The sequence below is a fragment of the Haliotis cracherodii genome, unplaced genomic scaffold (assembly GCF_022045235.1).
Source record: "Haliotis cracherodii isolate W230 unplaced genomic scaffold, xgHalCrac1.p SCAF_9, whole genome shotgun sequence".
Taxonomy (NCBI): domain Eukaryota; kingdom Metazoa; phylum Mollusca; class Gastropoda; order Lepetellida; family Haliotidae; genus Haliotis; species Haliotis cracherodii.
In genome coordinates, this window is record NW_027266343.1 from 56,130,178 (window position 1) to 56,257,838 (window position 127,661).

The 127,661-nt window shown below is 39.4% G+C and overlaps 9 protein-coding genes and 1 non-coding gene across 10 annotated transcripts; 3 read left to right on the forward strand and 7 right to left on the reverse strand.

The window, feature by feature from the left end:
- Positions 1-30,364: 30,364 nt before the first annotated feature.
- On the reverse strand, positions 30,365-30,440 carry Trnas-gga (transfer RNA serine (anticodon GGA)). Its single transcript has one exon. It is a non-coding gene; the product is annotated as a tRNA-Ser (tRNA).
- Positions 30,441-36,818: 6,378 nt separating this feature from the next.
- Positions 36,819-41,239, reverse strand: LOC139452424 (funoran endo-beta-hydrolase-like). Its single transcript, XM_071233896.1, has 3 exons — positions 40,997-41,239; positions 38,727-38,871; positions 36,819-38,272 (listed from the first exon to the last, which is right to left on the reverse strand). The coding sequence occupies exons 1-3, from the start codon at positions 41,237-41,239 to the stop codon at positions 36,819-36,821; spliced, it is 1,842 nt and encodes a 613-aa protein (XP_071089997.1).
- A 27,096-nt stretch (positions 41,240-68,335) lies between these two features.
- LOC139452051 (neuropeptide-like protein 31) lies at positions 68,336-68,784 on the reverse strand. The gene is made up of 2 exons (XM_071233349.1): positions 68,517-68,784; positions 68,336-68,358 (listed from the first exon to the last, which is right to left on the reverse strand). Exons 1-2 carry the CDS (start codon positions 68,782-68,784, stop codon positions 68,336-68,338), a joined length of 291 nt encoding a protein of 96 aa, XP_071089450.1.
- A 1,380-nt stretch (positions 68,785-70,164) lies between these two features.
- Positions 70,165-70,615, forward strand: LOC139451999 (ctenidin-1-like). The gene is made up of 2 exons (XM_071233279.1): positions 70,165-70,456; positions 70,590-70,615. The coding sequence occupies exons 1-2, from the start codon at positions 70,165-70,167 to the stop codon at positions 70,613-70,615; spliced, it is 318 nt and encodes a 105-aa protein (XP_071089380.1).
- Positions 70,616-75,105: 4,490 nt separating this feature from the next.
- LOC139453430 (ctenidin-1-like) lies at positions 75,106-75,587 on the reverse strand. The gene is made up of 2 exons (XM_071235123.1): positions 75,287-75,587; positions 75,106-75,128 (listed from the first exon to the last, which is right to left on the reverse strand). Exons 1-2 carry the CDS (start codon positions 75,585-75,587, stop codon positions 75,106-75,108), a joined length of 324 nt encoding a protein of 107 aa, XP_071091224.1.
- A 1,354-nt stretch (positions 75,588-76,941) lies between these two features.
- LOC139452000 (shematrin-like protein 2) lies at positions 76,942-84,168 on the forward strand. The gene is made up of 5 exons (XM_071233280.1): positions 76,942-77,254; positions 77,367-77,383; positions 82,109-82,342; positions 83,683-83,992; positions 84,143-84,168. Exons 1-5 carry the CDS (start codon positions 76,942-76,944, stop codon positions 84,166-84,168), a joined length of 900 nt encoding a protein of 299 aa, XP_071089381.1.
- LOC139453325 (ctenidin-1-like) lies at positions 81,912-82,393 on the reverse strand. Its single transcript, XM_071234992.1, has 2 exons — positions 82,093-82,393; positions 81,912-81,934 (listed from the first exon to the last, which is right to left on the reverse strand). The coding sequence occupies exons 1-2, from the start codon at positions 82,391-82,393 to the stop codon at positions 81,912-81,914; spliced, it is 324 nt and encodes a 107-aa protein (XP_071091093.1).
- A 5,114-nt stretch (positions 84,169-89,282) lies between the features above and the next one.
- LOC139452055 (neuropeptide-like protein 31) lies at positions 89,283-89,743 on the reverse strand. Its single transcript, XM_071233354.1, has 2 exons — positions 89,464-89,743; positions 89,283-89,305 (listed from the first exon to the last, which is right to left on the reverse strand). The coding sequence occupies exons 1-2, from the start codon at positions 89,741-89,743 to the stop codon at positions 89,283-89,285; spliced, it is 303 nt and encodes a 100-aa protein (XP_071089455.1).
- A 1,373-nt stretch (positions 89,744-91,116) lies between these two features.
- Positions 91,117-95,410, forward strand: LOC139452001 (acanthoscurrin-2-like). The gene is made up of 3 exons (XM_071233282.1): positions 91,117-91,432; positions 91,566-91,580; positions 95,127-95,410. Exons 1-3 carry the CDS (start codon positions 91,117-91,119, stop codon positions 95,408-95,410), a joined length of 615 nt encoding a protein of 204 aa, XP_071089383.1.
- A 5,365-nt stretch (positions 95,411-100,775) lies between these two features.
- LOC139453388 (glycine-rich protein-like) lies at positions 100,776-101,448 on the reverse strand. The gene is made up of 2 exons (XM_071235070.1): positions 101,142-101,448; positions 100,776-100,798 (listed from the first exon to the last, which is right to left on the reverse strand). Exons 1-2 carry the CDS (start codon positions 101,446-101,448, stop codon positions 100,776-100,778), a joined length of 330 nt encoding a protein of 109 aa, XP_071091171.1.
- Between the last annotated feature and the right edge of the window lie 26,213 nt (positions 101,449-127,661).

The following is a 127,661-nucleotide window of genomic DNA, read 5'->3' on the forward strand; positions in this document are numbered from 1 at the left end:
TTTTACGGCAAACATTGTTACCGTCATATGGAATCAAGATTTAACTTCTACTTCATATCCCACTGTAACACCTTTGTCAGTACATGCATTCCCCCATACTTCTCCTTCCACTATCAACAACTTCGATAAGGACCATGCACACGCGAATAGGTCGTCATGTATGTTTATAAACGTTATAATAATTCTCAAATTAACAAAAACACTGTTTCTTCTTCAGGTGGTGGTCACGGCTAGCTTCAACACCTCTGCTAATTACACCGCTTCATGTGCAGGAATTGACACCCTCTCATATACTCTGTATATTTCAGCGATAGGATACGTGTACGTTTCCGAAATACTTTTTATCCATGTATCAAGCATAATCCAAAGATAACAACTTAGCATGTTGGAGTTATCAGGAACTGTTTTTGTTTATGGACATTGGTACAACGTCATGCTTTTGACACGATCGTCCACTTACAACCCCTTGATGATGTTCATGTGTACCTCCCAGATGACTCGGCAGCTCTGAGGTGTTGAGGGTTGTTTCATGTTTCATGGCTCATATTCCTACCTGAAACACCCGCTAACACTTTCCAGTTGAACGATGACTCGGTTGTATTCACACGAATCTTGTCTGGAATTAGTATTTGGATACGTTTGTACTCACGTTGAAATGGGCGTGTCAAATCTTTCTCTGAAAAATACCTTTTGGTTAAATCATCTCCCAGATAATACATATTATATCCTTGATACTATGAGTTGAAGACGTCTCTTCCTTAACATGTGCGGTGCTGTAGTAGGATGTTGACAGTATCAGTCTACACATAAGATGGATTTTGAAAGAGAAAGTGACAAGGTGAGTTTCAAACTGCACCCCATTGATGGTTATAATACATGACTCAATTATAGACACTGTTCCAAACAACTTCCTCAAGACATTCGGGACCTAGAGCCTTCCTTTCTTAAGGAGTAGAAGTCCGCCTATCGGTCTTTTCATTTACAGAACATACCTTCGGTCAATTCTGTTCTATATTATTTTTCCTCTATGTATGAACGGACATCTGATCACAATCTGTATATGTACAGGTACCACTGTGGCAGCCGTCTACCACATCCCGTTTCGACATCTGTTTCCGCCCTTGTCTTTGGTGAGTATATGAACGCTATGACTGGATACTTTATACACTTAAGACTGGAAACATGTAGCGACGCTGCTGTATTGCACAAACAACCTTAGACATCAGTAGACAAATTATATCAACATAGTAATATATAGGTTATCACGCGAGTGTGTTTTGGGATGGCATAATATCTCGTATTGGGAACAGACATTGTGTTTCGTGAGCCCTAGTGTTGTCCACATTTCACGTGGTTTGCAGTAAATGTAAAATATCCTGGTTCGCCCTGATCATTGTTCTGGGTTTGACAGCACCATACACATGCTGTTGGTTTCACCAAACTGTTAAACGTCTAATATTTGTAATTTCCTCCCAAATCAAACTGTTCTCTTCTTTGATAGGAAAATACCTCGAACAATTTGTAAATTGATTAAAGTTTGTTTATAGTATGTGAACCACCCCATGAAATCTCGTCCAAGAGGAACAGTTCTGATGCATACACATGCTATTGTCAACCCTCGATATGTGGTTTAGTGAGGGGTTGACTATAATTATGAGCATGAGTATATCATTTTCAATTTAGAAATTGTCCAATCACAATAACATAATTTGACGACATATGCAACTGAGGACTATCATTCCGTGAATTTATGCAGATTATAAAAGCGCATCAAATAGAAGACTAAAAAAATGTCAAGTGTAATGAGGGAATTTTTTGAAGAATGTGTTTGTTTTATGTGTTAAAATAAGTCAGTCAATCAGTTGTTCTTAATATTTTTTCTTTTAATTAAGAATACATTTTTCAAAAATACTTGCAGAAATACATATGTGTTCGTTACAAAAGGGGAAACTAAGACGTTCGACAAGTAACATATGTTCGTATCCTCGCCATGGCGTTTGTGTTAGATGTTTCTCCACATGTTAACACAAATCATTTCCACTTCAGGTGTCATTACCAAGTACCAGGGCGAATTTATTCGGAACAAGCAGCGCCGAAAGATCACCTGCCCCATTGCACTCCTCTATCGCAATCCATTCTCACTTGCCGTCAGCCACATTTGCCATCCAGTTTCGGTTACCACCAGCCTCAGTTGCACCTTCACCGTCAGCGACCACATCAACCACATCAACCTGGTCTTGCCTCTCCAAACGCTGTAAGACTGAAGTTACAAACGAATCATTTATACAAATGGAATTAATTCTTTATCACTAGAAATTTCATTTCTGCTCTATCTCACTTGGGTAGCTGGCATGTTAGAGCCTGTTTCCCCGATATACTTCCATCCACCATCATATATAACTTTAATAAGTGCCACACACTCATGCAACTTGACCGTCATATTTGTTTATAAAGGTCACTAAATAATTTTAAAGATAACTAAGTACTATTTCTTCTTCAGGTTTGATGACAAGCTACCTTCTCCAAAACCTCTGCCAATTACACCACTTCATGTGCAGGAATTGACACCCTCTGATATACTCCCTTGTCCATGATCAATTAATCCGTATAATTGTAGACATCAACACTTTTATGGTGTCTTGATAACTTGGACCAGATATCGTATCGTGAAAGTAGACAAAGTATTTCGGAAATCTGATCATCTACATGATCCAAAGGTTACAACTGAACATGTTGGTCTTATCAGGATCTGTTGAGTGTAATTCTGGCACGATCGTCCACCAACAAGTCCGTGATGGTGTCCATGTGTACCTCCAGGTGACTCGGCAGCTTTGAGGTGTTGAGGGTTGTTTCATGTTTCATGGCTCAAATTCCTACCTAGAACAACCGCTAACACCTTCTAGTTGAACGATCACTCTGTTGTATACACAAGCATCTTCTCTAGTACTTGTATTTGGTGAACATCTTTAGTCAGGAAATTGTTCGAATGATTTTGAAACAGGAAGTCCTTACTAGTTGAAATGAGCGTGTCAGATATCACTGCTATGTCAGTAGAAGTATCAAATTGACTTTGGTTGAAGACTCAACTCAACCAAGTATTTCAGTTATAATTCCTCATACTATGAGTTAAAGACGGATATTCCTAATCATGTGCGGTGCTATATGATAATGGCATTGAGGGCTACCGTTTTGCTCGACTGTGAGGTTGGCCTGGGGAGCTGTCTGTCCATGGGATGTAAACACACCTGTCTACCAGAAAGATTGATATCTGCTGTATGGAAAACAATGACAGGTGAGTTTCAAACTGCACCTATTCGATGGCTACAAGTATGAGACTAGCTTACAGACAGGCTGTTTCAAACAACTTTCTTAAGAAGTAAGAGACGTTGTCCTACCCGTCTTACAGAACACACCTCAATTCTAAATAATTCATGTGTGTATGACATGACATCTGATCAGTCTGTACATATTCAGGTACCCCTGGCGCATCTGCCCACTACACCCGTCTACCACGCCTGTCTCAGCTCTTGTCTGGGTGAGTATCTGGTCGCTGGGTTTAACTGAATACGCAATGAAGACAATAGAAATATTTTCATTCATTTTCACTGAGTATGACATTTCTTCTTCCCAGTGTCATCCCAATGTTTTCGAAGGGCACAACAAAACGTCACGTCCATATCAACACATTGTGTGCATATACTTACTGATGACGTCATAATTTTTTAAGACGTAAGTCTGTTTTATGTGACGTAGTTTCAAAAATGTATCAACTGAGTTGATGTCCCCACTAGTGACTAAATAGAATAGCCTACTCGCTACACGGAAGGCAGGATTATATGTCCCGTGTCAAATGCTGAACTCCTATATCAAGTATCGGGACAAATTAATTCACTCAGGCTGGTAATCCGTCAGACCTGCCGCAATGATCTGTTAAATGTTTCGGTGTTTATAATAGAGATATGAATCTATACATGATTATATACTTGCATGATAACCATCAACTATCTTGATTTGTTTTAAACAAATGCATCTTTCTCCAACAGGCACTTCATCCGAATACCGATGGACTAGTAGTGGGACTCTCCAAGCTGTATGAACTCCCAAGGACTGGAGTGACCCAATAGCCATGCTCCTCCCACCTGTGATTGTCAAACGAAAGACTACAACACGACAATCCGTATAATCATATTCGCCACGCTGTAGTTGTAACTGTTTCAAATAGTCAGAACCCTTGATAACAAACTCTTTCATTAATTCAACTTCCTTCTCCTTGATCAGTTAATAGTGTCTTCAATGTCACCTGTTTATCTAGTGCAAGTACTCCTTACGTCAGTGCATTGGTGGATTTAAAGGGACACCAACCTTATGGTTTCGTACCACCATCACTAAATATCATGTGACCAACTCTCCTTAGGAAAATGCGTTAGCCATATTGTATTACAACTTATTTGGGCCCCAGGAGGATGGATATATACAGGCGTAGTTGAGCCATGCTACCCTGGATATATACATTTGACTAGCATTCTAAATAAACAATCTTTCATATTTTGCCATGGTATTGGAATTCCAAGCTCCAAAAAGTTCAGTGTTATCCTGTTGGGGTGCACATTTCCTCCCTGATTTTATATTAATTTTGAAACTTTATCGGGCTGCCAGAATGAATATATACAGATGTGGTTGAGCCATGCTGCTCTGGATGTATTCATTTCATGCCTTCTAAAAATATCTAGGGATCGATCAAAGAGTACAAATAGGGGAATCAAACCCAATCCAACTATAGACAAGTGAAGGCGAGAGTTTAAATCGTAATATTCAACAGGTCTGGGTCACCATTTGTTGTGGTCATTGCATAATCCAATGCTATTAATTACTATAACCACTATGCTAGATTGTCACCTCAGGTAACACGTTCAAAGTGTTTGCTGGCTTGGGTTCGATTCCTCATATGGTCACAATGTTTTCTGCTGATCTGATCTTCCTGAATACTGCAGAACGCTTCAAAGTCCACAAACCTTTGATGAACATGTTCAATGCATGTATCCTGTTACCTTCATTGTCTCTGCATTTTGAAATATGTCTTCAGCAAGATGTTACCATCGGAAGCGTGTAAGAGCGCGTCATTGTATAATCCATTTTGAAATATGTCTTCACTAACCGATACTTATCGTAAGAGACGACGAACGGGATCAGGTGGTCACGCTCTGACTTGGTTGATGCACGTCAATGTATCCAATTTGCGTAGATCGATGCCCTAGATATCAATTCATGGATTGTCTGGTCCAGACTTGATTATTTCCAGACCGCCGTCATATAACTGGAGTATTGCTGAGTGCGGTGTGAAGCAAGAAACCTTTGGTTGTGTAAATATGTAATTACTGTGTGTTCTTCCTTATCATAAAATTTGTTAATTGTTTTTGAATAAAGTTTTAGAATTGGCTATATCATGTTGTCAACTTGTCACCCGTTGTCGCCGCAGTGTGCTTGTTACGTCCCTTTGTTGTGCCTGGATCTGCTGATCATACTTCGAATTCCAGATTCCTGTTTGTTAGCACCACGACCGTATTGAGTTTTACCAGTGCTTGTAAGACCTACATCAATTTCTAGATTTCCTCCCACATCAAGTTGACACGTTGTGGTACAACTGCAATACTGTTCCAAATGGTGTGGAAATCCTAATGGGGTACCTGACTACAACGGAGTGGTTTTCAGCAAATGTTAAGCTCAGTGTGACAAATTACATTCCTCCGAAAATCAGCAAAGTAGACAACCGGCTCTGAAATGCTGAACGACAAAAATATGCGACTAATAAAATGTATGAACAAAACATCAACGATATGTAACAGTTAATGCCAATAGCAGAGACAATCGATGATAAAATTAGATGAGAAGAACTGACAATACGTAATTTCCACTATGAATTTCCTACATATTTAGAAGGAGGTCTGAATATATACAAAATCGCATGACAAATGAAATATTCAAACCCACTGGGGATTGAGAGTTAGACTTGGGCTTCATTAGGCATTGCTTGTCGTTTAAGGTAACTTCATGGATCGAGTGTTCAGGCTCGGTGATTCGGTTGATTGCGTGTCTTCTTACCCTAACGGCATGGGTAGGTCCCACTATCAATTACTGTTCGTTGAATTCATCGTCATATCCAGTTCACATGTCCCAAAATCTCTATCTATATCAAGCCAAAGGTAATCTTCCGACAGGCATATCAATGTTACAAGTTCAATATATTTAGAATAGGATAATATATACATGTATGTTTAGATTGGAGATTAGTAATATTTGGGATAACTCTCTTTGTTCAGTACAGATTCTTGTACCTTTTGGGTCCCATCGAATCCCACCAGAGGGGTACACAAAGTACGTGATCTAGACTACCAGTTATCAAACTTTCATTTTTGTGGAAGCATAGGTGGCTGAGTGGGTTAGATCGTTTACTGTACGAGCTGCAGATAAGGCGCTCACACAGGCAGTGTAGTTTCGAATCCCGAATGTGACTGAACCCCAAAAGGTACGAGAATGTGTGCACTACGAAGAAAGTGTTATCTGATTGCCTATATGCTGAAACTAATGAAACTTCTGTAAAGCAACGCACTATCAAATTATCGCTACAATATATTGTCAAATTACATTCTAACCCATTAAACACTACATACAATTGTGTTTTTCGACCCCATTATGAAGAAGTGTTTCACAGTGAGACCTAAGCTGGTCCCACACTAGGCTTTAGGGGCCCCACATTACATCTGCCAATATTGATTTCGATACCTTTCAGGATTTTGTCTTGAGTTGGTAAAGCCCTCGGGGTAAACTTAACATTAACTAAACTTAAGAAATCTGGGAGATATCAACTAATGTATCAACAAAAATATAATCAGTTAACAAGCACATATGACACTTATTCACAGATGGATTGAAGAATGGTGACGCGGTTGCCAGAATATACAATATTTTTATAGCCGAATCACAGAGCATATAGGTAAACAATCTAGGCATAAGCAATTTAATATTATTCTCAAACTCTCTCATAGTTTTTTTTCTAGTTTCCCAGTCATATTGGAATCGCTGTTGAAGCAGCGCTCAAGAAATCTGTTACACTACTTCTTACACACAGTGATTATAAACTGCGCATTAGATTTTACATAAGAGATCTAATGCAACAGATGTTGGACACCCACGTAGGTATTAGTAAATGAAACGCACTAAAACCAACCGCCAGGTTCACCTACGTGGGTTGTCAGTCCAGATTTAATGAGGTCGAATTGGCCATTGCAGATATACTCATAAATATCTATTGAAAGGTGAAGATCCCTCATTCTGTGTCCCTTGTGATGACGTAATCACAGTCAAGCATGTCCTGTATTGATTTTTCCATCACAAGGGATAATTATTTCCAGGCTTCATCTGTAAAGGATCCTTTTAATGTTTTAATGTTTGTTCTCGTTTAATACTTGCATATTAAAAAGAAATTGAATTTATTGATAAATTATGATAATATGTATTGTAAAGAGTAAGTCATTTTGATTTGGTAGAATTAATTTAGAACAGCGACTGTTACTGTACCTTTAAAGGGGTTTGAAGTATCGTAAAATAATTGTCCTCCTGAGAGGGTATGTAAGTCCCATATCATTCACAGTATTTTTCATCTTTATAAGGTTTTCAAACGAAGAGTACTTGTTGGTTTTAAATGTTTAGGCTAACCTTACTAAAAATCACCTATGGCCAGATGGATGGTGTAAATCATGCTTGGGTACCATGTAGAAAGCAGATGTACCGTACGTCTCCATGGTCCCTCGTATGTTGACCTAGCTTTGGTTACTGGTGATCTGTAGCCCACTTTAACAGTGTATCGTTATGAATAGTCACATTTGCATGGTTGCCTAGTAACATTTATAATTTTTGGTCAAATCCAACTTTAAAGTGTATCCATTCTTTTGCCTGGCACTTAATGTTTTGGCACCCACAATTCTTTCCCGGGGAACGTTTCCAATTTCTCACAGAAACGCATTAATTAATGAAGCAGCCAGAAACAATCTTTGCATCTATGCACTCGGATTGCTAATATTCTGAACCAAATAAAAGCGACACAGAGTTTCCATAATCACAAGAAATCTCTTCTCAAAGCAAATTCGATCATCAACGCTTTCATTACAATATATATAAGTTGTCAATGCAAGATAATAACCAGCCAAGGTTTTGTATCGAAACAGAGTTTCATTTGGCGTAAAGGGCAACATAGCGGTGGAAAGTATATGAATGGACCACTGAAAATCAGTGATGAAACCAGGTATTCGAGAAATGGGTGAGCATTTCCTGCTCTACCGGTAGCATCATACAATTCGCAAAGTAAATGTTTTTTGCCTGTCGCAACACAGCAGTACTCATGCAATGCGACAGCCTGCAAACAAACCAGACAATCAAGTGACAATAAAGCACCATTCGTATCTGTGTTGTAAATAATAAAAATGATATGTCAATTTTAAATTAAGTCTGCTGTGGACAAGTGCAGAGATTTTGCTGCTTATAAGTAAAGAAAAACGTGTAGAAATATATGCGTTACAATACAGTGGAGCAGTTTTAAAGTAATGGCCCAAACATGTCTTTTGTAGTTCACTCAGCACAGAAAAAATGCTACTGAGCTTATAAGATGAAACACAGGGACATCAGTCCACCAGGAGAAACATCGACCAAGTTCAAGTAGATATCAGTTATTAATACAAGATCTACTAGAGAATAACCATCCCAGATTTGCTACCAAAACACAGTCCATTTGGCGTAAAGGGCAAAGTAGCTGTGAAAATCACCCATCGAACCTAGCTAAATAAAAAAAGTATGCATTTGCATGTGAAGAAGCTGGATACTAATGAGGAACCATTCCATTGATATTATTAACGTGTCTAGTACATGCATATTTGTGCGTATGTAATTTTGTTTTTAAAATAATGGTATAAATTCCGCTATTACATACATCTGAGCTTCATATTTGATAAACATTGGAACTTTCTTTAAAACACAAACTTAAGTCTCAAAGTCTGTTGATGACATGATAGTCAAAGCTCTCATTTGCAACCTCGGCCAATGTGGGTGTAGATCTGCAAAACAAAGTGGAATTCTCGGATAAAACAATCCTTAACTGAGGTAGATTCGTTGTAATAAGCAACATTGAATCTTCCCAAAGATACACCCAAGACAGCATTGGTAACGCGAAAACATCAGCAGAGTGTAGATAGTTTTATTCGATGACTATCGTTACACATATTGCATAATTGTATGTTTTTTTTAACTTGTTATAAAATGTAAAATGTATATTGATGCGAATGTAAATAGAAATCCGTGCAGTTTGACGAGTTGTGGTAAAATTACCATAGAAAAGCAAGACCTTTGTCTGGTTGGTTGAACCTCTGCAGCGTGGTGTTTTCCTAGTAATACTATTATCAGTTAAGGTTGTTATGTCTTGTTGATAAACATGCGTTGATATTAAACATAATAATTATCAACACTGACGCTGCACCTTAAACGTTATCTGACTACAAATCAGATTTAACTATGTACAAAGGACGTGGTAGCGTGCATGATGTGATGCTACATACGCATGAGTCCATGAGTTAGACACCAACTAACCAACTTTACTCGTTGTATTCATGTGGGAAAGCAATCATGGCATGATAAGCCAACGCTCTTATCACAAGGCTACCCACCGAACCCAGCTAAATATGCATCTGAATGCGTACAAGCTAGATACTGAAGAGGAACCATTATTGACTATGATTAAATGCGTGACTATTACATGCATACATGTGCCTGGTTTTGGTTTTAAAACAATGGTATAAATCCCTCCATTACATACATTTGGGCTTTATATTTGATGTACCATTAAATATTCTTTTAAACCACAAACTAGAGTTTAAAATTCTGCAGATGATAAGATAGTTAAGTTAAAACAACTGGTAGATATGTCTTGAAAGTCAACATACAACATCTCAGCATGTTGTGAATTGACTGGATTTGGAATGCCCATAATATTGTGTTTTCTCGTCAAAGTCGCTAACATTAACTACATTTCTGGATGCCACTTAGATGAAGTCTCTGACACATTCGGGTTAGTGTTATTGCCTGGTTTTTCAGAAACCTGGTGTGGATAGGCACATGAATATGTATATGCCACGTGGTGAGATACGATCAGCAAACTGACTGGTGTTAAGGTAAGATAGTATGTAGCGTGGGGCACTGAATATTGATCTATGACATAGAATGTACATACAGTAACACTCATCATATCACTTGGTGGTATTGTGTACATAAAACGTTGATGGGATTCAACTGTGGAGATGCAGCATAAATTTTGCCCTTCGGCCCATCCATTGAGAGTGATATTGACAACATCCTGTACGAAAGCTACGTCCATATGCTGTACGTCTAAATATACACTGGCTCCCTGACTCTGTCAATCCTTCATTTGAAATTCAGTGAATGGAATTTGTGGACTAAATGAGTAGGTGTTATACTGTTTTGAGATATCTTTATTGAACATCACAATTGATGGAGATCTGGAACACAGAACAGGAACCATAACTTAATGCAACACATTATTGTATATCGTAATTGTACATAATCCTCTATCTCTACCCAAGTCATTGGTAGCTCATTCAAAAGGTATGAATAGGACTAAATAAGGCAGTCAAATCTTGACTGAGTTTTAAATGAACTGAAATGTCTTCAAGGGTGTTGATGTCCCATATTAGGAATGGTCCAATCCTCCATATCTATTAAAGGGAAGGATGACAGGAATGACACGTTGGAAGGCCTCAGTGTCAAGTTCCCCATTAGGTACCGTGTTGTTCGTTATCAATCTTTTGACAGTCTTGACACCGACCTCTGCTCGACAATTTCTGTGTGGGAAGGCAACATATGACAGGCGGTGATGCACACCCCATGTTCGAAGGAACTCTCTGGTAGCTGAGGCTGTGAATTCAGGGCCACCATCTGAGGATAGCTCTACCGGAGTGTCAAAGGTGACAAATGTTCGGCGTAGATAATCAATCAGGCCAGATGCACCACTGGAGGTTCTATAGGCCAGTTGGAGTATCTGTTGACAATCACTAAGTAGTAGTTTGAAATGGAAAAAGTCAGCACACACACTTTGAAATGGGTAGACTGGGTAGACAGGTGGCGTGGGTGGGCCACAAGGTTGGGAGGGGGCCATACAGTTGCAGTCAGGACATTCTGTCCTGTAATAATGGGGGAATCACAATTGATCCTTGTATATGACAACCCCATCGACTGTATGAAGATGCTCACGAGATTGATGGTATTCACCAAGTGATGCTGGTAATTCATGGCGGAATTCTGGCATCCCTGATTCAATCATCTCCACCAGCTTCACCATATCCTTGTCACTGCTTGTTGCTACCTGAACCTTGTCCAAGGTAATGGACTGGGGGAGCTGATCAACGACACGGCAGAGTGTATAACTGGGTCCTCCATGCTGTCATCAGCCTTTTCTGCATATTCTTGAAGCTAGGACCAAGTGATTGACATTTGAGAAAGTTTGGAGGTCAAGCAAGTCGTCTTCATGGCAGATGGCTGCGACATAATCTATTAACACCATTTTCTCAAGGTGGTCAGTTGGATGGCGGGACACAGCATCAGCAGCATGGTGTTTTGCACCTGGTACATGAACCATCTGGAATTTGTAGTGCAATGTTTTTTGCTTTTATTTTCGGAGTCGAGCGTTCGAGATATGTTTGAGGGATCGGTCGTCAAACAGCTTGAGGAGTGGTTTGCGGTCGACCGCAACAGTAGGATCGTTACAGCTTAGAACAAAGTACCTGGCTTTATCCAGTGCATCAGCAACTGCCAATGCCTCTCCTTCCATAGGGGCGTAGCCTGATTCAGCTGCATGGGTGCCAACCAGAGGGCACTGCCCTGGGGCATTTGCAATGTTTTTAGAATAGCCAAAATCCAATTCCACCTTTTTGACCAGTCAGTAGCAAGGCATGTAATCTTGCGTTTGTTAAATATTCGTACACCCTCCTCAATCTCACGGCACTTGTGAAGAGCAACCTCAACGTGGTGAGTGCTGGGTAACGAAGTTGTGGCATTGGACAAAGGAACACTATTGCCGGCACCGGCACCCTCAACCACCAGACTACCTTTCTCTGCCGACACAGGGACGCAACCTTTTATGACCAGCAATGGGATGCTGTGGACACATTCTACCCCGGGTCCACACGGGGGAAGATCTATTAGCGTTACCCAGCACTCACCACAAGGAGGTTGCTCTTCATGAGTGCCGAATATTGAATAGTCACATTGAATTCCCCCATGTAGACCCAGGCTGGAATGTGTCATCAGCACCCCATTGCAGGTCGTATGAGGCGACTAAATTGGGCCACCCGTTTGCCGTGATTTGCGCACCTGTGTCGGTGGAGAAAGGTGGTCTGCTGGTTGAGGGCACTGGTTCCAGGAATAGTGTCCCTTTGTCCAAGACAGGTGGTAGAATGGGCCCGGTTCAATCAATCGGCCGGTCACGTGAGGCCCTGAGCACATATTGTGATTTTACTTTCGGACTTGGCCAAATTATATATGTATCAAATCTTTAATATGCTTAGATTGGTTACCAATATACTTTAAAGCTGTTAAAATGGCATGTGGTTCCGCTATATTGTAAATATATATATGAACTATGTTTTGGTAATAGTGAAGATATAATAATGGATCCACTGACTGGTGCTGGCAACCGCGTCACCTTTCAATCTGTCTGTAAATATAGATTTGCAAGTGTCATATGTGCTTCTTGACTGATTATATTCTTGTTGATAAATTTGTTAACATTTCTCAGATTTCTTAAGTTTAGTTTACCTCTGGCTTTACCAACTGACGACAGTTTATAGGCTACACAATATACAATGGAGCCATAGTCTAATTTATAGCCAATCCAGGACCTATGCAAGTGGAGCAGGGTTGTCTGATCACCTCCCCACTTTATCTTTGCAACGACTTTCAACAAATCTAGAACCTTCAGGCATTTAGTTTAAGATAATTAATATGTGGCCGAAAAGTAAAATAGTGACCGAAAATGAGTCCTAGGAACTTGGTCATTTTCAAGACACTATTTTTGGATCTGTGAAACTACACTGCAAGAGTGAGCACCTAATCGCCAGCACACATTCTACGATCTAACCCACTCAGCCACCTATGCTTGTGTACCCATATGACAGGATTCGGCGGGACGGTACCCCAAAAGGTACAAGAATCTGTACTTAACAAAGAGTTTTATCCCAAATATAACATTCGTGTCTCGATAGTATGCATATTTGTGCCATGACATGAAATATTAAAATCGTCCACAAAAAGGGATCCATCAATTTAATCATTTTAAACCTTTGACAGACTATCAATCTTTACACTTGACGGTGTGACAGACAAAAATGCTACGTTGTTGGACACAGTGATCCTGATTATAATGCTTAGACAGTGCGGACCCCACACAAATCTGAAATTGTCCCCAATTGTCACCTATGAACAAAGGTCTAAATCTAATGGGTCAGTATTTCTAACTTTAAGAGATTTTTGACTATATTATGACTCATATCACCTTGACCAGAAGTTGGATAATGCCTTTAAAATCTACAATTAATGGAATCTTAAGATTTCTTGTCGGTTGATGATAGTAAATAATATTTCGCACTTGTGGACAGAATCTTAATGTAATGGGTCAATATTTCTAATTTTAAAAGATTTTTGACAATATTATGACTCATATCACCTTGACCAGAAGTGGGATAATGCCTTTAAAATCTACAATTAATGGAATCTTAAGATTTCTTGTCGGTTGATGATAGTAAATAATATTTCACACTTGTGGACTGAGTCCCCATGGAACCTAGCTTGGTGATCTACCTTCAGTTGATGACGATCTATAGCCTGGTTTTATGTTGTGTTGTAAAATGTTAATATATATTTTTACATGCTCTCTGACCAGTTTTATGTAAATCTGTGATATTCTAGTATCTATACTGCCCTTCGTCGGCAGAATTGTATACAGTTTAAAATATATTGTTAATGTCAAATATTGTTTCGTCACGATGTGGCTGAAATATTGCTGATGTGACGTTAAACTTTAACTCACTCACTCACCCGAAGAGTATTATAAAAATTTAAAAGATACCCCGTCATTTGAAAACTTTTCCTCCTATCTAAACATACATGTATTTATTATCCTATTCTAAAATATTGAACTTTTAACATTTATATGCCTGTCGGAAGATGACCTTCAGCTTGGTATAGAGATGTGACATGTGAACTGGATATGTTGCCAACTACAGACGATGAATTCAACGAACAGTAATTGATAGTGTGAGGTATCCATGCCATCGGGGTATTAAGACATGCAATCCACAGTCACCGAGCCCGAACACTCGATCCATTAAGTTGCCTAAAACGACAAGCAAAGCTTAAAGGGGCCCAAGTCTAACTCTCAACCCCCAATGTGTTTGAATATTAGATGTCATATCTTTTCATCTAAGTTTAAAATTTTAATTTGTAATCTGAATCTTAACATGAATAAATGATTTGAACTGCATGTTTATGTACTTTTTGTAAAAAAAAATGTATGTTTTTGTTATACGCTTGGTAAGAAGTATCGTTCTTGTCTGAAGCAACACTGGTGTTTATGCCAATGTGCTTTCCTTCAAAGCGACACCAGTCTATTTGGCTTGTGTCGGAATGGCACGAGTTGGGAAGGAATGAGTCAGATAGCATTTATCATCGAGTGTCCCTGTCATAAGCCTTAACTGCCACACATCGTTGATGTTTGGTTCAGTCATCTATTTTATTATTCGTATTTCTTTGTCGTTCAGCATTTCAGAGCCGGTTGTCTACTTTGCTGATTTTTGGGAAGAATGTAATTTGCCACATTGAGCTTAACATTTGCCTTTTAAGTCAGGTACCCCATTCGGACTTTCAGGCCATTTGGAACAGTATTGCAGTTGTACCACAACGTGTCAACAACATGTGGGAGGAAATCAAGAAAGTGTACGTCCTACAAGCACTGGTAAAACTAGTCAGCACGGGCGTGGTGCTTACAAATAGGAATCTGGAATTCGAACCATGATCAGCAGATCCAGGCACAACAAAGCGACGTGACAGGACATTGCAGCAACACCAGGTGACAACACGATATAGCCAATTCTAAAACTTTATTCAAAAATATGTTACAAATGTTATGATAGAGAAGAACACATAGTAAGCACATATTTGCACATCCAAATGTTTCACACCGCACTCAGCAAAACTCCAGCTATATGACAGCGGTCTTGAAATAATCAAGTATTGGCCAGACAATCCATGAATTGATCCAAGAGCATCGATCTACGCAATTGGCAGAAGCACGTCAATGTATCCCAAGTCAGAGATCGTGACCACCCAATTCCGTTAGTCGTCTCTTACAAGCATGGGTTGCTGAAGTGAGTGAGTGAGTGAGTTGGGTTTAACGCCGCTTTTAGCAGTATTCCAGTTATATCGCGGCGTGTCAGCTTAATGTGTGAGGAAAGCACGAAGTGATGCAGGTCTCAGACGTTTATCACTTCGGTGAAACCTACGAGCACGGGTATGGTGCTGACAAACCTAGAAACATAATCGGGGCGAACCGGGATTCGAACCCACAATCATAGGTTTCTGGCGTGCCCAAGGGACGCAACTCTGCACAGCGAAGCGGGTTGCTGAAGACATTTCCAAATGCAGAGACTCATGCAGAGACAACGAAGGTAACAGAATATATGAATAGAACATGTTCATCACAGGTTTGTTGATTTTGAAGTTTTCGGCAGTATTCAGGAAGATAAGATCTGCAGAAAACATTGTGACCGTGCGAGGGATCGAACCCAAGCCAGCAAACACCTTGAACGTGTTACCTGAGGTGACAGTCTAGCACAGTGGTTATAGTAATTAATAGCATTGGAATATGCAATGACGACGACAAATGGTGACCCAGACCTGTTGAACCTTCTGATTGAAACCCTCACCTTGATTTGGGTTTGATATCCCTTGATGTACTGATCTTTGACCGATCCCCTAGATATGTTTTGAAGGCATCAAATGAATACATCCAGAGCAGCATGGCTCAACCACTTCTGTATATATTCATTCTGGCAGGCCGAAAAAAAGATTTCGTCATTTATATGAAACAATGACGGAAATGTGCACCCCAACAGGTCTGAACACTGAACTTTTTGTAGCTTTGAATTCCAATTCTTAGGCAAAATATGAAAGATTATTTATTTAGAATGCTAGTCAAATGTATATATCCAGGGTAGCATGGCTCAACTACGCCTGTATATATCCATAAGCTTGGTGTCCCTTTAAATCCACCCATGCACTGACGTTAGGAGTACTTGTACTAAAAAAACAGGTGACATGGAAGTCAATATTAACTGATCAAGGAGAAGGAAGTTGAATTCATGAAAGACTTTGTTACCAAGGGTTTTGACAATATGATACAGTTACAACTACAGTGTGGTGAACATGATCATACTGATTGTCGTGTTGTCTTTTGAGTGACAATCACAGGTGGGAGGAGCATGGCTATTGGGCCACTCCAGTCCTTGGGAGTTCATACAGCTGGGAGAGTCCAAACTAGTCCATCGGTATTCAGATGAAGTGCCTGTTGGAGAAAGATGCATTTGTTTTATACGAAACAAGTTGGTTGATGGAATCGTCAGATTCCATGTATTTATTCATATCTCTATTATCCACAACGAAACATTGTATTTATTCATATCTCTATTATCCACAACGAAACATTAAACAGATCATTGCAGCAGGACTGTCCTGAGTGAATTAATTTGTCCCGATACTTGACATCGTTCAGTATCTTTCATGGGACATATGCTCCTGCCTTCTGTGAAGCGAGTAGGCTATTCTATTTATTACGACAGTCACTACAGGTAAAAACGTGTTTCTTCATCACTATAGCCTGGAGGTAAATTTAAGGTACCGACGTTTACTACAATATCTGAAAAACTATTGGACCTAATCCAGTCAAAGTTGGTATGAGATTATTAAACAGAACTGGATATAACATTTAAAGACGATCGGTGTATGAATAAAAAATCTGTCTACTTAGCTATCCCTATATTTCATCAACAACCAGACCTGTTCGTCACGGGTGGAACGAGCATTCATTGTAACAATTCATTAATAACTCAACTCTAAAGGTTGCACGGGAATCACGCACGCACGCACGAATACGGTGTTAGCGCTGGGCGTATGAAGCAGTTATTTAATGATATTTATTCCAATTATTTTTGCATTCTTTTTCAGGTCAGTGTAATTGACTTGAATGTATCATTCCTTGCCACATATTATATTTCATGAATCATGTTATAAGGTGTAATATAACATACGTAATTATTCATTTAGACAAAACATTGCTTTATGGTTTCGAAGAAAATATTTTAATATTTTCGTGGAGTGAGTATGGTTTTACGCCGCTTTTAGCAATATTCCAGCAATATCACGTCGGGGGACACCAGAAATGGGCTTCACACATTGTACCCATGTCGGGGATCGAACCCGGGTCTTCAGCGTGACGAGCGAACGATTTAACCACTAGGCTACCCGACCGCCCCTATTTTCGTAGATGATTCGAGACTTTCGGGGCTGTTTCGGGTGAAAGAGAATCAAATTCTGAGCCAAGAATTGCACAAAGTGGACAAGATCCGATTACGACATGTACTACAAATCAGAAAACTGAAATTCGTAGACGTATGTGTAATGTACGAATTCATATCCGTGGTAATTCGGGCTATTACATGTCGTAGTAAAACAGGGGTATATGTATAGCACTACTCTTGGTTCCACGAAATGTCCTCGTCAGATTCGTAGTCTGTGCTGTCACCTAAATGAACAACAGGCTGGACAATATGTGGTCGGATACAGTCTTGTTTCCGATACTTTTCCTCAACTTTGATAACATGTTGGACACAGTTTGCCCAACGTACATCTATAATTTCTCCCATCCCTTTCAAGACAATCTGCTTGACGTCGGCAATCTTGAAGGTCTTATTTTGCCGTGCGACCATATTTTTCAAATCACAACAGATTAGTTCGATGGGATTCAAGTCACAATGGTAAGGAGGAAGTCTAAGCACTTCGTGGCCGTGTTCTGTCAACATGTTGTCAATCAAATAAGAGGGCGGGGGTTTGTTCTGAAGAACTAGTTTGTAGTAGTCAGTTCTTTAGGCTTTCGTGGGCCGAGCAATGCGGTTGTTGTCCAACCACTGACATATCTCACCTTTGGTGGAATTTGAGGTTGGACAACGGTTAATAGGATTTCGACAACTGTGACAGGGAGCATTGTCCATAACCACCAAGGATATATCAGGCAGTGCTAAGGGGAGCTGCTTCTCAACATACACAGTGAAAACCTGACTATTCATCTCGGTATGGTAGGCTCAGCCATCTGTAGATCTGGATCTGAACACTAGATCACACCCAGGGAGGAGACCTCTGTGGGAGCCTGCATGGAAGACAATCAGGCTCTCCCCTTTACCAGGGGTGGATCTTGCGCTGTGGCTCTCTGGCATCTGGGGCATCTGGGCGAGACCATTGGTAAGCCGCTGTGTGGCAGGCGTTAACCCAGGTTTCGTCCAAATAGACAGGCTCATAGCCTTCTCGTTTCTTTGTAATAGTGCACAAATAATTGATACACAAACGAATGATATCTGGTTGTTCACACATTGCTAGTTTCTACCCTTTTGTCTTTTGGTACTGATATCCAAATTTGGAAAGGAGTTTACAAATGGTCCATTTGGAAATATCTAAGTCATGCTCTGTAAGGAGAATTTGTTTTAGTTTTCGTGTTGAAATAAATTCATTTTCTCGTGTTAACCGCCCAATTACGTCCCTGACAACTTTCTTATCAAAACTTTTATTTCCTATTCTGTTTTGAGGTGCCCCCTAAGGGGTGTGCAGGGGAGCATGTGTTATTATGAGAGTTCAAAAGCTTGACTACGGTTTGTTTTGGAAGCTGTAATGCATGAATTGTTCTTTTCATGTACTTTGAAATGTCAAAGAAGGACGTTCACTTGCAGCCTTAAAGTATTCAAAATATTTTAACAACGAAACATTTCCTATCAGCGGAAAGATGCTTGCGCGGAGACATAATGAAAACGAATGCTAACACCGTATTCGTGGGTGCGTGATTCCCGTGCAACCTTTCCAGTTGAGTAGGTACAAAAGTTTTTCAGATATTGTAGTAAACGTCGGTACCTTAAATTAACTTTTAGACTATAGTGGAGACATCAACTCAGTCCTTTTTTGAAACTACGTCACATAAAACAGACTGACGTCATCAGTAAGTATATACACACAATGTGCTGATATGTACGTGACGTTGCTGTTGTACTCTTTGAAAACAATGGAATAATGGGATGACGCGGGGAATAAGAAATGTCATGCTCAGTCAAAATTAATGAAGATTTTGCAATAATGTCCTTGCCCTTATGGATGATATTCTATATTACTATCTTGATATTATTCGCCTTCTGATATATGACAGAGTTGTAGTGTACTATAGAGACGTGTCTAGACGTCTATTGTCTTCATTGTGAATTCAGTTAAACCCAGCGACCAGATACTCACCCAGACAAGAGCTGAGACAGGCGTGGTAGACGGGTGTAGTGGGCAGATGCGCCAGGGGTACCTGAATATGTACAGACTGATGAGATGTCATACACACATGAATAATTATTTAGAATTGAGGTGTGTTCTGTAAGACGGGTAGGACAACGTCTCTTACTTCTTAAGAAAGTTGTTTGAAACAGCCTGTCTGTAAGCTAGTCTCATACTTTTAGCCATCGAATGGGTGCAGTTTGAAACTCACCTTGGCATTTTTTCTGTCCAGCAGACATCAATCTTTCTGGTAGACAGATGTGTTTACATCCCATGGACAGATAGCTCCACAGGCCAACCTCACAGTTGAGCAAAACGGTAGCCCTCAATGCCATTATCATATAGCACCGCACATGATTAGGAATATCCGTCTTTAGTTCATAGTATGAAGAATTGTAACTGAAATACTTTGTTGAGTTGAGTCTTCAACCAAAGTCAATTTGATATTTCTACTGGCATAGCTCATATCTGACAGGCTCATTTCGACGAGTAAGAACTTCCTGTTTCAAAATCATTCGAACAATTTCCTGACTAAAGATGTTCACAAAATACAAGTACTAGAGAAGATGCTTGTGAATACAACAGAGTGATCGTTCAACTAGAAGGTGTTAGCGGATGTTTCAGGTAGGAATATGAGCCATGAAACATGAAACAACCCTCAACACCTCAAAAAGCTGCCGAGTCATCTGGGAGGTACACATCGACATCATCCTGGACTTGTTGGTGGACGATCGAGCCAGAATTACACACAACAGATTCTGATAAGACCAACATGTTAAGTTGTAACCTTTGGATCATGTAGATGTTCAGATTTCGGAAATACTTGTCTACTTTCACGATACATTATCTGGTCCAAGTTAACAAGACGCTATAAAAGTGTTGATATATACACTTATACGGATAAATTTATCAAGGACATGGCGAGTATATCAGAGGGTATCAATTCCTGCACATAAGGCGGTGTGATTGGCAGAGGTTTTGGAGAAGGTAGCTTGTCATCAAACCTGAAGAAGAAACAGTACTTAGTTATCTTCATTATTAGTTACGATCAATTTACACGAGTGTGGCCCTTATTAATGTTTTGTATGATAGTGGATGGGAGTATATCGGGGATGCAGGCTCTAACATGCCAGCTGCCCAAATGAGAAATAGAGCAGGAATTTCTATTCATAAAGAATTAATTCCTTTGGTATAAAATGATTCGTTTATCATAAACTTCAGTCTTACTTACAGCGTCTGGAGAGGCAAGACCAGGCTGATGTGGTTGATGTGGTCGCTGACGGTGAAGGTGCAACTGAGGCAGATGGCAACTGAGACAGGATGGCAATAGAGGATAGTCCCGAGGATGGTGATCTTTCCGCGCTGCTTGTTACGAATAAATTCGTCCTGGTACTTGGTAATGACACCTGAAGTGGAAATGATTTGTGTTAACATGTGGAGAAAAGTTCAACACAAACGCCATGGCAAGGATACGAACATGTGTTACTTGTCGAACGTCTTAGTTTCCCCTTTTGTAACACACACATCTATTTCTGCAAGTATTTTTGAAAAATGTATTCTTAATTGAAAGAACAAATATTTAGAACAACTGATTGACCACTGACTTATTTCAACACATAAACACATTCTTCAAATAATTCCGTAATCGTACTGTCTATTTGATACACTTTTATTCTCTGCATATGTTCACTGAATGACATTCCTGTTGCACATATCGTCAATTTATGTTATTGTGATTGAAGAATTTCTGAATCGAAAATAATATACTCATACTCATCATTATAGTCACCCCATCACCAAAACACAATTATCGAATGTCTATGCATCAGAACTGTTCCACTTGGACGAGATGTCATGGGGCTGCTTCACAGACAATCAACAAACTTTAATCCATTTACAAATTGTTCGAGGTATGTTCCTAGTGAGCACAGAACAGTTTGATTTTGGAGAAAAGCTGGAATTTACAAATATTAGACGTTTAACACTTTGGTGAAACCAACAGCATGTGTATGGTGGTGTGAAACCCAGAAACATGATCAGGGCGAACCAGGATATTTTACATTTACTGCAAACCACGTGAAATGTGGACAACACTAGGGCTCACGAAACACAATGTCTGTTCAAAATAGGAGACTATGTCATCCAAAAACACACACGCGTGATATATTATATATATGTATAAGTATGTTGATTTGTCTACTGATATCCAAGGGTGTTTGTGCAATATAGCGGCGTCGTTACATGTTTCCAGTCCTAAGTGTATAAAGTATCCACTCATAGCGTTCATATACTCACCAAAGACAAGAGCGGAAACAGAGGTGGAAAACGGATGTGGTAGACGGCTGCGACAGCGGTACCTGTACATATACAGATTGTGATCAGATGTCTGTTCAAACACAGAGGAACAATAATATAGAACTGAATTGACCGAAGGTGTGTTCTGTAAATGAAAAGACAGATAGAGGGACTTCTACTCCTTAAGGAAGGCTGTAGGTCCTGAATGTCTTGAGGAAGTTGTTTGGAACAGTGTCTGTAATTGAGTCATGTATTATAACCATCAATGGGGTGCAGTTTGAAACTCACCTTGTCACTTTCTCCCTTTCAAAATCCATTTTATGTGTAGACTGATACTGCCAACATCCTACTACAGCACCGCACATGTCAAGGAAGAGACGTCTTCAACTCATAGTATGAAGGATATAATATGTATTATCTGGGAGATGATTTAACCAAAAGGTATTTTACATAGTAAGATTTGACACGCCCATTTCAACGTGAGTACAAACGTATCCAAATACTAATTCCAGACAAGATGCGTGTGAATACAACCGAGTCGTCGTTCAACTGGAAGGTGTTAGCGGATGTTTCAGGTAGGAATATGAGCCATGAAACATGAAACAACCCTCAACACCTCAGAGCTGCCGAGTCATCTGGGAGGTACACATGAACATCATCAAGGGGTTGTAAGTGGACGATCGTGTCAAAAGCAGGACGCTGTACCAATGTCCATAAACAAAAACAGTTCCTGATAACTCCAACATGCTAAGTTGTTATCTTTGGATTATGCTTGATACATGGATAAAAAGTATTTCGGAAACGTACACGTATCCTATCGCTGAAATATATGGAGTATATGAGAGGGTGTCAATTCCTGCACATGAAGCGGTGTAACTAGCAGAGGTGTTGAAGCTAGCCGTGACCACCACCTGGAGAAGAAACAGTGTTTTTGTTAATTTAAGAATTATTTAGTAACGTTTATAAACATACATGACGATCTATTTGCGTGTGCATGGTCCTTATCGAAGTTGTTGATAGTGGAAGGAGAAGTATGGGGGAATGCATGTACTGACAAAGCTGTTACAGTGGGATATGAAGTAGAAGTTAAAACTTGATTCCATATGACGGTAACAATGTTTGCCGGAAAGAATTAATTTCTATGACATAAATTATTGGTTTATGGCTTCTGTTTACGTACTGCATCTGGAGAGGTAACACCAGGTTCACGTGGTCGCTTTCGTTGAACAGACCAGTTTCATGTTGGAGGAAAGCGAGCAGTAATGCAGGTTTCAAACTTTACTACTTTCGTGTGATGCCGATAAACCTAGAAAGATTATCAGGACGTATCAGGAATCTAACACACGATTATAGGCGTCTGAGATGTGTAAGTGAGGCAGAATTACCGTTACATGTAGACTGGCGTTCTGCATCAGTCACTCCCTCATGATCATATTCACAGCGATGTGTCAGAAAATATTTGACTGCCATTGTAACAGTGGTCAGTGGGATGGTAGAATGATCAACGCGGGCACAATCGCACTTTGTGACTGGCCCTGAATGTATTCGACAGCAAGCATAATTTAGGTACTGGGTTACCTCGTCTGCTCTGGGTCAGTCACCCCGAGAGTGTGTAGAAGAAGCAGTAGTTGTAGCAGTATTAGTAATATAGGGTGAACTCCGTGAAATGTATGTTTGTCTGTTTAACGCCACACTCAGCAATGTTCCAGCTATGGCGGCGGTCTGTATATAATTGGGTGTGGACCAGACAATCCAGTGACTCATCATGCGCATCAATCTCTACCATTGGTTGATGAATGTCATCGTATTCCAAGTTAACGATCCTCACCACTTGATCATGTTAGTCGTATCTTCACTGGGGGAAGTGAGAGTGAGTGAGTTTGGCAGTGTGCTTGTATAGCATTATTCGACTGATATGAGGGCAGAGGACTAGAATTGGCTTAACACATGGAATAACATAAGTTCTGTGTGACAACCCATCTGTAGCCAACTTAAATTTTGCTGTCTGCTGTATAGGCATGTAACCTCCACCCAATAAATATACCACATGACGTGCTACTTTAATGTACTACTCTGTAATATCATACACTGAATGGAATTAAAATAAAAAAAAACAAACCCAAACTTACTCGTCATTCCTCCTCCTAGCGTCATTTGCACCATTCCTGCCGCTTGCACACACGGCCTCTTCTCTGCAATGAAAGAAAACAATACTTACACCTTTACTCTAGCTTAGCCAAGGGTTCAACAGTCCCACTAACCAGAAATATTACGGTGAGGAAAGCTCAGTGATGGCGAATAAATACAGAAGCGTTGTTTCTTATCATTTAGACCATTTAATCTTGAAGTTAGCGTTTTAGCATACATTGGGATAAGTCAGAGTTTAATGTCATGTCCGTTCAAAGATATCCTCGCCACAACCCATCTTAGAGAACAAAACGAAGAAAAACACACGCAAACTACAGTAGTATCAACATGATTCGTGTCAAGACTACAGTGACAGTCTACAGCAATATAGGAATGTACGCTGTCATTGTGACTGAGGTTGTTCTTAACAGACCTTTCTCGTCTAATGAGGATATTATTTGAAACTATTGACAAAAGTATACTACACAAGTTGTTCCTGTTAAGCATACATTAGCTCATGTCAGCTCTCGTTTTGTGGAACTATTTTATTCCGCGGTAAATCTGGTTGTTGTATGGCTGTCCGTATTAACATAAAGTCACACGTACTCAGTATGATTGCGTATAGATGAAAGTCTACGTCCTTTGAGGTGAAAATAGTGTCATAAAAATTTTAAGAATTGACTTCAATTGTGTGAGTTCATTGGAGGAAGAACCTTCATAGAGTGAGGGCCAAACATTGTATGAATGTCGTCGCAAGCTCCAACGTTCATACAGTTTGGCCATGACTATGAAGGTTCTATGAAATCTGGCTTTGCGTTTTATTTTTTAAAGAGTATATTTTACAGTACAATATTAGAAAAGGCCATACATCGCCAACAACTGAAGGAAGATCACCATGATTGGATCTCGTGTGGCTGGAATACTGCTGAGTGAGGCGTTAACAACAAAAAGATAAATATAGAAAATCATCACCATGTGATCGATATTGTGAACAACGGTCCACGGATGCAGATACGATGCAGGAAATCAGTTAATACCTGTTCACATGCGCCTCATACATGTGTGTACCTACGTGAGTATACTTGTCATGTCAACGCGTTCACTCATGTGTGTACACCAGGACCAAATTTGCATGTCAGGAGCAGGTGCAAATGTAAATTTGCACTGTGTATATGTTGCAATGTGAACGTTTATGTCAACGTAAGAGGATGATCTAATTAATATCTGTTATTTTGCCAACAGCAAACAAATTGTCAACAGTTGCCAACTTTTATATCGTATATACAGAGTTGAGCGGAGAGTGTTCTTTTTGTTTGAAGGAGTCAAAACTCTGTGTACAAATTAAATCACATGTTGCTTCACGCGAAGATTTTCGGGGAAGTAACTCTTCTCATTTAGCTTTGACTGGAAAACAACCTGTTTCGTGTTGAAAGTCGTATACAGACTGATGAATATGTGTGCCTTACACAATTTACAATTTAATTTTGTTTAAACCCCGAAGTTGATTTTCATGTGAACGCATAGTTAATTTACATATACACACGTATGTATAGTTACAAATGTGGAAAATTACTTACGTTAGTAAATGTTGTGCATGTGAACGGGGTATTAGTCACCTAGCCTGAACACCCGATCCACTGAGTCACCTCTCACGACCAGCATGAGTTCCTGTGGGCCATTCTATCCCGGAATCTCAAAGATATGTTTTTGTGGAACATTGTTATACACAGGAATGTTGAATACGAGGTATAACTAAAATGCTAATGGAAGGAAGAAAAGTGATGGTGGGGCTGAACCCTAAAATATCAAGGACGATTAATTCAGGCATATGTGGCTACATGGCAAGAGAGTTATTTAAAATAGATGAATCTTACACTGTCAATGAGAATTAACTTCATAGTATACTCACAGTTGGACCACTCTGTGTCGCCAAAGTGCCTAAAGTCACTGTCGCCGAAGTGGAAGGTGCCGCCGTCGTGGAGGGTGTCGCCGACGTGGAGGGTGTCGCCGACGCTGTCAACCGGAAACCTTAAGAAGGAATGTAAGTTGATATTATCTTCATGTGAACACAGACAGTTTACGTGTTCGTTATGCATATTGTACAGCGTGCATGGACACTCCAGGTGGCCCAAACAAATGTTTTCCAGTAAGCATGCCTGTTACCGACCCTAAAACATACCTTGTTTCAGGGAGATTTACATTCAACAATATATAACTACAATAACTAGCTATATTTGTTGTTTTGTTGTTAAACGCCGCACTCAGCAATATTCCAGCTATATGTCAGCGGTCTGTAAATAATCAAGTCTGGGCCAGACAATCCAGTGATTTTACATCATGATCATCGATCTAAAACAATTGGGATACAATAACATGCATCAACCAAGTCAGCGAGCTTGACCACCCGATCCCTTTAGTCGCCTCTCACGACAAGCATGGGTTCCTGAAGACCTATTTCACCCCGGATCTTCACGGGTCTAATAAAGTATAACCCTGACAATAAAACAACGCTTGGTAATCAATGTGAGTTATGAACTGAATTTAAAACCCTTCATTTTCCCTTAGCTTATTTCCTAATTGAGTGAGTGAGTAAATGTTGCTTTAAGCCGCATCAGCAATATTTCAGCTATTCGGGGTTATTTCCTAAGTACTTGTACACTGGAATACGAATTCACGTGCACATCTCTCGTTTTCATAAATACGAAGCTCCGAGAACTGATTACAATGCATCTAGTAGTTAATATCAATAGTCGAAGAGAATATCTCGCGGTTCAGAGACTCGATTACGTCATTGTGCAGACAGAAGACGTATGACCAACACTGTATTTACGGCCTGTGTCAACATCAAGGTGTCACGCCACCACAAGACTATTATGCTGTTCACATTGGTGTTAGACCTGAATTCATTCTTCTTTCTGACTTAATTTACCTTCAGTATTCTGTTTTCCTCCTTAATCATGCGATTCTCCTCCTTTATCTTGCGGCTCTCCTCCTTAACCTCGCGGTTCTCCTCCCGGAATCGCCGGTTCTCTTCCCTCAACCGGAGCAGCTCAGCCTCGACAAGCTGCCACACAACAAATTAAGATTTCAACCAATTGAAAAAATATAAATATTTCACTTATATATTCAAATTGTAAGTACATATACAATATTACTGAATCAAAACATCTAATAGGCGGTAGGGTAGCCTGGGTGTTAAAGTGATCGCATTATACGCTGATCGATGTTCGATTCCTCACGTTGATTTATTTGGGGAAATATTACATAATACACTTCTCGCCGACTCAATTTTGAACGAAACACAATCATCATATACATATTACACACACGAGTAAGACGGGGTAGACATATATAGAACCATTTGTCATGTGTAGAACTGGTAGAACTAGTTGAATGGGTTGAATCAGAAAATATATACAAAAACAACTGTTTGCTCACATTCATTGGGGCCGGCGCCGGCGCCGGCCCTCGTTGACGTGCCACTGTGGCTGCGGGTATAGATGACATCGAGGTGGCAAAAGGGGTTGACGACGAGGGCGTCTGGTTAGCAACAGTCGCCTGTGGTGCCTGAGTCGGCTGCACAAGCTGGGGTCCCTGGGGTGGCTGCAGCATCAAACCGAGCGATCTAAAGAAAGACGACATAGCTGGTAGTAATGACAATGATACTAATTTGTGAAAAGCGTAGAAACGAAGCGATAAACGACAATCGTGACAGTTCTGTGGAAGTTACCGTGTTTTATAGTGAGCTATTAGGGAGCAGCCATTTGATTTTCAAAGGGGTGTGGGGGTGTAGGGGTGGATTTTGACTTTTGAGACCATCATATTATTTAATGTGTAGAAACCCAAATAGTTTTTCCAAAACAAACCTAAACACAGACATCTCTATACGTCAATACCAAAAAGGACACCTTATATATTTTCAGTAATATGGGGGCTTGATTATTATATTATATGAAAACTCCCCACCCCCTACCTCCCTACCCCCCTGAAAATTAAATGACTGCTCCCTGAACCCCGGCCCGGCCAAAGAGCGTGTGACTGGGGACTAGCAGCAGTAACTTCTCGTGATGTTCAAACATGTGATCAAATCACGAGGACATTGAACAATGGGTCCTCAGTGAGATGTCGCCAAGCTCCCACCCTATCGGACAGAGTTATGCAGCACTGTCCCCGCTGGACGTGCCCGCTCCATGGAAATCAACATGGTGTCTAAAACCATTGCACACACACTATGTTACCAATAATCGTATTTGCACTTGATCATTCTCGATCATTTTTGTAGATGGTCAAATTCTTCAACATCCACAATTCATAAGCTGTTGCTGCATAATTGAGTCAGTATTGTCCGACCAGCTATGCTTTTTTATCAACTTTGTACCTGCCATGCTTGTCAACTTTAATGGAGTGTGTTTCGGACGTCAATAGATAAACCATTTCGGAAATAAATAACCCTTTACTTTAGATTGATATTCAACTTGTTAATTTGCTTTGAGTTATGTTTTGTTTAAGTAATTTTCAACGGGGTGCACAATTAAAACAATTGAAAATATCGTATTTTAATTATAAAGATTTAGTAAGATATGTTAAGGTACATATTTCATGAACAGTGACATAAACTGTTAAATATCAAATGTTATAGACGCACAGTGTTTACATGTAGGTTTATCTTTTAACACTGCACAGAGAACAGCGACCAGAAACGTGTGTAAACGAATCGTTATTTAATCCAACGTGTCGAGCGGAATCCAATAGAAGGCGTTTGCATGCTTCCTTTGTGAAGGCGTGCGTCCCGTGGGCACGCCAGAAACCTATGATTGTGGGTTCGAATCCCGGTTCGCACCAATCAGGTTCCTAGGTTTGTCAGCATCATACTATATGCCGGTGGGAGACACCTAAGTGTTAAACGTCTGAGACTTCTATCACTTCAAGATTCCCCCAACACTGAGATGGCACGCCTTGATTTAACTGCAATACTGTTTGAGTTAAATCCAACTCACTAACTTTCACTACAACAATATGAACACCTGCTTCAACTGCTACTACTACGAGTACTACTGCTTCTGTTACTGCTACTACTGCTACTGCTGCTACTACTGCTGCTACTACTACTACTACTACTACTACTACAACTTCCGGGGTAGAATAGGTCATCAGCAACCCATGCTTGCCGTAATAGGCGACTAACGGGATCGGGTGGTCAGGCTCGCTGACTTGGTTGATACATGTCATCGATCCCAGTTACATGGATCGATGCGCATGATATTAATCACTGGTCCAGACTCGATTATTTACAGATCGATTATTTACAGACCGCCGTCATAGAGCTGGAATATTGCTGAGTGCGGTGTTAAACAACAAACCAACCAACCAACTACAGCAACTACAACTACTACTACCACTACAACGACGCCGACGTCTACTACTACTAATACTACTACTAATACTACTACTTCTGATAATAATGCTACTACAACTGCGCTGAGATGGCACGCCTTGATTTAACTGTAATACTGTTCAAAGCGGAGTTAAATTCATCTCACTGACTTACACTGCAACAATATGAACACTTGCTTCAACTGCTTCAACTTCAACTGCTGCTACTACGAGTGCTACTGCTTCTGTCACTACTCGATCCCAATTGCGCGGATTGATTCTCATGTTGTCAATGCCTCGATTGTCTGGCCCAGACTCGATCACTTAAAGACCGCCGTCAGAGAGCTGGAATATTGCTGAGTGCGGCGTCAACAAACAAAGAAACTACTACTACTACTACTACTACTACTACTACTACTACTATGACTACTACTAATACTACTTACATGAGTTTGGTTTGAGACGTCGTTTACCTCAATTTATATCACAATTTTTATAGGACAGGCAATTTCGTGTCCGAGTTGGTCCCACCTTGTCTGACTATTATAATCAGGATCAGGGTGTCCCGCAAAACAGTATTTTGTCTGTCACGTTATTCAGTATAGAAATAGGTGTGGTGAGGTGAAATGGGGTTCAACATCGCGTCCAAGATTATTGCACTTATATAGCGACGTGCATGCACGTGTGTTTGGCTGCTTGTACTAGTCCGGACTGATGCCGATTTATTGTGCTAGCCCACTGAGATACCATGCCGAAGTTTAACATGAATACACGACACAGACACAGTATACTGACTCCGAGCCGACCAGTCCTAGTTTTAGCCCCTTAATGCCGAGCACCAGACAGGGCAACAACAAGTTCCATCCTTTAACGTCTTTTGGTATGACGCCGCCGGGAATCGATCCCCGAACCTTCCGCTCTCCAGGCGGACGCTCTACCACTAAGCCACGGAGGCGGTCTAGTTTAAAACTAAACAGTCTTTCAAAGGTTTTAAGTGAATCAGTAGATGGATTGATTTTCGTGGATGATTTTAATTATAATTCTTGTGGAAAAAATATGCATACAATAGAGAGGCAGTTACAAATCTTTCTCAATAAAATTCATAAATGGTCCCTTGAAAACGGGTTCAAATTTTTCAAATAAAAAACTAACTGTCTTCATTTCTGCAGAAAATATAAGCCGCATAAGGACCCTGAAGGGATAACTATTTCAAAATTTCATTCTTTAAGGATCTTTTTAATCTAAGTTCTCATTTAATCATCGGTTTCTTAAAGGAAATTTGAGTTATTTAATAAATTGGAATTGATATGTTTGGTATATAATCAGGTTTTTTTTATAATTGGTTGAATAAATTAAATAACTGAGATTGTTAATGGCGGTATCCTGGAAGGGAGTTGAAGTAGTGTAAAATTAATGTCCCCCTGAGAGGGTATGTAAGATCACGTCCTTCAATGTATATATATTTCTACAACGTTTTTTAATCATAGCATATGTGTTGTTTGAAGGTTTGTCTAAATGTGTCAGCTATCGCCAACAACTGAAGGGATGATGTAAATCCTGCTGAGGTCCATGCAGGTAGTAAAAGTCCCCATGGTCCCTTGTGTGGTGATCTACCTTTAGTTGTTGGCGATCTATAGCCCGTTTTGTTATTGTGTTGTAGAATGTTAATTTATTTATACATACTCTCAAACTAGTTTTACGAAAATCGGTTATTTACTAGTTATTATACTGTCCCTCGACGACAGAATTTTAAACAGTTTAAATATATAGTATTGTCAAAGTTTGTCTCGTCACGATATGGCTGAAACATTGCCGATGTGGCGTTAAACTTTAACTCACTCACTCACTTACCTAGTTCAATATCTAGTGTGGGCTTCTGGATTAGTTTACTTATAACGTACAGAGTGGTTGGATTAGTCCATGTTTGTGTCATTGCGTCTTGTCTTGTTTTAACCCAAGCCTTGTTTTCATTGCCTTGTTCAAACTGTGCACTTTTCATCCATCTTTAGAAGTCAGTCAACATTTTTGACTGGGATAAATCTTTCCAAAAGTTATTCCATTGTTAAGGCTAGTAATCTATAATATTGCTAGCTTATATCTATCTATGTATTTGCACTTATTTTTTTCTAGGTAATGTGGAATGTTATTTCAGTATCATTAACATGCTTATCTCTGGTATGGTGATTGTGTCACCATATTGCTAAAATAGTAATTAAACAAGGCTAGGTAAGTATTATAAATGATTGTCAATGAATTTGACTGGGTTTATAATAACACAAACTGATTGAGCGCATTCGTATTACTGTAGTTTGGTAGTCTTGTCACAGGTACGTACCGACGATCGTCGTGGGTCCCAGGTTATCACAACTCCAGCACTAGTATTGCGTCACATGAGGAACACAGCTTGTATTAAAGAAGCCCGAATGACATAGTATAGAACGCTTATTTTATATTAACTCAATTGTGTTCAGTACGTGATATTTTCATTAGAAAACTTATGCTCAATAACGTGTGTTTACATTCAGTTCTTCTGCCCATGCGCACTACAAGAAGCAAGCTGAATTTTAGGTACTTGTGTTTACATTCGGTATTTCCGCACATGCGCAATAGCAATGTTGTCGTTCGCCATGCCGTATGCTTGTTCAGCCGAAAACAATCCCACCTCCTCCTTCAACACCACCTGTTGTCCATGTTCGCAGTCTCAGTGCTTACAGTGTCATGTTGTGCTTTAAAGGTTTAATACCGTTAAAGTCCGGGGGAATATGTCTTATACCCCATCATTGTTGTGTGTACAACTCAGTCCGCCTCCGTGGTCTAGTGGTAGAGCGTCCGCCCGGAGTGCGGAAAGTCCGCGGTTCGATCCCTGGCCGCGTCATACCAAAAGACGTTCAAAGATGGTCCTTGTTGTAACCCTGTCTGGCGCTCGGCATTAAGGGGCTTAAAGAAGGACTGGTCGGCTCGGAGTCAGGGGCTTAAAGAAGAACTGGTCGGCTCGGAGTCGGTATACTGTGTCTGTGTGGGGTATTCATGTTAAACTTCGGCATGGTATCTCAGTGAGCTAGCACTATAAATCGGCATCAGTCCGGACTAGTACAAGCAGCCACACAAACATGTACACATATATGCATGTCGCTATATAAGTGCAATAATCTTGTATGCGACGTTTAACCCCATTTCACCTCACCTTGTACAACTCATTGTCTTTACCAATCATTTTGTACACTGTAACTGTCAGTGGGGACAGGAATTCTCATGATGATTCATAGAAGGTAGTTAAAACATACCCATAAGGTTTTATATTTTCCTCAACCATTCTTTGTTGTACATGTTTAAATACCCAGTGTTAAATGGCAGTTAAATACCCATAGGCAGTTAAATATCAATAATGCTTCTGGGGATATTTCCCCCATCATTCATTATTTACATATTTATGTGTTAATGGCATGCTGCCAAATACTATTTCTGATGCTCAGAAGTGTAAGTCATATACACGAATGCACCCCATGCTGGGTCAGTAATGACCGATGCTCAGTCAAGCACTATACGCGGGTAGTTGCTCCCAATGCTTGGGCATGTAATTTGTGCTGGTTAAGGTTGATGCTCAACCACAGGTTTTATTGTTACAGTTATTGTGGTAGTTAGTATTAACAAGAGAACCCCCTAACGCCAAGGAAACTTGTCTTGTATGCATATGCTATGGTATTATGTTATTCTAATAAATAGTTCGTCAGTTATCATGTGTTTGTTAAATTTATTATAAATGCTTCTCATCCTTCATCTAAATTTCTGTGTGCGAATGTGTAGTGAATGAATGCGTTGATTTTTTATAATTGTGTAAATACAGCATTTGTATGCAATGACAGTGTGTAGTTAGTATGGATTCAGTTACATTTCCTACAATGCTCCAATTGTATTCTATATTGTATATCTATTCATAGTTGATTGTGTATATATAGGAGTGTACTGATAGCTGCATTGCAACCACGCAAGGCGGCTGCCTTGTGACGACTAACACCCCAGTGTCACCCACAGGGTACGTGTAATTTACATGTTTGTCGTGTCACAATATATATTGTAAAATTAATAGTGTATGGACCATGTTTATATTGTTTCTTATAAGTGATGTCGGGATCAAGTTATCGCCCTTGATGAATTGTTTGTTTACTTTAGGGTTAAGATAATGATTTTATATATAATTGATTATTAAGTTCATGTTCATGTATGTATATATGAAATGAACGGTCGCTTTCTATTGTATGAATATGTATGTATATGAAACCTATGTACTTATAATGTAATGTTAATGTGTCTGTGGAACACGTGGTTGACGCCGAAGCCGCTGATCCATCTCATCCCACCTGTGATCGATTGGTGAGAGATCAGGGGAGAGAGCAGGCCAAGGGTTGACATTCACGTTGTTTTGTTGAAGAGAATCCTGAACAAGTCAAGCAATATGAGGCCGGGCGTTGTCATGTTGAAAGGTAATGGCTGGGCCATGACGACGCAAAAACGGCAGAACAACAGGGCCGATGATCTCGTCACGGTAGCGCTGTTCATTGAGATTTCCCTCTACCACTATCAAACGGATCCTCTGCTGTAATCCCGACCCATGCCATAACGCTGCCGCCCCCGAACCGATCTTCTTCCATGACACAATGTTTGACGTAACGTTCACCTCGACGTCGGTACACCCGAATCCATCCATCGCTGTGGCTGAGGTGAAAACGAGACTCTTCAGTGAATAGAACTTGTCCCCGCTGCATGGCCGTCCAGCGTAGACGCTGTCGGCACCACTGTAGGCGTGCTTGACGGTGGGACGTCTGGCAGGTCTTCTGGGACAATCCCTGCACATCTGAGGCGACGACGTACGGTTTGTGAAGATATTCGTCCAAGGCCAGGGATGCTTCTGCAGTCACTGTTGCTGGCTGGAATCGATTTTGTAGGTGTGTTGTTCGAACCCAGTTCGATTATCGGTTACGTGTGGCCGGCCACTCCGAGGATGGTCTCTGACTGCATTCGTCTGTTGTCAACGTTACCATAAACACCCCATGGTGTTTCTGTGGACGTTAAATTGTACTTGCAACATCACGTTGACTTAATCCTGCTTCAAGCATACCAATGACTCTCAGACGCTCATTTTCGGACAGGCGTGGCATTTCGTAATATTGAATAATTGCGTAATTTTGTTGTTTTTCTGAGTGGTTGTTGTCAGCACGATGCTAAACAATGCATATGTAATCCCGTTAACGCACATGTTTTTATACCCATCCTTGGGTAGTGAAATGTATGGGTCTTGCATAAAAGTCAACTTTTGCATGGAATGCATGCTTTTCTGTAGCAGTTGCATTTTGTGATTCCATACTACAATACTGAAAACCAAACTTTACTTGTTTTAAAAATACACTAAAATATTGGTGTCACAGGAACTTTTGTTGTTGAGTATATTAATACTGCTCCTCACTGTTTTGCAAAACTAACATATTTCTTTAACGTTTTTCTTTACTTAGAAGCAGTAGAATATCCGTACTTGTATACAGCATATATACATGCTTATCCTTTTTGCCATCACTGATTTTCAATGATCCAGTCATATAATTGTCACCACTATTTTGCCTTTTACGCACAATATAGTCCATTTCGGCGGATAATCGACACTGGTTCGTCACTGGCGATGATTAATTCATGAATATGGAAATTGTTTTGCAACAAACCACAAACCCGCATCAGTCCTATTCGTTTAATCATGTGCCATCAGTGCCTCAGACAAGTTGCACGAACATGAACCTGTACCTTTTCTAGGGATGAGCCTGATGGTACAACTTGATAGCCAATGGAACTGGAGCATGGCTGAACATCAATTTGTCAGGCTGCAGACAAGCCGGCTATTTTGAGGGATATGATTTGACCTGTCAAATTTAAGATTTCACGGATTAGATGCCAGCGTGTGAATGAATGTGACAGTTGTGGCCCAGAAACAGTAGTTCGTGTATGACTTGCATAATTGTGCAGGTTCTGAAATGAATTTCATCATGTCTGATAAGTTGTTTGGATCAAGTATATGTTCAGTAACTTCAGTGATGTCAGGACATTTTATTCGTGGCCTTTTGAAGGGAGGAGTGTTTTCTCATGCACTTTCAAATCCCCTCCTGTCAAATCCTTACGGTGGTATTGCCGTAGATGGCAATGAATATCGATCACAAAAAGGTTTGTGAACAACAAATTGTCATGAAAGAAGTTTTCAAACTCGTTTTATAATGTTATATTTTACATTTATTGTCGGTTGTTTCAATGAAGAAATTACCTGTCCCTAACAGTTTCAAAGACTTTTTCGTCTTTTTGGAAAATATCTTCCTTCGTTAAGTCTTGTAATCCCATCGTTGAGGCGGTCAGGGTTACGACCTAGAACATCATATCGTGGTCAAATACATCCTATAACAAACTGCCGTATAAGCTCTATTAGACGCAAGTCCGTCTTGTATGAGACCCAGCGTGTAATAATGGTTATATCGATACGTTGCACAGTTTCTATGGGTAATCAATTGATGTGTATGCTATCGAACTATTTATACGCTCGTTTCTTGTGTGAAGAGGCTTAATATATTTAAAAGGTGTTTCCGTAGCAAAAAAAGCCTCTTTTTAACCAGTCAGAATCAAGAATTCTTCAATGTCATGGCAGAATGAAAAAATAGAAATCCTTCAAAAATAAGAGCATTTGTATTTAGATCTTTATATCGTCGGTTTTACAGCATAGCAGTATTCATTAGATACATATTAACAAAGTACGTACTGTGGATGTCTCATTCCATTGTAAAACCTGTTTAAACACATGGTCAACAAGACCGTTTTTAATCAAACTTTCGCTGCATTAATACAACATTTGCGTTAATCAAATCAACCCTACTTAGGTCTCATATTAGTGTAGACGTCTACGACTGATAAACTAGTTAGTATACTGCTTGTATAAAAAAACCTTCTCACTCACTCACTCTTGCATACATTGCCATTTGTACCGAGTTGGTGTCCAGATCACACACATAATTGAGTCATCGGAGTACGATAATTTGCAGTCATCTTAATCACAAAGTCTGGCCACACAATTGCTTCTGACAAGCATGAGGCAGTCATGACCTCTTCAGAACTGTGATCCTAATGGACCACAGGAAGAAAAATAACATCAGTAGCTAAACTATCAGAAACCATGAGAAGAACCAATTACGTTTCATTGCAAGGGAGCCGACTCGTGGACACATATATCTAAATCGGTACCATATATTCATTTGATAGAAACAACATTGTATATGAGAAGAACAAAAGTCATATGTCAGGAATATTCTTTATTATTGAAGGTTTCCAACAATCAGTGCCACAGAGCTAACGTGGCCTCCATTCCCTCCCAAGGACATATCGATTGTATTGGAAGAGTGAACTCTGTTTGCAGGCACCGAGAACTCCCACAATTCCCACTTGGTTGGAGCGTTGTACTTGTCTGAATCGTACAGGTTGTAGGATGATGACAGGGTATAGCCATTAAATGTGACAGTTGGTTTCCCGTTTTGGCTCTTGTCCCTGCTAACACCGATCCTAAGACGTACAGAATGGAAGCCAGATCCATGTACCTGAACCGTTGTTTGCGCATGTCCGTTATTGATCGGGATGACCATATTCTTCCCATAGTAGGTATTCTCATTGTTAGTCCTGACGCCTCCAAAATTGTAGTTGGTGCTGAACTTGTAGTAACAGACTGCCTCTCCCGGGAGACCGACATGCCCATTGTTCTTGTTGGTGTCAAAGTGGACATTCCAGTGCATTACTGGGTTGCCATTCTGGTACTGCAGACAAGTAGATACACCTGTTGTTGGGTTGATCCAGCCATTGTGGAAGTCCAGCTTTACGTTTTGCCATTTCGTCCCATAGTTGTAAAGGAGGACCATAACATCTTTGTTGTTTGGGTTTGCGAGTGCCAGAGGTGAAACTACTCTCTCACTTCCGGTGAACGCACTTGAAAATCTTAGAAACTTCTGATCGTAGTACAAGTTTTTCCAGAAACGGAAGTAGTTTGCAAGTGCTGTCTCATGGCCATCCCTCGTGAACAGGGACCAGTTCAGACTATTGTGACCTGGATATTGCTCATTGGCCAGAAGGAAAACAACAGCTCTTTCCATAAACTCTCTGAGGTTCAGATAAGTAAACATTTGTCCAAATCCTAGGTATAGAGTCCCAAAATCTACAATTCCTGAATGGGCTTCCTGACTGATTCCATTAACTCCGCCTCTACCAAACTCGCTGATAATGAGAGGAACGTTCCTTCCTTTCTTTACATGAGAGTAGTTTTCTATCATGTCAATTAAGGCAACCAATCGCGCTTCGTTGATACCAGTAAAGTGATGACTACCACCGTTTACATTGATATCGTTGTAAGCATGGAAAGAGAAGAAGTCCATGTGATCGAGAGACATGTCCATAAACTGTGTTGTTCTCTTCCACAAACGGAAGTTATTGGCATCTGTTCTAACTGTGTAGCCTGTGTATGTTGGACCTCCAACCTTGATGCCAAATCTTGACTTAAGCTTTTGAGCCACATCTCTATGGAAGTTTAAGACAGTCGTGGAGTCAAGGGCCTGCCATGAAGCGTCGGGTTCGTTTATGACTTCAAAGTAAGCTGGGAGGTGTCCTCCGGAGTAATCCTTGGCACTCTGAACCATCAGAGATACGAACTCTGCCGCAGCATCTACGTTATTAGGGAACTTGCCTTGATGATGTGACTTGTCGATCCAATTAGGCCAACTGAGACCTAATAAGAAATATATTATTATAACTCAACGCCTTTCACAGAAGATGACATATATGACTTTTTAAAAATAAAATACCAGTTCTGCTCTTACTGTACATAGGGCATGTTTTGGACAAAGGAAAGAGCAAAACTTCTCTGCACACAATTGTGAATGTAACTACTCGGAACCAATCCAATAAATTAAAGCAAGACAATCTACGCTTAGTGGGACACCATCACAACCATTTGAACAAACATCATCGGTTACAATATCCGGAAATCACGGGAGCTAATCAACCCTCAAGTTGTACAGGTATTAAACTGATTACGTTCCTCCAGCCGATCGAGTTAAACATTTGACACTTAGTAGTACTGTAAAGTAGTGTCGAGCCTGTTAAATTCTTAAATTAGTTTTCATCAAACTGTCATGGTGAAGAAACACACTGCAATATTGATTTATGGTAACATGACATACCTTTTATTACCCATACAATATTCTTGACGCCATTTCCAAAACCATGGACTTGCTCCATGTACTTGTTAAAGGTGTTCCTCTGGAGGCCACCGTCTTGTAGGTAGTGTGGGTCTGGGTAACCATGGTGACTGGGATTTTGGTGCCACTGTTTAGTACATGCAGATGGAACTGTATTTGATTATGGTTTTATTGAAACATGACTTTGAGTCAACAGTGTTATGAATAATGCTCTCACATGATTCGAATTACATTCGTATATGTATCCTTAGAAAAATATACCGTTGTTCGAGCACAAGTAATTATCGATGATTGTTAAATAACCAGTCAAAAAGACTAAAAGAGGCAATAATTAATGAATGGCGTGGATGTGCCATTTTGATCAGTTGAAACAATGGAAAATTCAATTAGAGGTCAGTGCATATTTCAAAGCGATTACGAGTTGGGTTACTATCAATTGAAATATGAAGCGGTATCTTCAACATTATTTCATCTGAAACCATTTAACACTTCTGCAAAGTATGTAGTTGAATTTCACCTCTTTATAAAAAACCTTGCAATTTAGAAAAAAACAAAACATGCGAACTAGTCTCCTTTCTATTTTAAACTTACAGACGTAGGCATGTTACATATCCAGAGCACTGCTAATTAACTCAGATTTGAATATTATATAAATTGTGCTACACGTATACTCGGACCCCATGGTATTCATCGTATCGCGGCATTTGTGATTTCCGGTAGTTCACGCGGGACACATCTTCCATAGCGGCTGTCTATTAATGTAAATCAGAAACCAGGAAGTGCTCACTTCGTAAACAATATCAATTTCCTCGGAATGTTCTGTCTGCTGTAAGTAAGGAGTTACTAATGTGTTGATACTTACTCCTGGCATCTTTTTTTAAATATTGCCTTACCCCCATCTGTCAATGGCCAACGATATAACCCGCAGTTCCCCAAGTAAACTTTCTCTATCGACCTGAACTAGATCATCTGCATTTTCATGGCGACTAATAAGGTAACGGAAGTTACGTAGTCCGCACATTTGTTCCCGCTCTGCGCCCAAAATCAATTGGGAGATCATAAGGGCCATAATGACAAAATTAGAAATATGTTCTTCGCTAGAATCCAAAAGATAAATACATACTTTTGGCATACTAGGAGTGCTTTTTATATATTTATTGTTGACTATTAACATTTTCCCATTTTGTGACAAATTATTGTCAGCCATTGTAAAAAACAAAACAATCTTCGAATATCATTTCTAATATTTTGTTGTTGATTTTAAAAATATTTTTCTGTTACTTTTCGGTAAATATGCATTGAATACCTATTACTGATAACACATTTGGAATTTTACTTGTGCTGTCTTTGTGATGTCTGGCATGATCATACTAAGTGGTTGGTAGAAGTATGTCCTCTTTTTGTCCAATTCGGACCTCCATACACAACTTTTATCTGTACCGCGATACGATGAAGTTCTCTCCCTTGTCAAACTGAGCGCGAGGCCTGGATTTTACTCAGAGCTACTAATGTAAATAATGAACTTTTATTTAGTAAAATATGCATTGTTAGATAAAATAAATGACATCTGATATAGAGAACACGAATAATCATAAAGGTTATTGAGTGCATTTTGTTCCGTTTAGCGTACATGACAAGTACCGCGATACCCCGAGGTTGCAGGCTACATCGAAATCGTTAGTACGTGATCACTCCTATTGATCACAAACAATGCATCAGGTTATCCGTAATGTTGCTACATGTCAACTGGAACATTAACGCAGTGATGTTCGAGCCAGTGAGGTTACACGGTATAACAGAGTAATCACAAGTTAAATCACTATAGTTCTCACTTAACAGCAACAAATGTCTGCTAAAAGTAGAGTCGATTATCCGAATCCAACTGATCATGTGTTTATGAATGACTATGTATCGAACAGTAATGATAACATGATTTGCACCCTTCCCAAACACATGGAAAACAAGTAAATTTTTCATCTGAAAAGAAACACGGGAACACGCGGTACAAGTCAAAATCGTGAATTGCCCCGGACATATTTTTTGAAACTGATGCACCAAATGTGTGAATGCCCTCCACATGTCTTCCATAAAACTTTCTGAAAGATTTTATTAGGACTCAATAAAGACATTAGATACATTTACCCTACTATTCACTCAGATCCTCCTTTTAGATTCAATGTGAAAAAAAGTTATATGATCAATCAATCTCGACATACATTTTTCTATAGAGCAATAACGCAAGGGTTACATACATTTGCGAATAGATGGCCATTCAAGTCTCTGTTCATCCAGCGCCCCGGTTCGGCACCAATACCTTTGCATTTAGAAATGAGGTTAGAGTTAGGGAGACCATTGAATTTGTTCCATCTGTCCACCTCATAATGGACTCGTCCACCCTGGGAGAGCCACTCATTGTAGATAGTGACTGTGGTGTCGGAGAGCACCTCCCCACACAGGAAGACTGTGATGAACACTACCACTGGCACCTGCTGCATGACTATACATGTTTAGGTTAGGCAAGCTTGTTATATACTGCTGACAGACGTGTGAAATGTGCACATGTCTCCGCAGCTTAATTACATATGACTAAACTAAGAATTAACGGCCTGAAGGACTGGTATGGTACATGTTGCTTGGCCAGAATTTAGCCAAGTAGGTCATATGACAATGAACTAATAACTATAAATAGTGGCAAGCAGACAACTTACTTTCATTATCTCTCCTTGAACTTGAATATTTTGCCCGTATTCTCGGTTGGGTTTTTTCCACCTATATACAGACAATGAGATAAAATATGCAACTACCGACATATCATTAGCTCATGTAGCCATTAATTAAAAAAAGGCTTGTGACATCCGACAATATTGATCAGTGTTAGGTTTGCAAATACTGATATATAAAAAAATCATAATGAAGACAAACCCTATTTATAAGCAATCAAATAACAAAAGAAAAATTGATCACTATCAGTTTGCTCGAGGTTAGGTGACCATGATCCGTTGAAAGATGTATAAATAAACTGTCTGTGTGTGTGTGATTTTAAATATATTTTATTCTACTGCAAAGAGAGTGTTGAAGACGAGAGATATTAGGGAAATCCACTTCTTGAAACGAGGACATTAAGAGCAACCTCCTCGTGGTGAGTGCTGGGTAACACTAATCGCTCTTCCCCCGTGTGGAACCGGGGTAGAATATTTCCACAGCCTCCCATTGCTGGTCGTATGAGGCGACTAAAATGGGCAACCTGTTTGCCGTGGGTTGCGTCCCTGTGTCAGCGGAGGACGGGAGTCTGGTAGTTGAGGGCACTGGTTCCTGGAACTGTGTTCCTTTGCCCAACACACTACTTCGACCCTTACTTCGCCTAGACGGGTGGTAAGATGGGCCCGGTCTTATCAATCGGCTGGTCATGCCAGGCCCTGTGCGTAATATTGTATCTGCACACCTGTGTTGTATTATAATGTATATTTTGGTCTTGGCCATGCATACTTTGTATGATTTAACAATTTTGGATGGAATATATTGCCTAGAGTCTTACGCCAGAAGGCGGTGGCTCATGGGCCAATCTGGTGATGTTGACCTCTGCATTCTGTATGTCTCCAGTTGCTTGACATGGACTGAACCTGCCTGGCACTACATCTGGTAGATAAATATAGCTATTCATTTCATATTTGCTGGAGTATAACACCCCTGTAGCCCTGGTGTTTTGCATTTTGGATATCCAATGCATTAAGACACTGTCCTTGTTGACACTCGATGGTGGGTGGGTAGAAGGGGTGCAGAACCACTTTATCTCATTATGTCAACGAAACACTCTGGTTCTAAAAGAAAACATTTAGATGCTAGCTCATCTGATGAGGAAATTGATCGCCAATTGGATTCCTAGGCTCGATTAATAGTGATCGAGGCATCTAATCATGAACCCATGAAATTAAACCCATTTGCCATTTCGAAGGCTATCAATGGCTGTTGTGGTGAGGTTAAAAATGTCACCCGCCTCCGTAATGGCTCCATACTTGTGGAGTGCGTACAGAGATAGCAATCTCTCAACTTGTTATCACTCAGCCAATTAGCAAATGTAGAGGTTGCTGTCTCAGCACATCGAACACTGAACTCATGTCGAGGCATCGTTCGAGACAGAGCGCGATGTCTGTCTGACATGAGTGAAGATGCAATTGTTGTAGAACAGTCCAAACAAGGAGTTACAGCCGTCAAACGATTCACGAGAAACAGGATAACAACATCATTAAAACTAACACTTATCTCTTCACATTTTCACTTTCGAGAATTCCTGATTCAATTAAAGCTGGATATTTTAATATTGGAGTGGAGGTTTATGTCCCAAACCCACTCAGATGTTACAAATGTCAAAATTTTGGACACGGTGCCCAGACCTGCACCCGCAACCCAGTCTGTGTCCACTGCAGTGGCTCCCATGAGGGTACTCAGTGCACAGACACCATTAAATGTGCAAACTGTGATGGTGTCCACTTGGCCTCATCCAAACTTTGTCCAAAATTTATTCTCCAATCAAAAATACTGAAAGTAAAACACACAAATAATTTCGCTTTTCGTGATGCCAAAATCTTAGTTCAAGCTCAATCACCAAGTATTCCCACAAAATCCTACTCGGCAGCTGTAACTTCCAATCCTATTGTTAAGGTTGCTACAACATCTATCGGATGTCAGACAAACATCTCTTGGGTGGGTGATCAGCAGAAAACTGTAGATGTAACATCTCAATCATCTTCTGATGATACTATAACAGCAACATCAGCCTAACAGACAGAGGTGCTACAATCATCACATCCTGTTCATGAAATATTGGAACCAGAATCATTGCAAAGAGACTTACATCTAACAAAAACTGAAAAAAAGAAACTAAAGAAAACGGCGAGGGCACTCCAACACTTGGAGGTGCCTTCCTGTCTGTCCACATCTGTTAAGGTTCACAACCAATTTGAACCTTTGGCGATGGAGGTCACTCCATCGCAGACAGGCCATGGGAGTAGACCTCCCTCCAAGACAAGATCACCCACAGAACCACCATGACGAGTTCTCATCCTATCATACAGTGGAATTGCAGAAGACTAAGGAACAATTTTGATGATTTGCAGCTATTGACTCAAGATTTTATGCCATTGGCATTTTGCCTACAGGAAACGTACTTCAAAAATACTGATCAGCTCAACATTAGACAATACGATTCTTATCATTGTTTTTCACCTCCAGGGGCTAAGGCTACTGGAGGTTCTACAGTCTTGGTGAGGCAGGGTGTCATTCTTAGCCCTGTTCGACTGAATACCCCTCTACAAGCTATCGCTGTTCGTATCACCATGCACATTGTTTTCACCCTGTGTTCTCTTTACATTCCTCAATCTGCATCTCTTCAGCTAACCGATCTTCAGGCTCTCTATGACCAGCTTCCTAAGCCCTGTATCATAATGGGCGATATGAACGGACATAATCCACTTTGGGGTAGTGATCACACAAGCAGTAAAGGCAAACTCCTAGAAGATTTTATTTCTAACAATACTTTATGCCTTTTTAATGATAATTCTAAAACATATTTACACCTGGTACAGGAAAATATTTTTCTCTTGATTTGTCTGTCACAGATTCCAACCTGCTAAATGAATTTGAGTGGTCAGTCCACGATGATCTCTGTGGAAGTGACCACTTTCCAACCATATTAAACCCTATTACCCCATCTGATGTCCCTCCATCATCTCGATGGAACTTTACAAAAGCCAACTGGCCTCTATATGACATTCTCTGTACAGGCAAACTAACACCCGGTCGCTTTACTGACATTCCTGATCCATTAAAATGCTTTTCTGATGAACTCAACAAAATAGCTGAAGAATGTGTTCCAAAGTCCTCTGGAATTCCACACATACGTAAACCATGGTTTACCGATGACTGCAAGCGATCTAGGAAGGTGAGGAAAAAAGCAGAGCATTATTTCCGCCGCCATCCTATGGTCCATAATCTAAATTAATTTAAAATTTTAAACGCTAAAGCAAGACGGACATTTAAACAAAGTAAACGTCAATCTTGGCGAAACTATGTGTCAAAAATAAATTCTCGACTGCCCATGTCCAAAGTATGGAACATGATCCAAAGGATCAAAGGTAAGGGCACAAAATCTAGTATTCACCATCTTTAAAATGGGGACCAAATACTTACTCATAAATCAGATATTGCTAACAAGCTTGGTGCAACTTTGGCTAAACACTCTTCCTCCTCTAACTATGTACCTCAATTCCAAAAGTATCAAAAACAGTAAGAAAAGAAACCTATTAATTTTACTTCCGATAATGGGGAAGATTATAATGAACGCATGTCAAACAATCGTCTCGTTTGGTACCTGGAATCCAATAATCTTATTACTAATATACAATGTGGTTTCCGGAAAAACAGAAGTACCATCGACAATTCGTTCGCCTAGAATCATTTGTTAAAAATGCAATAATAAATAAACAACATGCAGTGTCTATCTTTTTCGATCTAAAAAGAGCTTATGACACTACATGGAAACACGGGATTTTAAAAGATTTACATGATTTTGGTTTGAGAGGCCGTTTGCCTAATTTTATATCACAATTTTTAACAGATAGAAAATTTCAAGTCCGAGTGGGTTCAACCCTGTCTGACCATTATAATCAGGATCAGGGTGTCCCACAAGGCAGTATTTTGTCTGTCACCATGTTTAGTATTAAAATTAATAGTTTGTCAAAGGTTTTAAGTGATTCAGTGGATGGATCACTGTTCGTGGATGATTTTAATGCATCTTGTCGTGGTAAAAATATGCATACCATAGAGAGGCAGTTACAAATCTGTCTCAATAAAATTCATAAGTGGTCTCTCGAAAACGGGTTCAAATTTTCTATGTCTAAAACTAACTGTATACACTTCTGCAGAAAATGTAAGCCGCATAAAGACCCTGAATTATTTTTGAATGGCACCCCTATCAAAGTTGTAAAAGAGGCAAAATTCCTGGGACTCATCTTTGATAGCCATTTAACTTTCTTACCACACATTAAATCTCTTAAAGCTAAATGCCTGAAAGCACTCGATTTGTTGAAAGTTGTTTCTAATTCCAAGTTGGGAGGGGATCAGAGTACCCTCCTACACTTATACAGGTCACTGATCCGTTCCAAACTTGATTATGGCTCCATCGTCTAAGGTGGAGCCTGTAAAAGTAATTTAAAAAAACCATGATACTATCCATCACCAAGGACTGAGGCTTTGCCTTGGAGCCTTTCGCACTTCTCCTATTCCAAGTCTGTCTGTTGAGGCGGATGAGCCTTCTCTTAAACAACGCCGTCTGAAACTATCTTTACAATACATCACTAAATTATATTCCAATCAGTCAAATCCAGCCTTTAATTGCGTATTTAATCCTCTGTACGAAGATATTTACAATAAGAAAACATCTCTTGTTCCACCCCTAGGAATAAGAATTAAATCAGTCGTTTCTGCTGCGAACATTACCTTTCAGCATATAGCTCCCACCAAACTTTTTTCATCGCCTCCTTGGCAGATGGTTAGACCAACTGTAGACCTCACATTAACTAAACTTAAAAATCTGATACAAATCCACTTATTTATAAACAAGAATACAATCAATTATGAAACAATTATGACACTTATAAATCTATATTTACAGATGGATCCAAGGATGGTGGCGCAGTTGCTAGTGCCACTGTAATTGGATCCAGGACAGTATCTTCACGATTACCCGATAATAGTTCCATATTCACAGCAGAAGCTCACGCAATTTTAACAGCACTAAAATATATCAAGAAGAAATCCAAATATAAAGACTTCATTATTTTTTCAGATTCACTTTCGTGCCTTCAGGCTATTAAAAATATGTCATGTAAACATCCATTTTTAATTGAAATTCTTGAGTTATTTAATGATCTTGCGACTGGCCAATATGACATCGTTTTTTGTTGGTTACCAAGCCATGTTGGGATTGTTGGTAACACACTGGCTGATGCTGCCGCAAAAGCAGCACTCAACAAATCTGTGACACCACTTCTTTTACCATACAGTGATTATAAACCTGTCATTAGATCTTACATCAAAGATCTAATGCAGAAGAAGTGGGACACCCAAGTGGGTATTAATAAATTACATGCAATAAAAGCAAATATCAGTTATACCTACTTGGGTTGTCAGTCCAGATTTGAAGAGGTCATTTTAAGACAATGTCGTATTGGCCATTCACCTTACACTCATGAATATATTTTAAAAGGTGAGGATCCTCCATTCTGCATCCCTTGTGATGAAAGAATCACGGTCAAGCATGTCCTGCTTGACTGCATTGATTTTTCCATCACAAGGGATAACTATTTCAAGGTTAAATCTATGAAGGATCTTTTTAATACTATTAGTTCTCATTTAATTATTGTTTTTTAAAGGAAATTGTACTATTGCATAAACTTTGAATGATATATTCTGTACATAATCAGTGTTTTTTTATAATTGGTTGAATAAAATTAATAACTGAGATCGTTAGTGGCTATATCCTCGAAGGGGGTTGAAGTAGTGTAAAATTATTGTCCCCCTAAGAGGGTATGTAAGACCACGTCTTTCAAAGTATATTTATTTATACCACAGTTTTAATCGTAGCATATGTGTTATTTTAATGTTTGCTAAATTTGTTAATAATCGCCAACAGCTGAAGGGATGATGTAAATCCGGCTGGGGTCCATGCAGGTAGCAAAGTGGCTGGCGATCTATAGCTCATTTTTATCTTGTATTGTTTCGTATGATGTTATATTTTTATTGCTAACTACTAGTTTTAGACATTATCTGTGATAAATCTAGTTTTTTTACTGTCCTTCGTCGACAGGTTTTTATTTCGTATAATTCTGTGTATTATTAATGTACTTCTCGTCACGATATGGCTGAAATACTGCCGATGTGACGTTAAATCTTAACTCACTCACTCATTAAGCATTAAAAGAAGGTAGAGTACTGTTTTCAATGTAGTGAGTGAGTGTGGTGTTACGCCGCTTTTAGCAATATTCCAACAATTTTAGGGTGAAGCACATTTCTGGTGTCCCCAACTGTGATATTGCTGGGTTTTTTAAATGTTTTTTTCTAACTGGAACTTCCAACCTTCCTATAAACACCTACCAGAAGTAACATTTGATGAGTGGAGGTAGGTTCTGGTATGCAGTCAAGATAATATTATGTTCCAACATCCCCTGCCATTTCCGACGCCATTCTAGTGACCTTTCGCATTCAATGTAGGCCTAGCACTCACAGACATGGCGACATGTCTGGTGTATCTGAATGTGCTGGATGACAGTCATCTTAGTGCGACGAGAACGCCAGCCTCAATTGTAGTTGTCGGAAATGACAAGGAACCATGAAGTAAACGGCTTTAACAATTGGACAAATCAGGCGAAGATGTGTTGTATATGACCCCTGCTTTTGTCTTGATGTGATCACAACACACAAGGCAAGATGAACAGTGGGGATTTTACATGTGGACCGTTTGTTTGGATAGGATACGCAAAGGCAAGAGCTACTGTCATAATTTTCTTATCTATTTTAATAAATAATGATGTACACGAGGACATATTTCTGTGACAAGACGACGTGTCCAGTTATTTGTTGAGCTACAGAAGGACACAACAGGTTTTCTAAAATTTTGAAATTTCTTAATTATTTTATGAAGGAATTCACATACAACCTCAAACGTTGTGTTCATCTGTTTCATATTTAGAGCTATGCAAAAGATTCAGAGTGACAAAACACTCTCCACAAGAGGGATGACTTCAACTTTCCAATAATCAACCTACCCATTATGTCGAACAATATTCCTGCAGCTCCACCCCTTTGGTGCTTATATTTCACAACATTTCGGGTATATTTGAGGATGTTCTTTCCACCAAGATTCCAAAGAGCGTGATACAACTCAAAAGTTTTTGGATCACGGTCACAACATTCTAAAGCCACACCACAACCTCAAAACATTTTGTGGTGGATATGTTGAGGATAGTTCTTAATATAACCCACCAGTGACAAAAATTATGTCCGATGCATGTCCCTATATAGTTTGACCATATGTTTCCATGTTCTTGTTCAGGTGAACAAATTACTTACCTTTGCATGTGTTTGGGCGGGTCCAACCGGTGGGATAGGATACGCATTTTCGAGAACACCTTGCATCAACGCTATTCTGTGAAGCCCATTTCTGGTGTCCCCCGCCGTGATATTGCTGGAATATTGCTAAAAGCGCGTAAAACCATACTCACTCACTCACTCATGGCTATTCGTTAACACAAGCTCATGATACAGTCGGAATCGTAAAATCGACCATACTTGTGGCAGATATTTCTTCTGAATATGGAAAGGGTTTGTTGTCGCTTTTATTTACATAAACAGTTTGATACGGCGTGTGCTTCGTGAATACAACAAATAAGAGACAACGTTCAATTAGGTCAGCGTTCTTGTAAACTCGGAATATACATGGGACTGTAGTTTCCTGGCGAGTCATCGTGTCTGTCTGCGACTACCATCGACTCAACATTACAAGATAATTTCATATTTTTTAATTAACTGATAATAAGTAAGTTAGGGGCGTCATGTCGATAAGGCTTCGTCATAGGTACGACTTATGCCAGTTCGCGGACATTTGGTGTAATTACATAATTACAAAACCTATATAACAACATAACAATTAATCTCATGATTCACTACTATGTTGGTTTACTGGTATTGTTTCCAAAACAGTTATCATTCTTTTACATTACTCAAAGCTGCATATTTTGTCAGTACAGCGTTTAGCAAGCATCGATGGTTACTGACCGTTACATGTCGACTTCACTGTCTCCCTTTGGTTGACTGCGGAATACATTGCATGTTATGCGATGTGAAAACGCCAATACTGAAATAAATTCAAATGTATAATGTTTTATTGCAAAATATATTCTATGTTGATGACCCTCAAATCAGCAATATTTAAGTGGGAACACGGGCCGGGTGACCCAGTCGTCCTTGTCGCTGCTATGATTGTGGGTTAGAATCCCGGTTCACCCCGATTATGTTTCTAGATGTGTCAGCACAAAACTCATGCTCGTTGAGTTACAATGTGGTAAAGGTCTGAGACCTGCTTCCCGTTGGGCTTTCCTCCCACATTAAGCTGACACGCTGATATAACTGGAAATCTGTTCAAAGTGTCAAACCCATTATTGTGAATAACATTCACCGTACGCAATGTACGCAAAAAATATTTTCAATGCAAAGTCCACACGCGATAGCCATATCCATGGCCTCCATTCAACCAATTCAAATAGTTTGGCGTTGTTCTAAGCCTCCTGGAGGAAGAATAGCTAACTTAAACAATTTGTCATTTTTATATGAAGACAATTAGCTTCCTCTAAGGCGTTGATTGTATCACTAACGTGTTTAGGCATACAAAGACACAAATAGAAACCATGTTGACGCCTATGTGACCTATCTACCATGACACGAGTTGGTTATAAACAGATTGGTGAATAGCCGTTGGCTTGTTGAGATGACGGGCACAGAAAATCCTTGACACCAGTCAGTGCAACTGGGTCACCATTGATGTGGAAACAATATGTACATAGACTGAGGTACAACAACAGGAAGACAAATGCCCCTGATGACGGTTGTTTTTTCTCTTTGTTGCGTGATGTGTGATTGTGTCATGAATTTCTTGCAAAACGTAAAAAGAAAGAACATGTGGTATTTTGTTTCAAGCTGATTAACTAATTATCCTTCTAAGTTAATAGAATTGTCGATGGTGCGTTTGAGGAGTTAAGGACACAGTTTCCCGTTAAAACATTCTTAAGAACACTCTGCGACGTTAAACAAAATAAAGTTACGAACATGCAGACTTGCATCTATTTCATGCGACCTATTTTTGTCTCTTCATCTTTGGTCTCTTCATCTTTGGTCTCATCACAAGATATTTTGGTCACCTTATTCAAAACTCTTGAGTGAACCACTGCGGTCTCCGATATAGTAACACTAGTTTACTCTCAGCGATTGCAAATTACATTTCCAAGTTTACGTTAACATGAAGCTATTTCTATTCAGGCGGAAGACCAGGGGCGCTGTCCAAGATCACACGGAAGATAATTAGCAAACAGTTTTAGGATCAATTAAATTAGGGTTGCCTAATGGTCTCAGCAAGGTCTAATTTCGATCGACCTTATTTGTTCAAATTTAGACCAACGTTTCTTTGTTTGTCCTCACTGCGTCGGCCATCACTGGACGAGGTAGTGAATTCTAAACTATACATAGATCTTATTAGGTAAAGATGAGGTTAACAGCAAGGTCCAACGCTACTGGATGGAACCACTACGATTGAGGAGTGAATACAAAGTGCATCTTCCATTAAGGGTATACCAAAGTAGAAGTAGCACACTTCGTATTGATTATATAATTAATTGTATGGAAAGAACTCATCGAGGTTACGTATCACTTGAACTAATGTGAAATAATTCACATCGAGTCCATACCAAGGATAATGGATGCGATGAATATATTTTGGAGGTCACACCCAACAGATTGGCAAGTTATACAACCTTTGGGTCTCCCTTGTCATCTATTTCCAATGGCTAACAACCACACAGATCTGTCCTAATGACACATGGCATTAGTCCTGCATTGATCATCATGTATGGTTTGCGATTTCCGGATACAAGTTCATGTTGAAGAAAAGTAGTTACATATTACAGACACGATTAGTATAATGTACTCGCCCACCTACTCTATAAATATTATAGTGTGGATGGATGTCTTCCGGTTGGCCTCAAACTGTTACCATTGAACAAATTACAACATAGTTCGACCGCTGTCTTCTTGTATTATTCAGCTAACATTATCCAAATGTATCCTTTTCAAATATCAATCAGAAAATATCTGAGACATGAATGGATTATTTCATTTGATGGGATTGGTCTACAAGTCACGTGACGTATTTTAAAGCAAATAGGCAATATTTCAGCCATATCCAGATTTGATCTTATGACATAACATAAAACATAGGTAGTGAAAGAATGAAAACTGTGCATTTTAAGCATGTTTCGGTTACGTCATATGATTGCGCCATGATGAAGACAACAACATGTCTGACCTTCATGAGCTTTGGCGTATAGGTTAAATTCAATGGCATCGATATCTGTCCATGATTGCATTGTAAAGCGTTCATATTCCAATGCTGTAGATCCTGAAATTAATCAGAGCCCCCGTCTGGCCTAAAATGTACCATGCGTTTAATGCGAGTAGCCCTGCCTTTGGATCCCGAAAGCCTAATCAACAAACGATTACACTTAGAATTTTAATTCCATGATATTGTATGCGGTGATAGCAGTTCGACGGAATAACATCATTTGCTATCTTAACTTCAACTACATGTTATCAAACGTACATTAAAACACAAGCCAGACATTCCTGATGACGCAAAGTCCTAACTGTAGTCGCCCAATGAGCTAGACTGTACCGATGTCTGGACACCAGGCAGCTTGCCAAGGGATAATTTTTACACAGTGAAATTGTCCAGAGATAATGAAAGTTCTATTATTGCTGGAAGTCTTACAATGGCTATGTCTGTAGCGCGGCACGAGTGTCACCGCATCTGTCGTCACGCTAATCGATCTAAAAAAACAGTACAGCACCTCTTTCTTATAGATAGAGGTTTCCCTCATCTGACAATTACACTTCGGTCTAAAAATAATTAAATTCTCGTTAGAGATTACAAGTATAGAATTACCATAGTCTTTAAAAAATTGTATCATTACTGAGTCTATTCGGGTTCTGCAATGAACTCCGTGGTGGCAAGTGTCCTGTGCACATCGAACAGGTCACAAATCAGGCGAATTTGGTCACGGAGAGTAGTTAGATGACTCCTAAGTATTTCTACTGCCCCACACTGAAGCACATGCAGCACGTGTCAAGTCTCCCGTGGCAAGCGACTTTGTTCCAAATATGTTCTTTTTACCCAGCAGTGAATGGGTACCCGGAAGGATGAGATGTTATGCGATTGTTCACCTTCTAGCGCCTCTTCTTTTGCTGTATACTCTCTGGGGAATTGAGAAAGAAACTTGAATGCACACTGATCCATTGACCGGAGAAATGATAGTGTTAGCGATTTTGGCTTGCATCAACGGTCTCAGAGTGCATTCGTGTCATACAATATATGAGTTAAACCGAGAGAGTGAATGCTATCCTATGTACTAAGATTTCAAATACAAGGAAGGTAATATGTTTGAGTTTCCGCTCATACGTTGCCAAATGATGTTTATTTTATCACAAGCAGTGGTGAACGGCAACTCGTCAAACATTCTTAATCGATACTTTCAGGATGTCGTTCGTCAACAACAGCATTTTACCTCATGTATAAATGATTACTTTCCTTCAAACAAAGACTATTGGGTTTCAGTGAATCCGAATCAACTTTCAGTCCGCCTCATCAGGTATCCGGTTACTAATTGCCCGTACAAACATTGAAAGCCACTCAAGTCCTGGCTTTATATCATTTGCTGTACAGGTCCGTACAAAAACACTCGGCTTAACATTATATACAAATGTCGTATCAGTAGTGCTGTTTCAGAAATATAGTTATCGACTATATATATATATTGAATTAGAATTGTCTCTCGTATGCGATAAACCGAGTGCAGATATTTCTGGGACGCATACGTAGTGCTGTTACTATGTGGTGTGTGTGTGTAAATGTGTATGTATGTGCGTGTTTACATGTGTGTGTATATGTGTATGTATGTGCGTGTGTACATGTGTGTTTATGTGTATGTATGTGCGTCTTTACATGTGTGTTTATATGTGTATGTATGTGCGTGTGTAAATGTATATATGTGTATGTATGTGCGTGTGTACATGTGTGTATATGTGTATGTCTGTGCGTGTTTACATGTGTGTGTATATGTGTATGTATGTGCGTGTGTACATGTGTGTTTATGTGTATGCATGTGCGTGTTTACATTTGTGTGTATATGTGTATGTATGTGCGTGTGTACATGTGTGTTTATGTGTATGTATGTGCGTGTTTACATGTGTGTTTATATGTGTATGTATGTGCGTGTGTACATGTATATATGTGTATGTGTATGTATGTGCGTGTGTACATGTGTGTATATGTGTATGTCTGTGCGTGTGTTTATGTGTATGTATGTGCGTGTTTACATGTGTGTGTTTATATGTGTATGTATGTGCGTGTGTACATGTATATATGTGTATGTGTATGTATGTGCGTGTGTACATGTGTGTATATGTGTATGGCTGTGCGTGTGTACATGTGTATGTATGTGCGTGTGTACATGTATGTGTATATGTGTATGTATGTGCCTGTGTACATGTATATATGTGTATGTGTATGTATGTGCGTGTGTACATGTGTGTATATGTGTATGTCTGTGCGTGTGTACATGTATATATGTGTATGTGTATGTATGTGCGTGTGTACATGTGTGTATATGTGTATGTCTGTGCGTGTGTACATGTGTATGTATGTGCGTGTGTACATGTGTGTGTATATGTGTATGTATGTGCCTGTGTACATGTATATATGTGTATGTGTATGTATGTGCGTGTGTACATGTGTGTATATGTGTATGTCTGTGCGTGTTTACATGTGTGTGTATATGTGTATGTATGTGCGTGTGTACATGTGTGTTTATGTGTATGTATGTGCGTGTTTACATGTGTGTGTATATGTGTATGTATGTGCGTGTGTACATGTGTGTTTATGTGTATGTATGTGCGTGTTTACATGTGTGTTTATATGTGTATGTATGTGCGTGTGTACATGTATATATGTGTATGTGTATGTATGTGCGTGTGTACATGTGTGTATATGTGTATGTCTGTGAGTGTGTTTATGTGTACGTATGTGCGTGTTTACATGTGTGTGTTTATATGTGTATGTATGTGCATGTGTACATGTATACATGTGTATGTGTGTATATGTGTATGTCTGTGCGTGTGTACATGTGTATGTATGTGCGTGTGTACATGTGTGTATATGTGTATGTCTGTGCGTGTGTACATGTGTATGTATGTGCGTGTGTACATGTGTGTGTATATGTGTATGTATGTGCCTGTGTACATGTATGCGTGTGTATTTGTATGTATGTGCGTGTGTACATGTGTGTATATGTGTATGTCTGTGCGTGTGTTTATGTGTATGTATGTGCGTGTGTACATGTGTGTGTATATGTGTATGTATGTGCCTGTGTACATGTATGCGTGTGTATTTGTATGTATGTGCGTGTGTACATGTATGTGTTTATGTGTATGTATGTGCGTGTGTACATTTATGCGTGTGTATTTGTATGTATGTGCGTGTGTATATGTGTATGCATGTGCGTGTGTACATGTGTTTTTGTGTTTGTATATGTGTATGTATGTATGTGCGTGTGTACATGTGTGTGTATATGTGTATGTATGTGCGTGTGTACATGCATGTGTGTGTATGTGTATGAATGTGCGTGTGTATGTGTGTATGTATGTGCGTGTGTATGTGTGTATGTATGTGCGTGTGTATATGTGTATGCATGTGCGTGTGTACATGTGTGTTTGTGTACATGTGTGTTTGTGTGTGTGCGTGTGTACATGTGTGTGAGCGTGAACATGTGAGTGTGTATGAATGTGCATGTGTACATGTGTGTTTGTGTATTTTTGTGTGCGTGTGTACATGTGTGTGTATGTGTATGTATTTGCGTGTACATGTGCGCGCTTGTGCGTGTTTGTTGGATCATTGTGAAAAGACACATAATCTAGTAAAGGCCTCTCGCATTCAGGATATAAAATATAATACACCGATGTGTGCACACTTTATATTGAATACTGGATGTGAAGCTAATAATGTTGAATGATTAGTATAAATGTGAAATGCATTAGGCCGCTGAAGAGTATTAGCACAAGAACTCTAATACTTTTGAATACAGATATAAACCAGAATGAGAGTACGAAACAAAATTATAGCATCGAACTGAAGCTCTTTTAAATAGAATCCGATTTCTTGAAGATAAATGGGTATTTGTGTGTAACATTGTTCACATCTGGTGTACCTTAATGCCTTCAGGTGACTTCATGAAGCGTTGTTTGACGCATAGCTTTGTGGGACAATTCCGCCAACCATTAACCAAATTGCCTTTTTAAGAAAGGTGAGCAAATGAGAAAAGAGTGTCTTATTATTCTTGAATAAGCTTGGTCGAATTAGACGACGCTTCTCTTCGATTATTTTCAGTTAACAGCGACGTTAATTATTGAATTGATTTTAAAAACCTCTCAAAAAAACTCACGGTAAGTCTTAAATTCGGCATCTTCGAAAAATGTCCTCGTACTTTAACTATACCAGATCAGGGCACAACTATACTTTATGACACTACTTACGGGAGTAGAAAATATGGGTATTTGCTTAAACAACACACAAATGATCACCATAGGTTGGACATATATGGACAATGTCTCTTGTAAATAACATCCCGGGGGAATAACAATCATGCTCCCCCTGTCCACCTCCGACATTGGTACTCACACTGAAATAGATGATCACAGTTTTTTCACAGCTTCTTTAGCGTTGGAGAGTGTACTTTTGACCTTCATGTGCTGGCCAGCACCGTGCGAGCGAAACCAAGGACAACGCTTTAGGGGATGTAATTAATAATGCAGCTGGTATGATTTTGTTCTTCAGTCACGTGGATATCTTCAGGATATTGATGGTAAAGTCGCAACAAATTATTTCACATAAAGACGGACGATGCTCCGCTGTCTGGTACAAATTTCTAGTTAATAGCTGGAAGCTGTAAAGTAAAGCTGCAAACCCCTTTCCATAATCTTAAGAAATCTGTGCGAAAACTGTGTTAAACTGAGACACTGTCTAAGGGATAGTCAGTAGTTGCTAGTCTGGTATCATAACATAATATTTAGGATATAATCATTGGGTTTTGTATGAATTGAATCGAAGGTGCTACATGTATGTCTTACAATTGCCAGGGGCCTAAATTAGTTCCGTCCCTAGAACCCAAGTTACAAACCCACATACAGGAGTGCTTCCGGCAATACTGCTTACTGTACCTATTTAATGTATTATTGGGAATGCAATGAGACTCTTCGGGCATCATGTGTCTAATGTGAAGCGTAGATACTGTCCCTACACTGCAAGAATTTGATTACCTCTGGGAAATGGCAGTATATACACAATATATGGCATTTAATCTTTCCTAGTGTCATCTGCTCGCCCACATTCGTGCAGTGTAGGAATGTCGTGGAGTACCCACGTCCTGTGCTGTTACAGCCGCCCACGTTGTTTTGTGAGAAGTATTTGCAGTAGTAATTGCGTGCTAATTTGAGTGCTGAGTTTGCAGTGAAAGAGGATAAAGTAGTGTGTAATGATTGATAGGATTCATTTTGACTCAGCAGGTAACACAGGGTCTATTTATCTGAGCACTGCCATCAGGAATGAAACCGACCCATCCCAAACCCCCACAAACACCCCAACCACCAACAGAAACACCCCACAACCACACCTACACACACACGCACGCACGCAGGCACACACACGCACGCACGCAGGCACACACACGCACGCACGCACGCACACACACACACACACACACACGCACGCACGCACACACGCACACACGCACACACAAGAGCACACACACACACACACACACACACACACACAAGAGCACACACACACACAAGAGCACACACACACACACACACACACACACGCGAAAGCACGCACGCACGTACACACACCGCAATGGCTACTTAACGAGAATAATTAAAGACACCGTTTGTAAGGAAAGTGCGTACGACGAGTGTAGTAATAATATATTTATCACTGAAGTTGATATAGTATATTATCTAAATTCAACTTTGGAAATTTCCGTGAATGTCATAAGGATGGCGTAAGAATACACCAGTCTTAGATAAAAGCGATAAAATCATTTCCATAATCATAAGAAATATCTGCTTACAGCAGAATCCATTGTACGATTCTGACTAAATCATATGTTCATGAATCACTATGAAAAAGCAATAATACCAGGTGTTCGCAAAAGGTGAGTGTATCCTGTCCCACCGAGGCACCCGTCATAAACACATGCAAAGGCAATTCAATTGTTCTCCTGAAAAGAAAACGAGAACATAGGACAGCTATAATAGACTGGTCTGGCCATAAAGAGGGAAAGAGGCTCGACAAATATGTTCATAATACCTGAACAAAAAATATAACCAACTTAGAAACATTCAACAGAACAATCTCGCAAGTGGGGCGAGTTCGAGACGATCGTTGGGTATTTCATTTCATACGAGTTAGCAACGGGTTTATATGTTGTGAAATTTGTTGGAATTACCATTAGGCAACACCGATGATGGAGCACCAAAGAGTCACGACGTGTTTAATTCTTTAAGAAAGAAAATGGCCATGGGGACGAATATGGGAGTATGCAGTTACTTATTCCCGGGTTTCGATCAAGTGTCGATCGCTATTTGATAAGATGCAACAACTCTTCATCAATTGGACACGATTCAATTTGCGAAATGTCGCAATGTGTTTTCTTTGGGAAGGTTAGCGTTATTTACTTAAGTTAAGTGCTGAAATAATCACGCTCAGGGAATCCGGCCTTTTAGTGGAGCCCCATGAGGAAATGTTACGTATGCGCCCATACCGACAACCAAATCACACACAGGCTGTCTGATGCAGGGTTATAATTCTTGTTGAGTGTTAGCCGTGCTCTCTGATCTTCATGCCACATGGCCATGGGGAATCTTACATCCTAATACCCACAAACCCTCCTTCTTGTCAGGAAACGCACATCGATGTGTTTTACAACCGATCGTCCTTTCAGTTTCAGGACAATTTGTCAAAAATAAAAGCAAATTCATTTGACGTTACACCAGGACAATACACCTGTGCACAACAAACAAACAACAAATGGTATACAATCAACAATTACATCACAAAATTAACTAGATTTACAATTCAATACAAATTACTGCACAACAATTACAATGGCTGTACGCAATAGAGTTGTAGTACACTATTCAATGGCAATATCAAATGTAAGATATGATTGCAATGATAATGACATTCACCTATCCCTTCGATATCGACTCATAATCATTTCTTTGTTGATTGGTACCTCCAGGCTCCCATTAGACGAAGTGGCTTTGCTGTTTGTGTGTTGGGCTTTGGCACTGTCACGGAGCTGTCTTCCAATGATCAGGGGTGTCATAAAATGAGAATAAAGTAATAAAGGAACTGTGGTAAAAGTTTCACAGGCATTTTGATAACGGCTAATTGTACTAGTTGATGACAATAAAGGATAAGATAAACACAATCAGCGCTAACAAGGATCACTGATTCATTAAATTAGCGCAGCGATACCAGCGGCTTAACTAAGCAACTGTATTACAATAATAAAATGATTAGACATAACAACACTTTGACAAAATACCGACCAGATGCATAGACAGCCAATTAAGTTGGCTGCGACCAGTAACAAATTACGTACGTATAGAATGTTTAAAGATGGGTATGGATGTGAAAGTTATGTAAGTATGTATATGCCTCGTTCTTACCGCTCTGCCTTCTCCAAATTTAGACCAGGTACTGCTCCTCTGAAGTTGGAAACAGGCAGATATACGAATATGAATGTGAATGAAAGGGTGTTTTCAGTGTAAGGAAAGTATCGAAGATGAATGTCATGTATTGCTTGATTGCCCTGTGTACGATGATTTGCGAGAAAGTTCATACGAAAAGGTGAGTTTTATCAATCCCAACTTTCTAGAGTTATGCAATATTGATAAACTTATTGTACTTTTTAAATATTATGTATATTTTACAGCCAAAAGCTGCTTTTTAATTCTCCAACGAAAAAAAAAAAATTTATATGGCTAGTTACGGGTAGTATATTTTCATAAGCCTTTTACACCAATATATTTATGCTGTACATACTGTGATATATTTTAAGTCTCTCGTAACCCTTGACGGGTGGCTCGCTTTTATGTCCTTTTATATGTATTTATGTAATTATTTTTGTGAGGTGAGACTCAAATAAACAATCTGTCTGTCTGCCTGTCTGCGTCAATTAACTACAGTTTCTAATGAGTGAATAACCTCGGCTGGGTTAAATACTCACAGAGGGCGTATCCCTAAAATAAGTCACTTAGACTACAAATTAGACAATAACGTCTGATATCGACTAGTCTTAGTTGACAAAAGTTTCAGTCACTTTGACTGAACAAGGAAATACTAAAATTTCCAAATAACATGCAATCACAGGAATCTTGGTTATCCAGGGCCACGGATTACTAGCAAGACTGAGTATTACAAACCCTAGTAACTAAGTTTAGTTCAGTACAACCAGACTATGTCATATTCTAGATCAATCCTAGTCCCAAAAAACACTAACTGACGAAACCTGAGATACCATACATCCACTCAATACATGATTTGAGTGCCATTGCATTAAAATGAAATGAAATAGTCGGGCCACTAAATATCTAACACGAAATGTACTGACATAGCGACCGCCGGACTTTGCCGAGCGGTGCCGGAAATAAGCCGAGGAACCGCGAAGTCACTACACCGTGACATGAGCCAATTAACACCCCGGTGACAGTGGTCAAGCTTCCAAGATTGCCAAGGCTGGATACCAGGGTGAAAAGTGATCTTCACTGGAAAGATGGTCTTGATGTAACGTAAAAGGAAATGTGAGATGAAATGTGAGATCACAGGCACGCTCCTGCTGCACTTATTTTGTCAAACTAGCTTCCAGCACTTTCCACACAGTGCTTGACATGTCCAGTGTCACTTGAACATCACAGAATATTCCACATGTTTCATTTATGCTTGGGGGCGGTCGGGTAGGCTAGTTGTTAAAGCGTTCGCTCGTCACGTCGAAGACCCGGGATCGATTCCCGACACGGGTACAATGTGTGAAGCCAATTTTGTGGTGTCCACCGCTGTGATATAGCTGGAATATTGCTGTGTAAAGCCATACTCACTGACATAATATGTAGTCAGGATCTAATGTAACCCTTCATCAAGTCAGATCTGAATTCCAGCTGTTCCGCCTATCGTCCACAAGGTTCACAGGACGTTCAGCCTTTTAAAGAGTATTTCAGTCAAATAACGGCACACGAATGAAATGAGGGAGGATACATCGAATTGCCACAGACAGACAAAGGGTCTTGACATGTCATGTTAGAAATATATTCTCAAATAACCTACATAACACTTTTTTTAACTGTGACCATGCCATGACAACTACGCATTAGTAATAAATAACATCCATATGACCATATGTATTTTTATTAAATATGTTTATGCAAATGATTTAATTGGTTTGCTCAATGTACTTGTTGATTGATATAAATACTATAAACAAATAATAAGACATATAGACGCAAGGGTATTTGAAACAGTTTAATTCACGTCTCACAAAGTTCGCACGTGCAAAATCATTCAGCGTATTAATTGATTCCATTGAAGGCCGAATATCAATGCACAGAGAAACAGGATTTCGTTCATGATAAATTCATATAAAGCATAATCTATCAAACTCCTCCCCCTATCATGTTAAGATCTTTTCACTTGGACTTGATATCTAATAAAATCTCGTTTTGAATTCTATAATTTGATGCAAGTGACAAGCACAAGACAAAATAGAACATGTTTGTTAATTTGGTAATTATCTAACATTACTTCACGGGATATATCTCGCAAACTTGTGCATATTTCACCACCATCAATGTACTGGTTTGGTGTTTCCTATCCTTCATAATATTCCTGCTTCAGTCGCTTCAGTCTGTTTTCACATCTTGGAACACCCTCTTCCTGGTGTGCGGGGCGGTAACCCCGCAATGGTCCCTCCGTCAACAGCTTCATTTCGTCTTCTGACTTCAATGAACTGGTAGATGTTCCGGTGACGATGGGGCAACGAAAGTATTCACAGTTGCGTGTACGTGGTCCTTGGATTGCATGGTGGTTTCCCAGTGGCAACGGGCATCATGTGTCAAAGTCAGCCCAGTTGATGACTATGTTGTCATGGATGTTGTCTTCACTGTTGACCTCTGGGGCCTGGTCAGTGACCTTCAGTGTTCGTAACGAGGGCTTGGGGGAAGAGGGGATATGGCTGCTGCTCGCTGGGTACATTGCTGAACCTCCAAGGTCTTGTACTTTCGGGCTTGTCAGTGATTGTGAAAACCACAGCCCTTGGCTTCAGCTTGTGTATATTTTCTCCCTGGAGTTCACTCTCGTGCCAGTGGTCGATAATATATATTTAATTATTAGATATCACGACTGGCAACATTTAGTTATGTGTACATGATGATTTCTTTTCTGAAAAGAGTTTTGACTGTAAAGTAGTTGTAAAGCACATTGGATTGATTCACTCAAGTAAAATTAAGCTGACCTTAACTGGAGAGGTTCCTTAACTAATGATGAGTGACTCTGCATCATTGAAATATAAAACAAACATTAAAGGAACCAACTACCAGATTCACCAACTGTGTATTGAGCGCTTGGATACCGAAGCTGTTCTGGAGATGAATGTATATAGTTTTGGATATTCCATTTTGTTATGACTGATTGTCCCTACTCCTTAATGACAATTGGCAGGTCTGATTATCAGCACATCTGAGAAATGGGAGTAAGCCCATAGTGCATATAGACTCATCAAAATTAACCTTTATGATCCAAGAATTAATGCAAATGTGTGATCTTGTACAATCACAAACGGCAGGATTCTTTGTGAAACAGCAATTTTGAGTATGTCAAACCGAAAGTATAAAATTCCAAGTCAGGTATTAGAGACACACATTTTGGGATAAGGATAATATTGTTGTTGCTTAATGTTTGTCAAATAAAATATCCCCGTTCACTTATATTTGGAATTGCTACACGTGTGTAGGTTTGTAGTAATGGGTCTCCTTGTGATGTCAGTGGGCCATTATTAACACGATCAAGCTTACCCAGTGTAACTCTGCTTCCATCAATAGACAATAGCACTGAAGAGCAGAAGCGGAAACTTTACACACAATTATCTGTCAGATGTGGGTTTCTCGCTAAAAGGTATACAAAAGATCTGAGAGATCATGGTACTTTCCTGGAACAAATATCTCGGAAAATCTGGGAATACAATATATTGAAATTGAAATTTACTCATAAAAAAGCCAGATAAACCGATGTCTGTCCTAGAGTAGTAGTCAAACGATTTGATAGATTGACAAGATAAAATGTTAGTTTCCGTATAGTCAGCGAATGGATGAATTATTTTTAAAGATGTCACTCGTAAGATACTTAAGATGCACATCGCAAATGTTACACGTGTAGAATGTCATGCAATGCCACTGGAGATACCTATACCATATACAGCAATAGCATGGCGCTAATATCTGGTATTTGTGGAACTGCTTTTATCAACGAATGCTCATAACAAGCCTGCGCCGAGAATGCAGCGAGAACAAAACACCCGAAGGATGCTTAAATGATAGTATATCTGTATAGAACGCAATATAATGTGAGTTGTGAAAAATAATACAAGAGGTACTCTATCATATTCCATAGTTTCTTTGCCTCTATAATGTTTTAACAGAAGTAACTCTTTCATCTGGAGTCACGAAACTACGAAGCCTAAATTGCGTGTATGTAGACATTGTACGTGAAATTACACATTGGAATCGCCGTCCTGGATAATTCACCTCATAATTCAATACCAATTTTACGGTTTAATAACTAACACGTGAATCGTCAAGAAGTCTGCAAGTATAAAATCTTATGGTGATTGTCTTTCCATCACTGGTGGAAACAAGTCGCCGCTGGGCGTTATGATCACTCGAGTGAACGCTGTAGGCAGCCCGACATATGTTGGAGCGCAGGAGACATGTCATTACATCTTCAGCATGGCGCATAGAGGTCCATTTGGGAGTGCTTATACGACCCTGGAAATCAGAGTCGGGAATCATTTTTAATAATGCCAACACAAATAGTGCAAGTTAAGTGTGGTGTTGATAAATCTAAGTCATATGTGAGTATGTTTGGGGTTAAAGCCGCTTGAAACAGTATTTCAGTTGTACCCAACACAAGCTAAAACCGACAAACGCAGGCGTCGGCGTCAAACCGCTCTTGTGGAAAATATCAGAAGATTCAGTGCCGTGTGTGTGTGTGTCGGGGTTAAGGGACTGCACTCTCATAGTTGTGCCCTGTTGGATTCATCACACATCATTTTTGCTTTCAGAGAACAGTATAACAACACTGAGCATCTGGAATATTTTATGTTTGCGAAACCTGGAATTAAAAATTCACTGCTCATGGGAGCAGTTTATCAAGTCAATACTAAACATGAAATATTGCCATGCTAACTTAAGTATATATTGATGACATATTTTGACTATATGTTTTTATTAGAATCATTTGCTAAAAATGCATCGTTGGATGCTCCTATAAATTTCCATACAACAGTCCTGATTTTCAAATGGACCATTACGTATTGTGTGTGTATTTTGAATGTAGTAGTTTTTATTTGTATTTGATTATTTAACATACTTTAACCTTTGAACTTCTCTTACTCGGATGGCAGGTAATAAAATGATTATGATATCTGAAACCACTGGAATAATATTATATAGCAGCAGATTTAAATGATCTGGAGTAAGAAAATATATATAGCTAATTTGGTACAATGCAAATCTGAGATCGCTCTCTTTACCATTTGAAGCCCGACGCTCCACACATCTAAATTGGAAACACTGTAGATATATCTCCGTTATACGCTGAAAATGCATTAATCTACGCTCGTGCTATTCAGGTGACGAATGTTGAAAATTGAATTACCTGTTTATATACTGTGCGACACGTTAACAGTGATAGTTCGACATGTATTTTTGAATGCGAAGTATGTTCCTTTATGTTCCAATGTGACAAAAAATGCGACGAAAATCCGACTATATCATGAACAGGTGTTTACAAATCACTATCAAATAGTAATAATGGCAAGTGTTCGTGAAAAGAGTGAGACAAATACATTTTTATGGTAAATGTGACTGTAAATATATACCATTTGAAGTACGCAAAAAAGACGTAAAACGTGCCTTATTCATATTTCCAACGGGAATCCTGGTAATATAAATTGTCTACATATCAAGATATAACAGAATGCAATGTTTGTACGTTCTGGAATGTAATCCGGATATAACGCAATAATCTCAGTCAATCCCCACTCGTTTTGAAGCATGACAATTGCTGCCAATGGAGACATGTATCAACCGTGTGAAGAATTCATAATTGTGCAGGGCACAAAAACGTTGTTTAATATTTAATGCAGTTTGTAATTGGGAAGATTAACATGTACACATCAGTTGTTCAGTTGCAAGAGTTTTCGAATTCGCTTTTGCATTTTTTGTTATTAAAGAATTTAAAGTTGTGTTTTTCATAACAACGTGTCAAACCCCTCCAGCATTCAATCGTTTTTGTCCAATGATGATAATTGTAATAATCAAACACTGCTGTTTTGAACATGAAAATGATTGAAATATATTTTTTCTCCAATTTTGCAAGCCAAGTTAATAATTTACACATGAGTGAGTGAGTTGAGTTTAACGCCGCTTTTAACAGTATTCCAGTCATATCACGGCGTGTCAGCTAAATGTGGAAGAAAAGCCCGAAGTGTTGCAGGTCTCACGAGCACGGGTTTGGTGCTGACAAACCTGGAAACATTATTGGGGCGAACCGGGATTCGAAGCCACAATCATAGGTTTCTGGCGTGCCTAAGGGACGCAACTCTGCACAGCGGATCGCGGCGCATTAGAGGACTGGGCCACCCGTGCCCCCAATTTACACAAGAGGACACATTGGTCTTGACCGATTTAGTGCATCTGGTATTATCTAAAAAGTAATTGTAGTGGAGAACGGTTACATAGAAAACGACAAACATCCCCGTGAATCGATATTACAAGACACCATTCATTGGAATAGCTGATATCAGCCGTAACGATATCTGATAGGTCTATTGAAACTCTCATGTACGGCTTATCTTGTCCAGTAGTCGTCCCCGACACCACGTACATCTCGCAGTGCAACGTTGCAACCATAGCGAATTACAGATTTACCTCCATTTACCGTGGGGATGACTGATGGTGACGCATCTAGTAGTGGTAGTAGTAGTGGTAATAGACCCATTTACAGCCTTAGACGTTCCAGGCCAACAAACCTGATCTTGTCCCTTTTGATAAATCCAATGAAATCATTTACATCATTGAATTTTTTGTCACCTTTGACACAAATGTGATTGACAAGATTGAGGAAATACATGGCAAATATAAAGTTGTTTCTTTCGCTATGCTTCAATTCATAGGAAACAAATGTAAGTATTTATGTACGTGGTTGTTTCATCATGTTTGTAAGACTTAGCACAGTATCCCCATAATGATTTGAATGGTATTATTCAGTCTCTTTTGAGTGAACGTTCATGTAGGACTCACTTCATCTTCCCGAGTCAAGAGAGTTAATTGACTTTAAAAGTCCAGTTTCAACCCTTGCCGAACTAGGTTGGAATAACTGGGGTCGATCGTAGCGCCACCAGTGGTTTTTACCAGTTACATCCCCTTTCTCCATCTCCTATGGACCAATCAGATTCAACCTTTCGTATCACTTGCGTTTGCTTCACACAAATTGGTGGCGCCCAGTCAGGACGATCTGATCAATAATCAGGATCTATATTGTGATGAAACGGGTCTTACATCGCGAAATGCATCAAATCACGTGAGCACCTTGATTAAAAACATGAAAAGATTTGAAAAATATCTGCTGACAACGAGTTGGCGGTGCATATGCTTTGCAAATCCTGCAATCGACCTAAATCTGCAGTTTACGAACCGGATTTCGATTTCGTTGCGCGATTTTGATTGGACTATGCATAGACACGTTAGTCCAGCCAAAATGTAACCCCATAATACCAGCCTAATTCGGCAAGGGTGGGAACTGGACTTACAGTCAGTTAACTCTCTTGCCTCGGGAAGATGGACTCACTTTGTCGTCGTCTTGGAAGAGATGTGAAGTTTGTATGCAGTGTCACAACAAAAATACCAGCTGTTTTAACAATGCAATACCTTTTGCAATATTGCGGAAATCTTTTTAAACGTCCCAGGCACGCTCCCATATTTTCTTATTTTTACTATTACTAGACATAGAGCTAAACATGGGTCCATGACTAAATGACATCCTATTCATACGCCAAAATCTCCAACATCGAGTCATATTTATCCCCCATCTGGACACTAAGATTATCTCCATTAAATGTTTAGTAGAATACAGTAATGTGTTTTCAGCTCAGCTCACGCCCTCAGCGATATGTTAGACAACCTTCAGGAGTTCATATTACGATAATGCGATCACTTACAAATACTGCAATGTCAGCACAAATTGTTTCACCGTGTAAAACTTCGCAGTGTGCCCCAATTACGTTTCTTTGTTTGTCAAAAGGCCTACACTACTTGAAGATTTCCTCCCACGTCAAGCTAACATGCCGTGCCAACAAGTATCATCAGAAAAAACGAACTGCCTTTTTTGTCAAAATAGCAAGTATTATCAATAATTCTTACAGCAGAGTATGTAACATGTGATATAAAAGCACGATTTTCGGTGCATTTTGAAAACATGTCATTTGTACATTAGGAAGATACAAGTTAAGACAGTAGCACGAGCGGCCAAACATCCAGGACTTGCCTTTTGAACTTCAATACAAATGGATATTTGATGAAACTGTATTGCATATTTGTACAGTCATCATCAGTAAAATCAAACGTTAAGCTACAGTTAACAGCAACACACACACACACACACACACACACACATACACCCACCCACACACACACACACACACACACACACACACATACATACATACTTACATATCTACATATATATATATATATATATATATATATATATATATATATATATATATATATACTCCGTGCCACCAATCCCCTTTAAGCTGATGCAGAAATCTAAGCTATGTGTCGCAGTTTATGTTTCATACTGCGCAGTTAAAAAACATTGCGTGGTGAGTAACCGTTATAGGTCATCTCTGCTAGTGTCTATTGTGCTCTATAATGGTTGAAAGTTAACAAAATATCTGATTTATATCTCAAGAAATATGTGCACGTGTTTGTATCATACCTTATGTAAGTTCAGGAATATGTACATCCTTCCTTGTGGACTATTCACAACAAATGATGTTTTCCACACAACTCAAGTTATTAACATGTCCTGCCTTCAAAGATTTTTGACTTATAATGACCCTATTCCTCGATGTGAAGACATACAGATGGAGCTTTCAAAAGCAATATATATTCACCCAGTCCACTTGGAACTCATGAGTTCAACCAACGTTGATGTACGCCATATTCATAATTTGTAGTTTATGTTGTACATATATGAAGTAAACAGATGAGGGAAATAAGGATCAATGTTACACATATTTTATTGAACTACTCTTGGTTCTACATTAATGGATAGCGATAACGCTAGAGTTGTATCTTCGGCTTGTGTAAGCAGACTCTCAGTAGTAACCGTACCCCATACCTGAAAGAGAACACATAATACACATGTAATTAAATAGGATAAAATCAAGATGTGTTCCTTTCATTTAACGTGGGTTCAATTAAATGTTCATCTATGTTAATGGATTGACGGCTTAACTTAAGTGTAACGCCAAACATGATATTAATCAGATAACCTACCAATTCCTTTGCCAAGTCCAATTCCTCCGTACAGTCCTCCCATTCCACCATACAGTCCTCCAAATCCTCCGTACAGTCCTCCCATTCCTGCGTACAGACCTCCCATGCCTCCGTATAGACCTCCCATGCCTCCGTACAGGCTTCCTATACCATAGCCGCCATAGCCAAGGCCACCAAGGCCTCCGTACATGCCCATTCCGTAGCCAATGGGTTTGGCGTAGGTAGCAACAGCCAGACAGGCAACAAGGACGACGATGATCTTCATCATTTTAAATAGCTGTCATAAAGAAATATTTTGAATTAGCGATACATTTAAACAACCAGGTTAATGTATTTGCAAGACGGTATTTCATCCATACAACCGATTACAAAGGTATTATCAATTCAAATTATTATATATGTATTTTGTTTCTACGTTATTATTTTGTTGTTGTTGTTTAACGCCGCATTCAGCAATATTCCAGCTGTATGACGGCTGTCTGTAATAATGGAGTCTGGACCCGACAATCCGGTGATTGACATCATGAGCATCGATCCACTCAATTGGGTAACAATGACTTGCATCAAACAAGTCATCAAGGCTGACCACCCGATCCCGTTAGTCGCCTCAAGCATACTCGCCTTTTACGGCAAGTGTATTCTGCTCCGGATCGTCACGGCGGATAATGCACATATACACTATTTGAATGACTGAGAGGGTAAACATTCACGTGATTCATATATTTATAATACATGTTAATTAATCAGTAATGATATATTGGAAGTTACGCTTGAATGTTTCTTCACATGATCTCCGAATATGGAACATTTGGCGAATATCGAAGCCAAATGTTGTACGCGTGATGGTTCAGGATGTAATAACTGAAATCCTTGTTTCAAAAATATTATGTGAACTTTGGCGAACTTTTTGTTGACGAAAAGAGAGTTGACCGTTGTAAAAAAGTTTGCCGACCTAAACTTAAATCATGGTTGATGTCACCATATGGATAAGCAAGTGATATTACTACAACATTTACACAGTGTCAAATACAGATACTCACATTTAGGTACACAGATCGACTATTGGCAAATGCAGGAAAGTTCAGTGATGAGGTCACTCACCACACTCACGTATATATATATACCTGGTGTATTATGTATTACCTGTGATTGATTAGCCTTGGAATGGCTACTTCCGGGTGGGATCAATGACAAACGTCAATTAACTCTTCCTGAACAAGTAAAGGCGACATAAAATTACCAATTAACATGTGTTTTATCCTTGGGGCTTAAATGTGAGTAGTATTGGGTAACTGTACAAGGAAGAGTGGACATTGAGCCAGCGGGGTTAGACATTCCCGCAATCCCCGGCCTATATAAGAACACAGAAAAAGGCCGTAATCACCAGTTTCGCACAGCTCCATAGTGACAAAGGTTAGTTGACTTGAATTCACATGATTTGTTTAAATTAATGAAGTCGAATTTGTAAATGTATTAAAATGTCAATAAACGAAGGCAAATACTGTTAATTACATTTCTACCTCATGAAATTTCAAATCTGTTCAAAGGTTATTTGTTTTACAATAATCGTATTTCAAATAGAATCACTTGATGGTATTAATGTAACGAAATTAAGAAAGTATATATTCTTTCATGGCAGCTACTGAAAATGATGAAGATTATCGTCGTCCTTGTTGCCTTTCTGGCTGTTGCTGCCTACGCTAAACCCACTGGCTACGGTATTGGCATGTACGGAGGCCTTGGAGGCCTTGGTGGCCTTGGCTATGGTGGCTATGGAATGGGAGGCCTGTATGGAGGCATGGGAGGCTTTGGCTATGGTGGCCTGGGAGGTCTGTACGGAGGTATGGGTCTTTACGGAGGCTTGGGAGGCCTGTACGGCGGCATGTATGGAGGAAAATACGGTGGCATGTACGGAGGAATTGGACTTGGCAAAGGCATTGGTACGTTTTCACTGTAATTTAATTATGTTACCATGACATTAAGAGACATGTATGGTTGCATGAACATTTAATAGACTTGTGTCATTTTTGCATATTGATTTGCTAATTTCAGTAACATGTAATCTGTCTGTAGGTTTGGAGATGGGAGGTGAGGTGTAGGGAGTGGGGGTGGGGGTGGGGGTGGGGGTGGGGGTGGGGGTAGGGTGGGAAGGTGGGGAGGCCTGTATGGAGGAATAGGCCTTTATCGAGACTTGGGAGGCATGCATTGAGGCATGTGTGTGTGTTGATCTGATGATAGGTAAATTGTGAGGAATGATCCCACTGTATGGTGGAAGGGGATATGTGAAGGTAAGGGTCTTTCCTGCATATTGATTTGCTAAATTTGAGTAACATGTACAAAGAACATGTATGGCATGCTGGGGTAGTACAGTAACCATGTCACTGACTCTGGCCAGATACAAGTAATATTTCTCTCTTTCTAATTTCGCCACAGTTCTATTTAAATATATGCATGTTAGTGAACAATTCAGCCATATAGTGACAATCCAATCTTTCAAGGCACTGTTATGACACATTATTGATTAAATCACAGCCATCGATGTACGTCTGTCCTACGACAAGCACGAGGTACTTATAACTGGGAACTAATTTTGACCGGGAATCACCATCGAATCGAAGGAAAAAGAAAGAAGGACCATGAGTTTTGTATTGTTCTTTTTAAACTTGATACCATACTTCACATTACGGGAGCAATCTACAATACAGGGCTGAACCTTCCTTGCTATCAACGTAGTTCTCCCAAGGCGAGTACATGATTTGTTTTGATTAATAGTTGCAATTAACACTATTGTTGGTTAGACAATTACATACGCATCCCTTTATTTATATAGAATGTATATTTCACTTCAGGTATGGGATACTATTGAGGTTGGTGAGACGGCGCCTCAGATCTGCAACAACTTCAGCGCTGATCAAACAAACCTCTCAATGCTTCACGGAAGACAAATACTTTCTTCTCGGATCAATAAAGGACATTTCTACAATGCTTATTATTTTGTTGTTAGTTTCCGTGTTCCAATCATATAATTGTGACCCTTAATTTGCCTTTTACGCCTAATATAATCTTTTTTCTGTGGATAATCGAGAATAATTATCATCTGGCGTTGACGTATTATATGTCACCCAAATCACTCACTGTAAGTTGGAGGCCAAATTGCATATTGTTTGTCTTGATACTGTCCAGAAGTAAAGAAATACTTACTTCCTTACCAAGTATCATATCGACACAAATTCTGATCAACGTTTACCATAAACATGTCACCCTTTGCTGTAACGCCTCACACCAACTGAAGACCCTGGTTTCCATATATGGAATCAGGCCATGGTCACGCGTTGCTATCATCATACTCTCATTTGGCTCGTTTGGAGCATGCTATGGCAATCCCCTTCTTAGCTATATTTTAGGCATGACATGAATTCAGATTTAAAAGACTTTGTATTGTGAATATACTGCTGTTCCCAAATATACCCGAAACCAAAGCTAAACAGGATATATTTACAATTCGAAACCCAGTTGCTTTTGCCTTTATTAGATGCCTGTAACATCATATTATAACACTTTTGTGGATAACGGGTGTCAGGCATAGAAATAATTAGCGTCAGTCCGTAACTAATACATATTGTGTAAGCATAGATAGATACATGTAATGGATATCGGCCGCACTCTCCACTAACGATTTGGTTAGGGGTAGATATCTTGACATCAAGAAAGCGCTTACACGCCAACATATGTACAGTTTCCATTTCATCATTTTGATACAACGCCTATACCTCTGATCCATAAAGCAATACTGGGGTTATTTCAATGTTAAATATTCTCGACAACAGTTCATGGCCAAATTTATCTACTTTACATTATGACTTCAAATGCAAAATACAGCTTTTTTCTTTTGCAAAACTGCATTTTCGAAGCGTCAGGGCCACGGAAGAAATTTCTAGAAAACATAACGCCTAAGAATTTGTAAAAAGATACACACTTGAGTTTAGTCTCTTTGTAAAACCATTTCCTGACAAATGCCCCCACCCCTGCCTTCTTGAACACCAAGAACGTTGTATCCAAATTAACATCTTATCAAAGATCAATGTAATATTTCTCCAAAACATTCATTGGTTTCTGCAATCCCTCGATACTATCTGCTATAATGATAATATCATTTGCGAATAGCAAAATGAAACAAATGCGTCAGATCAAGGTACAACTGGATACCTTTCCTCAATTTGGAATAATAATTAATAAAAATGGAAAATAAAAAGGGACTTCAAACGAAACACTGACGCACTCCACGGGAATACACACACACACACACACACACACACACACACACACACACACACACACACACACACACACACACACACACACACACACACACACACACACACACACACACTCTCTCTCTCTCTCTCTCTCTCACGCACGCACGCGCGCACACACACACACACACACCACACACATACACACACACTCACACATACTCACTCACACACACTCACACACACATTTGCATTGAACAGTGTTTTTGGTGTCGTATCCCATACAGGTAGACATATATCAGTCTTTGGATCTAGGCCACGGCCGTCGTCCTAGGCTATAACAGACAACCCCTGGGTATCCCCTCTGTCGCTCTCACTTGGGCGAAGAGGCATTCGTCCCTCGGCCCCATGGTATCGGCGTTTCGGTGATCCCCGGCGTGTAGTAGTGAATTCTGAATTCATCATTTTCAAGGACATAGATGTCGCCATTTATCACTAGTTTTTCATAGGAGAGATAAGTTGCCTTATCGCTTTTACATGCATCCAGCACGTGAGGGATAAGCCCCGCCCTTATCTTTCTAACTCTCTCTTCTATGCCATTAACTATTCCTCTTCTTTATCAACAAGAGTTTCCAATTTGGATATTCTTTCTTCAAATTCAACGTTTTCCGACCTCAGCTTAAAAAAATAATGATTGTATCAAACTTTCTATTAAGTTTACCAATTCCCGATCTGATAAGTTTTATCCGTTCAGTGGCATCATCCTGGTAGTGGATTAGAATCGCTGTTCCTCGAGTTAACATCGTGCTGAAGTAGACTATCTAGTTGCCTTACTCCACTCTCTCTTATTTGCCATAAAATGTTCCTCTTCTTTATCAACAAGAGTTTTCAATTTGGATATTCTTTCTTCAAGCTCAACGTGTTCCGACTTGAACTTAAAAAAATAATGATTGTATCAAACTTTCTTTTAAGTTTACCAATGTCAGATCTCATAAGTTTTAAACGCTCAGTGTCATCTTCCTGGTTGTGATTAGAATCGTTTTTCCTCTTGTTAACGTCGTGCTGAAGTAGACTATACAGTTGCCTTACTTCGGGCACCCCAACTGACACTTCCCCGACCCCGCGGGCCTTGGTTTAACTTCAATTCAGAACATACTTGTAGGAGTCATGGTATGACGAGCTCAAATATTGTTTTCTTATTATTTGATAAACAAATGGATGTTGTTACAATTTATCATAGTTTGTTATAGGAGAAATAAGCTGCCATATATATTCGTTTTCACGTGCATCCATCACGTGAGGCATAAGCCCCGCCCTTATCTTTCGAACTATCTCTTCTATGCCATTGATTGTTCCTCTTCTTTTTCAACAAGATATTCTTTCTTCAAGCTCAACGTTTTCCGACCTCAACTTAAAAAATAATGACTGTTTAAAATTTTCTTTTACGGTTACCATTGCCCGATCTGATGTTGTGACAATTTATCTTATTAAAGGAAATGGGTACAGCGTATTGCATTATGTTGGGCAAGGTACAAGTGTACATGTTCTCCATCTTATGTGTATACGTAAACTACGTGGCGTCCTATTCGTGCAAAAAATACAAATGGATATTAGATGGAACTGTATACTTGGACAGTCATCGCTTTAAAAATGAAATGTTAATCTACAGTTAATAGCTCAACAGCATATAAAATATAATGATGATTATTTACGTGTCATATGAATAATGTTTATGTTGTATCTTTCGCCTTACCAACGATCCCTTTTTTTATCGATGAAGAAATTTGTCATAGTTTATGATTCATGCTGCGCAATTAAATTGTAGAATAAAATGACCACACATCAACCCTTACAAGTCAACTCTCGCGAATGTTTTTTGAGCTATGTATTATAGTTAAAAGAATACAGGATATCTAATATATATCTCCTTAAATATGTTTTCGTGAGTTTTTATCAGACCACATGTAAGTTCAGGAATACGTATATCCTTCCTTGCAGATTATTCACAAAAGATGTTTTCCACACAACTCAAGTTATTAACATATCCTGCCTTCAAGGATTTCTGTGTTATAATGGCCCTATACCTCGATGTGAAGACATACAGATGGACATTTAAAAAGTAATATTAATTCACCCAGTCCACTTGGAACTCATGAGCTCAACCAACGTTGATGTACGCCATATTCATAATTTGTAGTTTATGTTGTACATATATGAAGTAAACAGATGAGGGAAATGTGGATCAATGTTACACATATTTTATTGAACTACTCTTGGTTCTACATAAATGCATTGCGATAAAGCTAGAGTTGTATCTTTGGCTTGTGTAAGAAGACTCAGTAGTAACCGTACCCCATACCTGAAAGAGAACACATAATACACATGTAATTAAATAGGATAAAATCAAGATGTGTTCCTTTCATTTAACGTGGGTTCAATTAAATGTTAATCTATGTTGATGGATTGACGGCTTAACTTGAGTGTAACGCCAAACATGATATTAATCAGATAACCTACCAATTCCTTTGCCAAGTCCAATTCCTCCGTACATTCCACCGTACAGTCCTCCCATTCCACCATACAGTCCTCCAAATCCTCCGTACAGTCCTCCCATTCCTCCGTACAGACCTCCCATGCCTCCGTACAGACCTCCCATGCCTCCGTACAGACCTCCCATGCCTCCGTACAGGCCTCCTATACCATAGCCGCCATAGCCATGGCCACCAAGGCCTCCGTACATGCCCATTCCGTAGCCAATGGGTTTGGCGTAGGTAGCAACAGCCAGACAGGCAACAAGGACGACGATGATCTTCATCATTTTAAATAGCTGTCATAAAGAAATATTTTGAATTAGCGATACATTTAAACAACCAGGTTAATGTATTTGCAAGACGGTATTTCATCCATACAACCGATTACAAAGGTATTATCAATTCAAATTATTATATATGTATTTTGTTTCTACGTTATTATTTTGTTGTTGTTGTTTAACGGCGCATTCAGCAATATTCCAGCTGTATGACGGCTGTCTGTAATAATGGAGTCTGGACCCGACAATCCAGTGATTGACATCATGAGCATCGATCCACTCAATTGGGTAACGATGACATGCATCAAACAAGTCATCAAGGCTGACCACCCGATCCCGTTAGTCGCCTCAAGCATACTCGCCTTTTACGGCAAGTGTATTCTGCTCCGGATCGTCACGGCGGATAATGCACATATACACTATTTGAATGACTGAGAGGGTAAACATTCACGTGATTCATATATTTATAATACATGTTCATTAATCAGTAATGATATATTGGAAGTTACACTTGAATGTGTTCACATTATCTCCGAATATGGAACATTTGGCGAATATCGAAGCCAAATGTTGTACGCGTGATGGTTCAGGATGTAATAACTGAAATCCATGTTTCAAAAATATTTTTGTTGACGAAAAGAGAGTTGACCGTTGTAAAAAAATTTGCCGACCTAAACTTAAATCATGGTTGATGTCACCATATGGATAAGCAAGTGATATTACTACAACATTTACACAGTGTCAAATACAGATACTCACATTTAGGTACACAGATCGACGATTTGCAAACGCAGGAAAGTTCAGTGATGTGGTCACTCACCACACTCACGTATATATACACCTGGTGTTATGTATTACCTGTGATTGATTAGCCTTGGAATGGCTACTTCCGGGTGGGATCAATGACAAACGTCAATTAACTCTTCCGGAACAAGTAAAGGCGACATAAAATTACCAATTAACATGTGTTTTATCCTTGGGGCTTAAATGTGAGTAGTATTGGGTAACTGTACAAGGAAGAGTGGACATTGAGCCAGCGGGGTTAGACATTCCCGCAATCCCCGGTTAATATAAGAACACAGAAAAAGGCCGTAATCACCAGTTTCGCACAGCTCCATAGTGACAAAGGTTAGTTGACTTGAATTCACATGATTTGTTTAAATTAATGAAGTCGAATTTGTAAATGTATCAAAATGTCAATAAACGAAGGCAAATACTGTTAATTACATTTCTACCTCATGAAATTTCAAATCTGTTCAAAGGTTATTTGTTTTACAATAATCATATTTCAAATAGAATCACTTGATGGTATTAATGTAACGAAATTAAGAAAGTATATATTCTTTCATGGCAGCTACTGAAAATGATGAAGATTATCGTCGTCCTTGTTGCCTTTCTGGCTGTTGCTGCCTACGCTAAACCCACTGGCTACGGTATTGGCATGTACGGAGGCCTTGGAGGCCTTGGTGGCCTTGGCTATGGTGGCTATGGAATGGGAGGCCTGTATGGAGGCATGGGAGGCTTTGGCTATGGTGGCCTGGGAGGTCTGTACGGAGGTATGGGTCTTTACGGAGGCTTGGGAGGCCTGTACGGAGGAATGGGAGGCCTGTACGGCGGCATGTATGTAGGAAAATACGGTGGCATGTACGGAGGAATTGGACTTGGCAAAGGAATTGGTACGTTTTCACTGTAATTTAATTATGTTACCATGACATTAAGAGACATGTATGGTTGCATGAACATTTAATAGACTTGTGTCATTTTTGCATATTGATTTGCTAATTTCAGTAACATGTAATCTGTCTGTAGGTTTGGAGATGGGAGGTGAGGTGTAGGGAGTGGGGGTGGGGGTGGGGGTGGGGGTGGGGGTGGGGGTAGGGGTAGGGTGGGAAGGTGGGGAGGCCTGTATGGAGGAATAGGCCTTTATCGAGACTTGGGAGGCATGCATTGAGGCATGTGTGTGTGTTGATCTGATGATAGGTAAATTGTGAGGAATGATCCCACTGTATGGTGGAAGGGGATATGTGAAGGTAAGGGTCTTTCCTGCATATTGATTTGCTAAATTTGAGTAACATGTACAAAGAACATGTATGGCATGCTGGGGTAGTACAGTAACCATGTCACTGACTCTGGCCAGATACAAGTAATATTTCTCTCTTTCTAATTTCGCCACAGTTCTATTTAAATATATGCATGTTAGTGAACAATTCAGCCATATAGTGACAATCCAATCTTTCAAGGCACTGTTATGACACATTATTGATTAAATCACATCCATCGATGTACGTCTGTCCTACGACAAGCACGAGGTACTTATAACTGGGAACTAATTTTGACCGGGAATCACCATCGAATCGAAGGAAAAAGAAAGAAGGACCATGAGTTTTGTATTGTTCTTTTTAAACTTGATACCATACTTCACATTACGGGAGCAATCTACAATACAGGGCTGAACCTTCCTTGCTATCAACGTAGTTCTCCCAAGGCGAGTACATGATTTGTTTTGATTAATAGTTGCAATTAACACTATTGTTGGTTAGACAATTACATACGCATCCCTTTATTTATATAGAATGTATATTTCACTTCAGGTATGGGATACTATTGAGGTTGGTGAGACGGCGCCTCAGATCTGCAACAACTTCAGCGCTGATCAAACAAACCTCTCAATGCTTCACGGAAGACAAATACTTTCTTCTCGGATCAATAAAGGACAATTCTACAATGCTTATTATTTTGTTGTTAGTTTCCGTGTTCCAATCATATAATTGTGACCCTTAATTTGCCTTTTACGCCTAATATAATCTTTTTTATGTGGATAATCGAGAATAATTATCATCTGGCGTTGACGTATTATATGTCACCCAAATCACTCACTGTAAGTTGGAGGCCAAATTGCATATTGTTTGTCTTGATACTTTCCAGAAGTAGAGAAATACTTACTTCCTTACCAAGTATCATATCGACACAAATTCTGATCAACGTTTACCATAAACATGTCACCCTTTGCTGTAACGCCTCACACCAACTGAAGACCCTGGTTTCCATATATGGAATCACGCGTTGCTATCATCATACTCTCATTTGGCTCGTTTGGAGCATGCTATGGCAATCCCCTTCTTAGCTATATTTTAGGCATGACATGAATTCAGATTTAAAAGACTTTGTATTGTGAATATACTGCTGTTCCCAAATATACCCGAAACCAAAGCTAAACAGGATATATTTACAATTCGAAACCCAGTTGCTTTTGCCTTTATTAGATGCCTGTAACATCATATTATAACACTTTTGTGGATAACGGGTGTCAGGCATAGAAATAATTAGCGTCAGTCCGTAACTAATACATATTGTGTAAGCATAGATAGATACATGTAATGGATATCGGCCGCACTCTCCACTAACGATTTGGTTAGGGGTAGATATCTTGACATCAAGAAAGCGCTTACACGCCAACATATGTACAGTTTCCATTTCATCATTTTGATACAACGCCTATACCTCTGATCCATAAAGCAATATTGGGGTTATTTCAATGTTAAATATTCTCGACAACAGTTCATGGCCAAATTTATCTACTTTACATTATGACTTCAAATGCAAAATACAGCTTTTTTCTTTTGCAAAACTGCATTTTCGAAGCGTCAGGGCCACGGAAGAAATTTCTAGAAAACATAACGCCTAAGAATTTGTAAAAAGATACACACTTGAGTTTAGTCTCTTTGTAAAACCATTTCCTGACAAATGCCCCCACCCCTGCCTTCTTGAACACCAAGAACGTTGTATCCAAATTAACATCTTATCAAAGATCAATGTAATATTTCTCCAAAACATTCATTGGTTTCTGCAATCCCTCGATACTATCTGCTATAATGATAATATCATTTGCGAATAGCAAAATGAAACAAATGCGTCAGATCAGGGTACAACTGGATACCTTTCCTCAATTTGGAATAATAATTAATAAAAATGGAAAATAAAAAGGGACTTCAAACGAAACACTGACACACTCCACGGGAATACACACACACACACACACACACACACACACACACACACACACACACACACACACACACACACACACACACACACACACACACACACACACACACACACACACACACACACACACACTCTCTCTCTCTCTCTCTCTCACGCACGCACGCGCGCACACACACACACACACACACACACATACACACACACTCACACATACTCACTCACACACACTCACACACACATTTGCATTGAACAGTGTTTTTGGTGTCGTATCCCATACAGGTAGACATATATCAGTCTTTGGATCTAGGCCACGGCCGTCGTCCTAGGCTATAACAGACAACCCCTGGGTATCCCCTCTGTCGCTCTCACTTGGGCGAAGAGGCATTCGTCCCTCGGCCCCATGGTATCGGCGTTTCGGTGATCCCCGGCGTGTAGTAGTGAATTCTGAATTCATCATTTTCAAGGACATAGATGTCGCCATTTATCACTAGTTTTTCATAGGAGAGATAAGCTGCCTTATCGCTTTTACATGCATCCAGCACGTGAGGGATAAGCCCCGCCCTTATCTTTCTAACTCTCTCTTCTATGCCATTAACTATTCCTCTTCTTTATCAACAAGAGTTTCCAATTTGGATATTCTTTCTTCAAATTCAACGTTTTCCGACCTCAGCTTAAAAAAATAATGATTGTATCAAACTTTCTATTAAGTTTACCAATTCCCGATCTGATAAGTTTTATCCGTTCAGTGGCATCATCCTGGTAGTGGATTAGAATCGCTGTTCCTCGAGTTAACATCGTGCTGAAGTAGACTATCTAGTTGCCTTACTCCACTCTCTCTTATTTGCCATAAAATGTTCCTCTTCTTTATCAACAAGAGTTTTCAATTTGGATATTCTTTCTTCAAGCTCAACGTGTTCCGACTTGAACTTAAAAAAATAATGATTGTATCAAACTTTCTTTTAAGTTTACCAATGTCAGATCTCATAAGTTTTAAACGCTCAGTGTCATCTTCCTGGTTGTGATTAGAATCGTTTTTCCTCTTGTTAACGTCGTGCTGAAGTAGACTATACAGTTGCCTTACTTCGGGCACCCCAACTGACACTTCCCCGACCCCGCGGGCCTTGGTTTAACTTCAATTCAGAACATACTTGTAGGAGTCATGGTATGACGAGCTCAAATATTGTTTTCTTATTATTTGATAAACAAATGGATGTTGTTACAATTTATCATAGTTTGTTATAGGAGAAATAAGCTGCCATATATATTCGTTTTCACGTGCATCCATCACGTGAGGCATAAGCCCCGCCCTTATCTTTCGAACTATCTCTTCTATGCCATTGATTGTTCCTCTTCTTTTTCAACAAGATATTCTTTCTTCAAGCTCAACGTTTTCCGACCTCAACTTAAAAAATAATGACTGTTTAAAATTTTCTTTTACGGTTACCATTGCCCAATCTGATGTTGTGACAATTTATCTTATTAAAGGAAATGGGTACAGCGTATTGCATTATGTTGGGCAAGGTACAAGTGTACATGTTCTCCATCTTATGTGTATACGTAAACTACGTGGCGTCCTATTCGTGCAAAAAATACAAATGGATATTAGATGGAACTGTATACTTGGACAGTCATCGCTTTAAAAATGAAATGTTAATCTACAGTTAATAGCTCAACAGCATATAAAATATAATGATGATTATTTACGTGTCATATGAATAATGTTTATGTTGTATCTTTCTCCTTACCAACGATCCCTTTTTTTATCGATGAAGAAATTTGTCATAGTTTATGATTCATACTGCGCAATTAAATTGTAGAATAAAATGACCACGCATCAACCCTTACAAGTCAACTCTCGCGAATGTATTTTGAGCTATGTATTATAGTTAAAAGAATACAGGATATCTAATATATATCTCCTTAAATATGTTTTCGTGAGTTTTTATCAGACCACATGTAAGTTCAGGAATACGTATATCCTTCCTTGCAGATTATTCACAAAAGATGTTTTCCACACAACTCAAGTTATTAACATATCCTGCCTTCAAGGATTTCTGTGTTATAATGGCCCTATACCTCGATGTGAAGACATACAGATGGACATTTAAAAAGTAATATTAATTCACCCAGTCCACTTGGAACTCATGAGCTCAACCAACGTTGATGTACGCCATATTCATAATTTGTAGTTTATGTTGTACATATATGAAGTAAACAGATGAGGGAAATGTGGATCAATGTTACACATATTTTATTGAACTACTCTTGGTTCTACATAAATGCATTGCGATAAAGCTAGAGTTGTATCTTTGGCTTGTGTAAGAAGACTCAGTAGTAACCGTACCCCATACCTGAAAGAGAACACATAATACACATGTAATTAAATAGGATAAAATCAAGATGTGTTCCTTTCATTTAACGTGGGTTCAATTAAATGTTAATCTATGTTGATGGATTGACGGCTTAACTTGAGTGTAACGCCAAACATGATATTAATCAGATAACCTACCAATTCCTTTGCCAAGTCCAATTCCTCCGTACATTCCACCGTACAGTCCTCCCATTCCACCATACAGTCCTCCAAATCCTCCGTACAGTCCTCCCATTCCTCCGTACAGACCTCCCATGCCTCCGTACAGACCTCCCATGCCTCCGTACAGACCTCCCATGCCTCCGTACAGGCCTCCTATACCATAGCCGCCATAGCCATGGCCACCAAGGCCTCCGTACATGCCCATTCCGTAGCCAATGGGTTTGGCGTAGGTAGCAACAGCCAGACAGGCAACAAGGACGACGATGATCTTCATCATTTTAAATAGCTGTCATAAAGAAATATTTTGAATTAGCGATACATTTAAACAACCAGGTTAATGTATTTGCAAGACGGTATTTCATCCATACAACCGATTACAAAGGTATTATCAATTCAAATTATTATATATGTATTTTGTTTCTACGTTATTATTTTGTTGTTGTTGTTTAACGGCGCATTCAGCAATATTCCAGCTGTATGACGGCTGTCTGTAATAATGGAGTCTGGACCCGACAATCCAGTGATTGACATCATGAGCATCGATCCACTCAATTGGGTAACGATGACATGCATCAAACAAGTCATCAAGGCTGACCACCCGATCCCGTTAGTCGCCTCAAGCATACTCGCCTTTTACGGCAAGTGTATTCTGCTCCGGATCGTCACGGCGGATAATGCACATATACACTATTTGAATGACTGAGAGGGTAAACATTCACGTGATTCATATATTTATAATACATGTTCATTAATCAGTAATGATATATTGGAAGTTACACTTGAATGTGTTCACATTATCTCCGAATATGGAACATTTGGCGAATATCGAAGCCAAATGTTGTACGCGTGATGGTTCAGGATGTAATAACTGAAATCCATGTTTCAAAAATATTATGTGAACTTTGGCGAACTTTTTGTTGACGAAAAGAGAGTTGACCGTTGTAAAAAAATTTGCCGACCTAAACTTAAATCATGGTTGATGTCACCATATGGATAAGCAAGTGATATTACTACAACATTTACACAGTGTCAAATACAGATACTCACATTTAGGTACACAGATTGACTATTGGCAAATGCAGGAAAGTTCAGTGATGAGGTCACTCACCACACTCACGTATATATACACCTGGTGTTATGTATTACCTGTGATTGATTAGCCTTGGAATGGCTACTTCCGGGTGGGATCAATGACAAACGTCAATTAACTCTTCCGGAACAAGTAAAGGCGACATAAAATTACCAATTAACATCTGTTTTATCCTTGGGGCTTAAATGTGAGTAGTATTGGGTAACTGTACAAGGAAGAGTGGACATTGAGCCAGCGGGGTTAGACATTCCCGCAATCCCCGGTTAATATAAGAACACAGAAAAAGGCCGTAATCACCAGTTTCGCACAGCTCCATAGTGACAAAGGTTAGTTGACTTGAATTCACATGATTTGTTTAAATTAATGAAGTCGAATTTGTAAATGTATTAAAATGTCAATAAACGAAGGCAAATACTGTTAATTACATTTCTACCTCATGTAACGAAATTAAGAAAGTATATATTCTTTCATGGCAGCTACTGAAAATGATGAAGATTATCGTCGTCCTTGTTGCCTTTCTGGCTGTTGCTGCCTACGCCAAACCCACTGGCTACGGTATTGGCATGTACGGAGGCCTTGGAGGCCTTGGCTATGGCGGCTATGGAATGGCGGGCCTGTATGGGGGCATGGGAGGTCTGTACGGAGGCATGGGAGGCTTTGGCTATGGTGGCCTGGGAGGTCTGTACGGAGGTATGGGTCTTTACGGAGGCTTGGGAGGCCTGTATGGAGGAATGGGAGGCCTGTACGGCGGCATGTATGGAGGAATTGGACTTGGCAAAGGAATTGGTACGTTTTCACTTTTTTCACGTTTTCACTGTAATTTAATTATGTTAACATGGCATTAAGAGACATGTATTGTTGCATGAACATTTAATAAACTTGTGTCATTTTTGCGTATTGATTTGCTAATTTCAGTAACATATAATCTGTCTGTAGGTTTGGAGATGGGAGGTGAGGTGTAGGGGGTGGGGTGGGGGTAGGGGTAGGGTGGGTAGGTGGGGGTGGCTTGAGGTTTGTTCGCAATCTTCTACTCTCAATACATACAATGATTGCCGTTGTTGCCTGTCTGACTGTTGACTGCTACCTACGACAAACCCATTGGCTTCGGTTTGGACGTGCACAGAGGCCTTGGTGGCCTTGGCTATTTAGGCTAAGGTAAGGGAGGCCTGTATGAAGGAATAGGCCTTTATCGAGGCGTGGGAGGCATGCATTGAGGCATGTGTGTGTGTTGATCTGATGATAGGTAAATTGTGAAGAATGAACCCACTGTATGGTGGAACGGGATATGTGAAAGTAAGGGTCTTTTCTGCATATTGATTTGCTAAATTTGAGTAACATGTACAAAGAACATGTATGGCATGCTGGGGTAGTACAGTAACCATGTCACTGACTCTGGCCAGATACAAGTAATATTTCTCTCTTTCTAATTTCGCCACAGTTCTATTTAAATATATGCATGTTAGTGAACACTTCAGCCATATAGTGACAATCCAATCTTTCAAGGCACTGTTATGACACATTATTGATTAAATCACATCCATCGATGTACGTCGGTCCTACGACAAGCACGAGGTACTTATAATTGGGAACTAATTTTGACCGGGAATCCCCATCGAATCGAAGGAAAAAGAAAGAAGGACCATGAGTTTTGTATTGTTCTTTTTAAACTTGATAACATACTTCACATTACGGGAGCAATCTACAATACAGGGCTGAACCTTCCTTGCTATCAACGTAGTTCTTCCAATGCGAGTACATGATTTGTTTTGATTAATAGTTGCAATTAACACTATTGTTGGTTAGACAATTACATACGCATCCCTTTATTTATATAGAATGTATTTTTCACTTCAGGTATGGGATACTATTGAGGTTGGTGAGACGGCGCCTCAGATCTGCAAGAACTTCAGCGCTGATCAAACAAACCTCTCAATGCTTCACGGAAGACAAATACTTTCTTCTCGGATCAATAAAGGACATTTCTACAATGCTTATTATTTTGTTGTTAGTTTCCAGTGATCCAATCATATAATTGTGACCCTTAATTTGCCTTTTACGCCTATTATAATCTTTTTTATGTGGATAATCGAGAATAATTATCATCTGGCGTTGACGTATTATATGTCACCCAAATCACTCACTGTAAGTTGGAGGCCAAATTGCATATTGTTTGTCTTGATACTTTCCAGAAGTAGAGAAATACTTACTTCCTTTCCAAGTATCATATCGACACAAATTCTGATCAACGTTTACCATAAACATGTCACCCTTTGCTGTAACGCCTCACACCAACTGAAGACCCTGGTTTCCATATATGGAATCAGGCCATGGTCACGCGTTGCTCTCATCATACTCTCATTTGGCTCGTTTGGAGCATGCTATGGCAATCCCCTTCTTAGCTATATTTTAGGCATGATATGAATTCAGATTTAAAAGACTTTGTATTGTGAATATACTGCTGTTCCCAAATATACCCGAAACCAAAGCTAAACAGGATATATTTACATTCGAAACCCAGTTGCTTTTGCCTTTATTAGATGCCTGTAACATCATATTGTAACACTTTTGTGGATAACGGGTGTCAGGCATAGAAATAATTAGCGTCAGCCCGTAACTAATACATATTGTGTAAGCATAGATAGATACATGTAATGGATATCGGTCGCACTCTCCACTAACGATGTGGTTAGGGGTAGATATCTTGACATCAAGAAAGCGCTTACACGCCAACATATGTACAGTTTCCATTTCATCATTTTGATACAACGCCTATACCTCTGATCCATAAAGCAATATTGGGGTTATTTCAATGTTAAATATTCTCGACAACAGTTCATGGCCAAATTTATCTACTTTACATTATGACTTCAAATGCAAAATACAGCTTTTTCTTTTGCAAAACTGCATTTTCGAAGCGTCTGGGCCACGGAAGAAATTTATAGAAAACATAACGCCTAAGAATTTGTAAAAAAGATACACACTTGAGTTTAGTCCCTTTGTAAAACCATTTCCTGACAAATGCCCCCACCCCTGCCTTCTTGAACACCAAGAACGTTGTATCCAAATTAACATCTTATCAAAGATCAATGTAATATTTCTCCAAAACATTCATTGGTTTCTGCAATCCCTCGATACTATCTGCTATAATGATAATATCAGCTGTGAATAGCAAAATGAAACAAATGCGTCAAATCAGGGTACGACTGGATACCTTTCCTCAATTTAGAGTAATAACTAATAAAAATGGAAAATAAAAAGGGACTTCAAACGAAACACTGACGGACTCCACGGGAATACAGACATACACACACACACACACACACACACACACACACACACACACACACACACACACACACACACACACACACACACACACACACACACACACACACACACACACACACACACACACACACACGCACACACACACACACACTCTCTCTCTCTCACACACGCACACACACACACACACACATTCACACACATTTGCATTGAACAGTGTTTTTGGTGTCGTATCCCATACAGGTAGACATATATCAGTCTTTGGATCTAGGCCACGGCCGTCGTCCTAGGCTATAACAGACAACCCCTGGGTATCCCCTCTGTCGCTCTCACTTGGGCGAAAAGGCGTTCGTCCCTCGGCCCCATGGTATCGGCGTTTCGGTGATACCCGGCGTGTAGTAGTGAATTCTGAATTCATCATTTTCAAGGACATAGATGTCGCCATTTATCACTAGTTTTTCATAGGAGAGATAAGTTGCCTTATCACTTTTACATGCATCCAGCACGTGAGGGATAAGCCCCGCCCTTATCTTTCTAACTCTCTCTTCTATGCCATTAACTATTCCTCTTCTTTATCAACAAGAGTTTCCAATTTGGATATTCTTTCTTCAAATTCAACGTTTTCCGACCTCAGCTTAAAAAAATAATGATTGTATCAAACTTTCTATTAAGTTTACCAATTCCCGATCTGATAAGTTTTATCCGTTCAGTGGCATCATCCTGGTAGTGGATTAGAATCGCTGTTCCTCGAGTTAACATCGTGCTGAAGTAGACTATCTAGTTGCCTTACTCCACTCTCTCTTATTTGCCATAAAATGTTCCTCTTCTTTATCAACAAGAGTTTTCAATTTGGATATTCTTTCTTCAAGCTCAACGTGTTCCGACTTGAACTTAAAAAAATAATGATTGTATCAAACTTTCTTTTAAGTTTACCAATGTCAGATCTCATAAGTTTTAAACGCTCAGTGTCATCTTCCTGGTTGTGATTAGAATCGTTTTTCCTCTTGTTAACGTCGTGCTGAAGTAGACTATACAGTTGCCTTACTTCGGGCACCCCAACTGACACTTCCCCGACCCCGCGGGCCTTGGTTTAACTTCAATTCAGAACATACTTGTAGGAGTCATGGTATGACGAGCTCAAATATTGTTTTCTTATTATTTGATAAACAAATGGATGTTGTTACAATTTATCATAGTTTGTTATAGGAGAAATAATCTGCCATATATATTCGTTTTCACGTGCATCCATCACGTGAGGCATAAGCCCCGCCCTTATCTTTCTAACTCTCTCTTCTATGCCATTAACTATTCCTCTTCTTTATCAACAAGAGTTTCCAATTTGGATATTCTTTCTTCAAATTCAACGTTTTCCGACCTCAGCTTAAAAAAATAATGATTGTATCAAACTTTCTATTAAGTTTACCAATTCCCGATCTGATGTGTTTGATGCGTTCAGTGTTATTTTCCTGGTAGTGGATTAGAATCGCTGTTCCTCGAGTTAACAACGTGATGAAGAAGACTATCTAGCTGTCTTACTCCACTCTCTCTTCTATGCCATAAAATGTTCCTCTTCTTTATCAACAAGAGTTTTCAATTTGGATATTCTTTCTTCAAGCTCAACGTTTTTCGACCTCAACTTAAAAAAAATAATGATTGTATCAAACTTTCTTTTAAGTTTACCAATGTCAGATCTCATAAGTTTTAAACGCTCAGTGTCATCTTCCTGGTTGTGGTTAGAATCACTGTTCCTCTTGTTAACGTCGTGCTGAAGTAGACTATGCAGTTGCCTTACTTCGGACACCCCAACTGACACTTCCCCGACCCCGCGGGCCTTGGTTTAACTTCACCTCAGAACATACTTGTAGGAGTCATGGTATGACGAGCTCAAATATTGTTTTCTTATTATTTGATAAACAAATGGATTTTGTGACAATGTATCTTATTAAAGGAAATGGGTACAGCGTATTGCATTATGTTGGGCACAGTACAAGTGTACATGTTCTCCATCTTATGTGTATACGTAAACTACGTGGCGTCCTATTCGTGCAAAAAATACAAATGGATATTAGATGAAACTGTATACATGGACAGTCATCGTTTTAAAAATGAAATGTTAATCTACAGTTAATAGCTCAACAGCATAAAAGATATAATGATGATTATTTATGTGTCATATGAATAATGTTTATGTTGTATCTTTCGCCTTACCAACGATCCCTTTTTTTATCGATGAAGAAATTTGTCATAGTTTATGATTCATACTGCGCAATTAAATTGTAGAATAAAATGACCACGCATCAACCCTGACTAGTCAACTCTCGCGAATGTATTTTGAGCTATGTATTATAGTTAAAAGAATACAGGATATCTAATATATATCTCCTTAAATATGTTTTCGTGAGTTTTTATCAGACCACATGTAAGTTCAGGAATACGTATATCCTTCCTTGCAGATTATTCACAAAAGATGTTTTCCACACAACTCAAGTTATTAACATATCCTGCCTTCAAGGATTTCTGTGTTATAATGACCCTATACCTCGATGTGAAGACATACAGATGGACATTTAAAAAGTAATATTAATTCACCCAGTCCACTTGGAACTCATGAGCTCAACCAACGTTGATGTACGCCATATTCATAATTTGTAGTTTATGTTGTACATGTATGAAGTAAACAGATGAGGGAAATGTGGATCAATGTTACACATATTTTATTGAACTACTCTTGGTTCTACATAAATGCATAGCAATAAAGCTAGAGTTGTATCTTCGGCTTGTGTAGGAAGACTCAGTAGTAACCGTACCCCATACCTGAAAGAGAACACATAATACACATGTAATTAAATAGGATAAAATCAAGATGTGTTCCTTTCATTTAACGTGGGTTCAATTAAATGTTAATCTATGTTGATGGATTGACGGCTTAACTTGAGTGTAACGCCAAACATGATATTAATCAGATAACCTACCAATTCCTTTGCCAAGTCCAATTCCTCCGTACTTTCCACCGTACAGTCCTCCCATTCCACCATACAGTCCTCCAAATCCTCCGTACAGTCCTCCCATTCCTCCGTACAGACCTCCCATGCCTCCGTACAGACCTCCCATGCCTCCGTACAGGCCTCCTATACCATAGCCGCCATAGCCAAGGCCACCAAGGCCTCCGTACATGCCCATTCCGTAGCCAATGGGTTTGGCGTAGGTAGCAACAGCCAGACAGGCAACAAGGACGACGATGATCTTCATCATTTTAAATAGCTGTCATAAAGAAATATTTTGAATTAGCGATACATTTAAACAACCAGGTTAATGTATTTGCAAGACGGTATTTCATCCATACAACCGATTACAAAGGTATTATCAATTCAAATTATTATATATGTATTTTGTTTCTACGTTATTATTTTGTTGTTGTTGTTTAACGGCGCATTCAGCAATATTCCAGCTGTATGACGGCTGTCTGTAATAATGGAGTCTGGACCCGACAATCCAGTGATTGACATCATGAGCATCGATCCACTCAATTGGGTAACGATGACATGCATCAAACAAGTCATCAAGGCTGACCACCCGATCCCGTTAGTCGCCTCAAGCATACTCGCCTTTTACGGCAAGTGTATTCTGCTCCGGATCGTCACGGCGGATAATGCACATATACACTATTTGAATGACTGAGAGGGTAAACATTCACGTGATTCATATATTTATAATACATGTTCATTAATCAGTAATGATATATTGGAAGTTACGCTTGAATGTTTTCACATGATCTCCGAATATGGAACATTTGGCGAATATCGAAGCCAAATGTTGTACGCGTGATGGTTCAGGATGTAATAACTGAATCCATGTTTCAAAAATATTATGTGAACTTTGGCGAACTTTTTGTTGACGAAAAGAGAGTTGACCGTTGTAAAAATGTTTGCCGACCTAAACTTAAATCATGGTTGATGTCACCATATGGATAAGCAAGTGATATTACTACAACATTTACACAGTGTCAAATACAGATACTCACATTTAGGTACACAGATCGACGATTTGCAAACGCAGGAAAGTTCAGTGATGTGGTCACTCACCACACTCACGTATATATACACCTGGTGTTATGTATTACCTGTGATTGATTAGCCTTGGAATGGCTACTTCCGGGTGGGATCAATGACAAACGTCAATTAACTCTTCCGGAACAAGTAAAGGCGACATAAAATTACCAATTAACATGTGTTTTATCCTTGGGGCTTAAATGTGAGTAGTATTGGGTAACTGTACAAGGAAGAGTGGACATTGAGCCAGCGGGGTTAGACATTCCCGCAATCCCCGGCCAATATATGAACACAGAAAAAGGCCGTAATCACCAGTTTCGCACAGCTCCATAGTGACAAGGGTTAGTTGACTTGAATTCACATGATTTGTTTAAATTAATGAAGTCGAATTTGTAAATGTATTAAAATGTCAATAAACGAAGGCAAATACTGTTAATTACATTTCTACCTCATGAAATTTCAAATCTGTTCAAAGGTTATTTGTTTTACAATAATCGTATCTCAAATAGAATCACTTGATGGTATTAATGTAACGAAATTAAGAAAGTATATATTCTTTCATGGCAGCTACTGAAAATGATGAAGATTATCGTCGTCCTTGCTGCCTGTCTGGCTGTTGCTGCCTACGCCAAACCCACTGGCTACGGTATTGGAATGTATGGAGGCCTTGGCTATGGTGGCTATGGAATGGGAGGCCTGTATGGAGGCATGGGAGGTCTGTACGGAGGCATGGGAGGCTTTGGCTATGGTGGCCTGGGAGGTCTGTACGGAGGTATGGGTCTTTACGGAGGCTTGGGAGGCCTGTACGGAGGAATGGGAGGCCTGTACGGCGGCATGTATGGAGGAAAATACGGTGGCATGTACGGAGGAATTGGACTTGGCAAAGGAATTGGTACGTTTTCACTGTAATTTAATTATGTTACCATGACATTAAGAGACATGTATAGTTGCATGAACATTTAATAGACTTGTGTCATTTTTGCATATTGATTTGCTAATTTCAGTAACATGTAATCTGTCTGTAGGTTTGGAGATGGGAGGTGAGGTGTAGGGGAGTGGGGGTGGGGGTAGGGCTGGTAGGTGGGGGTGGCTTGAGGTTTGTTCGCAATCTTCTACTCTCAATACATACAATGATTACCGTTGTTGCCTGTCTGACTGTTGCTATCTACGACAAACCCATTGGCTTCGGTTTGGACGTGCACAGAGGCCTTGGGGGCCTTGGCTATTTAGGCTAAGGTAAGGGAGGCCTGTATGGAGGAATAGGTCTTTATCGAGGCGTGGGTGGCATGCATTGAGGCATGTGTGTGTGTTGATCTGATGATAGGTAAATTGTGAAGAATGATCCCACTGTATGGTGGAACGGGATATGTGAAAGTAAGGGTCTTTTCTGTATATTGATTTGCTAAATTTGAGTAACATGTACAAAGAACATGTATGGCATGCTGGGGTAGTACAGTAACCATGTCACTGACTCTGGCCAGATACAAGTAATATTTCTCTCTTTCTAATTTCGCCACAGTTCTATTTACATATGAGCATGTTAGTGAACACTTCAGCCATATAGTGACAATCCAATCTTTCAAGGCACTGTTATGACACATTATTGATTAAATCACATCCATCGATGTACGCCGGTCCTACGACAAACACGAGGTACTTATAATTGGGAACTAATTTTGACCGGGAATCCCCATCGAATCGAAGGAAAAAGAGAGAAGGACCATGAGTTTTGTATTGTTCTTTTTAAACTTGATAACATACTTCACATTACGGGAGCAATCTACAATACAGGGCTGAACCTTCCTTGCTATCAACGTAGTTCTTCCAATGCGAGTACATGATTTGTTTTGATTGATAGTTGCAATTAACACTTTTGTTGGTTAGACAATTACATACGCACGCATCCCTTTATTTATATAGAATGTATTTTTCACTTCAGGTATGGGATACTATTGAGGTTGGTGAGACGGCGCCTCAGATCTGCAACAGCTTCAGCGCTGATCAAACAAACCTCTCAATGCTTCACGGAAGACAAATACTTTCTTCTCGGATCAATAAAGGACATTTCTACAATGCTTATTATTTTGTTGTTAGTTTCCAGTGATCTAATCATATAATTTTGACCCTTAATTTGCCTTTTACGCCTAATATAATCTTTTTTCTGTGGATTATCGAGAATAATTATCATCTGGCGTTGACGTATTATATGTCACCCAAATCACTCACTGTAAGTTGGAGGCCAAATTGCATATTGTTTGTCTTGATACTGTTCAGAAGTAGAGAAATACTTACTTCCTTACCAAGTATCATATCGACACAAATTCTGATCAACGTTTACCATAAACATTTCACCCTTTGCTGTAACGCCTCACACCAATTGAAGACCCTGGTTTCCATATATGGAATCAGGCCATGGTCACGCGTTGCTCTCATCATACTCTCATTTGGCCCGTTTGGAGCATGCTATGGCAATCCCCTTCTTAGCTATATTTTAGACATGACATGAATTCAGATTTAAAAGACTTTGTATTGTGAATATACTGCTGTTCCCAAATATACCCGAAACCAAAGCTAAACAGGATATATTTACAATTCGAAACCCAGTTGCTTTTGCCTTTAATAGATGCCTGTAACATCATATTGTAACACTTTTGTGGATAACGGGTGTCAGACATAGAAATAATTAGCGTCAGCCCGTAACTAATACATATTGTGTAAGCATAGATAGATACATGTAATGGATATCGGCCGCACTCTCCACTAACGATGTGGTTAGGGGTAGATATCTTGACATCAAGAAAGCGCTTACACGCCAACATATGTACAGTTTCCATTTCATCATTTTGATACAACGCCTATACCTCTGATCCATAAAGCAATATTGGGGTTATTTCAATGTTAAATATTCTCGACAACAGTTCATGGCCAAATTTATCTACTTTACATTATGACTTCAAATGCAAAATACAGCTTTTTTCTTTTGCAAAACTGCATTTTCGAAGCGTCTGGGCCACGGAAGAAATTTCTAGAAAACATAACGCCTAAGAATTTGTAAAAAGATACACACTTGAGTTTAGTCCCTTTGTAAAACCATTTCCTGACAAATGCCCCCACCCCTGCCTTCTTGAACACCAAGAACGTTGTATCCAAATTAACATCTTATCAAAGATCAATGTAATATTTCTCCAAAACATTCATTGGTTTCTGCAATCCCTCGATACTATCTGCTATAATGATAATATCATTTGCGAATAGCAAAATGAAACAAATGCGTCAAATCAGGGTACAACTGGATACCTTTCCTCAATTTCGAATAATAATTAATAAAAATGGAAAATAAAAAGGGACTTCAAACGAAACACTGACGGACTCCACGGGAATACAGACACACACACACACACACACACACACACACACACACACACACACGCACGCACGCACGCACGCACGCACGCACGAACGCACGCACGCACACACACACACACACACACAAACTCACACATACTCACTCACACACACTCACACACACATTTGCATTGAACAGTGTTTTGGGTGTCGTATCCCATACAGGTAGACATATATCAGTCTTTGGATCTAGACCACGGCCGTCGTCCTAGGCTATAACAGACAACCCCTGGGTATCCCCTCTGTCGCTCTCACTTGGGCGAAAAGGCGTTCGTCCCTCGGCCCCATGGTATCGGCGTTTCGGTGATCCCCGGCATGTAGTAGTGAATTCTGAATTCATCATTTTCAAGAACATAGATGTCGCCATTTATAACTAGTTTTTCATAGGAGAGATAAGCTGCCTTATCACTTTTACATGCATCCAGCACGTGAGGGATAAGCCCCGCCCTTATCTTTCTCTCTCTTCTATGCCATTAACTATTCCTCTTCTTTATCAACAAGAGTTTCCAATTTGGATATTCTTTCTTCAAATTCAACGTTTTCCGACCTCAGCTTAAAAAAATAATGATTGTATCAAACTTTCTATTAAGTTTACCAATTCCCGATCTGATGAGTTTTATCCGTTCAGTGGCTGTGATTGATTTGCCTGGGAGTGGCTACTTCCAGGTGGGTTGAATAAACATCTATCAACTCTTCCTGAACAAGTAAAGATGACATAAAATTACCAATTAACATGTGTTTTATCCTTGGGGCTTACATGTCAGTAGAATTGGGTAAGTGTACAAGGAAGTGTGGACATTGCGCCAGTGGGGTAAGACATTCCTGCAATCCCCGGCCTATAAAAGCAAACACAAAAAGGCCTTTATCACCAGTTTCGCACAGCTCCATAGTGACAACGGTAAGTTGGCTTGTATTTTCATTATTTGTTAAAAATAATAAGGTCGTATTTGTAAATGTATTGAAATGTCAAGAAACAAAGGAACCGAAAGTGATTACGACTAATTTCTGCTGACAACCATCACAATTTGTGATACATTGCACATACTGTTTGTTACATTTCCGTCTCATGAGATTGAAATCTATCTAAACATTCCTTAATTTACAATAATCGTATTTCAAACCGAATCGCTGGAAGGCCTTTATGTAATGAGATTAAGAAGTTAAGTATTCTTTCATGGCAGCTACTAAAATGATGAAGATTATCGTCGTCCTTGTTGCCTGTCTGGCTGTTGCTGCCTACGCCAATCCCACAGGCTACGGTATTGGCATGTACGGAGGCCTTGGTGGCCTTGGCTATGGCGGCTATGGTATGGGAGGCCTTTACGGAGGTATGGGAGGTCTGTACGGAGGTATGGGAGGTCTGTACGGAGGTATGGGTCTTTACGGAGGCTTGGGAGGCCTGTATGGAGGAATGGGAGGCCTGTATGGAGGAATGGGAGGCCTGTACAGCGGCATGTATGGATGAAAATACGGCGGCATGTACGGGGGAATTGGATTTGGAAAAGGAATTGGTAAGTTTCTTGAGTACACTGTATATTGTACACCAGAATAATTGGCTATGTCATGGGCATGAACGTGTGCCTTGTTGACCAGATACCAGTGACACGCGACAGTTATATTTGATTAGTCACGACGAAAGGATCGTGTTGCAACCAGGTGAAACAAGTATTGGAGTCACATGTTTACATTCACACCCAGTTCTGGAATGTATTCAGATCTTGGTGTATGTAATTCTTTAAATATCTTTCCCCCATCTTCATATTGTTATAGGAATCACATTCAGACTAGGCTCCATGTCTGCCGTTGCTGTCGTGGCAGTTATGAATGAGTTAGTGAATGTTATTGAAAATTTGACGACATTTGACGACAATCCTGTAGTTCAAGGCTTTAGCAACATTATTAATGTAGGAAGTTCGGCTGTTATCAAACATTATTGGCTAGAGCACAATAGCCCTTACGACAAACCACAGGGTACTTGCAACTTGGAAATAGTTTTTCCTGGGATAGTTCGCATCGATTCGAAAGGAAACATACAAGTACCGCGCCATTTGTATTGTTACTTTTAATCTTTGATAAAATCCGGGCACCATACGGGATTATTCTACTATATAGGGCTGAACCGTTCTTGATATCACCGTAATTATTCCAAGTCAAGTAAACAATTTCTTTTGAATAGTAGTTGCAATTTACGACATATTGAATAAACACTCTTTTATTTATATCATATGTGTCTTTTTACTTCAGGCATTGGATACTATTGAGGTTAGTGAGATGGCGTCTCTCATCTGCAACAGTGTCAGCGCAGATCAAACAACACCTCCACAATATCATGGCCAACAAATACTCACCTCTTGGATAAACAAATCACACTTCTAACATGCTAATAATCTATTTTCTCATTAGTTTCCAGTTTTCCATTTATATAATTTACACCGCTCTTATGCCTTCTACCACCTATAGAATCTGGTTTGGCAAATAATCGAGGCTGTTTATCCTCTGGCGTTGGCTACTCACTGTTAGCTGCAGTCTAAATTGCATGTTCTTATCAACGTGTACCATAAACATTTTACCTTTGCAAGTAAACGTCGCATCGACTAAAGACATAGTTTTGAATAGGCATGCATCAGTTAATCAAAATAAGGTCAAGGTCCAGGTCAAGGGTACATGAAAAGTGTAAAGATCACAGCAGGGAAATGGGTAATAAAAATGTTTATTAGAAACGATTTCGTAAGAGGATATTAGGAAAAAAACAGACGAAAACATTGACATAAGCAGAGTGTTGAGATATGAGTCGTGTAGATAATACATTTTAGTACATTTTCTGCAACAGGATGATAGAAATCACGGGTAAACACAAACACAATAAGGTCTTTGAGTAAATAAAAGCGACAAAACCCTTTGCAAATATATATATATATATATAAAAGCAAAGTCGCCAAAAGCAGAGTCGATTGTACGATTCGGATTATATCATGATCATGTAATTTATTAGGAATCACTATCAAATAGTGATCATACCAGGTATCAATTTTTTAAGTTCTGTTAATTTACCAATTTATGGCATGTATTCTGTGAAGTATACAACTGCTTGACGGGGCACCCTAATTACGATGAAAACCCAGTACGTTGCATATGCTACCACAAACCCCTTTCCATAATATCGACTATATCATGAGCATGTATTATGAATCACCATTACACTGGGATGATACCAGGTTTTCGCGAAAAGGTGAGCGTATCAGTGGCACCCGTCACAAACACATGCAAAGGCAAGTCAATTTTTCACCTGGAAACAACATAGTGACTTATGGTACACGTCAAAATAGGGAATCGGACATCATTTTGTCACCGATGCGTCGAAATTTGAAAATGTCCTAATCATCCCCACTATAAAACGTTTCGAAAGCTTTTCTGGGGTATTGAATGGTGTAACCTTGATCAAACAACTTCTGAGCAAGAATTGTATGACACTCTTTGAAATCTTGATGGGGAAAGCATTCTCGATTGTACCTCAAAAGTTGTGAAATAAAGACACCAAGGGCTGGCGCTGTAGGAATATTGCTCTAAATGAATGGAATGTTGACTATTGTAAAGTTGACGTCATTCCTCTCACAGGACTCCTTTTTTCTAGTTCATGTAGGTAAATCTGTGGAAAGGGAATTAACTATTTTATTGTAATTGAACGATATCAGATCATCGATAAAACGAAACTTCAGTTACATTTTGCAATCAAAATGCCGTTTTCTCATTATTTGATAAACAAATGGATCGTATGTCATGACAATTGATCATATCAGGGGTAAAGTATGTAGAACGTACATCATATTGGGGACTGTGCAAGAGTACATATTCTTCATATAATATCCATACGTAAAATACATGGCTGTGGATTTTTCAAACATATTTTGTTGTCAAAAGACAAATGGATTGAACACAAGTTTACATGGAGGTCATATATATGTTTCATATAGGTACAATGTGTTAGCTTGCGACGACATTCGTACAATGTTTGACCCTCTCTGTGTGAAGATTCATATTCCATTAAACCCACACGAAGTGATGAACAGTTCTTATACATTTTAGATCACTTTTGTATTCCATGAACACCCTTCTTGTTTACACTGACAGTCATACAACGTCCGACTGGATGGCGAAATAAAATAAGTGACATGAGGATACTTATGCTCAAATCCATCTTTTGCATTTTGGTTCCATTAGTGAGTGAGTGAGTATGGTTTTACGCCGCTTTTAGCAATATTCCAGCAATATCACGGCGGGGGACACCAAAAATGGGCTTCACACATTACTCATGTCGGGAATAGAACCCGGGTCTTCGGCGTGACGAGCGAACGCTTTAACCACTAGGCTACCCGACCGTCCCTTTGGTTCCAATAAATAGATTCAAATACCATCACCATAAATGCGAAAGATTTGTTAAGAACTACCACAGTAAGTTAGTCACCGTGACATCGCGTTGTGATCCATTTACATCAAATACAGGACGTCACACTGGCCTACAAAAGAAACGCTAAAGGTATATTTTTTCATGAACCTGGGGCGATTACAAGTATTAGTCATTACTGATCAATTGACCGATCATTAAAAGGTGATTAAGATTAGGGGGTCTTTATAATCAGAGACAACTCTTCTGTATGTGTTTGTGCTTCACAGGAATGCGCAAGTAAGCTGTTTTCTAATACGAAAGTCATAAATCGTGTCAATGCGACACAACAAAATTGTTATAGCAATTAACACATATCTTTGAAAGAGATAGTTATTAATAATTACTCATATATTCTTTTGGAAAATAGAATGGAGGATACATAATGCGATATGAATATGTAATTGTTTTGTGTTTGATTGTTGAATACACAATAATTCACCTAAGTTGGTGATGTCCAAGAGGCCGATAGAGGCTCCTGTTCACTTCCCACTATAGACTGTGTGATGAGGCGGGGACAGTTTTTAGAGGGCAGTCACATTGTAGTTTCTGAATCTTAGTTTTAACTTTCTGTTTCATTATCTGCTCTGTTATTGCCTGTTGACAACTGTGATAAGTGTAAGTGTACCTGTGCGATCTTTGAACCTCTCAGAAGCTGACATTTAGCTCAGGTCAGTTAACATCCTCTTTTGGTTTGTGTACACGGTGTGTTGGTGAATGAAGAATTGAACCATTAGTGTCTGCGTGGGGGCAACGACAAGGACAATGTTAACGCAATAATGTAAGATAGATCGAAAAGTAGAAGTATCATGGAAATGATTTCAAACATCAAAATACATCCTTTTGAGATTTACAATCCAACATGGGAGCTGATTACAGGAATTTGTTCATTCATTAGGACAACAACTCCATTTCAGATTCTGCCGGATTAATATAAAAGCGCATGGCTGTTAAAAGAGGGTGGTTCCAAAGGACATGCAGGTTGTTAAGAGAAGCTATATATTGAAACTAATCAAGCTAATTTATGAAAACAAGTATAAGCAAAACTTATATAGCGAGGGTCTTCATGGAATCACATCAAGCAACACATGAAACAATGGTCAAAAATAATAATAATGATAATAAAAATAAATAAATAAAAATAATAATAATAATAATAATAATTTATGCATTTGTATAGCGCAGCTCTGTTCGCTAATACACCTTGAAACTATTGAAATCAGTCAGTATCAGTCATACAGCCCCCTAAAACGAAATATTCGAATACAATAACAACATATTTCGAAAACAAAGCAAAGGAGACTTACACATAAATATTCAGGATATCATCGATACGATTCTAAGCTTTGCAGCTAAAATGGAAGTTCAATCAGGGTATATTATAGTTGGAACTGAAGAAATCTATCACTAAATCAACATACATTTCCAAATTATTGAGAAACTGCTCATGTTATACCACTGCAGCTATTTAAAAAAGGGATCTATCCCATCTAGGAATCTACAGACTCATCTGTTTGGTTTCTAGTGTTCGGAATATGAGAACATTATGGATTTCAGTTCGGAATCGGATTAATAAAATTGAACTGATACAACAGTACCAAATATCTCCAAAGCAATCAAACTGACAAACAAACCATTTGAAGTATTTTGTAGAATATCAAATGAATTTGACAGTCTTTGGCTAGTTGATCTCATTAATAAATAAGAATTCTATGCAAAACACGGTAAAGTCGCTTATCACACTTCATTTGCTTATCACACTTCAGAAACCCCCTGTGACGTCATCTATTGTTTTCGATGGTTGAGGTTATCGGTCACGGAGTCACTACATATAGAAGCAAACGTTTTTGAAGTCATGCTTTCAAAATATCCGAAATTATTATGTGGAATATGTAATAAAATATATTTGTTTTTTGTTCATGTCAATTTATTATAAGCTGTATGACAAATTGTGTAACTCTGAAGGATGTCTGACCATATCGCTTTAATTCGTTTCAACAAAATCACTAAATGAGAGTCACAGCTTCAAGATGTGATGGGATAAATGTCTAACATATATTACATAGCCGACATCCACATTTACTTTTGGTGATTTTTCCATTCACATTTCACTAATAATTCTTGTCATGAAGTGCATTGTGAATCGACGGATTAAGAAAAACGTTCTGAAATTGTGTAAAGCATTACACTCATACGCTCCACTGTCGGTGTCAAGATCAGACTAACAATAATCCACATCATCTGGATCCTGTGTAACTTATATTAATATATCTGTTTAAATTATATAATAAAATTGACAAGAATACGTTTAACAGGTATTTTATTACAATCGTAGATCATACATCAGTGTATATATAATACAGGGAGCTGTTCATTGAAGGCACGACTCTCAATAGTGACCGTATCCCATGCCTAAAAGAGACAACAAAATACACAATTATAAGATAACAACGCACTTGAGAAAAATACTTCTGCCTAAGGAGTTCCCCCAAAACACAAATTGTTTAATAAAAGTCTGACAGAAGCCGTTATTTAGAAGCCGACATTGCATGTATTGTGAGAAGAAAATAATGTGTCGCTAATCGCACCCTCCCTTCGCAACCCCTTCACAAATGTTACATGTTACTAGAATCAGCAAAATCAATATGCCAAAATCACAAACGTGACTTCCCTTTTCGAATTTCTGATGTCCATGCAATCACACTGGTCTCCCATTGCAATTGGATCAGTCTCATAATATACACAGACAACTTACCAATTCCTTTGCCGAGTCCAATTCCTCCGTACATGCCACCGTACAGTCCTCCCATTCCTCCGTACAGGCCTCCCAAGCCTCCGTAAAGACCCATACCTCCATACAGACCTCCCATGCCTCCGTACAGACCTCCCATGCCTCCGTACAGGCCTCCAATGCCACCATACAGGCCTCCCATACCTAAGCCGCCATAGCCACCATAGCCAAGGCCACCAAGGCCTCCGTACATGCCAATACCGTAGCCAATGGGTTTGGCGTAGGCAGAAACAGCCAGACAGGCAATAAGGACGACGATAATCTTCATCATTCTCAGTAGCTGTCAATAAAAACGAAATAGGTTTTGCGATAGAAATAGACTTGCTGCATGTTGTAATTGAATTTGAAAAATAATGTTAAACGTGGATGTACACCTTAAACATGTATTACCAAAGTGATGTTCCGTGTAGTTGATAATTTAGAATGTAAGAAATAAAACAAAAATGTTTTATCATTTACTATGAACTCTTAGCTGGTGTAAAGATTAAGGTTAAACATAAAGAGTTATTCTATTAAACGATTTAAGAAATAGATAGGGTGGATCGACGAATCAGTTATTGATTGGGTAAAACGGTTGGTCCTCACAGGTGAAATATTTACGAGGGATGCGGAGACCAAGTAGCCTATAATGGCAGACTAATTAGTGTTATTCACGTTGGTACTCACAGTTAGGTGTACGGAGTGACTAGGTTGTCAATGCAGAGAAGTTCAGTGAAGTTTACGCTCTTAACATTCACGTTTATATACGCGGCGTGTTATGTGTAGCCTGTGATTGATTTGCCTGGGAATGGCTACTTCCGGGTGAGATCAAGGGCACACACCAATTAACACACCCTGAACATGAACGGGTGACATAACATCACCGATGAGCATGTGTTTTATCCATATGCTTAGGGCTTAAATGTGAGAAGTATTGGATAACTGTACAAGGAAGTGTGGAAAGTGTACCAGTGGGGACGTCCCCACAACCCCCGGCCAGAATAAACACATTATAGAAGTCTAACGCCATATTAATGATCAACCTGAAAGTCGCCAAGATGATGGGACTTGAATTTGTACCATTTTGTTAAAACAAAACAAATGTAAACGTAGTTCTAACTGAAGCAGTACACCATAGGCAGGTTAAGAGATGATTTACCACGTTTAACAATTTGTTCACATTTTGAAACTACCAACTACGCCTTTGAGCCAGATAATAGAAATACAAAACATTAATAACACGGTCTATTTAAGGAGGAATCCTACCGACTTTAAAACCTGCATATCATCGTCAAATGAAAACAAAATTTATGTTGTTTGCTCACGAATGGCTCTACAAAACGATTACTAGATATTGGAAGTCTATTGCTATCAAATATAAAAAGAAATCGTTCCGGAGGAATGGGACTTATGTTCGGAGGCATGGGAGGTATGTAAGTCGGCATAGGAGGTCTATATAGAGGCATATAATTATGTACATATGCATATGGGTATGTACAGATGCATGAGAAATATATACAAAACATGGGAGGTATGTGCATAGGGATGTTGGGTCCGTATAGAGGCATGGGAGGCTTGATCAGAAACTGACCAGACCAAGTATTACTCAACCCTTCTGACGCATAAGTGTTGCTTAGACTGTCATAGAAACTGGCCAGGTCAAGTGTATCTCCACCCTGCTCACGAGTAAGTATTCTATAGAATGGCATAGAAACTGACCAGGTCAAGTGTAACTTCACCCTGCTCACGTGTAAGTGTTCTTTAGACTGTTATAGAAACTGACCAGGTCAAGTGTACCGTCACCCTGCTCATGTGTAAGTGTTCTATATGCTAACATAGAAAGTGACCAGGTCAAGTATAACTTCACCCTTCTCACGTGTAAGTGTTCTATAGACTGACATTGAAACTGACCAAGTCAAGTGTAACTTCACCCTTCTCAGGCGTAAGGGGTCTATAGAAACACAGCAGTGTACACACACCGAGCCGACATAAATTAATCTGCCTATTCGTACATCTACCACGTCACCTACAGACATTGCATGGTATCACAGAGCACACTGACTACCTATGTGGAGGTCAAATATATCAACATTTGCATAACAGAGACACATTACAGGAAATAATTCCAAAGATCAACATGTAATACAACTACAAATACTGTTGTATACAACTACTTTCTTCACCTGACAAACAACGTCACAACCTTTAGAATTAAAGATAAGTCAGTATCATGCATATTTAAGAGGTCTGTGCATTTAAGCTAAGAAGACCTAGCAGGAAGCTGACATTAATAGTGCTTTACTCTGATCCCGGACGAAACCGTTACATTCTGTCTGATTCCTGATTACAATACATAATCTGCTCTCTCACAGCATCGGCTGACGAATATCGTCCACCACGATGACATTTTCGAATTGAACAGTTGGCCATTGGAATGGATACAAGTTATTCTACTTTGTGCTTATAACTGTGGCATGTCAAAATCAAAGTATACATTTTGGCGTTTTCCAATACCATGCACTGAAATGAATTATTATTTACAATTAGACCCTCAAGATGGTACCGTACTAATGAGTTTATGGTGTCCTGTTTTAATTTAATTTTCCACTTTTTTAAATGTACGATAAACTCATTACTACGGTTCCAGTAACGATATTTAGAACCACAGAGATATAATCCAACCTATTTCTTTTTTAAATGTAAGCCTTACTGATTGGTATGCATTGGTGTACAATAAGTATCAAAGGAAGAGGTTCTTGTCATCAAGAATCTGGAGATAAATTCTGAATCTCAAAGTAAGTGCACTCTATGGAATCTGTTGTTGAATGTACACCAGATCTTAGTTGTAACGGTGAAAGTGGGGTTTAACGTCGCGTCCAAGATTATTGCACTTATATAGCGACGTGGATGTACGTGTGTGTGTTTGTGTGGCTGCTTGTTTTACTAGTCCGGACTGATGCCGATTTTTAGTGCTGGCTCACCGAGTACCATACCGCAGTTTAACATGAATACCCCACTCAAACACAGTATACTGCCTCCGAGCCGACCAGTCCTTGTTTTAGCCCCTTAATGCCAAGCGCCAGACAAGTACCATCTTTCAACGTCTTTTGGTATGACGCGGCCGGGGATCGAACCCACGGTGGCGGTCTAGATGTAACGGCATGTGGGTGAAGTACAATGCAATCTTTTTCGAGCTAAATGGGGGGGGGGGGGGGGGGGGGGGGTATGTATATGACTGTAAATAGAATAAAGAACCAAAATATCAGTGCTCTCTGTATATATTCATATATATGTGTCTGGCGATGGGAACCGTCAAAATAATGTGAATGTTTGGGTTTGACAGAAAGCGTTCAACATGCATTGAATAATAGTGTCAAAATCTCAAACAGGGCACTCGGTTATGTCAACGTAAGTCTCTCTTTATGCATATTTTAGTTTATGACGGGGGTAATAATCACATTTAGATAATATGAAGTGCAACAAAATGGTCCTATGCATTCTATGCAAAGTGCTAAGACTGTCGGATACGGACATGGACGTTTCTTATGTCTTGTGAGTTCTCTTCACCAAAAAAATATTTCTTTGATGCACCGTGCCTGGCTCTTACTGTACTGTACGCCGTGATATAACTGGAATACTGTTAAAAGCGGCGTTAAACCCAACTCACTCACTCACGCACTCACTACTGTACTGTAAATTCAGATGATTTATCCAGTACCTTGTACCGTGACTGCAACTGATGTACACTCATTAAATGTTTAAAATACCTGAGATCAGATGTACAAAAACATCAACATCCATATGCAACACCAGCTACGTCACATTTCAATCATATATGTTATATCAGTGCGCGTAAAGGTAAGCGTATCCTGACCCATCTGTGGCACCCGTAACAAACACAGGCAAAGGCAAGTCAATTGTTCAACAGAAAAAAATATGGGAACATATGGTACAAGTCAAAATAGGAAATTGCATCGAACATTATTTTTGTTATCGATGCATCCAATTCGTCCTTTTTTCAGTGTCCAGCATTCATGTTTTGTTGTATTCACTGCTCAATTATTCGTGCAAGTTCCTGTGAAAAGGGTAAACACGACATCGCAATATAACATGCATGAGACAATCATGTTATAAGGGATTTAAAAAGTGATTTGACGAGACGAGGCAATACGTTAAAATAGGTGGCAACTGAGCACATTTATCCGTCTTGTAAAGCACATTATCACAGACCCTGTCATCTGTGATACATAGGGACAAGACCTAGATTATCTGTGTTCAATGTTATATAAAGTAATGTAATTCCTAATTGAGAAAACTCGTTGCACAGACTTGATTATCACATATCGTTTCATTGTTATAAACGTCCCCCTAATAAAACGGAGGCACGGATTGGCACGGTCGTCTAAGGCGCCAGAATGCGGTAGTGGTTCGAATCCTGGTTCGCCCTGATTATGTTTCTAGGTTTGTCAGCATCATAACCGAATTCGTGGGCTTCACCAAAGTGGTTTATTGTCAGATATCTGCATCACTTCGGGTTTCCTCACACACTAAGTTGATAAAACTTGAATACTGTTCGAAATGGTGTTAAACCCAATCCCCACTAAATAGATAATGAAGTCAACACGTATATCACAGAATAAGCGGTAATAGGAGCAAAGATATGAACGAGTATTAACTCAGACCTACGTTTTCTGCAATATTGCTGTTTAAAGGGTTTGAGATCTCATACTCAGGTCATCAGCAATCTAATCAGGAGGATATCATGTGTAGGCGAGCATGTCCAGGGAGAAAGAAAATTGCTCCGAGACAAGTTGTTAGATAGGTATCAGCATTCATCTTGCCGGGGAGGACGCGGAACACTCAGCCAAGACGGACGCTGGCAGCTACTGGCTTGATCAACTAGTTTGCTGCGTGGACGAATGTTAACATGGTGAATCTATAATAAACATCTGCCCAATGCAGAATCCTTTGTTCAAATTCCAAACACATCATCAGACCGTGTTTATAAATCACTGTCAAATATTGTGACATCAGGTATTCGCGAAAAGGTGACCGTATACTGCTCTGAACACACAAAGTACGTGCTCTAGACGACCAGTTGTCGGACTTTCATTTTGTGGAAGTCTCGGTGAGTTGGTTAGATCGCTGACTTTGTGTGCTGGCGACAAGGTGCCTCACACCGACAGTGTGGGTTCGAATTCCGTACGGGACTCAACCAAAAAAAGTACAAGAGATTACGGTCAGACGGTGTATAAAAATAGTAAAGGAAACGACACACCGTTTTCTTTATCGGAAAGGGTACAAGGCCAAATGGACATGTTGAACGTAATTTTGGAAGGGGTAAGGTCGTAGATGAACAAATAAAACCTATTCTTGTGCAGGTTTCTTAAAATTAATTTATGTCATTCAAATATTAATTAAAGGTTTTATTTAATAATATGACTCTTTTCGTTGACGTTAAGTGTCATATCGATCGATCACTAAACTGTTTCCGAAATTACAAGAAAAGATCCATAATGGTTCACATACGACAATCCGACATTCAGCGAGTACAGCCATCCAAAGATCCAGGCAACGTTTGATATACGGAGTTATTTAAATCTTAATAGGATATCAGGTGGGATGTCTATTACATGCACAAGTTAATGAAGAAGAATGATTTGATGTGTGTGCGTAGGTAGCCTTGATTAAATCAGGGACGTGACACTACCTCCTAGACAATGCTACAATCTTTAATAGCTCTAGACTAGAACATACACCAACAGACACATGGCAAATGTATTTCAGTTCTAATGAGATGATACATTATTCTGCTACTTCTAGTGCAACAAAGACCTAGGTCACCACACACACATGACACAGTCTATGATAGTTCTAGTCTAAAAACAGCGAGGTCACCACACACAAATAGGATACATTCTCTGATAATTCTAGTTTAGCAAACAGCGAGGTCACCCCACACATGATACTATCTGATGGGATACTTCTAGTTGAACGAACTTCAAGATCACCCACAAGCATATTTCACATCATCTGATTCTTTTCTTAAACAAAAATCAAGATGAACCACACACATATGATACACTATCTGGTACTTTTAGTTTTATAAAAACAAATGTCAACCACACCACACATGATACACTATTTGACCTGATACTTGTACTTTAACAAACGCCAAGGTCATGCTCCACACATGACACTATCTGATAGATGTAGACTAACATACAAATGGTCACACACAGACATAGGTTGCTTTGATTGAGATCACCTTCAACCTATTTCGATAGGATTTGTCGCTTACAGTTGTGTTCAAACTGCTTCTTTTGTCGATATGAAAACATAATCACAATGGAATGACAAATATCAGATATATTGTGTCGCGTTAAGATGAGAATACTTGAACAGCGCTGACACAGCATTGGGATCATCATGGCAACACATGGCTCAGACCCAGCGGCGCAGCGAGTAATCCGTGGACAATACGAAGAAGTTATCCATAAAATTGTGTCTACCTTGTCATCCGTCAACTTCCAAGTAATGCCTATCAGACAATCGACAATACGAGGGTTGATTTACAGGAAAAAGGGATTAACACCAAAAGCGTGGCTGCAACTGATGTACACTGTGTCATTAAATGTTTAAAATACCTGAGATCAGATGTAGAGAAACATCAACATCCATATGCAACACCAGCTACGTCACATTTCAATCATATATGTTATATCAGTTTGGAGGAGGCGGAGAATATTTCTAGTTTAAATAAATTTCGGGGATGAACTTAATCCCCTTGTGCAGCTTAATACTTGGCACTTGCGTGGTAAGTCATTGGTAATACGTGATCAGCTTTGCGAAAAGAGGCTTTTGTGGAAAACAGTTGTTCAAAAATGTTATTCAATAGATAAAGTGACAAAACCCTTTCCATATCTAATAGACATCTCTGCATTAGGCTGTTGTACAATTCTGACTATATCATGATCATGTGTTTATTAATCACTATCAAATAGTAATGATACCAGGTGTTCGCGAAAAGGTAAGCGCATCCTTCCCCACCGGTGGCACCCGTAACAAACACAGGCAAAGCAAGTCAATTGTTCAACAGAAAAATATGGGAACATATGGTACAAATCAAAATAGGGAATTGCATCGAACATTATTTTTGTCACTGATGCATCCAATTCGTCCTTTTTTCAGTGTCCAGCATTCATGTTTTGTTGTATTCACTGCTCAATTATTCGTGCAAGTTCCTGTAAAAAAGGTAAACACGACATCGCAATATAACATGTATGAGACAAGTCGAGTTATAACGCATTTAAAAAGTGATTTGACGAGACGAGACAAGACGTTAAAATAGGTGGCAACTGAGAACATCTATCCGTCTTATAAAGCACATTATCACAGACCCTGTCATTTGTAATACATTGGGACTAGACCTAGATTATCTGTGTACAATGTAATATAACGTAGTGTAATTCCTAATTGAGAAAACTCGTTGCACAGACTTGATTATCACATATCGTTTCATTGTTATAAACGACCCCCTAATAAAACGGAGGCACGGATTGGCACGGTCGTCTAAGGCGCCAGAATGCGGTAGTTGTTCGAATCCTGGTTCGCCCTGATTATGTTTCTAGGTTTGTCAGCATCATAACCGAATTCGTGGGCTTCACCAAAGTGGTTTATTGTCAGATATCTGCATCACTTCGGGTTTCCTCACACACTAAGTTGATAAAACTTGAATACTGTTCGAAGTGGTGTTAAACCCAATCCCCACTAAATATATAATGAAGTCAACACGTATATCACAGAATAAGCGGTAATAGGAGCAAAGATATGAACGAGTATTAACTCCTACGTTTTCTGCCATATTGCTGTTTAAAGGGTTTGAGATCTCATACTCAGGTCATCAGCAATCTAATCAGGAGGATTTCACGTGTAGGCGAGCATGTCCAGGGAGAAAGAAAATTGCTCCTAGACAAGTTGTTTGATAGGTATCAGCATTCATCTTGCCGGGGAGGACGCGGAACACTCAGCCAAGACGGTCGCTGGCAGCTACTGGCTTGATCAACTAGTTTGCTGCGTGGACGAATGTTAACATGGTGAATCTATAATAAACATCTGCCCAATGCAGAATCCTTTGTTCAAATTCCAAACACATCATCAGACCGTGTTTATAAATCACTGTCAAATATTGTGACATCAGGTATTCGCGAAAAGGTGACCGTATACTGCTCTGAACACACAAAGTACGTGCTCTAGACGACCAGTTGTCGGACTTTCATTTTGTGGAAGTCTCGATAAGTGGGTTAGATCGCTGACTTTGTGTGCTGGCGACAAGGTGCCTCACACCGACAGTTTGGGTTTTGAATTCAGTACGGGACTCAACCAAAAAAATTACGAGAATCTGTAATTTACTAAGGAAGTGTTATCCCAAATATAACATCCCAAATATCCTAAATGTATACAGCTCATCTGGGCATGCTACTTATGTTTCGTATATATGCATATACACACCGGCTACATTCACAAGTCGGCACTACATGTATAGGTATAAAAATTATCCTCAAGCAAATTGTCGGATATACATGTATATACCTATATGTACATTACACGTCAGACATCAAACAGTAACTATTATTAGACATATAGGTTCCATTATTTCGGAGATAAGAGATAACTGTCAGTTGGTGTATAAAAATAGTAAAGGAAACGACACACCATTTTCTTCATCGGAAAGGGTACAAGGCCAAATGGACATGTTGAACGTAATTTTGAAAGGATCACGTCGTAGATGAACAAATAAAACCTATTCTTGTGCTGGTTTCTTAAAATTAATTTATGTCATTCAAATATTAATTAAAGGTTGTATTTAATAATATGACTCTTTTCGTTGACGTTAAGTGTAATATCGATCGATCACTAAACTGTTTCCGAAATTACAAGAAAAGATCCATAATGGTTCACATACGACAATCCGACATTCAGCGAGTACAGCCATCCAAAGATCCAGGCAACGTTTGATATGCGGAGTTATTTAAATCTTAATAGGATATCAGGTGGGATGTCTATTACATGCACAAATTAATGAAGAAGAATGATTTGATGTGTGTGCGTAGGTAGCCTTGATTAAATCAGGGACGTGACACTACCTCCTAGACAATGCTACAATCTTTATTAGCTCTAGACTAAAACATACACCAACAGACACATGGCAAATGTATTTCAGTTCTAATTAGATGATACATTATTCTGCTACTTCTAGTGCAACAACGACCTAAGTCACCACACACACATGACACAGTCTATGATAGTTCTAGACTAAAAACAGCGAGGTCACCACACACAAATAGGATACATTCTCTGATAATTCTAGTTTAGCAAACAGCGAGGTCACCCCACACATGATACTATCTGATCGGATTCTTCTAGTTGAACGAACTTCAAGATCCCCCACAAGCATATTTCACATCATCTGATTCTTTTCTTAAACAAAAATCAAGATGAACCACACACATATGATACACTATCTGGTACTTTTAGTTTGATAAAAACAAATGTCAACCACACCACACATGATACACTATTTGACCTGATACTTGTACTTTAACAAACGCCAAGGTCATGCTCCACACATGACACTATCTGATAGATGTAGACTAACATACAAATGGTCACACACAGACATAGGTTGCTTTGATAGAGATCACCTTCAACCTATTTCGATAGGATTTGTCGTTTACAGTTGTGTTCAAACTGCTTCTTTTGTCGATATGAAAACATAATCACAATGGAATGACAAATATCAGATATATTGTGTAGCGTTAAGATGAGAAATTACATGTAACAGCGCTGACACAGCATTGGGATCATCATGGCAACACATGGCTCAGACCCAGCGGCGCAGCGAGTAATCCGTGGACAATACGAAGAAGTTATCCATAAATTTGTGTCTACCTTGTCATCCGTCAACTTCCAAGTAATGCCTATCAGACAATCGACAATACGAGGGTTGATTTACAGGAAAAAGGGATTAACACCAAAAGCGTGGCTGCAACTGATGTACACTGTGTCATTAAATGTTTAAAATACCTGAGATCAGATGTAGAGAAACATCAACATCCATATGCAACACCAGCTACGTCACATTTCAATCATATATGTTATATCAGTTTGTAGGAGGCGGAGAATATTTCTAGTTTAAATAAATTTCGGGGATGAACTTAATCCCCTTGTGCAGCTTAATACTTGGCACTTGCGTGGTAAGTCATTGGTAATATGTGATCAGCTTTGCGAAAAGAGGCTTTTGTGGAAATTGTTGTTCAAAAATGTTATTCAATAGATAAAGTGACAAAACCCTTCCCATATCTAATAGACATCTCTGCATTAGGCTGTTGTACAATTCTGACTATATCATGATCATGTGTTTATTAATCACTATCAAATAGTAATGATACCAGGTGTTCGCGAAAAGGTAAGCGCATCCTTCTCCACCGGTGGCACCCGTAACAAACACAGGCAAAGCAAGTCAATTGTTCAACAGAAAAATATGGGAACATATGGTACAAATCAAAATAGGGAATTGCATCGAACATTATTTTGGTCACTGATGCATCCAGTTCGTCCTTTTTTCAGTGCCCAGCATTCATGTTTTGTTGTATTCACTGCTCAATTATTCGTGCAAGTTCCTGTAAAAAAGGTAAACACGACATCGCAATATAACATGTATGAGACAAGTCGAGTTATAACGCATTTAAAAAGTGATTTGACGAGACAAGACAAGACGTTAAAATAGGTGGCAACTGAGAACATCTATCCGTCTTATGAAGCACATTATCACAGACCCTGTCATTTGTAATACATTGGGACTAGACCTAGATTATCTGTGTACAATGTAATATAACGTAGTGTAATTCCTAATTGAGAAAACTCGTTGCACAGACTTGATTATCACATATCGTTTCATTGTTATAAACGACCCCCTAATAAAACGGAGGCACGGATTGGCACGGTCGTCTAAGGCGCCAGAATGCGGTAGTGGTTCGAATCCTGGTTCGCCCTGATTATGTTTCTAGGTTTGTCAGCATCATAACCGAATTCGTGGGCTTCACCAAAGTGGTTTATTGTCAGATATCTGCATTACTTCGGGTTTCCTCACACACTAAGTTGATGAAACTTGAAAACTGTTCGAAGTGGTGTTAAACCCAATCCCCACTAAATAGATAATGAAGTCAACACGTATATCACAGAATAAGCGGTAATAGGAGCAAAGATATGAACGAGTATTAACTCCTACGTTTTCTGCCATATTGCTGTTTAAAGGGTTTGAGGTCTCATACTCAGGTCATCAGCAATCTAATCAGGAGGATTTCACGTGTAGGCGAGCATGTCCAGGGAGAAAGAAAATTGCTCCGAGACAAGTTGTTAGATAGGTATCAGCATTCATCTTGCCGGGGAGGACGCGGAACACTCAGCCAAGACGGACGCTGGCAGCTGCTGGCATGGCTTGATCAACTAGTTTGCTGCGTGGACGAATGTTAACATGGTGAATCTATAATAAACATCTGCCCAATGCAGAATCCTTTGTTCAAATTCCAAACACATCATCAGACCGTGTTTATAAATCACTGTCAAATATCGTGACATCAGGTATTCGCGAAAAGGTGACCGTATACTGCTCTGAACACACAAAGTACGTGCTCTAGACGACCAGTTGTCGGACTTTCATTTTGTGGAAGTCTCGGTGAGTTGGTTAGATCGCTGACTTTGTGTGCTGGCGACAAGGTGCCTCAAACCGACAGTGTGGGCTCGAATTCCGTACGGGACTTAACCAAAAAAAGTACGTGAATCTGTACTTTACTAAGAAAGTGTTATCCCAAATATAACATCCCAAATATCCTTAATGTATACAGCTCATCTGGTCACGTAACCTATGCTACTTATGTTTCGTATATATGCAGATACACGTATAAAAATTATCCTCAAGAAAATTGTCGGATATACATGTATATATATATCGTCCTCATACAAATGTCGGATATATATGTATACGCATGTTTTCTACATTCAAATTTCAGATATATAGCCGTATATATGCTTGTCGGCTACTTACTCATGTCGACAACCTGTAAACTATATGTAGCTCTCAATACATTACACGTCAGACATCAAACAGTAACTATTATTAGACATATAGGTTCCATTATTTCGGAGATAAGAGATAACTGTCAGTTGGTGTATAAAAATAGTAAAGGACACGACACACCGTTTTCTTTATCGGAAAGGGTACAAGGGCAAATGGACATGTGGAACGTAATTTTGAAAGGATCACGTCGTAGATGAACAAATAAAACCTATTCTTGTGCTGGTTTTCTTAAAATTAATTTATGTCATTCAAATATTAATTTAAGGTTGTATTTAATAATATGACTCTTTTCGTTGACGTTAAGTGTAATATCGATCGATCACTAAACTGTTTCCGAAATTACAAGAAAAGATCCATAATGGTTCACATACGACAATCCGACATTCAGCGAGTTCAACCATCCAAAGATCCAGGCAACGTTTGATATGCGGAGTTATTTAAATCTTAATAGGTTTGATTGAGATCACCTTCAGCCTTTTTTGATAGGATTTGTCGCTTACAGTTGTGTTCCCAACTGCTTCTTTTGTCGATATGAAAACATATGGAATTTGGAATGACAAATATCAGATATATTTTGTAGCGTTAAGATGAGAATACATGTAACAGCGCTGACACAGCATTTGGATCACCAACACATGGCTCAGACCCAGCGGCGCAGCGAGTAATCCGTGGACAATACGAAGAAGTTGTTATCCATAAAAGTGTGTCTACCTTGTCATCCGTCAACTTCCAAGTAATGCCTAACAGACAATCGACAATACGAGGGTTGATTTATAGGAAAAATTGCTTAGCATCAAAAGCCATCCATGAAGATATAGGCATCGCGCTAGAGAAGGATGCCCCCGGTGGGCAACAGGGCCTTGAAGACAACCCCAGCCTCGTAAAGTCTGTCACGTCGGAAATGATCCCGAGAATCCACGATATGGCGATGACCGACCGGCGAAAGACTGGGCGTCATATTGCTAGATATTTCCTACGAAAGATTACATTCAATTATAACGGACACATTGGAAATGAAGAAAATATTATCTCTTTGGCTTAAAACACTTCTGACATCTGATGAAAAACGCCCCAGGCACTTGGCTCGTGATTATCCAGCTGGTGGAAGCTGATGCCAAAAGGTTCCAGGAAATATGTGTGGCTATAGATGAGTTAACAATAATTGTAAACCTATAGAAAGTGTGTTCTGTGTTGTGATTGGCTAATTTGGGTCACATGACCAAATGTCAAAGGGTGAAAATATGATTTGCATTCCCTGAAGCAAGCGACCGAATCACAGTGTATATGCATATAATTTAACGAAAAATAATATCGATTTTGGTTAAGTTATATCGTCAGTTTTAGTTATAAAATAAAATGAAACGGTTATTCATGGACACTATTTATATGAACTTATAATATTATTATTACACTCCCTAGAAATACATACAAGATGAAATGTAAATGTACCTGTCACATGTACAATTGTTCAAATTAAAGAAATATCGTATACGCCACTATAAACTTATCAACTTCATATGTGAACATTATTCAAACAAACAGGAGATTATCAAACGTTCATATATGTTGTGGCCTATATCTACGTATGATATCATATTGAACATTGATTAATATCCAAAATGAAATTAATTGTGTAAAAAAAATGCATAAAAGATATGCAAGATCTACATCATAACAGAAAAGCAGTTAACAATGATCGTGTGTACCTTCATTCAAGGACCTTCACCTCAGAGAAATGACCAAATATGTACAACAAATATGTTGAAGTTTGACATCACCACCGGTGACCGAATTTTACAAAATGGCGTGTTGACTGTCAACAGTGCGCGGGATTTTACGAGGGGACTTTCGTTGATTCAGGGTTCCAATATACATAAATGTGACATGTAAGTAATCAGAAACATTCTGACGATCTGTGTACTGTTTTTTGTTGTTGTATTTTTCATTGAAACCAACGAAAATAGTCAGAAATTCTGATAAATACCGTTGTCGTTGTGCGTGATTTTGCGTCAGTCATGGCGTCACACAGGACGGGAACTTCGACAAGTTCTGTTGAAAATATCAAATCATTGCAATGTATATATGTTTAATTCCCTAATTCTTCCTACGATTCTTTTCCCGTATATATTCTGAAAATGCAGATCTCGAGCCAATGTACTCAACGAATAGACGAATGGCTTTGTTTACATTTCCAACAAGCGCGTTTTTTTCAGCGTTCGTTTTCACACCTCATTTATTTTGCTTCATTACATCTAGACAATTTGTATTGGTGACAAAGACCATTTGGCATTTGATTCTAAAATGTATGAGGAATTCAAGGATGTAGGTATCGCAGCTGAAATATAAGTGATGGTATTTGCGTCTCATTACCGGTGTACGTTAATTACCAAAATCACAATCACCATAGCAGCGACAGAACGTTCGATGTTGACGCCTCACGACCGAGTAAGTACGAGGTGTTAAAGAGTGCGCATGTTTTTTTCTAAATAAAACAATAGGTTTACAATATCGATAAATACTATGTGTGTGTCTATTTCCGGGATTTTATCGAGTATTTGCATCTTGGAAATTTTCATTCGAGCCCTTCAAGCTAAACCTTTCTGGTCTCGAGATGAATTTCCAAGATGCAAATACTCGATAAAATCCCAGAAATAGACACACACATAGTATTTATCTTCTAATTAAGATAGTGGAATCATTTGACATCACCCCGAAAGAAGGCAAAGGCTGTCACATCATCTGGAAAGCATATATTCTCTGTATTATTCTGATCCACGGTGGGCTATCTTCCTATAAGTCAGATAATAAACAGAGCATACTATGCTGCACTTTTGTGGCAATTTTACTGGATGGAATTAAGGGTACGTGACGTTTGAAGCTGAGAAAAGATGTGCTCTTCCAAAAGGATAATAAGCTAGTGCATAAGTCAGTCAAGAGTGGCTTTGAATTCCTTTAAGCGGCCTACTCCTCATTTGCCTCCGGCTGAAGTCCCACTGTTCCGAAACGTCAAGAATGATCTAGTCGGACTCGAACGATGACGTCATAGCAACCGTGGAGAACGTTCTTAATAGCGAAGAGAAACTCTTCCACGAAACTGGGATAAGCGATGAATACGTGTTATACTAAAATTAAAAAAAAAGGTTCATGGATAACAACTTCTTAATTACACTGTAATAGCGACGTTTCGGAGTGGATCCTTAGGCCGTTGTCAAAGAAGACATAATGCACATGTACAGAAATATATATGTTTGGTGAAGTATTAATATGGTTTATTGTATAAACTTTGAAAAAACTGCTTTAACACTAATTATCTTGAAATAGTATCTTGCTATAGATATTTTGAAGATGCCAATACATGAAAACAGTATTAGAATTTATGTCTGTTCTCTCAGACACCGTAATCCCAATATCCCTTTTCAGACTTGTTAGGACCAAATCCCCAACTGTTTTCATGAAAGCATATTATGGCAAACTGATTCAGTACCTTAAAGAGATGAAATACGGACCAATGCCTGGGTAGGATTCATGTGAGATATTTGAGATATTGGCCGAAATGAATCATTAAAACAGCTGTACCAGTGATCTAGCATGTATTATTTATGCATAGAAATGATCAACATTTAACTGATGCACAGTTGTCCGAGATCACAAAATCCGTCACTTAGACAAAATCGACATGTGATGCAGATGTCGGTCTCTCACCAAGATACCAGATCATTTGTCTTCATCCTCACTGCCTGGAGTCGTATACCCCCTCCCTCCGCAACGACTCTCCCCCGCCACAGCGTCTCTCCTACACCATCCATCCAACACAGAACTCACAGCCAAACAACCTTTATGTCAAGGAAGACGCTACAGTTGTCTCTAGGGTTCCTAACTAGTGATGTTTTCAAGGCGACATTTGTCAGCTAATTTCCGGATCGTGGCGTAATGTTTGTGAAAGAAGGTCATCCATTGTAAGTCCAGAATGCACATCGTTGCATGTAGCGTGCATACGTTCCTAGTATGTGCGGGGGATAGATAATCGTCAGTCATTGCCAGAGGATTAATCCTAAGATCCCCTACTCAAAAAGGTAATGATGTTTATCCGCACACGTAGGGAAGGACTCAAGAATAATACAGAAGCAGATTAACCCTACACCCACAGTACTCTGGAGTAAGAGATATGCACTGTCAAGACACCTGTGCTTTGAAAGAAGAATCATTACCGTATATACTAGATTGTATGTTGTATTGATTAGTTGTATACTGTATAATCTATGAAATGTATAGCTTTTCATTTGTGGGGGCTTTATTTTTTAATCACTGACGGATGCTATCGGTTGGACAGGACCCTTTTACCCTTTTCGCGAACACCTGGCATCGTCACTGATTTTCAGTAATCCATTCATGTAATTTACACCGCTACATTGTCCATTACGCCCAATGGAATCTATTTCGGTTGATAATCGAGACAGTTTATGCTCGATTTTACGTTTTTTATTTATTAAATGACAAAGCTGTTGCTGGATAAAACGAATAAAAACAAGACTGAAAGTTATCTGGAATATCCTTTGCATGAAACTTGGATCATAAACGCAGCTTACTGCAGTAAACCGTCCATTAAAGTATACATTACACACACAGACGATCGTACAATACATCCACCGGACACGCTGTGTATACCCTTGACATTTGCACGTGATAAGTGCTTCGGACTTTCAAAACTATGACACAGTAATACATATACGAACTGACGATCCTTGACAGAAGTCGTCTATCTCGTTCTAATCTCTTAGAACTGTTGTTAATCACAATTTTCAGCTTGACCTTCTAGGCCAACAGCTGATGAGAGCATGGACACGGTCGCACATACTGTATGTATATTTGCATGCATTTCTTTGATCGTTTGTCGTTTAACGCCGCTCTCACACACACATAGATTTGATAATGTTTACTTTGTGATGAACAATAGTAGACAGAATTACTACTTAGAATATTTATTGGCATCTTCAAATTATGTATTGCGCTTCTTAAGTGCTAATAAAATATATTTACCAAGACTGTTAAGTAAAGTCGGATTTGAGCCGGAGAACAGCATTTTAAGTTTTTGCTGGTTTGGATGGACATATTAATACTTTGGTCAAATGATGTCTCTTAAATCGTCATAGAATGGACATTGGAGGCAAATATGGTAATCTGATTCTACTATTAAAACTTTGCAAATTGGACAAAATCTTCAATTTCTGTTTATATTATACTGTCGACCTATTTCTAGCAGAAAAGTATGATAAGAGTACCTACATTTACCTAAGGCTTAAAGATAAATTATATTGTGAACACAAAACCTGTAATTCTATTTTAACATGTCTATAAAAATATAACTTTGGAGAAGCTGTGATATTATCGTTCCATATCTGAACAGCGTTTTACAAATTAGTTCATCAATAAATCAACATAGCCAGACTCTTGACGGAGCCAAACTTCTCACAAACCATACTTATATAACAAGATTTTAACATCATAACTCCAGCATTTGTTCCCCATTTCGGCCTTCCTGAACTCGAAGTGGTACGTACGCTTAAGAATAATATTTTAATTTTGGCTCAACAATCTCAACCAATAAGTAATTATCACCTTATATTGAAAAACCTTCATAGAAAATCTCCCAACCTCCCATCTCGCAGCTTTATTGGGGGTTTTGGCGTTTAAGACCCAATACTAATTTACAAAACCTGTCATGAATTGTATCAACATCAGGGCTTTGGTTGAAACTACATACATCAGATCCACATGATAAAATTGGTGTGATTGTATCATAAATATGTAGTTTAAGACTTTGGGGAAGTTTTTGGAACATAACCGATTTACATTGCAAAATTAGGATAACTTCTCCAAGCTTTTGCGACAATGATTTGTGGGTTAAGTACCTGAACCAGATGAGGAAAAATGAACACCAAGATATTTATAGCAAGATACTATTTCATGATAATTAGTGTGAAAGCAGATTTTTCAAAGTTTATACAATAAACCATTTCTGTAGACAAAAACGAATACAGCCTTTAAATCTATAAATGCACAATAGAAGCGATCACACTTCTGAGATAAGTACTTTTGGATAATAGTTTTCAGAATAAATATATTATCTGAGGTCTGATATCTTTTCCGAAAATCTGCCTGTGCCTTCATTATTTTATCCTCAGTATCAGCCTATAATGTTTATCTAGAGCAGAAAAGATTCGGAAATATTTTCCCTGCAACTTCCAATAAAGTGGTAGTACTTCTATAGCTTCCTGGATCATTGGAGGGCCCTTTCTAATAAATAGGCAAGATGACACATATGTCCACTGGTCGAGATAGATTCCAGTCCGTAGGACAGCATTAAATGATTTTAGTAACACTTAACACAAAGCGGGGATATACATGTCACATTGATATTGTGTATGACCACCCCCTGCTACAAGACGCAGCACAGATAAAGTCAGTCGTCTGATGACGTCACGTGGGATACGTCGCCATTCTTCTTGGAGGTTCTGGATCAGTCCTTGTCGAACACGACGATCCATGACATCCCAGAGGTGTTCTAAGGGGGACATGTCTGGGGAGCGTGCAGGCCACGGCAACACGTGGACGTTGTTGTCTGCAAGGAAGTTCTGTATACGTACGATTCGGGCTGCATGGGGTCTGGCGTTGTCATGTTGATAAAGGACACCACGTGGCAGCTGATGTGAAAATGGTAGGACAATCGGACGACGAATGTCATCCATGTAACGCTGAGCTGTCAAATTTCCATTGACGGTGACCAGTGGTGTTCTCTTGTGTCCACAAAATCCCCCTCACACCATTCACCCATACGGCACGACATCCCGAACGTTCCTCCATCTCGCCGTTCGTTTCCTACCCCACACCAACAAACCCCATCCTTTAGCGGTAGTCTTCCATCAGCTCTGAACAACCCTTTTTAAAGTGGAAAATATCTTTGGACGTCATTTTAATTGTTTGCGTTGATTCTGCAAATTAGGAAAGGTCCTTCCCTTGTTCACTATAAAACCCCTCTAAAGCTCCACTGATGCCTCGAATGTTGTATTGTCCATTGTAGGATTCCAATTATGAAAAAACAAGCTTCAAATCCTGTTAAATCTTGTTTCAACCAATTTCATTGCGGCGCAGCCAACACTCGTTATACACGTGACTTCAAACAGCCCTCATGAGATAACTCCATTAATCTGCGCGTGGGCGATTCTGGAATACGTACCTGAAAAGACCATATCGTTGTCCCACGGGGAATAATCTGGGCAATGCCTTTCTCTTGTCGGCTAATCATAATAGAAATGTTATTAACGTGGTGCACTAAACGAAAAGTACTAAGAATGTAGCTATCCTCGATTGCTTTGCTTAATTATCTGTAGGAACAGTGTAACGTTTCACTCAGGTAATAACAAAGTGTGCGGCGGAGTCTAGCTGCTGGAGGTGACCCAAAATGTCGAAGGAAGACGGAAGTAAATACAAGCGATAAAATATCTACTAAAAGCAGAGTACCTATTACGATTCCGACTATCAGTGAGTAAGTAAGTGAGTGAGTAATGTTTTACGCCGCTTTTCGCAATATTCAAGCATTGGGCTCACAAATTCGAACCGGGGTCTTCGGCGTGACGAGCGAACGCTTTAACCACAAGGCTATCCCCGTTAATCGAAGTGTGAGAGATCTAAGATCTATATCACTTGGGGCATTATATTCACATTAAGCAGACATACTGAAATACTGTTCAAAACGTCGTCAAAACCTATTCACTCACTCAATATTTATTTCGTCAAGATTAACAATAACAGAACTTTAAGCTCTGTGAACTCATGTTTCAGACACGTTCTCATCAAAATAAATATCAAACAGTTGTGTTGAGTGAAGAAAGGTGTTGCCAGCAGTGAAGGATGATGTTAGCAGCTTGTGCACGTGATGGCCATAATCTGGTTCAGGGAGTGACAAGATAATACACTTGTTACTTGTTGTGTACCTGGCTCTGACCTTGCTCCATTAAGGTCTTCATGTATGTTACTGATAATAACTTTCATGGACATGTTTTATGGAAGCATAAAGAAAGTACGATAGAGTTTTATCAGGATATTACAAATAGATTACTGGGTTAAAAGAAATGTTCTATATTTACTGCTCGCTCTTCGGGGTTGACGTTACCTTTCACTGTAGACTAAAACTATACACAGTGTAACAATAACAGTATGGTCAGCTCATGGAATTGTATTCTTCTGCACGAAACAGGTGTATGTTAAAGTTTGCGTTATAACGAATGTTTTAGATAACGTAGGTTACTTGGTATTTATTGTTTTCGTCAATACTGATATTTTACTACTTCCGCCGTTGGTGTTCGTGAAAACAACTATCAGTATGCAAAGATGCAGCATTAATGCTTCCATGGCAGCGTTACGGAAATATATATTGTTAATGCAAGAGAATAACCAGCTTAGATTTTCTATAGAAACCGATTCCATTTAGCGTAAAGGTCAAATAGCTGTGGGCATATGTGGATGGACCACTGAAAATCAATGATGACACCAGATGTTCGCAAAAAAGTAAAGCACGTCCTGCCTTACCGGTAGGGCCCGGCTTTCATACTGTTTGCATAAAAAACGTAAGTATTTGTTGTCTGACGCCGCACAGCAGTACTTCTGAATCAGGAACTACAGTAAACTACAGTTATAACGAACTCAAAGGAACCACTGATTTTAGTTCGCAATAACCGTAGTTCTTTATAAACATATATACAGCATACATGCAATACATGGACGGGACTAAAAAATAAGTTCGTTACATCCGTCAGTTCGTTATAGGCGTGTTCATTAATAACGTAGTTTACTGTAGTTTGATGGCATGTGGTTTAGTGGTCTTTGAGATCACACGTTGTTCACAAAAGCGTCACTGCTAACATCATTGTTTGTTGCTTCAGATTATGATCTGTATCCTGTGAGCAAATACACGTTCTCATTACAATGGAGGCACGTGGTCCAACATAGGTGACACATCAGATGAAATGGTGACGACGAAAAGTAGTGATGAGTGACCTCGCTCGGCAAACTTGAGTCCAGAGAGTGCCCTGCCCACACTGAATCACAGGTTACAGTAAACGAGTGGGTGTCTCAGGAATGTGATATGATCTGTGTTCACCCAGGAGCGAGTGGTTCCTGGTTGGTGTAGATAGTATTACACATATAAAACCTTTCAAAGTCCTCGCCACTTGAAAAAGAATCACGAAATATGGTGATTATTAATAAACGAAGATAACCGCTTGTGTGCCATTCTTTATCAAGAGAAATTGTCATTTTTATCGCCAGAAAAATGGATATTTCTTGAAAAGCGCTTTTTGGAATTTTTGTTTTGTCATCACTGTAAGTAATAGTCCTTATACGCTGAATGACTTGTTTTCACTTTATAAGTATTAACACACATGCAGCTATCCTCGCTAATTTATCATCGCGATATTTAGTCATTTAGTTGCAAGATTGCTGATGCGACGTTTTGCAATAATTACTGACTCACTCACTCAAGTGGGCCCATTTCTGGTGTCCCCCTTCATTTGGTCGATATGGAACATACTGGTTTGTGTTAACATGCTGCGGACATTGGGAAGTGATAACAGCTTTTAATATGCATCGTACTGGGTGACATGGTTCCGGTGGTCAATGGTCGTTATAATAGGTGTTATAGTAACGCTGCGTCAGTTTTATTGACACCATTAATCCACACGCGGTTGGAGAAGTTACTTCAGAAACAGGAATCACCCTGACATGCTGACTAGACCCATGACCTTCAACGAAGCTCTCTAAAATAGTGGCAATGTTGTTGTTGACCTTTTCTGATATCTGAAAGATATCATAAATCAATCTTGACAAAAAGACAAAAGAATTGTAATCGGGTCCCCTGGCACAACCAATTAAACTCTCCCTAAATTTCTCCCTTCTGGGATGTAATAATTTGGTTTCAAAGGAAATATTGTGCATTCTATTTCATAATGTTGAATTAAGAAACACAAAATTGATTAATCTGGCTTCCATTCTTCAACCATGAAGAAAGGCAAGACAAGCTGAGCCACACCACGTACACATGGTGCCGTTACTGACGTAGTGATCATTCATCTGTTGTGTTCGCTGTCACCAGATCAGAAGACAAACAGGATAAGATAGAACGGCTAAATGGGAATTTGAGATATGATTAAGAATAAGGCAGACCAGTGGTTTATAGCAATTGTGACAATGTCACAGGTCGATGTTTTGAATGATTTACCTTCAGTATCCACACATGTAGAATTATCAGCACTCTGTTTCATTCATCAAATTTATAGTGAGCGTGACAGTAGGCCCGCGGTCTGTGGGGCCTTGTAATCTATACAATCTTCTCAACAATTAAGTAACTGTAACAACGGAAAAAGTAACTGTGCTTCATATAAATTTTAATATAAATACACTTATTCTGAAATTAAAATGCATCTTTCCCTACGTATTTCTGATGATATCTTCTCGACTTTAAGTCGAGATTCACAATTAGCACGTGTAAGTTTATGCACAGCACACACTTTGTGTGTTTTTTGGGAGCATGACACGCAGACGCGTGTTTTTAAAAAAATGTGAACAGCCCACAATAATTGTTTAGCTATCAGGTGCTGATATGAACACTTTTGATTAAGCGTAAATAACGCGTTCGTAATACCACGGCAAAAACTCAACGTCTTCGCACCTTGGGTATGCTGAAAACAGGAATGGCGAAAAACGACGTTTCCAGACATTTTATTGTCCATGGAAACACAATAGTATCTCTTTGTTGACGTTATTTTCAGCAGGGGAACACTCATGACGTGCCATTGGCCGGTCGTCCACGTCTAGTCACATCAACTAGACAACCATATTCAGTTAGTGCATCTGCGGAATGGGTACCAAATGCCACATTAACAGGTCGGACAACTCCTGGGTTGAGACCAAGTAGTGGCAGAACTGTACGCAATCGATTGAGGGAGCACAACATCCCGACGTCCATCGATATGCCCAATTTTGCGTCCACGTCACCGTAGGGCACGCCTTGTTAGTGAAGACAGCATCAGGGTCGGAAGACCAGACTGGGACAGAATACTGTTCAGACGTGAGTCCCGGTTTCATCTGGACAGTCCTGGCCATGCAAAGGTCTACAGGCGCCCGTCGTTTTAGCGACACTTGTGTTGCTCAAGGGACATGAATAATGTTCCACGCTTTGTGCAAATGCAGTGACGTAATGTCACGTTGCAGCAGGATAATGCCCGTCCACACGTTGTAGTGTTGTAACAAATGATTTTAGGCAGCATAACATTGCTGTACTGTCATGGCTGCCTCTCCTCCAAAGAACATGTCTGGGATGAGATGAAACGACGCCTACGACAGGAAGAGAACCAGCCGGCAACGCTAGCTCAGTTGGTCCAATATTTGGCTGACACATGGACCAATGAATTTATGAAAAAACATCGATCAGACTAATGACAAAACATCATGTTGTTATTTTTAATAGCATAACATTTAGATGACTTCATATGAATCCGACTTTATTGGTATGTTATTATAGGACCTTAACTTCAAAAGCCCAATCAGTAATCAACATTACGTACAATCAGAAGCAAGTTTGAAACGGTTTCAAACATAAGCCTATTGATTTCATCCCAGAAAATGTAATTAACATTTTCTGTAAGCAGATCATATTCAAATATAGAATCATCAAAGAATTACTTTTACATACTTTCAGCAAGCTTAAACTCACTCAAGCTTAGATCACTTTCATACATATTGGTTGTCTTGCCATTCACTGCAATTTGCTGTCTAGCTGGAGTGATCTATTTTTGTACCAGAACACGATACGAACATTATGTTTCACAATGTTTATTTGGAAAACGGACTGCGTGGTTATTGTATTACGTTTTGAATATCTCCGGCATTCTCGTTCAGAAAACACGGATATTCGTCGTATTAATACCATTAGTTTGCCATGGTATTTGATGTCGAGGAAACTCTTTCCGCATTTTGACTTAATTTCGGCCAGGGTAGACTATGGTATCTATTTAATTGAAAACAAATGAAATATAAAACGCCAATGCCTGAATATGATCAGTCTCGATTACCTGCCGAAACAGATTCGAGTTGGCGTGAAAGGTGAAATCAGTGATGTTCGCGAAAAGCCAACGGTTAAAAAAACCCAATTTAACATCATGTTGAAGATGAATTCCATGTTCTTATGATTTGTGACCAGTATTCTAGAGCAAGAAGAAACTCTATTGAGAATTTTATAAGACTTATGTCAGCTGAAAACGAAGAAATTAAAAAAGGCTTAGGTAAATTTCTCTGATAAGTCATGAACATCGAAAGGAAACAGTGTGGAACGGTAAATCATTATTAAATCTACCCAGTATGCAAATATATATATACAATATATTTCCATTGTATTATGGGCCGGTGGCCTGAGGTACCGAATACATTTGTCTGTCTGTCTGTCTGTCTTAAAATAATAAATCTTCAGGTGTGCTTTGAATAAGTTAGCACTGACCTAAATTAGTCTGGAAGATTATTCTATTTCATGGCAGATAAAGCATCTCCAGTTTAAACTAAACTTGGATAAGTTCAACCTAGGACAGATCTCACAACCATGGAATGCACAGAGTGAAAAGTGTTAAGCAATGTCTTTTGAAGTGAAATATATTCCAATTTTGACTATAACATATATATATGTGTGCGGAAGTGATGTCATGGAAGCATATGGGTAGATTACACAAAATTAATACATTAACATACGTGTGTGTCATTACAGCAACACCCATCTATAATCAGATGGCTCTTCTGGGTGGAATAATATCGTCCTGTTCAGGGTCCCGTTCCACAAAGCGATCTTAGCGATAAGATAGTTTCAATGCTGACCAGTGTTATGCTTCATCCACACACACTTCTGTTCGTAGCAAAGACAATCAAATCCTAGATGTCAGCCAATATGCTGAAGCTCAACGATGACTAGACTGAGGCCATTGTGACTGAGACAAACCTTTCACAAACCAACTCTCAAAAATCAACAGATACAGAAGCGTGTAAGATCTCGGGCCCTGGTCTAACAAAGCGATGGTTACGCTAATGTAGGTGATCGTATCTCCCACAGTTTAACATAGCAGTAGTAGTGCTTCGATCGCCTTGAGGAACGGGCCCTTATAATTAGCATCTACATTTTTTCTCAATTATGCATGTTATTTCCATCTACCAGCAACATGAAACATGAGACGTCTTATCACTGCCGATGCTTCCCGTGCACTTGTCCGTCCCTTGTCAGTCTTGTCAGGACTCATCGGTTCATCGACAAGTTGCAGAAAGGCCACAATACTGCAGCTCTCATTGTCAGTCGACAAAACGTATGCACATTACAAAAACCTTCAGGTCCTCAAAGACATTCACTGGCTTTCAATAAATCAAAGCCAAAATTGAGTTCAAGAAATTGAGCCTGACATACACGTGGCTTTGTGAATCAACACTAAAGAACTTGTATGTCATATGTTAGGGGGCCTGGGCTGCCATCCGAGATCCTCGCAGTTACCCTGTACAATATCAAACTCAAAACTTTCTGCTTTAGACCATTTTCCCTCTTCCTCAGTTCTATGGAACACTCTGCCTGCAAACAGCATACTAACTGTTTGATTGGCACCCTAGAAGTTGGTGAAATAAGATTTGTTTGTTTGTTTGTTTGTTGTTTAACGCCGCATTCAGCAATATTCCAGCTATATGACGGCGGTCTGTAAATAATCCAGTCTGGACCAGACAATCCAGTGATTGACATCATGAGCATCGATCCATTGGGATACGATGACATGCATCAGCCAAGTCAGCGAGCCGGACCACGCGTCGTCAAGCATAGGTTGCTGAAGACCTATTCTACCCCGGATCTTCATACGTTATAAATACGCATTATTATGAATTATTATTGACATAATAAAAATGTATCAAAGAGGGTTTGGGTGATCGTGGCACAGTCAGGCTGGTTAGGCTCATCATCAACTCAGGCATTTAGCCCCGGTAAAACGCAGCCCAGACAGCGAATGGGACTTCTCCCAGGAAGCGCTGCCTTATCAAACCCATCCAGAACATTTCGGAGAAAGTGAAGGCCTCCCCAACTGCATTACCCAGATTGTCAGAAGGGCTGTATTCCTTGCAGCAAACCCGGGGGGTCGGACAACTTGGTACTTGGGATGCAAGCGTGACATTTCGAAAGCGAGGTCCGCATATTTGCCTTGTTTTTTCCCGAATCTTGTCAATCACATTAGGGCTCTGCAGGGTACATATAAGCGATAGAGGGAAGAGCGAGAGTGGTGGGATCTATTGTCTAACAT

Coding starts and splice junctions, on each gene's coding strand:
- LOC139452424 (XM_071233896.1), bottom strand. CDS start 41,239: ATGCAGCAGGTGCCAGTGGTAGTGTTCATCACAGTCTTCCTGTGTGGG. Junction 38,872..40,996: donor ATGGCCATCTATTCGCAAAT/GTATGTAACCCT, acceptor TGTACTAAACAG/TGGCACCAAAATCCCAGTCA. Junction 38,273..38,726: donor TATTGTATGGGTAATAAAAG/GTATGTCATGTT, acceptor ATTTCTTATTAG/GTCTCAGTTGGCCTAATTGG.
- LOC139452051 (XM_071233349.1), bottom strand. CDS start 68,784: ATGATGAAGATCATCGTCGTCCTTGTTGCCTGTCTGGCTGTTGCTACC. Junction 68,359..68,516: donor TGGACTTGGCAAAGGAATTG/GTAGGTTATCTG, acceptor GTTCTCTTTCAG/GTATGGGGTACGGTTACTAC.
- LOC139451999 (XM_071233279.1), top strand. CDS start 70,165: ATGATGAAGATTATCGTCGTCCTTGTTGCCTTTCTGGCTGTTGCTGCC. Junction 70,457..70,589: donor TGGACTTGGCAAAGGCATTG/GTACGTTTTCAC, acceptor ATCTGTCTGTAG/GTTTGGAGATGGGAGGTGAG.
- LOC139453430 (XM_071235123.1), bottom strand. CDS start 75,587: ATGATGAAGATCATCGTCGTCCTTGTTGCCTGTCTGGCTGTTGCTACC. Junction 75,129..75,286: donor TGGACTTGGCAAAGGAATTG/GTAGGTTATCTG, acceptor GTTCTCTTTCAG/GTATGGGGTACGGTTACTAC.
- LOC139452000 (XM_071233280.1), top strand. CDS start 76,942: ATGATGAAGATTATCGTCGTCCTTGTTGCCTTTCTGGCTGTTGCTGCC. Junction 82,343..83,682: donor CCGTAGCCAATGGGTTTGGC/GTAGGTAGCAAC, acceptor CTTTCATGGCAG/CTACTGAAAATGATGAAGAT. Junction 83,993..84,142: donor TGGACTTGGCAAAGGAATTG/GTACGTTTTCAC, acceptor ATCTGTCTGTAG/GTTTGGAGATGGGAGGTGAG.
- LOC139453325 (XM_071234992.1), bottom strand. CDS start 82,393: ATGATGAAGATCATCGTCGTCCTTGTTGCCTGTCTGGCTGTTGCTACC. Junction 81,935..82,092: donor TGGACTTGGCAAAGGAATTG/GTAGGTTATCTG, acceptor GTTCTCTTTCAG/GTATGGGGTACGGTTACTAC.
- LOC139452055 (XM_071233354.1), bottom strand. CDS start 89,743: ATGATGAAGATCATCGTCGTCCTTGTTGCCTGTCTGGCTGTTGCTACC. Junction 89,306..89,463: donor TGGACTTGGCAAAGGAATTG/GTAGGTTATCTG, acceptor GTTCTCTTTCAG/GTATGGGGTACGGTTACTAC.
- LOC139452001 (XM_071233282.1), top strand. CDS start 91,117: ATGATGAAGATTATCGTCGTCCTTGCTGCCTGTCTGGCTGTTGCTGCC.
- LOC139453388 (XM_071235070.1), bottom strand. CDS start 101,448: ATGATGAAGATTATCGTCGTCCTTATTGCCTGTCTGGCTGTTTCTGCC. Junction 100,799..101,141: donor TGGACTCGGCAAAGGAATTG/GTAAGTTGTCTG, acceptor TGTCTCTTTTAG/GCATGGGATACGGTCACTAT.